This window comes from Maylandia zebra, linkage group LG20 (genome assembly GCF_041146795.1).
Source record: "Maylandia zebra isolate NMK-2024a linkage group LG20, Mzebra_GT3a, whole genome shotgun sequence".
Taxonomy (NCBI): Eukaryota; Metazoa; Chordata; class Actinopteri; order Cichliformes; family Cichlidae; genus Maylandia; species Maylandia zebra.
In genome coordinates, this window is record NC_135186.1 from 23,736,272 (window position 1) to 23,850,804 (window position 114,533).

Consider the following 114,533-nt stretch of genomic DNA (forward strand, 5'->3'; position numbering starts at 1 on the left):
GATCACTCGAAGTTGAGACGGTTGTGACATTAGGTAACCTGTAGACCAAATTTTTGACATGTTTCTGTAATTCTTAGTAACAGCGAAATAGTGCATAATATAATAAAATTTGATCTCCATGTATGGAAACTAGGAGCCAATTAACTATATGCCATCTCTGAAAATAGTAGAAAGACTGAGATTTGGGTTTGTCTTTTTTCAGCTGAAAATCTCCACACAAAGTATGGAAATCATTTATGGAACATAAATGCTGCACTTAAGAGTCATAATGGTTGTTCCGCCACAAATGTAAGAAATCAAGGGGACCGTGTCTGATAACTCAGCTGCCTCTATGACTTTCACTGTACCAGTTTTCTCAAGCACATAGCTCCTCAGATGTTCAATTGACCAAGCAGTTACACCTTTCACTATGAATCCCACATTGCCTTTCAAAACCACAATCTGGATCAACTCCCCAAAATCTGGTAGACCACCAGTGGAACCATAAGCCAGGATCATTCCACTAGTGTACTTGGTGCCTCTGTAACACACACTTTTGGCTATCTGGACACATGTCTCACCAGGAAACTTAGCCTGCAGTGCTTCTTGGATATCCTCTCGCAGCACACTAACATCCATTGTAGACAGTGTTGTAGCCTGTAGTAATGGTCTGACAGCTCTGGAATCATGTTGGTTATAAGCAAGCAACAACTGATGCTTCATGGCCAGTGACAGCAGAATATTTCTAAAACTACGAGTATGTCTGACAACACGCTTGAAAAAGCTGTGCTTTGCCTCAAACCGCATTGTCCACAGTGACACCAGAGGACCATAAGCCCTGATAAGTTCTGGATAATGTTCTAGGAAATGGTGTTTTGGAATGAGGCGTTGCTCTGGAAAAACCATGAGAAACCTGTGTTTATGCTCAGATATCTTACTGTCCAGGAAGCAAATGGTCTCCTCTGTGTGCACTTGATTCACAACAAGCTCAACAATGTCTCGAAGCACAAGAAGCAATTCCCATGCTGGGTCAGCCTCAGGGATTTTTGATCCAACCATGAGTGGCAAGAGACGAAGCAAAGCCCAGTTCTCGTGGGCATTGCCCCCCACACTTTTCCGTTGGGCAAAGTTCACAGGAACAAGCTGTGGTGCATTGGTTTTGTCCGACCATTTATAGGGGAACTCTTTGATGCATTTGTTCAGCTCTTCAAGAGTGAAGTATTTGTTGTGAATGAATAGTCTTAGGCACAGTGCTATTTCTAGGGGCACTACACCTTCAAAGAGATCATGCAACACATCAGGTGGATATCCAGACAAAACATGAAAATATTTAAGTTTTGCCGTCAGTGCACACTGTCTCTTCACTCCATAAACATGCATCAAACTGTTATTTTCCTGTAAAGCCTGGACATGCAGTGTGTGTTGTTCCGCTGTTCTGGGTGGGAATGCCTTATTTCTCACTTCACCATCTTGAAATTGTGACTTTTCACCAAGACAAAACCTACAGACATATGAACTGGAAAAGCTCTCAACAAATCCCCCCATAGAATGGGCACCAAGGTTGTCTGCAACTACACTAAACACTGTGCCTTTGACTCTTCTACCCAGTGATGGAACATACAGTCCTTCCTCCTCTAAGACCACAAGATCTTTGAGCAGTGGCTCTAACACAGCGCTGTAACCAAATCTCTTTACATCCTCAGCCTTGCAAAGAATTGCTAAGAAGATTGAGTTTAGCTCAGATCTGAGCAATGAAGGGACATCAGCTAACACCCAATATACAGATGTGATTTTGTGTTTTTTCCTGGATGTACCGAGAGGATTGCAAATCTCAAAGTCATCCACATAGAGATTTAGCGCAATTGTAAGGTCATTTTTTGAGAACAACTCGTTGGTTTTGTAAAAGGTGCCGTCATGAAATGAGTTGTACACAGTTCTCTGCACCTCTGCTTCACTCAAGATCAGGTCTAGTATATCTTTCCTGCTAAGAACCTGAAGTAAAGACTTTAGAATGGGAACATACTGGAAGCTACTCTCTCCAGTAAGAATATACTCAATCGGCTCCACGACAGAAAAGTGTTCATTAAAATACTTTCTTCTTTTGAAGGCAGAAGAGAGAGGACCACCATCACAAAGGGCAGCGCTAACAGGGTTAGCAACACATATGTTGTTCACCATTTCAGACACAATGGCTTCATCAACTTCACAGTTGTGTCTCTTCAAGCAGGACTGTAAAATGTCTTTCATGATGGGAGCGGAAGCTGAATGACAAATAAAATGCAATGACTCTACAAGCTCATCAATGCATTGGTTGGGAACATGAAATGAACTCTCTAATTTCAACATCAAATGAGCCAAGCTTCTTTCAATCAACTTTGGCAGTACATTCACATCATCATCTCTAAACTCCTCAATGTCAGATTGTTCACCCTCCTGATTAACTACATCGCTGCACTGATCTGTTTGTAAAGGCTTTTCAAACCTCTTTAAAACGTCTTCTTTAAACTCATCTAAAGAGTGGGGAGTGTGCTTGCGATGTTTATGTGACGCAAATGTTCCATAAATGTTAGTTTTGAAATTACAATTTTTGAAAACACAGGACACAGTTTCTTGCTTTTTCAAATGTTGACGAAGGTGTTCAAAATACTCTTTTTCAGTGGAAAATGTGCCCACATTACAGAACTGGCAACAGAAACTGAGTATTTCAGAGGTTCTCACTGTTGAGTGAGTTGAGTGTTTCCTTGATATGTGTGATTTTAGGCTACCCCATGACTTAAATGAACAAAAACAATCTAGGTAAGGACATGGCAGAGGCTGTACACTGGGGATATGGCGTAACCTATAATGTTTCATCAGCTCTTCCTTAGTGGAGGTTGCAAATTTACAGATTTTGCAAGGCCAATCCATACTTCATGATTCTGAATTACTCAATTCAAGCTTACTTGTTAAAGCTTACTTCAGAAGGTCCCTTGGTATTCGATACCAGGAGAAGATGATGGTTTGAGCCTTTGTCCTGGCAAGAAACACAGCAAAGTAACTGAATATTTTGGTGAGATTCCCACTTTCTTTAGAAGGCTGACCACGTCTTAACTGGAACCCCTAGATCTGCAACACCAGGACAGTGTATAACACCAGAAAGTCGTGCCTGCACAAAAATACAAAAGATGGTATTTTCAACTTCACCTGTGAGTCTTCAATACAGTGAATCAGTTTCACCTGTCAAAGCTGTGTAAGCTAGAACCAAACATTCAAAACTACATAAACCTGAATACACTGGGTGCTGGAAAGCCTAACGTGGCTTTCCATAGATCAAATATACATAGAGGTGACATGGACTGGGCCAGTCTGTTGGAGCGTGTATCCCCACCGACCGCGATCTTGGAGGGGTCTCCACTCGCCCCCAGTGCATGTATTTCTACTGAGGAATATGTTAACTCAAAAAGAAAAAACCATATACATACATATACACATACATATATATATATATACATACATATATATATATACATACACATACATATATATATATATATATATATATATACATATATATATATATATATATATATATATATATATACATATATATATATATATATATATATATATATATATGTATATATTTTTTTTTTTTTTTATCAACAAAAGCAAACATAAGGTGTGGCATGACAGGACAGAATCATTTCTGACAGTAAATACGAAAAAAACCCCAAACTTTTTATACACAAGCTACAATGTCAATAATCCCACTGTTTTCTGTTTTCATTTCATTTTCCAAAACCAAATTAGAATCAGTGCTGAGTCAGCAGCTATGGTCATTTTTGTGCACCCTAGTGTTGCAAAAACTGGCATACTACTGAAACCATATGTGGGATTATTGACCTTTCTTGCCTTATCTGTTTGGAAAAATATTTAAACATTTTCCTTATTTACCATGGGTGAATACATTCCTCAGTAGAAAAAAAATGCACTGGCGGCGAATGGGGACCCAACCAAGATGGTGGCCCGCTATTGATTTTTTTCTTACTTTCAAACTTTATTGAGGCATATCAATGTTACAGCCAGTGCCAATGCACGTCGCCTCTACGTCTCTACAAAACACGGAAAGTCCCCAAAAATTAGGGACAGCTAACTACCCTACCATATGCGGCACAGTGCACTTTAGTCTGGTCTTTTACCTGTGAAAATAGGCCGAGCAGCCGGTGAAGAACCGCTCTTAGCGGTCAACAGACACACCGGACTAATAGCGACGGCACTTCCTGCGCAGAAGCCAATGGGGTTCAACTTCACCCCGTAACGTTACGAAAATTTAGAAGCGTTTCTTAACAATTACTAACATAAAATGCTTCCCTTCAAAAAATAAATTTCACATTTCAAAAATAAAATCACAGTGAACACAACTTAGCTTGGCTAGCTACGTTAGCATAGTAGTTTGCGCCGGGGCTAACAACGTCCGCTATCTTTTAAAAATTATAAGACAATTACAGTGGTCTGCATTAGAGTATACTCTAAAATTTAACACTGACGTTATAACATCAGTGTTAAAATTTAACACTGACGTTATAACATCAGTGTTAAAATTTAACACTGACGTTATAACGTCAGTGTTAAATTTTCCAAAAAGAGCCCAACAATTTATGCTATCGTGGAATTAGCTGCTGTGTGTATATTAAAACACACAAACGCGGGGGCAAGCTAAGATGTATGTTATGTATGTTACGTCGTTGTTTTAAAGTAAACTAACAAAATCCAGAGCGACTGCAAATATGTGTAATTTCGCATAAAATTACTCACCGTTCGCGACCAACACAGCTCTTGATAAACCTTGAACACGTGCTGTTGAATATGTCCGCTTGAGTAGAAGAAGGGAACTGTGAGCTGTTTACACGTCATCAAGTTGTATTTTACATTGACAGAACTTAAAATTATATTGTTTTTTGATTAAAAGAAGATTTTAAATTCAGACAAATCACGATTATATATTGAGTAAAGAGGCATAATTTATGTGTCACCCGAACTCAATAAAATAAAAATTTTAATTAGGAAGTCTAACAGTATTTATGAACTTGATTTTTCATTTCACAACAACATATATATGTAAGTAATGACTAAAGGTCACATTAATTACTTTTTAGAGTGTACCATCTCATCCATCATCTGCTTTCACAGCAACACACACATGCACGCACATTTGTATGTCTTTACACTCCTCACAATCATGCACTTTATGCTCCCCGGTACAACTAATCTGCCTTGGAAGTACATGGAAACGCATGTGCCTGTGCAGGCGCACACACATTTTAGGATACTTATTTGATCCATTGTAATGTGTTTCTGGTGACTATTTTAATGTGTTCTATTATTAGCTGTGGGGGAGGCCACAGGAAAACGTTTAGTGGCAAATTTCTGAATGCACACCAGTGAAGAGCTCTGAGGAAAGTCACCTAATCGAGAAACACTACGAGGGATATCACATAAATAAAGATGTGATTATTCATATGGATCTAATGTACAGCATAGCCATAAATGGATCTGGTGTAGTTTTTTTCCCATCCCACATTAAAACCCAAATCACAATAACTTTGAAGTGGATCTGCAATGGCTTTCCTTATTTCGTGTCATGTACAGTATATACTGCATCACAGCCGGTGTGAGAAGGAATGAGAGGGATAAAGACAAGTCAGGAAAAACAAATGTACTAAGAAAAAAGATCAGTAAATTAAATAAGCAAGTTAGTGTAACATATGTATAAATGAGAGGCAGTGAAAAGAAAAAAGAGCCCTAAGATCGTGGTGCAGCTGAGCTGGTCAGAGTCAGAGTGTGACTGCGGGGAGGAGGGAACTTCTACAGCCAAACTCACTGGGCCCAGGTGTAGCTCATAAGGCTAATTACCCTCCCATTGGCTCATGCAAGACAAAGCACAGCACAATACAGAACAGACAGACTCAGTACTGTGATCACCTAGGGGTCGTCCAACTGTTCTAAAAGTTGATGCTCATATTAAACTTGGCCAAAGTTTTTAATATTGAGGTCAGCATATGTGAAAATAAACTCACGCTTCAGACTGCCTTAAACGCTGAGTTTTTCGGTTTCTTTTCTACTCTTGGTCTATATGAAGTCAGAGTGGCTGTTCCTAACATGGTAACCTGAGGCGCAAATATTTGGTGGTGAGCACAGTAGGCTGAACCGCTTATTCTTCAAACCTTTTGTTTGTGAAGAGCAACCAATTAGAAAGGAGCTGGCTTTAAAGAAGTGGAGATAAACTTCTCTAGTAAAGTATAGAGCTGGAAATGGAAATCGGTATAATAGATATGTCCAGTTTAACTTTAATGTGGAAGTATTTAATCATTAAATTGTTCTTGTAATCTTTATATGATCTTCTCATTGAGAGCAAGACCTATTCTGCAAAAGAACAGAGTTCAACAGAGGAACCTGAAATAAAATGGCAACATTAGGTCAGTCATAGATGTAAACAAGCCCAAAAACAATTCAGGTGGTCATATTCTTCATGTACTTCTTTCATTTGCTAACCTTAGGGGTCTCCACTAGTGATGTGCGATACCACTGATTTCCTTTCCGATCCAGTAATACTCAGGATATTCATGTATCGCAAACCACGTCTCGGCTGTTTGTGGATGTAAAACACGTCCGCACATAACTCCATTTATGATCAGCCATTGTTGTGAGTGTGCACGCCAAGGGGCTGCGACACATTTATACAGCCATATTTCGCACATGACTATGAAAGGTGGAAGAGGAAGTAGTTCCTTCCAATTGTAGACAATCTGAAGGATATAGGTTATTTCCACTGTGTTCCTGTTAATGATAAACTACAAATTTACCCTAAATTACTAAAATATCGATATTTTAATGCGAGAATCGATTCTAGAACATAAATGACTGGTATCGGAGAAATCGATATTTCAGTATCGATCCGCACATCACTAGTCTCCACGGCAATCTCACTCCATCTTTAGCATCCCCTTCCATCACACCAACCCTATAGAAAGAATTACACTGATCTAATGTCTAAATTCATTCTGTTTACACAATGCAAAGTAATTGTCAGAGTATTTACTCATGTGGTATTAAGAAGTAACAATTCTACAATAGTAGCAGCATGTAGTGCCTTTGTTGCTATTAGGCACAGCACAGGATATATCCATAATATAGTACACATGATTAATGGCACAGTGGTTTTCTCATCTTGAAACACCTTTTTTAAATCTTGAAATTGCAAGCCAGTTGCTTCACAGTAAAAGTATAAAAAGTAAAAACTCTCTTCTTAAAAGATTTGCTCAAAGTTTTCCTTTGTTGGCTCCTTGTTTGAAGAACAATTAAATTTCTACCTTACTGTAAAAGTTCACAGTGTTTAAGATGCCTTTGCTATGCCGGACAGCCATTATCCAAGACGGGGGATGTCAAAGTCATTTTACATCGTGGGCCACATACAGCCCACTTCAATCTTATGTGGCCCAGATCAGTGAAACTCCCATTTTTCTCAGTGTGCAGAAATGTAACTACACACTTAATCAATGAGATACTTTAATATAAAAAAAAAAAAGCACAATTTCTATAACAAATCTGTTTTTCTACATAAAGAAATGCTGTAAATTAGAGAAATCTATTAGCACGACTCATTGGGCTTAAACTGTAAGAAGTCAATTTGTAAAATGACAGGACTATCATTTAATTACATTGGTTTAGTATGAATGGCCATTGGGCAGCAAAAGCTATAACACTGAAAATACAATTAAAAGTCCGGAATTTATGTCCTCCTTTCCAAAGTCGTCCAACGAGCCAATTGGGGTCTTCGGCGGGCCAATTCTGTCCCCAGGCTTTATGTTTGATGCCTCTGATCTAAGAAAAATCTTTATTTTATTAAAGATATAATTTTTTTCCCCTCATTTCTTTCTTTATTTCTAGTAAAATACTTTAGATACATACAAGTTGTACATAAACTGTCAAGAAACTCAACGTACAAGTTTCCTTTTGGAAACGAAAACAGGTAAAAATTAATAATTACAAGGCAAAAAACAAAAATCATGAAATGTCTGCACTGCACTGAAAGTGTGCATGTGCTTGGCATCAGTTTTCACAAGGCTGACAGTCATAGATCCTGTCTTTCTCTCAGAGAAAACACAAATTTGAAATATTTTTTGCTGAATGTTCCAGGAATTAGCCAGATGTCCATCCTTTAATGAGCCAAAGTCACTGCAATAAATGCAATTTACTGACAATGAATGATTGGACCTGTGATGTTACCACCAGCATGAAACAAAACAAAACCCTGTAATCTTAAGAAGCACCCACTGAATCCAAATCCTTGTGTTGACCCAGTGAAGGGGTGTAATGGTGGAAAGCTGTAGAGGCCTCTTTAATGTCTGTCATGCTGACAGCAAGCAGGTGTACAGTGTCCACACTAGTTAGAGCACCAAGCTGATTTAATTTTCTCTATTTACATATTGAAATCAAGAGGCAACAATCACTAATAGCACTGCTGTGTGTAGTTTGTATGGTGAAAGTAAATCCTGAAGCGGTACTTGAATGCTTTCTGAACCAGTGGCAACATGTTTGTGCATCAGAATAGCTGCCAAATTCAATACTCCAGTACTTTTGGTGATTACTCTAGGCAGCGTGGCTAAGTACAAGCTTGAGAGAGCGTTGTATCCTTAGCTACACAAATGCAGACCCAGAGCCTTGCAAAGTAAGCTGCATCTCCTACAAAGACTAATCTGTGACCAAACAGAGGCTTAGAAAATCAGTCAATATCAAATGAAGAGGCTCATTTAAAGAACCATTGTGATAAAATATAAAACTTTTCTTTTAACCTATTTTCACACCAGCCATTTTTTTTAAATTTTACAAGCCTTTTTTAAATAAAACTATATCATATACAATCATTTATGCCCAACGTTAAGCCAAGTTGTGCGCATGGATTTTCCCGCTCGATCTCTGTGAGCTCGTTCCTCCTCAGTCTCATCAAAGTGTGCAGACACCTGCCATTTCAAACAGGCCGGGCTCCAAGTTTGACCCACGTTATGCACCAATCGTCCACGGGGCAGAAGTGGACGGGTCATCGGCTTCCTTTATTCCCGATGCAGATGGCTCCTCATTCGTTCAGGGACAAGATGATGTCATCCTCAAGGTCAGAGTTGTCAGAGCTGTCTGTTTGTGTGATAGACAAATACAGATTTAGAAATGGGGAAAGTGAGATTTTGTGCTGAATAGGTCATTGGGTGAAGGATGAAACTGCTAAAACGGCAAAAACAAAGCAGCTTTGGAATAATGTTAAGGAGCTTTAAGTCCACTCTGATTTTTCTTCTGTGCGTCTCAACGTCTGGAATAAACCAAGACAGCATTTTTTTTTTTTTTTTTTTTTTAAATTCCACGGGGGGGGGGGGGGGGGGGGGGATGACCAGACAGGCATGAAAACAGAAATTTGACCAAACAGTTGTGCTGCATCCTTTACATGACATCAGAGCTGTATTTATTAAAAGATGCTTCTAGGTTACATTCCAATAATTCTCATCTATCTAATAGAGGTGGGAATCACCATACATCCCACGATACGATATTATTGCAATTTTTAAAAATATTTTGCGATATTCAGATTCTGTACATAAAGGTAAACTTTATCAATATTTATTTTATCTAATATCAAAGTCTCACACTCAGTCTCTCATTTCAGTCAGTTTTATTGTTGACAAACTGAACGGTTTGTATTACAGTCTAGTCCAGCTTAACTGAATGCAACCATCTGGTACAATTATAGCTATTCTGAACTATGAAATTTATGCAGCCCATTCAGCAACTGAAGAATTTGAAAGTAAATTAAAACAAAATATAATTTTACATTAAATAAAAAAGTTTTAAACTTAATTAAAATAAAACATGTCTTAAATTAAAACGAGTAAACTGTCATGTTTATTGCTGCCAAAAAAAAAAAAAAAAAAAAAAAAAAAAAAAAAAAAAAAAGTTAAACCCATTTGGACAGTGAAGGAATGTCAGGATTCTTGCTCAGAAAAAGGATCAACATGCTCTCAAGTCAGAGCATGTTCCAGTCCACAAAAACTTTTTTTGTAACAAAATATCGATTTCTGCTGTCCCTGTATCGATACATTATTAGCAAACAAAATATCACGATACTACACAGTATCGATTTTTTCCCCCACCCCTACTATCTAACCCAGTTGTTTATACAAAGGCACACATTTAGTTTGTTAATGTTATAATTACAAAAATGTGCATGTGAAACTAATCAATATAATGCTGATCATGTGATTGTACTCACAGGCAGGTGTGCTGATTAATGGACAAGCATAATTTATGTGCTTTCTCATATTACACTTTCTAGTGTTTAATACACTTAAAGGCCAATTTGTTACATACACCTACTCAACTGCAAATTAAATGTCTAAATCAAATGGCAGCAATAGAGTTCATTTAGGCACATTGTCAAGATAACTTGACAATGTGCCAAAGTTGCCAAATTTGAAACGGAGCATCAGAATGAGGCAAAAAGGTGATTTTAATAGACTTTGAATGTAGCATAGTTGTGGCATGAGTGACTTATTGTAAATATATTTCAGAAATTGTATTTTACTGGTATTTTCCTCACAAAGAGGAAAAATATTCAGCTGCAGTTAACCCTAAAAATCTGGGTGAAAATGCCATGTTGGTGCCAAAGGTCAGAGGACTACTGTGTGCTCAGATAGTAGAGTCAGAATGTGAGCTAAACAACATGAAGACATGGATAATATCCATCCTGACTTCAGTGGTGTAACTGTATGGAGGATATTTTCTTGGGCCCTTTAGTACAGAGTCTTAAACTTCACAGCCTACCTCAGTATTTTTCCTCACGAGCACCAAATGACAAAACAGTTGACTCAAGGTGCTTTATAGTGTTAAGTAAAGGCCCAACAATAACACAGAAATCGTCAACAATCAGACAACACCATATGAGCAAGCACTTGGGGACCATGGGAATGTAAAATTCCTTTTTAAAATCAGGAAGAAACCTCCAGCTCAAGGAAGGGCAGCCATCTGCTGCCTCTATCTTGGTCCTCTATCTTGGGGACAGTGTACCCATCTTATGATGCCTGCTTCCAGCATGATAACACGCCATGTCTCAAAACTAAAATCATCTTAACTCGATTCTTGAACATGACAATGAATGCATTGTACTCAAATAGCCTCTGCATCCACAAGGTCTCATGCCAAATTAGTGCCTCCCTGATACAGTTTGCAGTCGACAAATGCAACTGCATGATGATGTGTCCACACGGACCAGAATGTTTCCAGTCCATTCCTGAAATTATGTCATGAAGAACTAAGGCAGTACGAGCAAAGTGTACCTAATAAAGTGTCCATGTTCTGTCTATAACTGTCACCTTCACTCTTCAGGAGGAAAAAACAAACAACACCCCTGCTGACCAACAGCTCAGAAAATAGGCTGTACAAACTACCACTCCCCCAATATAACCCAGTCTTTGATAGGTGGCCAAGTTTCAGAACATAGTGGCAGCAGGTAGTTTGGCACACCAACAGATGTCCCTCCTGTTTATAGACTTAATCAATTTAAAATACACTGTAGTTAAAAGAAAAAAGAAAAATGTACTGGCATCACAAATATTTTCTCCATTCATGTTGACTGGAGCAACTGAAATGTTACTATTCAAATGAAAAAACAAAACAAAAAAACTTCATGCTGCTATAGCTGGACGTGTTTTTTCCTGTTTCTATAAGCAGACAGGTTTGGAGTCAATGAAATGAAGAAAATTGCTATAGCCTGAAGAACAAGGTAAACTGTAGACCCTCTGCTCACCATTATCGCCATCCAGATCGACATCATCATTATCAGAGTCATCCTCGTCGTCATCCTCATCATCATCATCGTCATCATCGTCGTCATCATCTGCAGCATCAACATCCTCTTCGAGGAGACGCGCTACTTCTTCATCGGAAGGAGAGAATTCATCGTTACCGTCATCTTCCTCTTCGTCATCTTCATCCTCTCCGCCGTTTTCATTCTCCAGCTCGGCGATGAGGGGATCCGTGTCAACATCGTCGTCTGAATCCTCATCGTCGTCATCATCTTCCTCTTGATCGTCATCCTCCTGCAACACAAACAGAGAAGGTCAGTTGTTAGAAATTTTAGTGTTGCGGTCTGGAGTGTGGGGCCTCCCTGCTGCTGCGGAGTCGGGGAGGTCTGCCTCTCCCCACCGCAGGGAAAAGGGTAACACAACCTGGGTCTGAGTGCAGTTCCCCCCTCCAGGGGCAAGGGTACCTAGACCCGGTTCGTAGAGTACGCTTGGGGAGTGTGATCGTGTGTACTTTATGTCTGTCTCCACGTTGGTTGAGTGTGGAGTAAGTGCATATGAGAGCATGAGGGTGGGAATGGATGTTTGTGTCTGTGTGTGCCTGTATGTCTGTGTCTATATGTCAGGTTGGGTATCAGACGCCACCTCTCTGGGGACATCTCAGGCCCTCCAAGGTTTGGAGGCCTATCTCCACCCACCACCACTTCCCCTGCCGGTGGCGGACTCCCTCAGGTGTCGGTGCGTTGGTGGTTCTTTGTGTCTGGGGGTGGGCGTCCGGGTACACACCGGCTCACTCCTTGGCGGCCGCTTATCGGGGCCTGGAGCCTGGGGCTCGCTCGGGCCACTTCGGAGGTGGGGTGCCCCCGGCCTCTCGGCCTGGGGCTCGGTCACTCAGGCACAGCTGGCTGCCGGTGGAGCTCACGGGCGCGTCACTGCAACTCCCCCTGGCTTCTGCTCCGCGGCTGCTGAGTGAGCCCTCATCTGGGACTCTCCTCAGCTCTTACTGGGACAGTGGCGCGGCTGCCCCTCTGTTGGTCTTCCTTGGTCTCTTGTGTTCTGGGGGCCTCTGGATGTCTGGAGTTTTGATCTCCTCCATACCTGTTTCATGCCCTGGAGGACGGGGCTGTGGCTCCCCTCACCTGTGGCTCCCCTCACTCCCTAGCAGATCGTTACATGGAGAAACCTTTGGAATGCGAGCATGCTGATCCACACAGGTATGCACACAGGTGTACACACGGGTATTCACAGACGCGGACTACAGCTTTCTTGGCTGCTGCCTCAAAGCACATTGTGCGCTGTCTATCTTGCGTGCTGCACAATATCGTTTATTATTTAGTATCTACTGATATCTACTGCTAGCTAGTTTATTGTGATGGTGCTGTTTTTTTTTTTATTATGTTGCTCTTTGTTGTTTGCTTTCTCTTCTGTTTTTTTTCTCCATACAGGTGACCCAGGTGTTTTTTTGTTTTTTCTTTCTTCCCCCCCTTCTCACCGTCTCTTCTCCCCTTTGGTTTTCTTTCTCTCCCTCTCTTTCTTTCATTCTTTCTCCCTGTCCTATCCCCCAGTCATGTCTGTCCCGTTTGTAGAAACTGAAAATAAAATAAATTCATAATTATAATAAAGGTCAATCAAATGGACCAATATGGCAAGGCCATGATGATCCACTTGGTAAAATAAATCCGCTTGGCATCTTTCTTGGCCTTAAGACAACAATCCTGATGGCTAAAGATCCAAACGGGACACAAAAAGAAATTTTAGTGTTGCGTAAAGGAACCAAAGAGGTTGCATCCAAAGCAAAACAAACAACAAAAAAAATAAATAGTACCTGATCCTCCTCGTCTTCCTCCTCTTCCTCTGCCAGTCTCTGCCGACCAACTTCATACAGTCTGCACACTGTGTCAGTGTTGACTGAGTCTTGGTTCTATGGGAGGGGGGGGACAAAACAGCATTTTCATGTATTTTTGGAAAAATGGTCGCAATCATTGTTAAAAATGTAATGAAAAGGAATTTACCTCAATCACGGCTAGGTAGCAGTCTTTTGTATCTGTGCAAAGGTCAAATATATTCCTCTTTACATCAATAGTGGCTGAGAAGAGGGGGGGGGGGGGGAACACGTTTAACGAAAGTATTACAGTGGGTTTAAAAATATATACGTTCATCAATACAGAATATAAAATAGAATATAAAAAGTGACAGTGATTATTATTAAATGAATAAAACTATAAGGATCAATTTGAAATTTGAGCTAGTTAAATGTAGGAACCCTCACCAATGGGTTTATAGTCTGTGGCATTGAAAGTCCTGAATGATGAACCAAATGGACTTTTCATCTGCATTTCCATCATGTCGTCTTCATCATCAGCTTGCAGCATTGCTACAAAAAACAAAAGCCACAGGGAGAGATGGAGAGTAAATAAAAGGAACCCAGCAAGCTGGTTAGCTTTGGTTCTGGCTCCTCAGTGGTTGAAACGCTCGCTGTACAGACAAAGCCAGTACTGCACGCCCATGGCTCTTCCTGTGAGGTGGCATGAACCAGCTGGTTCTTTCTGTTGCCAGTCCAACACTGAGCTTTCAGTCCATATGGCTCTGACTGACTCTGTGGTATCAAGTAGTTTGCGCGTGAGCATGCACACACACACACACACACACACACACACACACACACACACACACACACACACACACACACACACACACACACACACACACACACACTCTCTCACTCAACCGCTGCAGGCTCTATTCACACCTTTCACCAAATACACACGTGCTCACTTTACCTCACACTTACCAACCTTCTACCTAAACACACCTTTCACACACTTGTACTGACTGTGAAGTGAGTTGCAGGCTTGATGCCAAATGTGCTACATTACCCATCACGCAGTGAATTCTGCATTTACCTCCATAGATGACAGTGCCGCTGTTGTTGAAGACTATTCTGCACTGGTCCAGAGCAGGAACCGTGTGGAGGAGGTGGAAAGTGCGCAGATCCCACTAAAAGTCTCAGTTAAAGACCACGATACACTCAATTGTATAGAAACAAGAACAATAAATAACCATTCCCAAGACAACCCTAACCCTAATGGAATAAATATTTTATGCTCAGCAGTGAAACGATTCCCAATAGCAGTCACAGTAATTATATTTACAGTGAAAGTCCACTGTTGACAACTATTCCTTGACCTGTAATTATGCATTCACTTTATCTCTCCATTGAAATAGTTCATTAAGAAAGGGTAGCATTTTTAGTTTTCCATCAAACTCATCAAAACAAGAATTTTACCAAATAAATATTTAAATATCCTCATCCTTAAAAACATTCCCCTCACTGTTGGAGAACAATAGTGAGAGGTATAAAATGGTCTAAAGATCAAAATGACAAATTTACTGTAAAAGTTTTAAAACTGCAGTTGTACCAACCCAACAATGAAAGGATACAATTTCTGTGTTGATGATGACTTCAAGGCCGTTTGGATGAAACACTCCACTGATGTTCATGTTGAACTTGTCAAACTTGTGGATGGCCTGAGCCGTGCGCACATCCCACAGCACACCGTCATTCAGCACCAGGTCGTCCGTTGGGTTGAAGGTGGCGCAGTTTCTCTTGTAGTTGTTAGCCAGGTCTGGGTTGTTTAGAGTTAGAGTAACCTGACCAGTCTGGATATCATATATCTGGTGAAGAGAAGTAATGAGAATGAACATTTACCCTCTTGCTGGATGCTTTGTTTTTATGCATTATGGAAAACATACGTACACGTGCTACGTGCTCTTTTGTCCCGATGACATGATCTTGTGAAAGCTTGCTGAACTCCACATAATGGTCGCCCAGAAACGAATGCCTAAAGAAATAGAGAGCATGATTAACATTTAAGCAAAAAACAAAGTCAGCAGAGCACTTTAGTCTCATACCGTTGAGAATCTCGGGGTTAATATTGCATTGGTTAAACTATTCGGATGAATAAAGCCACATGCTTGTTTTCCAGAAAGACTACAGCCCAGAGGCCATTATTGTGCATAGTTAAATCACACTCCCTTTGGCGGCTCCTTTGACAGATTAAAGCTGCTATACCACTGGGCAAAGATCACCACATACATAGAGGCAGTAAGATCTCGACAGACTTAATCAGAAGTCACGTGGCAGCAGTTTCTAATAATTTCATACTCCAAATATTTCAATTATGCATTTTACTTAATGGAATGTGTTTTATGTGCACTTCAAAGTAGCTGGGTAAATATGACTTCAGAGTTTTGTGAATGCATTGCTTACTTCATGATGAACACCGATTTCATGCCCCACAGTGCAGACAGCGGGTAACTCCAAGAGGCCGACGTTAAGAGCAGAGAACCATCCTAAAAAGACACGACGAGATCCTCTTTCAGACACGTTTTCAAACAATACAGTTCTAGAAAAAGCAATTTTCAACAGCCTTGATGTAAAAAAATTATAACTGCATCCCATTCTCCTTTCTAAAAATTTTTTTTTTTTTTTTTTTTTTTAAATACATAATACTTGAAAATGCAAATGCGTTTACTTTCAACACTTAAACACTTGACAGGATGTCTTCTTTAAACATTTAGTCTCACTGTATGAGTGGTAGAGGTTTTGAAGATTTGTCATCACTCTTGTTTAAGGCATCTACACGCTGAGATTTTGTAAGTTTACTGCAAGGCACACTGTCTGACACAGATCTAATCAACCTTGGGTACAACACGAGTATGATGCATGTGGATTGTAAGATGCTGACGCATGGCTGCAATCCCTCAGCAGTTTCTTTCTTTGCTCTGTCCTCCGTGTTGCAGTCACAATAACAGCTGGAGGACACATCATACAAACAAGCCTCCTGCTGACTTTTTTTTAAAGAAACCTAAACATTGTGTTTTGCACGAACATCTTTATTTTTTTTTTTAACCTAATTTTGATTCTGAGAAAAATACGATCCACATATGAGGACATTCCCTTTAAATTTTGATAGAACAGTGGCAGTATAACGCAAGTCAGGGGTGGGCAACTCCAGGCCTCGAGGGCCGGTGTCCTGCAGGTTTTAGATCTCACCCTGGGTCAACACACCTGAATTAAATTATTAGTTCATTACCAGGCTTCTGGAAAACTACAAGACATGTTGAGGAGGTAATTTAGCCATTTGAATCAGCTGTGTTGGATCAAGGACACATCTAAAACCTGCAGGACACCGGCCCTCGAGGCCTAGAGTTGCCCACCCCTGTCGTAAGTGGATATCAGGCGCTTGTAGAGCAAAATTTACTATTTTAGTCTAGAAAACCCAAAATGTGATGTCCACATATGTGGACGCCAGGTCCTAGTAGGTTAAACATAATAACATGACACATGTTTCAAGCCCATAATAAATAGCACGCAATTTAATCATAATATGATGATCAGTGTGGATTTTAAATTGTATATATATATTTTTTAATTTATTTACTTGTGGTTCTCTCTACTAACCCGTGATGGCTCCAGGTGAGTGATAGCTGAACTGTGACAGCTGTAGCTGGCTTCCTCCTGGCCTGTAAACACATTGTAGAGTTTGAGCTGCCCCGTACACGTTCCGAGCATCAGGAAACGCTCACGGGCTGAAAAGGCACAACACATGAATCCACTTTCATCCTCGTCTGCCTCCCTGAACACAGAGATGGGACGGAACCTGGACAAAGAAAATATGAGGAATTACATCAGTGGTTGTGAGGGGGCTGACCGATTAACTCGCACTTGAGCCTCAGAAACAGAAAATGAAACAAAGATATTTACCTGCTAAAAATAAGATGCCTGTCAAAGCATCCTCCATCTACACCTCCATATTTTGGATATACGACTCTCCGCGTGTGTCGGGATGTGAAGTTGGTGGGTGCTTGGCGTCTCTGTTTGGGCTCAGGGCACTGATGGGGGGTGAAGAGGGAAAACGGTGGACAGGTTGCGACAGGGTTTTTACAGCGTGCATGCTGTTCCCTCAGGTACTCTGTAATAATGCTGTCTAATGCAGGAGGAGACGGCAGATGCCTGTCAAACTGTTTCTTCATAGCTGGGCTCTGGCTGAAGGCCCCATGGTCAGACTTCTGCCGCAGCACCCGAGGTCTTTTACAACTTACTGTACTGCACCCTGTTTGCCGCTCACGTGAGAAAACAATTCGCCCAATCAGTGGTGAGCCACTGTTACAGTGAGGGACAGATGTTGATGGGAAAGCAGAAGAAGCAGCAGCAGGCATTCCACTGGGCTGTGAAGTTGATGGACGTGTCTGAGGGTGGCTGGATCCTGGAGTGGATGAATGAGAGGGGTTGCTTCCAAGTCTTGATCCAACACCGTTGGCCAGCCGAGGTGTGCGAGGCAGAGTAGCAACAGGAGAGGCAGGAGGGGGAGGGGCAACAGGTGGGTAGGTAGAAGAAGAATGCGAAGAGTGAGACAAACATGCCATCGGGAGATCTGCCTCCTTGGTGAGTGTGGTGGCAGTATCATGCAGGCCTTTGGCCACAAGATGGTTCCTAATAAGCAGCAACAGCTCTTTTTCAGGGAAGGTGATCCTGGACTGAGCAACCACACTGGCCCTTTGCAACCATGCCAGAGACACATCTGTACCAATCAGCAACGGTTTCCCAGAGATTCTTTCGATCAGCTCTGCAGCAAACTTGCAGAACTTGACATGTTCGCTGCGTTTGTCCTGGAGCACAGGCTCCTTCATGAGCTGCTGGATGTGTCCGCTGCTGAACAACGGCAGCTTGCTGATGATTTGTCTGACAGAGCTGGAGCGAGACAGACCCACCAGAGCTTTACAGGCCAGAGCTCGGATCTGATCTGCATCTGTAATGGGCATCTTCACTGTCAGCAGGGATAGCAGAACCTAGAGGACAAACACAAAGTGTAAGTTATAAACAAGGGCTGAGGGCATAAGCGAAAGTGTCTTGATCAGGAAAGCTCCGAACTGAGGAGAATAAAACAATGGTGTCTAAGCAGAGGGCATAAGCAGCAGCAGACTAAAACTGTAAATGTTAATGTAGGTTATTCAGTGCTTTAGCTGATCTCGTTATCATAGTGCTTTAGTAAAAGTGCTTTTATTGTCATATTTTATGCTTCCTTACATCCTTCCCCAAACTGGAAATCATTCCTCATTTTCTTTTAAGGATTGTTCAATACCTTAAATGCACAAAGAGAGAAGAAGCTTCTGAAGAGGTTTAAAGGGAATCACATTTACAACTTTATATCTCTTCCTTACATTATACCCTCACTGTAGCGCAGCCATAGACCAGGAGAAGAAACATAATGGAAATCCTACTAAAAAGAGAAAACTACCGTCCCACTATTCTTTGCTGAGGAACACCTCATCCAGCTGGCTTTGCTGAACTTGAATTCTGTCTGTGAAGTCAAGGTGACTTTGACAAAATATGTTTGTACAAAAAAGATGTGCTGCTAGCCGCTAGTGCTTCCCCTCAGCCTCCTAACAGATGCATTTATGGTTTAAATGTGAAAATTGAACATCGCCTCATTTTTCGGTTATCGTGCTGGCAGCCTATCCATGGGTGTAACCCGGATTGATCTATGCTATCTTGCCCTATGGTAGCTGGGATAGGCTCCAGCTCCCCCGCGACACTGAATTGGATAAGTGGAAGAAAACAGATGCAGGTTGTGATTTTATACACCATCATTTACATGAGACGATGCCAAATCCTGGACAACCTCAATAGATTTAGCTGCAAACTTAAGCTAAGTTTACAAGAAAACACCACATCTTTCTTGCAGTCTTTGAATTCAAATGTTACAATATTTAGGTAGTTCTGTCTGTAATGTTTCAGCTGCACTGGTACAGGTTTCAGAAGATCCTTAGTGTGTAAGTCAGTGGAGTACATCAGTATATAAATGTGGGTGGTTGTGGGTTTAAGAAGTTCACCCTTTAAGTGTTACCCATTATAAAAGCTATCAAATAAATCGGTTTCATTTACCACTCCAGCTCCTGTCAGTATATAAGATATACTTTGATCTGCCAGAAGGCCATTTTTGTTAGTGCTTTAAAAAAAAAAAAAAAAAAAAAAAAAAAGGCCAATATTATCTTTCTAACATTAAAACCACCCATTTTTTTTGTGTGCTGTGTGTTAATTCTACCTTGATGCCATTGTTCGACTGCACTACATTCCACATCTTAGTGAGCACACTTTCGTTTGCTTTGGTCTGCTGTGGAAGGCGACGACGGGGAGTTCCTGCAATGAACTTGCCAATGCTGGACATGCGTTTATCTGGAGCGCAAACGCAGTTGATGACAACCTGCAGTGCTGACTTCTGAATTTCTGCATCATTCACAAATACCTCTCCTTCCGCGACTGCCAGAACTATACTCATCCCTGAGAGAACAAAACAAAACAAAAAGATGAAATTAAAAACCTTGTAAAGGAATACCTGGAGTTACGCCATATCTCAAAAGGACTGGGCAAAGGTTCCACAAAATAAACAAATAAAAACAGAGCTGCTCCATGTTATTGCATTCAGTGGGTAGTGATAATAAATTTTGATTTTATTGTACAAGAAATTCTCTAATGGCTCTGTGAACACATGGCCATATAAAAAGCTGTTTGAATGTGTCACCATTTAGTGAATACCACTGATATACAAGTAAAATGAGACTTTTTAATATTAAAAGATAATAATGTAATTGTATTTGATCTTTGATAGATGAATGTCAACTAAAATGGAACAACTTACCAACAGTGGAAACTGTGGATCCTCCCTCATCAAGCACAGCAACAGCCTCGGATAACAGCAGCTGAGTCTTGGGAACAACTGTGAGGATACTCAGGATGTCAAGGGCATAGCGCACAGTGTCACTCCTACAAAGAAAGAACAATAACCATCACTTTGAGTGCACTGATAAAACCTACTGTCTAGAATATGTATGAAAAAATATGTATGAAAGGCATTTTAACAATGACTGCTATGTCAATACCTGCCATAGTAGGTCCTCCAGTCACAGGCAATGGATATAAGCTGCAGGAGGAGCTGAACACATGACAGCTTGTGAAAGACCTCTGCTGGTTCCCAATAGAGTCGCGGTGGACCGTGCTCGATCAGAAACTCCATCATTTCCACAACCTGCTCACGGCTATAGCTGACAGCCTGAAGAATGAGACACCATCACTACAGATTACTTCATCAAAACACATATGCATTACTAAATACAACATAAAATACTTCAAAATGTTTAACAGATAAAAAGTCTTCTGCTTACCTTGTAGTACGGTTGTGAGTGAATGGGGGCACCGCCCTCTGTGCGCTGAAGGGATTGCTTCACCTGCTCCACCTTGATTGCCAAATGGGCCTCAAAGTACCTGCGCAGCGCCATGCAGGTGTGCTTGGCTGTCTGCCTGCTGGAGAAAATCTCATCATCACTCAGCAGCGCCCCCTGATCTTCGGGATTCAGGATCTCCAGTGTGCTAATCTGAAAGCAGTCAGTTCATAGCATAGGAAAGTACACAATTAGGATCTTCTACATTTGAAGAAAGGCAGTCAATGCTGTACCCACATTATGTTATTTTCTATAAATAACACATTTACTTTTACACATTAAAGCGAGGACTGCTGGTTTGTCTCACCAGATTGACGAGACGTCGGAGGCCGTCCTGCCTGTCGAAAAGCTCCAAGACTGCACGGAAGGAAAAGGAGATGGAGAAGAACATGGTGGCGTGGCAACAGCCGGATGCATGTGAACATTCCAGCAGCCACAGCGTGTAGCCAACTACATCTGACAGGATGGAGTGAGGCAACATGCACACCTTGAGAAGAGATAAAGACATGAACATAAACATGAACTGCTACTAGTATTAAACCTAAGTGTAGCTTCTAATCAAAAAATTATATTTGACTGACGGCACAGAATTATGTCATCTTCTACAGATCACTAACATAGTATCATTATGTTAGTCATCTCATTTCAAATTTTTAACAAGTGACTTCATCTTAGTCCACAAAATAAACCTAAAGCAAAATAAGGATACAATAGCCATTGCTGTATATTACTGTGACTCTCCGTACCCTTTCCATGGCATCCTGGTTATAGGCAAGGTAGTAGAGGCACAGTGACACTCCAGTAGCTGCCATTGAAGGCCTGGGGATTTCCAGCAACTTCTGAACTCCTCCATGAGCAACAAACTCCGCAGCAAACTTCTTGTGCAACAGCAGCGAAGCCAGATACTGTGAGGATGAGAAGAAAACAGGAGACTTTTGAGCACCTTGTTGCGCTTCAGGCACCGTGAAAGGTCGACTACATGAAACTTTGCTTACCTTGAGAGCCTCGAAGGTGAGCTGCACATCATTGGTCTGTTTTAAATCCATGTAATGCATCAGCAACTCCCGAGCTCCCTTCTGCATGAACACTGCCAGCAGCTGCAGGTAGGAGAGAGTGGGACAGAATGTACTTTAAAAATTTGTCAATGCCTGGTCTGCCTGCTAGGTTTTTTTTTTTTAATTCTTAGATGAACCTGAAATGTATAAGGTCACACCTAAAAAAAACAACTAAAAAACAACAACACATTTTTAACATAATCAGAAGAGAAGTTTAAAAAAAAAAAATTATGAAAGACTGACATCTGCTGGTAAACATGTGCCAACACACAAACGCAGTCAAACACATGAACTACAAATGATTAAAACTCATATTACAAGGGCTGAATTAAAACAATATTATTTAAAACTTGTATAATCCTCAACAGTCTACAAAGAACACTAGTCTAAAATGCCCGATGTTCACTATCATATTACTCCTTAAATTAAAAAAATTAATTGAATTTGGACATTGAAGTCGTTTAAACTAACAGATTATAAAAATATCAATCCATATCAATTATTCAGCTGATCTTTGCAAGTTTAAGCACTCTATAGGCTGATAAAAGTGGACCAACCTCCTGATATTCCCCCAGAGGTGTGAGATACTGCAGGATTAACCTCTGCTCAATCTCTGGGGTCAAAGGGTACAGATGATAGTTGTTACCAATCACCCAGGGGCTCATCTCAGTCCAGCTGCTGTTGGAAAGCTCACTGAAGTTCCTCTCTGGCTCTGGCAAAGAGAAATTTAGCTTCTGTTTTGAGGTCCTGCCACTTTCCCTCTCAGCTCTTCTTTTTAGGTAACTGCTGCCATCAGACATTCCTTGATTTGCCAAAGATCCCGGAGCAGACATGGGTTTCATCATGGTTTTCACAGCCGAGTTGGCACGGCTGCTGGTCTTGTGAGGGGAGTTAAGACGGAACGAAAGCTCGTTTTCAGGCTCCATAGTTGAGAAGGAAATTTCACCATCTTCCGGCTGTCCCGTCCCCTCCTTTTCGGCTCCATTTTTCCCAGGTGTGAATGGCTTCTCTTCAAAGCCTCCGTCAACCGTCTCCTCATCCAGAGGTAACAAAGGCTCGCTCAGTGTCTTCCTGGGGCTGGGCCGCTTGATATCCCTTTTGTTCTCAGCATCTTTATTCTGAAGCTCACGCAACCGATGCAGCATCAAAGGCACCTGTCAAAAGTAAAGAAGAAAAAGCAAGCTGCTTTACACCACCTACTGGTTCTGATCAAACTGCTGGAAAACATTTTTAAATCACCTGTTGTATTTACTTGTCTCATCATTGCATGCCATTACCCTGTTAATGCAACCTGATACATAAGAGAGTAGAAACCTCCACTGACCAAAACAGAGTTCTCCTCTCTGTAGTTTGCTGCAATGTCTTGATTCTCCATGGCACCTGCCAGCAAGCCTGTGGCATAGATTCTGAGGGGCTGCTCGGCCTCCTGAGCCCACTTAAAGAGTCTTTCAACTATGCCCTCCTAAGAAGAGCAAACACAGGAGTGATGAAGCACATGCAGACACAGAGTACCAAATTTCATCAAAAGGTGGCTCTTATTTTTCTTTGCTCAAATAAGAATGCATGACTTTCAAAAAAAAAAAAAAAAATTCACATGATTTGTACAGATGTAATTTAACTTTTTAACCTGACCAAGGATCCGCACACCAAGGACGTCACTAGTGTAAAATAAGGAGGGGATGTTTTTCTCATTATCATTTAATATTTTAATATGGCATTATTAGTTCATTAGAAGTATATAACCAGCTTTGCATTAAGCATAAATTGAAGTTTTTGACCTTACATTATTCTTTGCATTACAGTGATGGTGATAACTTTAGTTTGATCTTTTCTTACAGGTACCAGAATAATAACATGATTTTCCATTGCAGATGTAACCATGATCATTCCATACACATTGCAGTTTGTTGCTTATGCTAGAGTTGTGCTCAAGGTAATTAAAGGTTAAAAGCTACAGCCAGCGCGAGTCTGGCTGATCTATGGAGGGCACAGGCTTTGAGCTTGGAAGGCCGCACGCGCTTACACAGCACTTATAAGATGTTATTCTTGGTGATTTTGTGCTTAGTCATGTTTTAATATGTTTTAAGTAGAAGTAGCTGATCCAGCAATATTCATTTAATATTATATATTTAATATTATATACTTTTAGAGCAACTTTTAGAGCAATACACACTGATGGTCTTAACAAATGAAAGAGTCCTTGTAGCTGCCATGTTGTGTCTTAGCAGGGTACAGACGGTTCCAGGAGACGGGGGCAGTCAGCGTCTGCCCTCGGGAAGGAGACAATGTTATTCTTTGTGTTAAATAAAATTGTCAACATTGATTGTATTACACCTGACACTACGCATGAGGGGGCGTTCTAATACCCTGATTTCATAAAACTATGGTGATGTGTTTTTTGAGATGAGATCTGAGACTGTCTGCATACAGTGTCCATCTCCCACGTGTGTGATCATTAAATCATCGTTTGACTCAACCCGACCGGACCAGTGTTGTTATTGTGGGTTTTTCCTCTGGTGTCCATCCCCAATATTTTGAACCTTAACACTAGTTTTGTACTTTTTTTTCCCCCCCCCCCATAGTGAATGTGGATTCCCTTTTTAAAATAAAGCTTTAAGGTCTTGTGTTTTGAGAAGCAGTATGACATTTATCTTCATGGGTCAAATAATACAGCGCTGCAGTTAAATTTTAACTTGTAGACTGGACTGTGACACAACAAACAAAACTGACTTCTTTAGACAGTGTTTTTAAAAGTGATGGAGTGCTCTGTCAGTCAGTATCACCGCCTCAAAGAAATGAATCTTACTTTGTGACCAAACAGACCAGAAGTAAAAACTACCTGATGTTTGAAACTCAAAAACATCAAAGCATAGTGAAAGAGACATCGCCATTTGGGCCTTCTTTGATTTTTCAGGTTCTGGTTGCAAATTTGCATTGTGAAATGTTTACAGGGAAGTGGAAGGGCAGCAGTCCGTTATCTGATGCTTACAAGATGATCTATGATGCAACAAGTCATAGATCGAAAGCAGCCAAGCAAATAAACAGAGCAGTTCAAAAGAAGAAAGAGCTTTTGGTTTGTTTTGGAATGGCTTAAATAAGCACGCTGAGAGGAAGTGATATTGCCTGATGAGCGCTGTTCAGTCAACGACAGTTGTTTGTGTGTGTGGTGGTACAAGTCCCACAAGCAGCTACAGGAAACATCTGAGGGTGGCTGTTACTGCTGAAGGAGGTTTAAAGAGATCTTAATTTCAGTTGCAGCCTGTACTGTTATTTATTGCTCAATTTGTTTAATATACTACAGTCACGGTGTTTCTTAAATTGGGACTTGATGAATTTAATCAAATAAAATCAAATAAACACAATAAAATCAAAAGGAAATTCTTTACCATACAGTATAAAGAGTCTTCAGGCAACTGTTGTTGCAATTTGGTGCTATATAAATAAACCTGAATTGAAATCAAATTGAAATTATTTTTGTTTTAGAATACATATTGTTGGATTAAAATAGATACTTTCCTTTGGAGTATAATTAATTAATTTAGTTATATACATTCATCATGGTTTTAAATTGCACTGCTGTGTTTTAGTTATTGGATTTTGGTGGTAAACCAATGATGTGAGTCTCACTGCACTGGAGTTCCTCAAAGTTATAAATAGCCCTGGGGTCAGATAGTTCTGAAAGTCTAGCTATAAAAAAATATTTAAAAAAGAACTTTTAACTGAAAAATATTTCCATATTTATAGATTCTTTTTAAAAAGATTGTCAATGAGATTATTGTTTTAAGAGTTTCTTATAGGGGCCTCTTTGTGGAAAAAAAAAAAAAAAATACATTTTTACAATATTCCTCAGGCGCTTACCTACAATTTTGTCCTGGTTCATGTTATATTCTGATGTTTGAGGTTTATTTTCTCTTTCTGAAAAACACCAACAGGTTTGTTTTGTTTACTGTGCCGACCTGCAGCTTCTCTTTTGCTGTCTTTCTTGTGTAACTTCCTCCTTTTTTGAGGCCATTACTACAGTACTTCTTTTTAATTGTGGTATGGTGTGGGACATCAAACTTTTTCAGTTTTGTTCCTCTGTGAGAGGCCGAGTCTGTGGGTCACCGCCTGAGGCCGTCCAACTGCCTTCCTGTCTGAGATCGGCTTCATGTAAACGTTCCACTGTGAGAGATAATGTGTGCTGTGTGCCTTTAGCAAGGGCTGCACCCTCACAAGCAAAACTTCTGTCAGCTTTGCTTCAAACCTCCAAAACAGATGTGTTAGCATTAGAGCAGGGTGATATGGCCAAAAATATTTATCACGATATATATTTGAAAATTTGCGATAACGATATAACTGACGATATAATTGATGCGAGACAAAATACAACTCCACAACATTACTAGCGCAAAAAGACAACCTTCCATTTATTTTCACTTAAACAAGAAGCTGGTTTTTATGTACATTAAAGCTTTATAAAAATGTAACAGTGCAAATGCAAATTCCTTGCTGAAAGTTTAACCAAAAGGCATTTCCAGTAGAAATGGGCTGACATATCCTGAGCATAACCACGTATAATATGGTTATATGGTTAAAAAGAGGTGCTTTGCAACATTAAACTGCAGTGTGCAGTACGCATTTTTCGGACCATAAGGTGCACGGGATTATAAGGCACATTAAGCGAAACAAAGCAGTCAGATAAATCAAACTTTATTAAACTCATTCTTCTTGCTTCCTCCACTTCTGTACCCTTGATTCATTAATGTTGAATTCTCTGCAGCTGCTCTATTCCCATGTTGTTGCAGTATATTAATGACTAACCTCGTATTGTGGATGGATTATCTCAGTTGTTCTCCTGACTGAAGTTTGGTCCGTTTACAGCATCCTGCCATGCGATTGCATTTGTCTCTAACCATGAAGAACCTTCACGTTAACTTTTATAAGTGGAAAAGTGTTAGTGTTAGTCCTCCAGCTTCACTGTTTATGTTATGCTAACATAGCTGTGTCGCTAGCGATCAGGTAGCACATCATTATATACCAGCTAGCCCAACTTCAGTAACCCTACAAACGTCACTGCTGTTTAGTTTCCTGTCTTCATTTATGTTGGAAGTGATAGCAGAGGTGTACGTTTGATTTTTTTCAGAAATCTCTCAGTCAGAACATGCAATATCATGCTTAGGTAACTAGCGAAACTAGCGAGCTAACTTCCGCTAGCTTCCTGCTAACTTCTAACTCCGTTAAATGTAATAACTTTTGTTTTCATGGATGCCTGGAAGTTAAACTTTATAGTTACACCTGGTAAAGCAGCAATGCTGATCGTTTTATTAAAGATGAAAGAATTTAGACAGTTTTTAACTCTAAGTGATGCTGCAGTGTTGTTTGACCTGAAGTATTCGGAGTTTAGGACCCAGATTACTCCCAGATTTAAGAGCATCTTAGTCCGACAAATACGACAATAACAACGGCCGCTTGCATGTTCTGCAAAAAAATGTGCTTTGTTGTGTATCTGACGGACAAACACCAAACCATCACGGAAGTTGCACCATTTTTACAATCCAATTCTGGTTCATCTGTTTCACTCAACAATCGGCCATGTGCGTATGAAAACAAAGGCACTGCGCATGCGCGTTTTACTCCCATTCTATCACGATATTTCATTTTCCTATCGTTGCCTAACATTATACCGGTATTACCGTGAACGGTATAATATGGCCCAGCCCTAAAGGAAACCACATCTTTTTGTTGGAGTCAATTTACATACCTTTAAACGCTGAAAACACCTGATTAAGACACACATCTTCAAAACTCCAAAAAATGTGTTACAGGCTATAACAATAGTTGAAATATTGTGTCTTCCATTTTCTTCCAACCAGAAAACTTGAAGACTAAATCTCACAGTTATCTCATAATGAAGTCAGGAGTAACATACTTTTTCTTGAAACACCACAGCTGTCTCCAATCCAGGCATGATGTTTTGAAGCAGGCGACAAGCTGCGGCATTAAGGGAAAATTCTCTGCTGGTCATCACGTAGCTGTTCACAAGCTACAAAGGGAAATAAAGATTAATTATCTTCTGAGTGAGCTGCTAAAAATGCCCATTATTTTAAAGGTAACGTTCTCAAATCCATCCAATAATCTTACTGCGTTCATAAAGTCATCATTCTTGAACAGGATCTTGAGGAGGTGCCCTAACATGCATTCTGGATCAGCTCTCCCTAATGGCAAAAAGGAAAATGTGAAAACATAAATTACACTTAAAATCAGCAGTAGACTTGCAATTCTATGGTCACCGTGTTTGTCATACCAGGATGTCGATCATCAAAAGGGTCAGGATCTGCTTTGTGGTACTCCTCTGTCTCCTTCTCAACAAGCTCTGAGATTCTGAAAATTACAGCGCATGAGCACGTTTAACTCTTTTTAACTAACCCTCAAATCATCCTAATTACACTGCATAAAACAGTCCTTTGTGAGGCCAGCTGCTCTTTCTTTGCCATTTCTATCCGTTACAATGGTTGAGATTTCTATTAAACATGGCCAAAGTTTTAAATAAGAGGTCACCATGTAAGTATTCCCTGTGAGTTCTTTCTGCTCTGGGATTTGTATGATGTCAGTGCAATTGACAATATGATGACCTCATGCACACTGCTCTGGGTGTGTGCAATCCTTACTTCTGAAGAAATAAGCTGGCCTAAAGGGAGGATGCTCTTAAACAGTGAGGGTGGCACAAAGTACCAGTATACAATAAATAAGTATTATTTTGTGTCAATCATTCAAAACTAATTCAGTACAACTACACTTGAACTTTGTTGTTTTTTTTAAGAAAATTACAACTTCATGTGAAAAAAGGAGCTTGAATCAAAAATCTAGATACCAAAAACCAAAAAAGTCTAACCATTTAGCCAAAAGCAACAAATAAACAGTTAAAAAGGATAACATTAAGAATAAAGTGAAAGTATAAGGTTTGTTGAACTAGTAAAAAGCTAGCTCAAAGTAAAAATAAATGACTGCAGCTACATGTGGGATAAACAACAGAAGTCTGAGAATGAAGACTAAATTGAGTAAGTATCAGGAGGTAATGGGAAATTACACACAGTCAGTTCTGCCTCTGCATGCTAGTACAAATGTACACAATTTGCCACACTGACTCTTCAATACCACAATGAGGACTTAAAACCTTATCTGAAGTATTTTGAATTAGAATTTAATTTGAGACATCACAGGTGGTTTCAACAAAGGCCTCTGGGATCATTACAAAGGCTGGGTGCCACCAACATAAACAATATGCAAAGCTTACTTGGTGAGGATGTTGACCAGGTCCTGCGTGTTGCCCTGTTGCTCTCTCTCCCATTGTTCAAGTAGAGAAGTCAGCTCTGCCTTGGAGTCCACACTGGCAGATGCCGATGCCATAGCACAGCCTGTTAGCACAGCACAAAAATGCACTTAACATCATGTCTGGATTAGCCTCTTAAGAAGCCACGTGTCATGCTACTTATGTCAGTTTTAACATTTTTCCGACAGCCCAGAAAAAACACAATTTTAGACTTAAAAAGATACGGAAAGAACCTTCTTTTAATCACCTTGTTATTTTTAAAATTCAAAGCTTCCTCAAATTTTGTGGTACCAGCTTCTCAAATCTGAATATTTGATAGTTTTAACAATTTTCTGTCACAAGAAATAGAAAATGTCTTGTTTTGTTTCACCAGCAGTCAAAAGCAAACAAGTGATAAATACACTTCATTTTGCTCACCAGAAGAAAGAAAAAATAAAGGGCATATATTTCTCCATTTCACAAACTTCATATACACAAAAAACTATTGAATGTACCTAGAATGACAATTGTTGGTGAGAGCCTTGCAGTTTTTCTGAAAACATAATATGACATTGGCTGGAGGTTTTACAAGTCAGTTTTTGCACCAACCAGTTATGACAACTTTTCAACAAAATATAAGTTCAAGGCATAAATTTAAAGCTGGACGTCTCTCTCGCTCTCTCTCTCTCTTTTTTTTTTTAAACAATTCTAATAAGCTTGAAAATCAATATTTTTATGACTCTTTATTCTTCTGCACAGTCTGAACTCTCTTATGCAAGCTTTCCTGTAATTTCTTTAATTGCAAGTCTTCAGGAATATTCTCCAGGCTTCTTTAAAGACATTCAAAGCTCATCTTTGGACGCTGGATGTCTTTTGTTTGCTTCTCTATCAAGACTGATCAGGAAGGTTACATACTGCTTCAGTGATATTGAGGTCCAGGCTCTGTGTAAGCCAACCGATGACTGATAGGGAGAAAGAACAAAACAAAACAACAGAAAAACCAACACACACAGGAACACTATCCAGGTATGCTTTTACTGCATTATTATGCTGAAAAATGAAGCCACTGCCTCACAGGTGCTTTCCAGATTGCATTGCATAGTCGATCATAATCTGAGTAGTTTTTCTGATTTCATAATACAATTAATTTTGATCTCCAACACCACTGACTGAAATGCAGTCTCAAACCATGACAGAGCCTCCACCGTGTTTTACAGATGACTGTAGACACTCACTGTTGTACCCCTCTCCTGACCTCCTCTATAAATACTGATGATGATTTGAACCTTAAATTTCAAATTTAGGGTGCTTCCCACCTGCAGTGTTTAGTCAATTTAGATCTCACACTGGTTTGTTTGTGCAGTAATTGCACATGGGTGCAGGCCGAAACAAAACCACCTACTCCAAAAGGTCTCAGTGCGGTTCCAGATGAACTCTAGAGTGGTTTGTTTAAAGTGTGAACCTGATCCGATCCTAACTACCAGGTGTATGTTGTAAGTAGAGCTGGGCGATAGAACGATAACGATATGTATCGCGATATAACTTTTTCTCGATAGAAAAATTAAACTAGACCTCGCCGCTCTTGTCCTCTTAAAAAAAAAAAAAAAAAAAAGAAAAAGAAAAAAAGAACAGCCAATCCAAATTACGTAGCGCAGAGCCAAACCAATCACCGCCGCAGCGTTATGTCACGTGACTTGTTACGTACAGCACAAGTGCCAAGCCGCACATGTGTATTTGTTTGGGAAGCAGCCAGCCACCCTACCGCCCGGGTAATTAAGGAAAAGAGTGAGCCGACTAGAGAAATCAACCGAGCGTGACCGAAGGTTACCGAAGAGAAAACAGATGATGGTTCCAATGCCGGAGAGATTGTCGAACGGAAGAGCCATAGAAGTTCCGTAGTGTGAAGGTATTTCGGCTATTTCGGCTATTTCGGCTATTTCAAGTCTGACAAAAAACAGAGTAGCGTGCGCTGTAAATTGTGCCGAAAGCAAGTCTGGAAATACAATAAACTGGTGCATGCGCTACGTCCACATGTACCGGTATTTTTGAAAACGCAGATTTTTCTATGCGTTTGTACCTTTCGTCTACACGTAAACGGCGTTTTTGGTCACTGAAAACGAAGATTTTTAAAAACTCCGTTTTTGCATTTATGTGTGGACTAGAAAAACGGAGAAAACGCAGCGTCAAAGGTGTGCGCATTTTTTGACGTCACACTGTGCGCCACGTTATTGTTTCGGTGAAATGAATTTCTACAATACTGTTAATTCTACTCTCTGCAGTGTTTAAATGCTTACATACACACACAGTTACTGTCCCTCCACACATACGACTCGGTTCTGCTTCTATGCCCCGACTCTTCTATGCCCCAGCTTTGTTTACTTTTTCCCACCGAGGCTTCTAGACTTCTGATTGGCCAACATTTCTGCACGGTTAGGAATCTAGCTCCACCTGCTGCTTTGGCATGTTCATAGCAGCGTTTTCCTTCATTTCCCCCTTTATGTGTGGACGGGATTATTTTTTAAAACGAAAACGGAAAATCTCAGTTTTCAAAAATACCCGTGTACGTGTGGACGTAGCCTCAGTCTCTGACTGGAAGCGCTAATTCGTCATTTGGCTTTTGTCAGACTAAAGTAACTGTTAAAACTGTTTGAAAAGCTAAGCTATACAACAAGGAGAGATTGAGAATTTCCTTTTAGTTCTCACTTTATTTGATATTGACAAACGTTAGTCAATTTTGTCTGTTCTTCTGTAAAACAAACTAAGATTTATTTTTAGAATTAATATTTTGTTTCTAAGTGGAATTGACAATTTAGTCTGTTTTGTTTGTTCTATTTTGAAACTTAAACGCTTTAGCGGCTGCCTTTTCTGTAGTTTGCAATATTTGCCTTTATTTATCTAAAAAAGTCTCATGTTCCTTAAGTACATCTACCCTGTTGAACTTATTATGGGAAATAAATATTTAAATAAAAACAAGCTGCTGATTATTTCACATTTTACTTGTGAGCAACGGCACATTTAAATCTTACAAATATAGTTATTTGGCTTATATCGTGATAGATATCGTTATCGCCTGAAATGAAAAAAACATATCGTGATATGAAAAAATCTTATATCGCCCAGCTCTAGTTGTAAGTCTGCGTTACAGAACTTCTCGTAGTTATGTATACTTTGTTTTCTGAATGCAGCAAGATACTACAGCTGTGCAATGCTCTGTGGGGGTTAGCAACTAGCCATGAAATGAACGCAAATTCTCCATGTTCTCCAATAGCCCAGAATACAACACCTTCTTCCTGCTTTACTTTTGTTGCCCCTCCCCAGACACATCTGGCCAATGAGCAGCCTGAAAATTCGCATGTGGATTGTTGTGATGCATTTTGGTTTGCTTGCTGTGTGAACCCCCCCCCCCCCCCAAAAAAAAAAAAAATCAGATAACCAAATCACAGGGAAAGCTACAACTTATCAAGACCAGAAAAAACAACCTATGGTTGTGAAAATGCCCTTCGATTCATAAGACCTGTTGCCACTGATTTTCAGTCCAGTTCTTGTGTATTTTCGCATATCTCAGCCATGTCTTCCCATTTTCCTTAAGCAGAGCTTCTTGAGAGCCACCTTTCTACTCAGACCATTTCTGAAGTATCAGCGAACAGCAGATGCATCGAGCCATCCAGTTTATCCAAGTCTTTGCTTAATCCCCCCCACATTTCTTCAAGGAATGACTTTCAGATATTGTTCGTTTGATGCAAATACTTTTAAACCTCCCACTTCTTTTCTCCTCCAATTGTACTTTTTTGTTGTTGTGATTTTTCTCTCTTAAGGATACGAGATACAAGTTTTCCACTAACAGTCATTTCCTTTTTGGTACAAAAATACTATTTTATGCCTGCCACACTTATCTTTGGTGATCAAAAATTTGACCAAAGACAATGCAACAAATGACAACAGGTTTCCAGTAATAAAGTGGCTAAAGACACAAATTAAAATTGGTTCTTTGTTTAGTAGGGTTTTTTGTTTTGCTTAAATGACTTATAGGTCAGAAGTAGTACAACAAAATTGCAATTTAAGGGATTACGTAGGCAAAATAACATGGTACAAACTTGCGTTGGGGGACCTTAAGAGTTTTGGTGCAATTAGGCATTTACCTCATCTGCCCAGTTAATAATTTAGGATCACTGAAAGAATTTATTTATTTGTGCACTTTTTACAGCTTAGCCCACACTCGTGTGCTGCCACTATCCGTAGCTAATAATCGTTTAAAAATAAAAACAACACCACGGCATTATTAAAGGGGAGCATACGAGAACTTCGGTTGGCTTAGTCTGAAGGTTGTTTGGCTCCAGTCGGGAGAACAAAGCACGCTGACTCGCTCCGTTGCTTTTTCACAGCTGAGCGTGCAGCTGCAGCAGTCCTCCAGGGACTGCCGCAACTGTCAAATTTCTGTTTAAGTCAGTGTTTGCTAAAAATATTTTCTGTTCTTTTTGAAACACATTTAAACTCAAATGCTTTCCTTGTTTTCCTACACGCACTTCACCTTAACTGAAACAGACAGCAGCAAACTCACATCTACTGCCTGTTGCGATGTTTGGCTAGCTGTTAAACAAGGAAGCTAATGTACTTAGCACACTAAAGTAGCCACTCTTCTCTTCCAGTACTACAGCTTGCAGTAAGGACGAACTGTCCAGAAATGCAAAACCTGTCATTTTAGATTACGACAACACCTTCCTGCACATGTAACACAGCACTAAGGAAGAAGCTAGACGTGAACCTGGATAGTTAGCTAGCATGCTAACTTTACCTTGTTGTTCCGCTCAGTTCTTGCTCGTTTTTCTCAATTTCACAACGACTCGCATCCACTTGTATTAGTCCAGACTTAAATAGCCGATAACTGCTTATCAATGCATCGATCACTGACTCACAGCCTCAGCTTAATTTGCTTGATTGCAGCTTTGTGTTGGCGGTTTATTATCATTATGGCGAACACGTTCTGCGCGTCATTTTACCAGCGACCGGCGACTAGTAATGACGAAATCAACCACGCAGCAAAACATTACGAAATATTTTTAATCAGAGCTTCATTTTTCAAAACAAATATTACACAATCATACATATTTAAAAAAAAAAAAAAAAAACATACTTCGGCAACCTGAAATTGATTGTGTTAAAAATATATATTTCTAAATTAACAATGACCCTGCTTTAAGAAATACAAATACACAGTATCATAAATTTGATTTTATTGATAATGGGGGGGGAAAAAATCACTACTATCATGTTGCAAAGAAAATGCAAAAGGATTCAGTTAATATAAACAGTCATATAACATATCATTAGAGTTTACACTGTGAATACATTAAAATTGCATGTAAAACAAAAACATAACAATCGCTATCCCTTACCTTTGACATTACATGCAACACGAAAAATAGACAAGCCTTTTCAGTTCCACTAATATGTGAGATGATACATTCAATGCCTCCTTTAACTCCCTCATTACATCAAACTTTGATAATGTCATCTTTGCCCATATGTCACACAGCTCCCTTTTAAATCACCAAAATAGAACCATAAGTATGTAAATATGATCTCCTTTTTAGTGGTTTAATTAGTAAGAGTAAAAGGCTCTGATATGCCCAGCTATTGTGTTTACATTACAGTGCAGCAACAGGTGGCAGGGTAGTCATCTGCGTCAACTTTGAATTCGTTTCCATAAACAAAGTAGATGTTTGATTTTCCTTTCCAGGTGTATGTGACCTTGGTGATGGGGATCAGCTCTATGATTTGACGCTGCAGACAGAGAAAGAAAATATGAGTAGGGTGCATGCTGCTAAATTATTCTTTAACTAACCAAGTCATTAGATAATAGATAAACAAATGTTTTTTAATATAATATTGACAAAAAATACCTGCTGTAGAATGCGTGATGTCTGCATGTACTTTCCCTGGTGCTCACTGACAAGGCGCTGAGAAGCACTCACCACCGAAGTGTCAGGGAATCCTGAAAGTGGGTATACCTACAAAGGGTGTTCACAGTGAATTTAAGTTAAGCACCGAGTTAATGTGACTATTTAAACTGCACTGACCTATTGTTAAATAGCTCCAGCAGATTTAAATAAAAAAAAAAAAACCCCAAACAAACAGAGTTTAATTTTTACATTACGAGAAATGCAAAGGTATACAGTTATAAGCTCTGATAAGTTGATATGAAAACTGCATAGTTAAAGCAGCAGATAAGCAACTAGTCCTACACAATGGTCTCACAGGATGCGTTTGATGTCATTGTGGTCTCCAATGTTTTCCTAGTTGTAACAACCTAATGTACAGTAAATGGTGTTAGATACAACATGGGCTAAAATAATGATATTGTTTTAACATATCATCTCTTCTTGCAACATTAGTGAGAATAATAATGTGATTAAAGATGCTCCAAATATTCAGTCATGTAAAATGTCAGGACAGGACTGCATAGAGACATGTGAATGTTTTCACATGGCTCTATGCAGTCCTGGGAAAAACTAAGTACAGCCCATGATTCAGTATGTTGCAGAGCAACTCTTAGCAGCAATAACTTGAAGTAGTCGTTTTCTGCTATCAGTCTCTCACTTTGTTGCTTTATAATGTTGCTTCAGTTTATTGAATTTTTTTGGTCATTTGTTTATGCACAGCTCTTTTAAAGTCCTGCCACAGCATATTAGTCAGGTTGAGGTCTGGATATTGACTTTAGCTGTCAGATTGCCTCACATGTGACTGTACTATACAGACGCATCAATGACTGCAAGGTGCCCGGGTCCTATTCCTGTAGAAGAAGCCTAAATTATCAACACTCCACCACAGTGCTTAACAGTTGGTATGAAGTGTTTAAGCTGATATGTTGTGTTTGGTTTTCTCAAAAACTGTGTTGTGCATTACAGTCAAACATCTCTCTTTAGTGTCATCTGCCCAAAGCACATTGTTTCAAAAGTTTTGTGGTTTGCTCATATGCAACTCTGCAAACCTAAGCCGTGCTGCTGCTCTTTTTAGAGAAAAGAGGCTTCCTCCTGGCATCTCTTCCAAACAAGCCATACTTATTCGGTCTTATTCAAATTGTTCTGTCACAAACTTTAAAATAAAATTATAATCAACAGAAAATTTTCTGGGTATTTTTTTTCCTTCTTTAGTTACAAATATATAATGATCTATTTTCAATTATTTTCTTGCGGCGTACCAGGTATCACACCAAATATGGATAGTAATATCATCATAGACAGAATACCATGTATTGGGTGTCTCTGAAGAGCTCCTTGCCAGACACCTTGCTAAGGTTTTCCACCCGAAGTCCACTCAACTGTTCCACAACATAGGCATCAGAGTTGTTAGTCCTGGAAGCAAGAGGAAATTCAGTCTTCTATTATAGCAGCTTTACACCGTATATGACTGAGATTCATCTTATTAAGAGACTATTGCGCTGGCTAAGCTAGTTAAGTAATTTTTATCAATGTGCACCATTTCACAGTGAGCTTGATGTAAACCAGGAGCTGTTGTTTTCCATTGCATATGTCACACTGCCTCGATCCTTGCCCATGACAGGAACTGCAACTGTAAAAGAACAACTATCATTTTGCTTCACAAAAAAGCAAAAATTTGATTCATAATACATGACCCTGTTTGACCCTAAAAATAAGAAATCTGTGGTTTATGCTTACTTTTCTCTTCCTCTGCCACTGCAGTGGGTGCACCTATCATTTCCGTGACGATAACAAGATCCATTACACACCCAGCAAACTTTCTGTCAGGAGAAAAAAATAAAAAGAAAAGGCTTTTAGGAATTTTATCATTTATCCTTTTTTCTCCTGAGGGCCGTGCAAAAATACTTACGTTACCAGCTCCGGCACAGTCTTTGCATGGTTTTCGGCCAATTCCCAAACAATTATGGCAGGGCTGTGAATGCAATGTTTATCATGAGATAAAAATAAACAAAACATTTTTTAAAAAAGTAAAAGTAGTTATTTTTAACGTGTTTTCCACAGCTTACCTTCACAGATGATGTGTAGGGAACTTTAATAAATTGTTTGTCATCCAAAAAAAATTGGGGGGTTTTAGCAGGAATATCCCAAGGCCCTGGAGGTTGTTGGGCATAGGCATCCACCGTCTGACCTGGTACAAATAAAATGCATCCTAAATAGCTAGCTGACAGCTGAAAGCTAATGGAATTTTGCTCATTGTAACATGCTGATAAGCAGATCTACATCTTTGACTATTGGACTGTTTGTCTGACATGAAATTCATAATGTTACTTCAGACTTAAGAGTAATTCTATTTTTTAACATTAAAAAAAGGACACTTATTTAAACAGCATTGTACCTGTGTATGGTTCGTGACTCCACTCTGTAGATCTGGATTCAGTGAAAGTGTCCAGGCGGTACTAAAAAACATAAATGTTTGTATTGGTTATTGTTAATGATTATTCATGCTCTGTAATGTTAAAAAAAAAAAAAAAAAGTTATTTTTGATTGTCATTGTGGCAGGTTTTTCCAAATACAGCCTACTTCATCTTACCCTATATGTATTGAATGCCTCCATGTTAGTGATCACTCCATCCTTTGCTGGTGCAGAACTGTAGCAGCATTTACTCTTTACAAACAGGAGTAAGGCGTCCCGGGCTGTGTTTTCAGATATAGAGGGAATGCTGCCAGTAATAAGGGAAGGTGATATGATATGTCACATTGTCTACCCTTTTAATATGAAGTTTCAGTTGTCTGGGTGCTGAGGCACTGAGATTTTTTTTGCTTCCTAAAATCCGATCATCGAAAATGTTTTGCAATATCATGAGCTAGTATGGTGAAAGAAAGTGGTTTGAGTCTTACTTCCACTGGGGTTGATCCAGTGCAGGCTCAGGCTGCGCTGCTGGGAATGTGGGCATGGGAGGCGGCAGAAATCCACCTTAAAATCAAAACGTTTTTAGATTCATACAATAAAAAAAGACAACAAAAAGACAAGCCTAACGCTAGACCTCAAAGTCTGGCCAGTTGAGTTTTTCTCTGAGTCTGGAACTACGATTAATCATATCTGAAAAACCTGCTGACAACGTCCAGTTTTATTTATAAATATTGATCTGGTATCTTTTATACTGACATTTTCTTGTACTTTGCAAAGATTTACAAAGCTGAGGGCAACTTTTCAACACTGCAGAAAAATCCGACACCCCCAAGAAGTTACAATCTCAAAATATGCATTTGATTGTATTAACACCTCATATTTTCAGTATACCCAAAGTAGAGCATATAGTGTGTATTTGGGAACCTTGCAAAACTAGGTAAATAATGTAAATATTTGTAAAATCTGTAATTATTGATGCATGTTACCTCATCATCATAATTCTTTTGTTATATGATTGTACGCTGTAACATGATGTAAAGTAAATATTAATTTGAGTACTGCATTCATTGTCTTCTTCCCTTTCAGCCATGGAAAATTGTGTTTTAAGTATAAATATAGCATAGCATACAAGGTGTAACATTTTCAGATTTTTTTTTTTTTTTTTTTGTAATGTGTTTTTATTGAACCATTTGAGCCTCTGCATAGGACATTCATAGTGGCGCAAACAAACTATGTCCGGCATACGATACCTCCCCCAGCGACTGTTCCTTCATATCCAGGCATGTTGTCAAACATGCTGGCTGGAGGAGCGGTGGGGCCAATGGACTCAGCAACGGGTGGGGCAAACATTGCTGAAACAAACCAGAAGAACCAGTTCACTCATAGCCACAGACAGACTTTGAAATTGTATAAAATTTCAATCCTGTATTGACATTTTCACGAATCACAGTCAGACCAAAAAGAAAACCGGGAAAAGAAAGCTGGAAAATAAATGCATAAATAAATAAACTCCATCACTCAGTCTACTCTGAAATCTCCGGGCATTGTCCAAATTACACGTCACTGCTTCACAACATCCTATAAAGCTGTTAGGGTGCAATTATGTGACTTACGTTTGTGCAACTCCATGTTCGTATCCATACTGAGTTGTTTTTCCCGCACCAACTACTTCAGACAGGGGTTGATCTCACTTCCTTAAAACTTCCTTAAATCTCGCTAGACATTACACCCCCAGCAGTCTTATGTTACACTACATACGACTTCTCCAGCGACAGACACCTAACCTGTACGCCGCGATGACGTCACTCCCACAGCCGGAAGATGATAACTATTACTTTTATCACAACAATCTGTATCAATGAGTAAGAAAATAACAAGGAGGGTAAAAGATCTTACCAGGCGTCCCCGCAGCTGCTGGTATATAACCGGGATTATTTATTCCATAATCTCTGCCTGGCTGACTGCAAGTAAGGGGAAACGAAAGTTAAGATAATCAGAGTGGGGGGGCAAAAAAATTAATAAATACAATAAAATGCGAGCTGGGTTAAAGTTTAAAGCAAAGAAATACAGAATAACGCGATCATTACCTCAGAAAAGGCTGTCGCTCCATTCCAAAGCGTTTCACAGCAGCTACGAGAGAAAAGTCACACCGTGCAAAGTCTTCAGATGTGATCTAGAACCATGCACTGTCACTTCATCACAAGACATCAATCATGTGACATAAGACTGATCATTCGCCTTTTATTGCCCCACTCCTGCGTTACGTTCCCAGTTTTTCACAGCTGCCAGCTCTGGTTGCAGCAGTCAAACAGGATTTTTAAAAAAAAAAGATTTCTGGTTTTCTCAAAATAGGAACTGCCGTGTTTTATTGATAGTTTAGAGAAGTACAGAAAAACCCACCCCAGCACATACACACTCCCCCCAAAAGAGAAAGTATCCGCTCAGGAAGTACGCACCAAGTTTTGGGAGCGTGTTACAAATAATGGTGTATTTACAGCTAAAAGCCTCAGAGCACCATCGGAAGGTATCAAAACACTTTACGAATAATAACAACGACCAGAGTCCAAATATGTAGCTAAAACAGTTTTGACAAAGACAATCCGGTTGAGTCAAAAAGCATGTTGCAGTTTTTTTTTTAGATAGACTACAGCACCCATAATCCTTTGCAATGCTCACGGAAGTCCTTTTTCTTTCCTTCCGCCATCCCCGAAGTCCCTTTTGGATTTACATCGGCGGGTGAGTTGGTACAATCTGAAACAATCCGCTAGATTTTGGGCATTATTCGCCCATCCTGACATGGTTCACGAATCATTGACATTTATTATATATGTACAGGCTACGAGTTATAGTTTTGTCTTGCGAAATGTGCTTAAATTGAGCAAAGTGCTGGTGCTAAAGAGACTTACCGGCTGGCAGCGCCATCGACGTGAAATGGAGTTGTAGTCTTCAGCAAAGGCCTGCTGTACTAAATTTCTCATAGAAATATATTCTGCTCATAAATCTAATACGTGACAGAAAACAAAAGTAGTTGTACGTAATTGTATTTATGTTTAACCTCAAACTCATGTGAAATCCTTACAGTAGAGTAGCATGGCTTGGCTAGCTAGCTAAACATTGAGCCTACCGGAGACGCTAGCTAACGATGGTCTGCACGTTTGCTTTGAGACTCACTTCTCGGAGTAGATGTAGATGTTTTGAGACATAAAGGCTATGCTTGTCTTTTGTTTCAGCTTGTAATTGACAGAATATAGTGCAGCAACGGTGAGGCTTGGCATGTTGAGTTTGTGCTAAACTTGTCTTTTCATGTGGTTTGTCCTCAGTCACCATGGCAGCCCTCAGGCCCCTCACTAAACCCAAGATTGTCAAAAAGAGAACCAAGAAGTTCATCCGCCATCAGTCTGACCGATATGTCAAGATCGCGGTAAGTGTCATGTCATAGATGCCCATCAGTTTTGGACTGTTTACCTGCGGGGACTAACTCATGTCAGTGAGTTATATTACCTACACGTTTATTCACATATCCTTACAGAAAAACTGGCGCAAGCCCAGAGGTATTGACAACAGGGTCCGCAGGAGGTTCAAGGGCCAGATGCTGATGCCCAACATCGGTTATGGTAGCAACAAGAAGACCAAGTTCATGCTGCCAACTGGTTTCAAGAAGTTCCTGGTGCACAATGTCAAGGAGCTTGAAGTCCTTTTGATGAGCAACAAGTAAGTTATGAATGCATATGCATGTAGATTACTGCTGCCGTAGATGTAGAGGACATGGTGCACCAAATGGCTTGTATTGGAATAATGTCATACATAGGTTTTTTCCCCAATGTCTGTGCAAAAGTTTATTATAATTAAAAGTATGCAAACACTATATTAAATTAGACAGCTACAGGGAGACATTAGAGTAATTGTTTTTGTGTAGTTAAAGTATGTTGAAGGATTTTACGGAGTCTTCCTTGTTCAGGTAAAGCCTCTAAGACTGTGACTGTGCATATATGCATGTTGAGATCATGTACCGGTACAGTAAAGAAATAGGTTTAATATAGCAGAAGCCTGTGCATTTTGGTGCTATTTGTCCATAAACACAAGGTGCTGCTTGAGTCAGCGAAACCCCAATAAGTAAAACTTATCATGTTATAGTGCTGATGACTTTTCTGAGATATGTGTGCAAAAGACGATGAGCATTTCATATATTTAAAGTTTGCAGTTGCACTGACTGGTTCAACAGTGAGTGATGTTTCCATTCTCAGTCATCTTGGCATTTTTCTGGTGAAAGTTGCTGCTGGTTTAGTATTACCTCCTAAAGATGTTTTGCTTTTGACAATTTTTGGCCTTCTACCTAAGAAAAATAACAGGGGACTGTAATTTTTAAGCCCCATCTTTACCCTTAGCCTATCTGATCAGTCGCCACTCAAAGACTTTTAAAATGACATTTTTGCCTCCAGTATGTTGAAGTAGCTGCATACTTTTGTCCCATGTCTCAAACCTCAACAAGTGAGACCAAACGCTGGAAGGATTGAGCCACTATATGAGCCCCAAATTTGTTTTTTGTTGTTGTTGTTTTTTGTTTGTTTGTTTGTTTGTTTGTTTGTTTGTTTGCAGAAGCGATTGGATGTTTGTTTGTTTTGTTTTTTTAGGATATTTAATTTTGTAACTGTAGGCCATGGCCAGAAAAGACACCACTCATCCCCTGATAATATTTTTTAAAGGTGGTTTTAGTTCATGAGACTAATATAATAACCTAACAGTCTGATAACCAGAAATACAGATGTCATTTAAAAAAAAAAAAAAAGATCTTGTATGAGGAAGTTGACTGTCAATGTACCTCCACAATAACTGAATTCCCAACATCCTATTAATATATGTTTTGTTGTCAAAGTTTATTTGGTCACTGTTTCAAATTAGAGCGGAGGGTTCAGTGTTTAGAGGAAAGAAGTTTGTAACACTTAAACACCTACATTGAAATGCTAGGAGTTCTCCCATGGTCAGACACAGCGGGAATTTCACTTCTTATTGTACGTGTACACAGTTTCTGGTTATCAAAAAGATTTTAAACCTATAATAAAGCCACTTAGCTTGTTTTCAGAGACTTGATCTTTTTTGAGATTACTCAGTGTTTCGGCAGTTAGTTTGATTCAGAAGGCATATAATTGATCCCATAGGACAGGTCGTGTTGAGAACCCTAATAGTGCTCAGACTGTTTGCTACGGGAGGATGTGGACCCCAGTTTCTCAGCTGTATTGGACAGACAAACTTTAGGCATATGGTTTGTGGTTCAAGGGAGCAGTTTGATTCTTCTCATTCACGTCTTCTTTTTAAAAATAACTTATTTTTTGAAGCAGGTGTAAGCATAAGTCCACAGAGATGATAGTCTGGTCAGTAAAGATGAGGGTCAGATCAGCTGCATAGTTTTCACGTAATTTGTGGCACAACTTTCAGAGGATTGTCTTTGCCAGAACATGGACTGAATCCTGATGCTTGACATTTTGACATCTTGCTAATGTCCATAAAGTTGTGATTGAATTGTGCTTATTGAAATTGTGACAGACTAAACTCTTTATAATTATTTTATTTGGGATAAATACAAAAATGTCACATGTCAGTTGCTTATATTTCCTTGAAGACACCTTTTCACTAACCGAATGTGATTCTGTGCCTCTGTAGGACTCACTGTGCCGAGATTGCCCACAATGTCTCCTCCAAGAACAGGAAGCTGATTGTGGAGAGGGCAGCTCAGCTGGCAATTAAGGTCACGAACCCCAACGCCAGGCTCAGGAGTGAGGAGAACGAATAAACTGGTTATTCACAATAAAGACTTAAAAATGGAAAATGGCTTCTGGATCTTTTTTTTCCCCACTTTTGAACTTAATTGGCTGTTTTTAAAAAGACTCGTGTGAATATATGAAACCGATTTAAACCTGGAGTAATACTATAAAGATCAAAATTAGTACCAAGATTTTGGTCATACATTTGGTCAAATGTGCATTTATAAAATAAAAATTGGTTTATTTCTTACATTCAAAGGAGTATCACTCGTGGAAGGAAGAGCTATTTTATTTTTCCCTGGAAATGATAAGAAATGCTTACCCAAGAGAGCTGGTTTCATTTTCCCTGGGCAACATTATTATTATTTTTTTTTTTTTTTCTTTTTTACCAAACCCTGTCGGTGAATGGAATAGAACAAAAGGGGCAAGATACCTGAAGAGAAGCACTGACCTGCACTTTAAACAGAGGAGGGCAGAACTTATGGACAGTTATTACTCTTATTACATTGTGAAATAACCCAAACTGCAGTTACCTGTGGTACCATGTTTGTTTTAAGACCACCTCCTCTTAAAGACATCCTGAATTTATAAACTCGTAAACCATTAAAAATCATAAATATTATGTTTTTGACACAGGGAGATTAGACAGGTGATTCTTGTGTTAAGGTGTCCAAAGATTTAGATGATCTGAATATATGTACAAGTAATCTTATGACCGCAAAGAGCAGACTTTTTCAGACTAATTCAGGCATTTTTTTTTATGCTGAGCATAATGTAAATGAGAACGGATGCCCTTTACATGGTCAACTCTTGCTGTTCAACCTTCTGTTTGTGAGGGATAACCAATCAAATGAGATTCCAGCTGAAGGGAAAGAAGCCAATATGGATTTTTCAGACAGTGGATGAACTCAAGTCCAGTGTAACACAAATAAGGAGTACTTAAAAACCTTCTCTAATACAGATGTAAAAGTGAACCTAATGGTTTGTTTAATAAGGTTTGTTTTTTTACAATTTGATATTATTTAGAACTTGAACAAAAGTCATGTCAGTGTAGTTTAAATGGTACCCTAAACATTTTGTATTGCTATTTAGTTTTATCGTGAGGTGTACTCATAGGCTTTTCGGGATTTCTGTTGCTATATATAAGTAAAAGAAGCACACATAATTTGTTAAACCTGCTACAGCAAGTTCATAACAAGCCTTTCTGTAAAGATTCATATGTGTTGCCTAATCCAAAATTAAGCTTGATGACATTATCTCTGACTAAAAGCTCTCTCAGCCATAAAGGACATTTTTCAAGCCTTCTGTATAGAAAGGAAGCCAACAGTTACCACCTGACTTGTATTGGCTGACTGGTTTTGGACCAGTTAACTTGGAGCTTAGAGTCAGTTTGGCAACGTGGATGAATATGTTCTGATAAAGCCTCGGCTGACACACTCATGTAATTACTTAAGTTGTGTCAATAGAGCAACGACAATGTAATCAAAAGGCATTGCTTGAATTGGCCTGCTCAGATTGTGTACTGCTTGATGATGTTGAGAGCCGGATCCCTGCAGAGAAAGTTTCCATTGCGTTCTGGCAGACAAGCTGTGCCCCACAGCCCTGAGCCCTCTGCCATCTGTTCCCGTAAAACTGACATTGCCAGAGAAGCAAAAACACAACATTTATTTGGCCAGTCAGCTTGTGGCTGTTAGGATGTGGAAGTAAGTTACCAATTATGGTTGGAAAAAACAAGCAGAATCTTGGGTCTGAAGCTTTCCTCGTTCCGAAACCAGCACCTGTTTGTGGAGTGTCCTGGAAGACTCACCTTAGAGGACTGGATGTTCTCCAGAGAGAAAGAGAGGAGAACATGAGAACAGCAGGGCAGGCAGACACTGCAACGTCTGAGAGATGGTGAGAGTGTCAGGAAGAGGACAGAATCTATTTTTTCCCTTTCACTGCTCAGAAAATGAACATGTCAGCAAGGGTCACGTTTGGAAAAGGGCGCCTCACTTCCAAACAGCTCTTCTTCGCCTTCCCTCAGACAGATTCCCTGAGGAAAGGCAGCCGGTCTGCAGGAGGAAAGAGAAGGATGTTCTCCTTTTCTCTCAGATGTCGACTGGGTGTCATCAGAGGAAGGACAAAAGGTAAAATCTGACATTTAATATTTAACAAGATACCCAAGACTTCTATGGAGTATCCAGAATTTATCTTGTAATCCCAACAAAATACTTACGCAAGTTTACCTCTGTATATAACCTTCAACACTCTTTAATTCATGTACATTATGCTGCAGGCCTGTCAAACATAAATGTGTGAGCATGCTTGAGACCTGTGAAACTGAACATTCGCTTGAAGAAAATCTTGGATGATGATTCTTAGAGGTGAACAGGAACGCAGGCGTGTGATGTGTGGGACACGCGTTTCCTCTGGCTCCTTTTCTTCACACTGATATGTGCTGGCTGACAAGTGATTTAGTCATTTCGCTCCTCACACTTTCACTTGCAGCTGAAGCTGATAACCATAAGATGGCAGTGTGGTCAGTTTGATCGATGTTGAGGTTAAGCTCCACGGCCTCCTGTCTGGAATATGGTCATGTGAAGTAAATGTAGGCACTTTCGTGAGGGTTTCTCTACGTAAATGGAGATGGATCAGCATTGAACAGCGAAACCAGTCACACACCAATGTCTGTTGAGATCACGAAATATTTTGCACCAGTTTCTTTTCTTTTTTTCAAATATTGAATATCACACATCTTTGTTTTTATGCCAAGGTCACAACAAAAAAAAAAAAAAAGGGCACTCTTATACTAATCAATACCTTGTCAGTAATGCTACAGCAATTATGTTGATTTATCGTCTAGAGCAAATGTAAAAGAGTCCATTTTTATAACATTGCCAGTCGGTTCCCAGAGGTTTTTATCAGTCCAACAGACTGCTCCATCTCCCAATTCTCTTTATTCTGGTGGAAATTAATTAGTCTCGCTCTGAAAGACTACACTCGCTCACACTGTAAATGGGGTATTAAGGACAAAAGTCTCAGAGGAAATCATCTACACCAAAGAGTATTGTGTCCACTGGAACAGCTGACTAATTAGGCTCCACGCAACAGCGGATAGAAACATGGAAATGTTTGTTTGTAATCACTTTACACATGTGGGCAAAAGGCCGCTTTGGAACAAAGGGTCTAATGTTTTTTATGAGCTTCTGAATTTTATGTATTTTGGTTTTATCCCTTTTTTTTAATCTGCCTCTAAAGTGATGACAAAAACGATCTGCACTGAACCAAAAACAGAGGCTGATGAGGTTTCGAGGAGCTGCCAGTGATGCTGAAGGAGGGGTTTGTTTTGATAGTGGTTGCAGCGCAGGTCAGGAAGTGGCAGGCGCCGAGGTTTTTGTGCGTGACAAATGCCCAGACAGGTGCAGTGATGGGCCCTTCGTGTTTGGGTGGAGGGCCCCTGAAGGATTAGCAAAGGGTCCTTTAACCCCTCAGAGGGTGAAACATGAGATGTCAGGCCTCAGAGGAAACAGATTTCACAGTTTCATTAAGCTGCTCAGATTTAACGTGTTCCTATTTTACTGCCGTTTGAATATATTTCACTTATTATCACGATTGCAGTTTGAATGTCGACTGTGCTTGACGACTGCATAATATTTAGAAGCAGCAACAACTGCAAGATGTACAGGCAGCTGTTCTTCACAGGAATTTAACATATGCTTCCTCCAATATGCTGCGTGTGCACGTGTGCGTGCATGAGAGAAAAAGAGAGAAGATAAGAGCACTGTGCAGACACAAGCTCTGTAAAACGGTTTTGTCTCCATGTGAGAAAAACGTGACACTGTCTGACAATGAATGTGCAGGTGGTGTTAATTGTTCCGAGAGTTGAGTGTGTGGGGTGTGCGCAGTTTTGTCGTGTCTAATCTGAACGTGTGTACTCTATGTGTGTGCTGAGAATGTGTTTGACTTGGTGGGAAGTGGATAAAGAGTCTGTCTATGTGTGTGTGGGGGTTGGCAAAGGGGAGGGAGTGACTATCGTGTGTGCCTGCTTCACTGAACCCCTCTGGCAGAGAGGGAGACAGAGAGAGGGGAGAGCAAACGCTGTAGCTCTGTATGAGAGGGCTGTGTGTGAGCTCATGTGAGTGTATGAAGAGGGCATGATAAATCCTCTGGAAAAAAGACGAGCGATTAGTAAGAATAGCGCAAAAAAACGGGACAACAGCGAAATGGCAAGAAAAGGACACGAACCATTTCTCTCCCTGCTTTGGATTTTATAGAAGGAGCACAGCTTGGCAGATAGTAGTTTTAGATGTATGTGAGCATTGAGAATAATCATTTAGGAAGGTAGTGAGGATCAAAATTTGCCCTTTGGAGCTCCAGACCTTCCTGGATAGTGTCAAAATTTAAGGACATGCTGGAGTTGATGCACAGGAATGAAGGAAGAAAGATGTTTTTTCTAAGCAGCTGAGATCTGGTCTCTTGGGTCGCCTACTTTCACCACAGCTCTCTGCCCACTACTAAAGATCAGCAAGGTTACTTCCAGAGGGTGGCTCCGCTGATTTAACTCCAGCCATGCTCTGTGGTCTGAGGAGAGACACCAAGAACAGCATTGGTAAGAGGAACATATTCTGACATTCATAGTCAAAGGGTACAGATTTTGTGTGGCCATAGAAGATTTAAGACAGTCACTTCTGAGAGGTGCCTACGTCCCTGCGGTCTTAAATCTGTTCAGCTTTAATGCAAATGAATTTGATGGTGGAATCATTACAGTGCGTGCAATGCAGCAGTAATAGATTGCGAGAGATTTAAATGTCAGTGGACTCAGCCACCAGCTCTGCATATCATCCTGTCATGTGTAATTAGGGCAGATATAGCAGCATAAACTGGGTCTGGAAGGGCCCAGTTTATAAATAAAGTTTCACCTCTGAAAATAGCAATATGATTTCATTGTCAGTCAGTACCGCCCACATATTTAACCTACATTCTAGGATAGTAAAAAGTGCCCTTAATTGATTCGGAAGTTAATCAACTCCCTAAATATTTATGCAGGAAGAATCTTATTTGTAGTCACCAGGTCTTTCAGATGGAGGAGTAGTCATACCCTTAAAAAAAGAGTTTCCTCTAAAGAAACAGAACTGAGAGGATTCATAGTTGTAATCAACACCATCCCAATCTTAATTTTGGCTCTTGATTTGGGTGCTGAGGATGGCTTGATGGCACAGTAGCATTCAGTCACGTGCGGTGTGTTGGGTCTGTGTAACCCAGAGCCAGTGTTGCCTTTTGACAGCAATGACAGCTGTTGGACCGTCAGGGCCCCCAGGAGTCCGTGTGGTTACGAGGCTTTTGCCTTGCCTAACATGTTTGCGATGTGTCACTCACTTTGTGTGCTTTGTGCCTCAAAGCTACTGGACACAGGACTTGTGCAGGGACGTGAGGTAAATTAATGACAATGTTATGCTTGTGCATATTCTCCAAATCGCCATAACGTGCAAGACGGAGATTTGTCTAGTTAAGCTTTGACTCATGCGGATGCCTGAAGGTTTCAGGTCAGTAAAGGTATGACAAAGGATCTATGCCTCTCAGCTGTCCGAAGGCTTCAGCTTCAGTTGGACAGATGTGGTGACTCGGTGTGGACAGAGATAAAGCGGTGGGTTTGATGCCCTTCAAGCACTTCAGTCTTTGCAAATCAGTGCAGATAACAAAAAAGACATGTCAGACTAAATGAAATGACATTCTTCATGTCAAACCAATATATTGTCAGTAGATCATTGTCAAACTGATATAATCTGAAGCCTGAAAGCTTACTTACTTCTTTCATTTCTGACCTAGAGCAAATGAGAGGAGATCATACATGAATATTTGATTCTCATAGGCATTCTCATATATGGACATACAGTACATATATGTAGTTCAACTTGATTTCTTTTTTGTCTATTATTATCCTCTGTCTCACTTGCATTTTGTACATTGTCACGTTTCAGTGAGCCCTGAAGTTGGCTACAACTTGAAATCTGCTTTTCTTGTGACTGTTTACATCTGGCACCATTAAAAAGCATGCATAATGAGCTTTTAGCAGCAGGTGTCGTTTGCAGTGTGTTTATGGATTTCGCGAAAACCACGGCTTCATTACATTTAATACTGAGGAAAATGTACATTTATGATGATTCCCCAGCAGAGTACCACGGTTTGCCTTCTCAATGATGTGTAGACAGATTTATGGATGTTTGTTCAGATGAATATTATAATTATTGTGACACTCTCACACAGTGTAAATCACCCTAAATCTAAAAACATGTATGGCACCTCAGTTCCCTTCAAGAGTTCTGGGGCTGCGCGTTGCCAAAACTATGTACCAATCAAAAATACTTAACTTCACCGTCCAGCGGTTTGAAAAGCTTGTGCAGTTAATGTGTTAGGACTGATTCTTACCAGTGTCTCCACTCTGCAGTACTAACGCAGTCATCATTCCAGACTCTTGCTTGTGAGTACTTCAGTTTGATGCACGTCATATGAAAAGCAGCAACATGCTCTCCTCCACTCATCTCATCCAAGTGTGGACCTGGCACAGCTATTTTTCAAGTTTGTAATGTGATGTTCAATCGCTGTGCTGGACAGCTGAAAAAGCTAATCCGCAATGAACAGGATTAGCGAAATGCCAAGTCAGTTTCCTCATCACTACGACTGCTGACATGGATGCATGGCTGCTTTCAGGTTCAGATGGCTGGGCAGTTGCTCCACTAATCTGAGGACGGTCCAGTGCTGAGTCCCACTGTGGGTTAAGAATAAAAACTACCTTGCTCTGCAGAGCACATTCCCTAGCTTTATCTGACAGCTGCTATAAATGACATGAAATGATGATTTCTTCTCTATGCATGAACAGACCATTAACTGCATGCTGTTCTTTCAGGAAGGCTCCCATGCTGTAGTAGCTGCTTGTTGCAAATGTATCCTTGTGTTAAATTAAAGGTCCTTGCTGGAGACAGGGGCTAGCTATTTTAATTCCTTGACCCTTTAATATGATTGTTAGGGAAACAAAGTGGTGTGACCTTTCAAGGTCCTGAGTTTGAGGTGACCATTCTAGCTCAGATAGTCCTGACAGAAGTATTTTTGGCTGTAGTGTTTCCCTGCAAAAGCTCCTCAATGACAGAGGGTGAAGTTCAAACCCCTTACTGTGGGCTGCTGTCACGATGTGCATTGGGGCAGTCGTTTTCATTTAGTCTTCTGCTGCAGCATTTCCCTACATATCCTATCACCACACTGTCTCTTCAGATGAAGGACCATACTCAAAGGGAAGCAAAGAGTCCGGGGCAACTGACCAATCACATTCGTCTCGGAGGCGCAGCCTTTCAGGTACAATACACTCAAACCTGATGTTACATCATTTACTTTGTTTGTTGTCTGATTCATGCTACTATGCTCAATTCACCTGAGTCCCCAAGAAGAGGAAGCATCACTCCATGTTTGATTGAGACGCTTGTCTGTAGAGCCGTTTACGTCCTGCGGTTTGCTTGAAGTTGCACTGTTTTGAATGCTTGGATAAGGTAAAATATTTGCTTGTGTTGCAAACCTGTCATTGGTAGTAAAACCACACATTGCAGACTGATTTAAAAGCACAGCACAATGTGGAGCGCAAGACAGAATGAGTTCTCCGTTGACACATAAGCACATATCCATCAATTGTTGACAGGCCAGATAATTTCCAGCTTGTTCTTTATTATGAATTCGATGCATTTCTTTTCTCAATCCTTATGTAGAGTCGTTTGAATAAAACCAGTTTTATTCTCCACATCCTCCTTCTGAACTCTTCACAAAGATTAACTGAGAGATCTGAAGGAACAAGGAGAAGACAGGAGGCTGAGAAAATAAAGTAGGAGGTCTTATGTCAGAGAGCATTTCTGTGAAAGATTCAGGGAAAGAGTCTTTCGTTGCCCCTCAGACAGGGTGATTCTGTCAAGCAGAAGCTAATGCTGACTGCAGATCTGTGCCTGCGTCTGTATCTGTCAGCAGAAGAGTATCGAGGAGTGACCACCGTGGATCTGATGAAAAGGGAAGGCAGCAGCCTTGGCCTCACCATCTCCGGAGGGTCTGATAAGGATGGCAAGCCCAGAGTGTCAAACCTACGGCCAGGTGGGCTAGCTGCCAGGTGAGATCTCTGCTCCGTGATGCATTTAAAACCTGGCAACCACACCAAGCTGCCCGGACTTATTATTCTGCCCCCTGACAACGTGCGCATGTTGCAAAGCTGCACCGTCTCACTAACTGCAGGGCTGTAGGCAATGTGTTAGATCAGCTTGACCCAGAGTGACACCCCAACAGGATCAATGGAGCTATGTCCAAGAGCAGATTTAAATTTTATCTCTATTTCTGATCAGTTCATGCTTGATTTTCTGTACTGTGGTGATAACTCAATATAAATGTTTTGTGAGCGTGCTTTTTGTGCTCAAAGATTGTTTAATTAAGATAAAGCTAATTTTCCCCAACATCAGCCATGTGATAAGAAAATTCATTGGAAAACTCACATTTCATGATGATTAAGCAGCATGTGACCACAGTGAAACACACACACACACAGATTTGTGAGAATGACACAGCCCCTCTGAAAATGTCTTGGCCAAATATGCCATCACTCGTCAAATCCAAGGAGGTTTTAAACGCAGACACAGTGCTAATTCATCCGAGCAGCTTGTTTTCCATCAGCCGAGTTCATGCTTGTGTGGAAGTGCTAGTTAATTTACTTGGTGGAGAGACACACAGGCAGACAGGAGAGCGACAGGCAAAGACATAGTGTGACGAGACTGGACCAGGCGACAGGCCGTTCAGCTCTGCCGGTTGAGACATCTCTCTTACTGCTGTCAGTGCTGATTGTCAGTAGCCTAAAGGTGAGAAGGGCAAGCAGGGCAGAACATCTATTTAATTAATTAGCTCTCTGATGAGCCTCGTGTTGACTCAGAATGTCACATGTCAGACACCATGTACAATCATCTCTGTCAGTGTGTGAAGACGTGAGGCTTTCAGCCAACCTGCTCCAGCATCCACTCTCCTTTTTGCACAGGTGGCTCACTATGTTAGTCGGCTTACTGCTGATGCACGTCGGATCCAATTATCATAACCGTTTCAACAAAAACAGAAAACCAACTATGATTATTTCTGTGAAGTTTATTTCTCACTTTTATTTGTTTGTTTTTCACAAAGGGATGATGCACTGAAAGCCACTCAGAATGGTAAATGGCCTGTATTTATATAGTGCTTTACTAGTCCCTAAGGACCCCAAAGCGCTTTACATATCCAGTCATCCACCCATTCACACACACATTCACACACTGGTGATGGCAAGCTACATTGTAGCCACAGCCGCCCTGGGGCGCACTGACAGAGGCGAGGCTGCCGGACACTGGCGCCACCGGGCCCTCTGACCACCACCAGTAGGCAACGGGTGAAGTGTCTTGCCCAAGGACACAACGACCGAGACTGTCCAAGCCGGGGCTCGAACCGGCAACCTTCCAATTACAAGGCGAACTCCCAACTCTTGAGCCACAATCGCCCCAAGAACCTTATTTCACCTCGCTGATTACAAATCGCTCAGGGTGAGGGCTGTAGTGAGTTATAAATCCAAAGCAATGAGCTCCCCCCAATATTCTGATAATTCTCATTTTGAAGCTTTCACAGCTTTCTCTTACATTAAACATATTTGTACCTTTCACCTCACGTATTAAGTAACACAGTAATGCAGCCAAAAGCTGATATTGCACATTAGTGGTGCAAATTTTTAAACTTTGGTAACAAACATGGATTGACTCAGAACAGCTGCCTGCTTTGTCCACTTAGTAACTGAATGCCGATCCTAATCGTATGTCTTGTCTATGACTTTCCACAGGAGTGACCAGCTGAATGTAGGAGACTACATCAAGTCAGTGAATGGCATCAATCTGTCAAAGCTTCGTCACGATGAGATTATCAGCCTGCTGAAGAACATTGGGGAGCGAGTTGTGCTGGAAGTGGAGTATGAACTGCCTCCATTTGGTAGGTGGTGTGTCTGATTCACAGTTTTAGCAGATGGAAAGAGTTGTGTGAGATGACAGTATGAAAATGCTTATCATTAATGCAAATTATTTTTATTTTCAAATATTTGGTCTGCAGCCAAAAATCTAAAATGCAAGAACAGGAGAAAAATGTAGTTGCCTTTCAAAAGCATTCTTTATCCTGCTTATTATGAGTAAAACAGAGTATTTAGGTCAACACACAAAAACATGAAGAAGGTTTAAATTCAAAGGCTAGTTTGACAAGTTTTTAAATTCCTGAAAAGAAGGAAATGAATGATAATTGGCAAAAGTAAAGGAGAAAGATCTCTGGACATCCAAATGATGCAGGTCATGATGAGGACACTGCACTGCCAGAGGGCTCAGCCCTCACTTCCACACTCATCTGCACTGTGGCCTTTCTACATGTTTGGATCCAGACATCCTGACATCTTTTTAAAAGCAACCCACCAAATCAGCGCTTACTGAGAAAAAGTATTTCTGAACAGATGTTTAATGCTGATGCACGCGTGAAGCACAGCTGCTCTTAATGAATATTTCTGCTATATTAAAAGAACAGCCGTAACCTAAAACCTATCTGCCAAATCAGGCTCGGTTTGAACTTTCAGGATGAAAATCATCAAATCAATGCTTACTATGTTTCTACGGGAAGCTGACCTGGTCCTCAGGCAGTGCTCTGTTTGCAAACCAGAAGGTCAAACACATAAAGTTATTCACCTATTACCAAGTAATCAACTTTCTAAATTCAACATTTCAGGTTATACTGGAATCAAACTTTTGACAAACCTTTTGTACTGCTAGTATTTATTTAATCATTTTGTCAATTCTGCTTTACTCTTAGTCCAGAACCCCTCAGGAGTCATAACCAAAAGCATCGAGGTGTGTTTACACAAGGAGGGCAACAGTTTTGGTTTTGTCATGAGAGGTGGGTGCCTAGAATGTTTTTCTCTGTTTTTCCAGTCCTTTAATACATATAGTTTTCCATTGATCTGTGTGCTCTGATTTTCTTTTCTTCCTTTCTGATTTGGGTCAGGAGGCTTCCATGAAGACTGGCGCAGATCTCGTCCTCTGGTGGTGACCAGCGTCAGGCCTGGAGGTCCGGCTGATAGGTAAGGATAAGGACACAGATATGGACAAAGATAGATGTCTACTGGAAACAGTGTTTATATCTTTAGGCTATATGCATTATAAGTGTAGCCATTCATGTTTCTTGCCTGCATTTTATGTCTTGAGAATGCATGAGTGAGCTTTTCACATTACTCTACGAATGCATGAATGCATATATCTGTACTGTGTATGTGTCTTTCCTAATAGATGTGTTTTAATAATTTACTATTAAAACATTTGCTGTTCAGGTGGAATTTGATTTTTAGGCCTTAGAATAATGCACCTAAAATAATGTTGAAACGATTTTGTATGTGTGCGGCAGACTTTTTTGTTTCTTCCTCATTACCATATATTCAAGCCACTCTGTGAAACTGTGGCTTTGACACATACAGAGTATGCTATCTTCAAAGCAGAAAGGCCAGCGCTCATCCTGAGGCTAATGTAACATTGCACTTTTTTCCCACATGAAAACTGCGAGCACTAAACACTGGAGTGAACATAATTCACCGTCAAAGACTTAACGGTTGTTTATCTCATTTATCCTTCATCTCACCTGGGAGGAAACATTCATGTGGAACTGCTTAATCATCTACTGTGACTGGTGCACGATTGCTTGTAAAAGCATCTTATGCTGGTTGTTTATGTTTTGTTTTTTGTTCTTTGTTTATCCATCTGTGCTTCTCCAGAGAGGGCACTATTAAGGCTGGAGACCGTGTATTGAGCATAGATGGGATGCCTCTGAGCCGGGAGAGGCACGCTGACGCTTTGACCATGTTAATGCAGAGCGGCCAGGAAGCTCTGTTCCTGATTGAGTATGACGTCTCTGTCATGGGTGAGCACACACAAACACACACACAAACAGACACACACACACACAGGGAATATGTGGAGGCATATAGGGCAGCATTGCTCTGAGGGTAAATCATGTGGCCGTTTGGCTGTGTGGATCTGAGTGACTGTGTTGGAGACGGCCCGAGAGCACACTGGGAAAGGGGACACGATTGTTTCATGAAAATGTGTTTGTCTGTTCCCGAACAATGACTGCTAAAAAAAAAATTTTTTTAAACATGTTGCTTTTTTGTACCATTTTCTTTCTAAATAAAAGTTGGAGCAAAAGGGAGATATTATATTGCATGTCCCCTAATCCTTGGTGATGCTATTTAAGGAGAAAAGATGGGAAGTTTTCAAAGCAGTGTATTGATTATATTGATTGTACTGATAGTATCAGTCTGTCCCAGTTATGTCCCTCTGCTATCCAACAACCCCAGTACCCTTAATAATCTGTTCACCTGCCCAAATGATATCAAATGCTGATATCAAAGCACACACTAAAAGCTGTTATAGCACAATGTTTCCCCCATAAAATAATCATTATTAGTTATTACTTTTTGTCTTTTGTGTGTTTTAAACAAGGTTAATAAGCACTTCTGTGATTTAGTGTTTCTATTGAGTTGGAGTGTTCATAATGACAGCTTACATAAATAAGTTGAAGCAGCAGATATCAGGATATCCTGACAAAAAATCCTGGATTCTACATTCCCCACAATGCACGTCTTTCACTCTTGGTCACATGCCACAGTTAGTAATGGGTTTTAGTTGAGTCACCTTTATTACACCAGGATTATTTTTCTCAGACTTGCAAAAATGGAGCTTGTTCAAAGCCTGCGTACAGCCTGTGGTCGTGTTCATACGCTGACTTTAGTGTGTTCCCTCATGATATTGTGTCTTTAAGTGAGTTATGGTTGGACTATAATGCAATAAATGGTACATACCACCATTATTTTTAGAAGTTTGGAATTGCAGTTTTATTTTGTTAAGCTCAGTTTAAAACAATAATGGAGTTAAAAAGGAAAACAAACAACAAAAAAAACACCAAACATAAGTCAGCCTGAGGACACAAAAAGAATCCAGCACAACTGATATTCTACCAAACATCCTCTTTGTTGGGTAAAAAGTAGAAAGCTATATCTCTAAGTTCAGTAACACACTGCATGACTACAAACCTAATTATAACCTCAATGTGATCATAGTGACTAATTCTCAAGATTGCACACTCTGAACTGCTCTATGCAAAACAGGGCAGGTCACCAAGGACAGCTGACACATATTCACACATATCCTGTGTGTGGAATCTAAGGATTCAGACCTGCTGGCTCCAGATTCGACCAGCCACAGGATTCACAATTACAAGAAAAATACATTTAGGAAACGAATAAAACACTAAGATCTAGAATACACTGGTTGTGCTTTTTAAAATTCATTAAAGTTCCTTATTTGAAACATTGCTTAACTTTAATTATGAGCAATAAGTGTCACAACATTTGTCCTGCAAAGAAGATGTCACTCAAGATATTTAACTTCTCTGTGTGGTTATCATCAAGACATGTGGAATAGAACTTGCCAAACAATATTAATGTCTAAATGCTTTGTTAACTAACAATAATGTCAATGTAAATTTTATTAATATTATTACAAGTGACCTCAGTGTGCTTCCCATATAAGGTAAAAACATTAAAAAATATATGGATCTCTACAATGTCTTAAGGTAAAAAGAACACAATTAAACTTTACAAGGAAAAACAGAACAAAACGCACAAACAGACACATGGTTATTAACTGTAAGCCTGTGACAACACAAAGATTTTGAGTCTGTTTTTGGATGTAGACACAGTTGTAATTGACCTCAGGTCAGTGGGCAACATGTTCCAGGAACTGGACCACAGCGACTGAAAGCACCCTCAGCACACTTAGATCTAATTCTGGGAACAGTTAAGAGATCTGCACCTGATGACCTGAGAGCTCTAGTTGGGTTATTTACACTGAGCAAGTCAGAGATGTAGTAAAAGGCCAAAGCATTGGGAGCTTTTATGAACTAACAGAAGGACTTTAAAGGGAAGACTGTGTTAAACTGGCATCCGAGGAAGTGACTTCAATACTGGAGTTATATGTTCAAATGCTGCATTTTGGACAAGCAGAAGTTGCCACACTGATGATTTGGATAATCCGGCAAATACAGCACTGCGGTAGTCTAACCTGCTTGATATGGATGCATCCACCAATTTCTCAGAGTCCTGGTGACCTTATTAATATGATTATAAAAACTGAGGGAAAAAATATATTATTTCCAGCTTTTATCCCGTTTATAAACCTCTGCTTTTTAGAGGACAGCCAAAATCCTAGTGACTGAATGACAACAACAAAGAAAATAATGTGTGTATTTATAAAATGAACAAGTATGCCACAGCGACTAACATCTGTAAGACTAAAAAACTAAGCACAGTGAGTTCATCCATTACTGAGTCAGGTTCTTTAGATGCATTCATTAACTTGGTTGATATTTCTCATATCTGTCTATATGAATGGTTTCAGAGGCAGTGCAGCAAGCCTCAGGCCCTCTGCTGGTGGAGATAGTGAAAGGCCCCTCTGCCAGCCTGGGGATCAGCCTCGCCACGGCAGTCTACAGGAACAAACAAGTTATTATTATCGACAAGATAAAAGCAGCCAGTGTGGTGGAAAGGTGAAACTCACTTTTTAAACAAATAATAGTACTGAACAGACAGCTTCCTGATAGAAAACTTCCTCACACCATCCGCCTCTGTCTCACTTCTTTCAGGTGTGGAGCGCTGCATGTAAGTGACATCCTCCTGTCCATAGACGGGACCAGCACAGAGCACTGCTCTCTGATGGAAGCAGCACAGCTACTCGCCAGCACTTCTGACATTGTCAAACTGGAGATTCTTCCAGCAAGCCAGAGCAGACTTCCCATCAGGCCGTATGACACAGGTACATCCTGCAGGTGGCACGAAAAAAGCAGAGGAAGGCTCTTAAAGGTTATGGAGGAAAAGAGGACAGTAGTGACAGAGGAAGCTGTCTCAGATTAAAACAGGAGACAGGTTTTCTATGTCAGGACTGCAACAGGTGATGGACAGTGTTTCTTTGTAACGTATAAGTGCATTAGTTGCTTAGATCTATATCAAACAAGGCCAAAAACTTAGAAGATATTGAATTTTACAAAGAGGAAAATATTGAATCTCGACATCTAAAACAATAAAATCAGAATAAGCTTTTAAAGAAATTTCCAGCTGGCATACTTTAAGTTTCTGTGATCAAAAGAATTTATCACATGATTACTGTGGCTAAAGTCAGGCATGGTTTGCTCTTAGACTTCTAATGACTTTGATTAGAGCCCAGTCAATGAAACCCAGACAGGGAGATAAAGGTCAGCTTTAAGGTAATGTATGAAAATGAAACTTTCTAGGCCGGCAGACACAACTATTAAGTACCAGGAAGACAGGCAACTGATAAAGAAGAGGCAAGAACTTGTTTGGCAAAAGATCGAAAATAATCTTAGCGGCTGGTAAAAAAATCTGTGGTAAAAAGTGGACATGTAGCAACTGTGATGTTTCTAAATACAGTTTGAAGCCTTGAGTTTGGCATTTTGGCCATTGATAAAGTTGTTTTTTAATTTTTTGTTTTTACCTTGACTCTTTGGAAGTGAGCTAAAGATAAAACTAGATAAATGTGTTATATACCAGGTTGTAAATTTTTGCTGTATTTCTGCTGTAAAGCTGGGCTTTTTAAACATAAGAGTCTAAGGTAAGCAACAACAAAAAAGGAGCCAGACCAATGCCAAAACTACTCAAACAGCCACCGAGGCCTGGCTTAAAAAGCAGGCCATTCTCCGTAAGACTTAGTGGATGTGGATGAGTAGTGCATCAGTGCAATGCAATAAAAATGTTCAGTGCACATCAGTGCAAATGATTCACACAGAGAAATCTCAAATAAGCGACCTGTCCCTTAATCACCACAGCACTGTGTGGAAATCCAGTGGATCCAGGATGCAGTCCTCACCATTTGTATTCTGCGTATTCCCGACAGCTCTAAAGAGCCTCACTGCTTCCCTGCTTACTTCCTCCATCCACTCTGAATTAGTCCGTGTGTTTGTGTGTGCATACGGCCACAATCCCTCTGGCTTTGGGTACACACTCTGCCTCTTTGCATACCAACAAGCCTCACACAAATATACACACACACACACACCCTTTCTCTGTCAGAGATCATGTTGCCACGTTCTGCAGGCTTATTTCTGGGTCAGCAGCTGCAGGGACTCCTTAACATGTAGCCATTGGAAGAATCACAAAGCAACAAAAGGGAAATGAGCCACAGTTATTTCACTTCTTTCTCTTCTTTTGCTTGGTCTGGTCTGCAGTGCTTTTCTTATATATATATTTTTTGGTTTCTTCTAATATGTTTTGAAAATATTTAATCGTCTAAACAGAGGAAAGAATTTGGATATTTTACTTTAAAGATACCTATGTCACACTGAAATGATTGAATTGATGAAAATGATTATATATTCTGCTTTATTCTACATATGAGATTATGTATGTATTCCATATCGTAATAAAGTGCAGAGTAAATGTAGCTTATCTTGCCACCACTAATGTTTATCACTACGGCGCAAATACATGTGACATGGATGAATACTGTCAAGGCTGAAATCCTTGAACTGTAATCAATACAGCATCTCAACTCAAATCACAGCAGGCTATCGCTTCCCTATAAATTTATGGGCACATCTTATTAAATTTCAGTTCACTCATTTATCTGGTTTTGAAGGAGGCGTTGTGGTGTTACGATAGCACGCAGCTTTTTCACAGCTTCTTCCCCCTCCAGGATAAGACGTGATTATAAGATGCAATTTGTCTAATCTGCTCTGGGGATTTAAGAAGACTGATACGGCCACTAAGAAATTAGGCGTTAATGTTTCTTTCCACCAGTGTGGAATGAAAGCACCATCTCTTGGAGAGATTCCCCTAGGTGAGCTTAATATAAGCCAGCCGAGCCAGAGCTTTTCAGCTCTTTTGATTGAGTCAGATAGAAAGTAGTTTCCTGAAAAGGGCCAGAGGTTTTCCTTCATGTATTGTTCAACCAAATTCTCAGAGTATGGCAACATCTGAAGCGCAACTGTACTCATCCATGTTTCTAGCAAATCCTCATCTATGAGAGCAAGTCGTCAGAGATTAGACGCCTCCAGACGAAGCAGCAAAGATTACTGTCACGTGTAGCATTTTTTTGACACATTTAGCTGAGTTAATCTGTTTAAATAAAGTTAATTATTGAGGTGTGTGTCACACAGCAGGTCATCTGCTTCCCTTTGAATGCCTCATGAACACAGCTTGATTGACTACTCGGTGTTACATAGGCTCTGGCATCAGGGATAAGATGACTTTCAGCGTAAACAACAAGCTTAATTTCTTAACAGAAACACCCAAAAAAAGAGAAAAGAATTACAGCAGACCATATAGACTGACAATCAGATGCAGAGACAGACACTCTACATTTACACCAATCAAGCTTTCAGCTGCACTCAATCAAGGTCAAGCCACATGCTTCCACAGCTAGCGTCACTTCCTTGCCATGTCCAGCAGTAGTCCGATTTCTCTTTTTGCACCTTTGGACTTTTTTGAAAATGAATGTAGAAGAATGATCTTCAACTTGAAATCATCCCTTTGGAAGCTTGCTACTAAGAGTAAGGATTTCATTTTAGATTGTAGATTGCTTCTCATAGAGCGGTGTGTTTCGAACTGATTTTCAGATGCTCAACAAAATACATTAAACCACAGGATTTAATCTAGCGTGCCATGACGAACACATTAAATATCAATTACTCTGCTCTGAATGATCCTTCCAGGCTCTGTGTGGTATGGTATAAATTTAGACATGGGAATGAAAGTGTGATTTCATGGGCAGAATTTTTAAAAATGTGGAAAACGGAGACGCGCCGCTGCTTCATTCATTCTGTCGGTGTGTTTTCCTCCTTGCTGCTTGCAGTAAAAGTGCAGAAAAGCAACCATCATCACTGGGACCAAAGCGGCAACTACTGCCATCCCCCACATGCCAGCCACAGCAAGACATGGAGCAGCCCAAGCCACCCACACAACCAGCAGGACCACTGCAAATGTAAGTTATCACTTGTGACAGCACTGCTGCTGGCAAGACACCACAGCAGGAGCCCTTTCTTCAGCATGATTGTTAAATCTTTTTTCCAAGAGGTTTACCCCAACACTGGTTTCTTTCTTTTGTTGCATGTTCCAATGGTGCTGCTGTGGATGATGAATTTAGAGCTTACTGTACCAGCCTTTTGATACGTGTTTCCTTTCAGCTCTGGTGAGTGGTGGCTTCTCCCCTTCCTCCACAGCCACCTCAGGCTTCAGCAGCCAGGGTAGCAACACGCTACCCTGCCCCATCCTTCCCATCACTCCCACCAGCCCTCGGAGCTCCACCGGCAAGAGGAGGAACAGAAAGAAGGACCACAAGAGCTCATGTATAGCAAACCACCTTCTTTTTCCTCTTTCCCCTCCAAATTAAAGGCTTGGTTCAGTTCAAGTATTTTCTTATTTAAAACTGTTTTAATCAGGTTGTGCAGCTTTTTTTGGTTCCAGAAGCGCAAGATATACACCTTACCAATGAATTGGGTACAACTAAGCTAGTAATTTGTTGCAGGACTCTTAGATTACAGGGAGGGGGTTGTTGATTCAGCTCTATGGTCATTTGGGGGCAGCTGCTTGCTGTAAAGTGTCAAAATTAGTGTTTTGTTATTTGAGTGAACTGAGCTTTTAATATGCAAGCCACCTTTTTACTGTTTCACCCTGTTTGTGTGTGTGTGAACAGATTTGACTGATTGCTGACGTAAGCATGACTGACATAAACTCTGATTAAGTGACTCATTCCCTTCCCATTCCCATGTCATCTCTGTGGGCGCACGTCTTTTCCCCTTAACCTCCTCCCTGTCTCCCACAATCCCTTTCTTGCACTATTTGTCTGCCTCTGATGTGTCCCCTCCTTCCCTCCCTCTTCCTCCTGCAGTATCTTTGGCATCGAGCTCTGTCGGCCCGGGGGGACAGGTTTTTCATGTGGAAACGAGCGAGGTCATCCTGAGGGGGGATCCACTCACAGGTTTTGGGATCCAGCTGCAGGGAGGTGTCTTTGCCACAGAAACCCTATCCGCTCCCCCGGTCATCCGCTTTATTGAGCTCGACAGCCCAGCTGAGAGGTAACGCAATGAGACGCCTAACAAGTAAACACACATCATGTAGGCAGTCACCTTGAACTGGAGTGCCTTATTGTTAATTATTCACAATGACCTGCCATTTGTGGGGGGAAGAAAGCCTGATATCTAAATGACAAAGAAATCACCCCTAAATTCTCCTATTCAATTTCTATACAGGATGCGTTGAGATTTTATATACTTGCCATCACTGACAGGATCAACAACAACTATGTGAATAGTTGGCAAACACCAAAAGCTGAGGCACAGGTTTCCATGGTCAATCGGCTCCTGTACTTTTGCCCATATAGTGTAATTTACAAGACAGATATTTGAGTTTTGAGCATCTTCTTGGCAAGGTTTGAAGTTACCAACAAGGTCATGTTGGAAGTATTACATGTCAGATTAAGTTTGCACATTTTTGGTTGGTTTGTTGGTTTTTGTGTGAGATGTTTTGGAGATATTGCTGCATGCATTTCGCCCTTCCCTTGAATATAAAGGTAGTAACTGATCATTCCTGTGGTACTCTATCAGCAGCAATGTCTATTTCCAGAAGTCAAACCCACTCAGTGAAAAATCCCATAAATCTCCACTTAAAAAAAGAGGCGTGTGGCCGGCCAAGATTACAGCGCTGCTGAGGGTTCAACCATTAATATTTACATTACATTACAGCTGTGTTCTGTATTGACCAAGACTCTGTGTTGCAGTCTAATTAACACGCAGCTCAGATGTGGCCAACTTGTAGTAGGCCTATCTATTGTTGTTGTGGTGCAAGATTAATGATGGTGTCTGCTGGCGGTGCAGGGCTGCCTCCCCTGGGTGTTGTAACATGATTAGTCCAGCAGCAGTTGGACAGGAGTGACTCAAGTACAGCATCTGACTGTGATGCTGTTGTCTCAACCTCCCCACAAGGTTAATGAGCAGCGGTGGTTAGTGAATTAATATTAGCTGACAGGGCCTCTGCGTTTGAACTCACAATTTAAATGTGTTATATTTTTTTACATTTTTTTTTCTCCTTCATACATTTCTGCGTGCGGAGGTAGTTTTAAAGTTCACAAAAGGGCAGTTTTGTGAATGTGTTCATGTCGAGCCTCGGGCCTGCATTTCATGTTATGGATGGCATTTTAAACATTCACACTATTTGACATGTGGTGTTAAAGTACATGACACAGTGTGGCTCATCAGAGTTTCAAACGTGCCTTGCTTATGTTAAATGGATGCTTCCGATTGCTTTAGATTTTGGTGTGTGTGTGGTGACGTGTTTGGGATTCATTGTTACCTCCACTCAGTGGAGACAACATGGTAAAAATTAGGGGTGCAACAATACTCGTATCGATATTGAACCGTTCGATACAGTGCTTTCGGTTCGGTACGCATATGTATCGAACAATACAAAATTTGTAATTTTATCAACTTTCCTTCTGACGATGCTGCCTGTGTTGAGCGCTCAGTGAATCTGCGTTCGACTACTCCGCCTAGGCTGCACTGTCGAGCGCAGATCCACTGAGAGCTCAACACAGACAGCATCTCAGAAGGAAGAGTGCAGGGCAAGCTAGCAAGACAGAAGTTAAGCTCTCCTTGCAACATGGCAAATTGAACCTCCCCCACCCTCATTCAGATCTGGCGTTTGGAATTATTTTGGTTTTCATGTGACGTATGACCCTGAAGGTAAGCGCGTCATGGACTAAAGTAAAACAGTATGTTGGATGTGCCATGCAATGCTCAATTACATGGGTGGGAACTAGTGTGTTAGCGCAGTTAGCTCGTTAACGTGTTGGCCGTCTAGCCCCACGCACAGGGCGATCAGGGGTAGCTGTTAACGGAGATTTGCAGTGTTGTGGCGTTAACGTCATTTCAACGAGATTAACGCTGACAGCACTAGTGGGAACACAACGAATATGACTGCACATTTACCGCGACATCATCCTAGTGCAAAGACAAGTGGAAGCAGACAAAAACAACAAGCATGTATGCTACAAACTTTACCCGAGTCATTTAGACAGCCGTTAGCACATGATTCTCCTTATGGGGACCTGATATTTTTAATATTGTGGCGAGCTCAGACAAGGTGGAGACGGAGGTGTCGTTTGGTCTTGCTTCCCGTGAGCTAGCCAGGGAGCACAGCCGTTTATTGACATCTGCAGAAGAACACTGCCGCTAGCTAACTACTCAGCACAGCAACCGCATAGCAACAACAACAACACACAGGGCGCCCTCTGACCCCGGAAGGACACACCGTCGCAGCGAGAGGGCGTCACCCGTCACTATGGCAACATAAACAAAAGATAACTGTACAAACAGAACCCCGAACAGCCCTGACCCGCTACAATATGCTGCTGGGAATATAGCCCAGAAGAAGCGTATAGTATAGCTTTTATTTGGGAAAGAGCCATTTCTCTGTAATAAACTCTCTTTTTCAAAGATGAGTGATTCCTCAATCAGAGCCCGACGTCCTGGGGCTAGCGATTTTTTTCAGTCGGGCTACCAAAATCTATCTCTGCCCTGCCCGTCGGACTTTTGTAGGAAGGAAAAATATATGTCAATGCTTTTGCATTCTTTCGGAAATGTAGCTGGGTAATTATGTCTTTGGCATCGGTGAGCCACTGTCAATATGTGACATATTGAAATCGCGTTTGAATTTGCGCTTGTTTTTTTGCTTTCACTTTGCAATCGCACGAACTGTGTGTAGAGAGCGACAGCACTGATCTGTAAGTGATGATAATTTGTGCACCAATTTCTCTGACATCGTCTTATTAATTGTTAGCTTACTATGCAAACATGACAAGTGAAATCTCCCGCAGCAAGCTTAAACATGTGAGAGGTTGATCGCACAGAGAATCGCTGACCGTTATGTGTGGGTGTGTGTGTGTAAAAGCAGCAGGATATATATTTTAGTTCTGCTGAGCCAAATAAGACAGGTCAGGGTGAAGAAGTGACAGCCGAAGAAAAGCTTACCACAAAACGGAGAAGTTATGACAAATCAGACTATAAGGCAAAAAAGTGCAACTTTATGGTTTCATGGACAAAAGAATTTCTGTGGCTGCAATATGACGAGCTATATGACTGCGGCTGCACATAAGTGGTCCGCAGGTGCGCATTCGCTGTCAAAAAAAAAAACAATAAAAAACGCGCACAAGATATGAAGTTGCAACGCGTGTTTGCATACATAAGATTTTCTGGAGGAGGACAGACATTTGTTTAGAACTCTTAAAGATGTCGAAGAAGCTCCTTTAAGCAATTACTTTGGTGTTCCTCCACCTCCAAACAAATGTCAGGAGTCCGAACCACAAAAGCAGCACGTATTCTCGGAAAAGTGGTTGCAGGAGGTGAGCTGGCTTCAAACAAATGATGAACGCACAGAGATGTGGTGCTGAATGTGCCGTGAAAATCCCACTCTAGTGGACAAAAACAGTGCTTTTTATATGGACGCAAACGCGCGTTGCGACCTCTTATCTGGTGCGCGTCTTTTATTTTGACAGCGAATGCGCACATGCGGACCACTTATGTGCACCCGTATAAATAACATGATGTTCTGCCAGGTGTATTGTTGGTTTTCTCTCCATTTCTGAGTCGACAAGCGCCTTTGTTACTGGGACCAGTCATTTTAAGAAAGGCCCCATTAGAACCCATGAGAAATGCAAGAAATACATTATTGCTCAGTCTGCAATATCTTTCCCAGAACAAACACAGATTGCAAATAACATACTAAAAATAAACCTGAAAAATCTGTTTAGAACAGCGTACTATGTTGCAAAGAGTGAACTACCACTGGCAACATTTAGCAGTCTTTGCAAACTTCAAAAAGCAAATGGCCTAGATCTTGGTTCCACTTGTCTCTTACCCGTGACTTCAGTGGAAATTTCAAATTAAGGATCTGACACAGACTGATTCATGTCCTACACAGTTCTTACAAGTTCATAGAAATTTCTGTTCAATTAGAACCAAGTATTTGAGTTGATGATTGTAATTTTTATACAATGTTGTAATTTGTTTTTCAACAATTTTTGGTTAATGTTTTATTTCCTTTACAATATTATACTTTAATGTATAATATTGTAAAGGAAACAAAACATCAATCAAAAAATTGCTCTTTTTTTTATTCTGGCTGCTTAAATTTATTTTGGGCTACCAAAAACTGAAGAGTCCCTGCCCGAAGGGCTACCAGGGATTTTGAAATTTTGAGAGCCCTGAGATATATTTATTTTTTTAATTACTTTTGTTTCAGCAACATTAAATTTAAAAACTGTACTTTTGCCTTAAAATATATATTTATAATTTTAATAAATGACAAATTAAAAAGGCATGAACATTTTTTTTGTATCGAAAAAATATCGAACCGTGAATTTTGTGTATCGTTGCACCCCTAGTAAAAATGATACCCGATGAATATAAACTTGAATCAATATCTGTAATAATTTTATAAGACAATAAAACAAAGATTTTAACTTTTATTTATATTTTTTAAGCTGCTTTTTGAAAGAGACCACCAAGTCTACTGATTTCACTCTCAGAGATCCTGCGTCTGGAGGCAAAAACTCTTCTTTACATCTCAACCATATATGCTGCACAGCCAGCATGCTGTGATCACATGACCTCAGGCACCTCCTGGGGATGTATGATTGGTGCTTCTCCATGCAGAGCTCTAAAAGTAAAAACCAGAATATTAAAGTGAACACTGACGTTAAGGGGGATCCGCTGGACCTGAATTAGGAGACTTGGTTATAAACCTGCTGAAATGACACATTTTAAGACAAACAATGATTTGATGAGTGTGACACGATGAAGCTCAACATGGCAACAGATTTGAAGTTATTTAAAAGCAGGAGCAAACCTGAAACTGAATGTGAGCATCCAGAGTGAAGGCTAAGTCAAAGGTTACCCAAAGGTTAGGTTTCACATAGGTTTGGCAGATATGGCAACAGGACCTAGATTGCCCGTGACCTTTGGGACAAATCTGACAGGGCCAGAAACAGACTTGTTTTTCCCTTCACTGAGGTGAAGAAAATTGTCAGCCATGTCTAAGCAACATCTGTAGATTTGTCCTGTTTAAAATAACGTTAGCTCCTGTTTCCCCCTGGAAATAAAAAAGAACATTTAAGATTGTCATAAAGGGAGGATTTATTTCAGGACGGTTGTATTAGTTTGAACTAAAAAGCTGATATTTTGTCATTTGTTCTCAGGTTTCTCTGGTTTTAAAAACAAAACTATCACACTCTTGAGAACACGACAACCTTTTCTTTTTCTTCATTTAAAAAAAAAAAACACATTTTCAAACAGTTATGGGCAGAAAGTGAAATTAAAATCTGTTCTTTTCATATTTGTGTGTTTTGCTGCGTGAAGGTGTGGGCTGCTGCAGGTTGGCGACAGATTGTTGTTCATTAATGGGATCCCAACTGAAGATGGCACTTTGGAGGAAGCTCATCAGCTGCTCAGAGACTCTGCTCTGGCTAACAAGGTCACACTGGAGATTGAGTTCGATGTTGCAGGTATTGCACAGGAACAGTAACTTCATATTGTGAAATCGTATAAGCTTTTCCATTTTCCCTTTTAACATTGTTCTAAATCTCAATCAGAGTCGGTGGTTCCCAGCAGCGGCACTTTCCATGTTAAACTCCCCAAACGGCGAGGGATGGAGCTGGGCATCACCATCAGTGGTGGGTTTGTTGAATGCGAGACACCCAGAAGGGGGCAGTGTTGCTCAAAATGTTTGCATATTGAAACTCTCCCGTGAATCAATGTTCTGTGATCCATAAAAAGGAGAGAGGGGGAAAAAAAGGCATGAAGCTCATACCTCATTACCTCTGAATAATACTGGCCTGTACCAACAGTCATCATTACCCTGTCTACTCTAACCATCTTTAAACAAAAAAAGACACAAGCAGGAAGCCGACATTGACAGGGCAACAAAACGAAAAGGAAACTAAGAGACTAAAGTGCTTAGTTAGTTAAACTGGTTTAATCGTCATATCTTGCTGCCTGAAATGTCAAAAAAATGTATTCTGTTTTTAACAGCGAGTAAAAAACCTGGCAAGCCCCTCATCATCTCTGACATCAGAAAAGGAAGCATTGCGCACAGGTATGTGCTGTCATCATGTTGAGCTCATAATGTTGAATGATTTATTAGTCCAGCTTTTTCAGGGCTGGGTCATACTGATATTTTTTTTTTTTTTTTTTTAATAGAAGTCAAACTTCTAAGACTTCTCAACACTTCAGGGTGATCTAGGTTTTCTGGGGCTAGGTGGGATTATTAATTACAAATTACATTTTGTCTATCCACTATATAACAAAAGCCTAATTGGATTGAGGTATAAAAACTGGATCAGTAGGCCACAGCAACTTCATTTCAGAAGGGCTCAGTGTTGAGTAGGCTGAGGGTGAGGTTACGGTCACCCCCAAGGATCCCACTGAGACATGAAGCTAATAGGATTCTGACAGTGAGTCGGGAGGAGTGGCCAGTCCCAGTTTAACAGTTGTGATCTTCTTGCTCTTGGGTCCTGCAGAACAGGCACTCTGGAGCCCGGAGACCGGCTGCTGGCCATCGACTCGGTGCGTCTGGAAAACTGCACAATGGAAGACGCGATGCATGTCTTGGAACAAGCAGAAGATATGGTCAAACTCCGAATCCAGAAAGATGAGGACAACATTGGTACACGAACCATTTAAAATACATTGCACTGTCGGAGATTAAACCAGATTATCCCATTAGTTGTTTGGTTTGATAGGGGTCCTGGTTTGATGTCAGATATTTGTCAGTTGGTCGCCCTCTAAACCTCTCGGGTGGTTTCATTTAATAATAATTTAAAAAAAAAAAAAAAAAAATTACAAGTGCTCCAGTTTATAAGAAAGTGAACCTGAAGAATAAAGGTCTCGACCCACTGTGTGAACCAGCGCATGACCACAGAGACTAACTGTTACCCTTATCTAGATCAGGAAACTCTTTGGTGCATGCAGGCAACCTCTCAAAGATTTGTGGTCACTTTGAAATGTCATTGCTTTGAAATGAAAAGCAGTTTGTTTCTGTTATCTGTGACAATAATATTGACCACACAGGAAATGACAATGAGTCTTGTCAGCAGTGAAGAGGTGACTCGGTGACGATTATGGCCTTCAAGGCAAGCAAAAAGGATAAAAAGGCAATTTGTCATTCTCCGCCAGTTATCTTAATCTTTTTACTTTATTGGCCAGTGTCAACATTTCTCTCAAACTCATGTTCCACATTTTCATGGATCATTAGTTGTTGCTCATGAAATACTTGATCGGTTTGATGCTAGATTTACAAAAGCAAACAAACATAAAAATGTGGTTTCATTTCATAAACAACAGTTGAGTGACCTCAAACTCTTCTGTGGTGCATTTCTGGAAAAAAGAAGCTCGTGTCTCACATACCCAGAGCCCGTGCTGGCTGACTGGTTCTTACACTGGAAAAGTTCCAGTTCTAATATTGTACGGTTTAATTTTTAATGTGAATACTTCCTATTATCAGTCGTTCTTTTGATAATTTGTTTTAAACAATTTATTGTAAGTCTTCATATCTTGAGTGTACATTATCCTCTGTCCTTGCATGCTGTAGATGAGTTGGAAATGTCAGGCTCCATAATCTACACAGTGGAGTTGAAGAGATATAACGGACCACTGGGCATCACTATTTCTGGCACAGAGGAGCCCTTTGATCCCATCGTCATTTCTGGCCTCACTAAGAAAGGCCTGGCTGAGAGGTGAGTGAAGGGCAGGGCGTGACATGTGGAGCTGCAGGGGGGGTTCAAGGTAGTAGTACAAGAAAATGGTGCTGCATTGACCTTAAGCCAGGTCATCTCTTGAGTTGCCTCTTTCTTCTTTTTTTTTTTCTTTCCTAATAAATGAGACAGTAAACAATGGCTGGCTAGTTTTTTTTTTTTTTGTTTTTTTTTTTTCTCCTGTAACAAGACGCCTCTTTGTTTCTGTCTGGGTCAGCATGCTGGCAGCCTGACAGCTTTCCTGGCCATCTCTGTTGGTACTGTCTGGTAGATCTCTGCTTCATCTGCTCTTCTAAATCTGCAGGACTGGAGCCATCCATATAGGGGACCGAGTCCTAGCCATCAATGGTGTCAGCCTGAAAGGAAAGCCACTGAGTGAGGCCATTCATCTTCTGCAGATGGCCGGGGAGTCAGTCACCCTCAAGATCAAGAAACAAGCTGATCGTATATATTTTTTCGTTTGTTTTTCATTGTTAGGGGAAGAGAATGAACCAAATTTTACTTTAATTGTTTTATGGATCTGAGACATTATTCCTAAGTAGATCCTTTATTTTAAAAAAAAAAAAAAATATTCTGGGGCTTTTAAAGTCCCTCTTTGCGTGAAGCAAATTCTTTTCAAATCTTTACAAAACACCTTGTTGTCAAAGGAATTAAGAGATGAGGGACACAAAAGGCAGAAAATAAATGCTTCTGCTGTGGAAGTGTTGCAGTGTTTTACTCAGGTGGTGTGAAAAAGTGCACATCTTGTTTCATGCCAGCTCACTGTCCATTCCCAGAGTCTGACGGCCGACGGCCTTTAGAAAGAGAAGCTGCGTTTTTGAGCGACACAGAGGATGATCTGACAGACTCCCAGAAGACCAGTAAACACTCAGAGCTCTACTCTGCCACTATACCCAGTATAGACTCTGCCATGAGCTCCTGGGATAGCTCGGGGTTTGATGCAGGCTACAGTAGCCAAGGTGAAATCTAATGTTCACGAGCAGTCTTCAGATAAACCACATTCTCCTGCACATCTAATGAGATTTTTCTTTCTTCTCTTCATTTAGGGACATATCTTCACAAAGGATCCGATATACTGCTCAACCCAAATGAGTGGAGGCGCACAAAGCACAGGAGCCAAACCACTTCCAGTTCTGCAGGCCTAGTCCACCACACCTCATTGTATGATGGGAGATTCACAGAGGATGAGTGGGACAAGATACCTGGGTAAGTACAGAGGCCCTGAGGTCCATCCCAGACATTTAGTTTGGTGAATGTCTGAGGGTGGGTGATGCTGGTGCAGTTGAACAGGGACAGCATTAAACACAGTATTAGCAAATAAAATTTAAAAATCAGTATTTTTAACTGGATGAATCTGTCAGGACTGGCTTTGTGTGTGTGCAATGTGTCAGGTTGCAGCTCAAATATCCTTATTCAGTAACATGACAACACCCAAACCCACCTCATCTGTCAAACATGTGCAGTTGTTTTTGCTCTTGTGCTGCGTGGTCACACACCTTGGTGGCTTCTTGTTTCCGACATCTTTGTCAGTTTAGCTTTAAGTGGTTTTCTTAATTCAATAATATGTTGTATAAGCAAACTCTCCTGTGATGTTTCCTTTCCCTGATCGTTAAGGTCACTCACAAAAGTGCATTCTGGATTATTTTGTCATTTTGTGTTGTATGCCTTCATGTTTTTGTGCTTTTTCCAAACTGTCCTTTTCTCTTCTTTCTCAGGTATTCTCTCTCTCATCTGCTTTACTAACTGCCCACAAGCTCTTTGGTGTTTCACATGTGTACATCTTTTTCTGTCACCCCTGTCCGTATACAAAAAAAACAGTTTCCTCAGAAAAACATCCAAAGAGCCCAAGGATCAGCCTTATCTGTCTCGTCACACTTCTTCTTTTTTTTTTTCTTTTTCCCCCTGAACTTTTATGTCATGTGCTTTAGATTTCCTGCTTTTTTGGGGGGTGACGTCACTTTGTGAATTTGAAGTCTTTATCTTATTCTAATGGACTCCTGCGGCTTTTGAGCTGTTACAAGAGAAAGATTTTACATTAAACCCTCACTGTGGTCCTGAGAGATTCTCAGAAGGACTCTTCAGCTTTGCAGCCCCAAAAAAAACTGCATTTCCCATGCTGCCTTTGTATGCAGCACCAACATCCAGACTGCAGGACTGCTCTCATGCTTTGGTTCCTGCATTGTCATAGATTTGTCAGCCCCCCTCGTTGCCATGGCACCCTGAACCAGGAAGACAGCTTCTGGTCCCAGGCTCTGCAGGACCTCGAGACCTGCGGCCAGTCAGAGATTCTCAGGGAGCTGGAGGTAGGCCCGCCTGTTATCTCCATCCCCCTTCTGTTTCAGTTTCCTCTCTAGCTTTGTCCTACTTGTGTACTCTCAGACTTGCATTAGCCTAAGTGAACATGCCAGATGAAGCATTACGATAACCATCATCGCTATAATCTGTTATTAAATCTGACAAGGCAAGCTGGGCACCTGCTGCCATGCTGACTGCAGAAGGCTTTTGCACAATGCCTTGGCCTCTAATCTATGTGTGTGAATCTAAATAAGTCTTTGTTCCTTTTAAATCATTTATTTTTTTAAAACAAATGTTCTAATAATCCCTCTCTTGTCTTTCAGGCATCCATGACGGGTAGCGCTCTTAGTCTGTACCTAGATGAGACCAAAACAAATGAAGACTCAGTGTTTCTCTCTGAAATAAGTCCAATCAAGAGGGAAGGAAGCCATGGAGAAACTATAAACAAAAGCAAACTGAACATGTCAACTGGAGCCGGAGATGTTTCATCCAGGGTCAAAGGCGACAACTCTGAAAATTTGCTCCCTACAGCTCTGGCACTGCACAAGGTGACAAAAAGGGTCATGAAATAATTATTTAATTTGAAGAAAAAAAGTTATTCTTAACGCTGTACAGTAATTACAGGCTGCGCGTGTGTGTGTGCGCCTCGTGTCGTTGTCGTCGTTGTTTTCGTCCCAGCCTTTCTTGCCCCATAGAAAGTTTTGACACTTGTTGTTGCCATCATATTAAAAATTTGCTATTTTTTGTGAAATTGTAAAATGTTTAAACATTAGAAATGTTTTGTATCCTCTACTGTGAATAAAATACAGGCTTGTGAGATTTGCAAATCATTGCATTCTGCTTTTATTTGCATTTCACACAGCATCCCAAAATTTGTGGAGTTTGGGTTGTATGTGAGAGATCAGCTACTCTAACTTTGGATATCTCCTCACACGTTCTGGTACATGAGACAATTTTTCACGAAAACCAAAGTTTAAATACAGTATCTCAAAGACTTTGCATTTACAAAATTAATACCTACATTGGTATCTTGCGTGTTATCCGATTTGCAGGTTTTAAACTTGAGCTGTAGTAATAGGCCTGCCAGTGCACGCACACTTGATGAACATGGAACAGCATGTTCTGTAAAAATCGGTGTGTAATGCGTGTTTATCTCTTCTACGTGACTTACCTCGTCGGGACTGGCACATGAGACAAATTCATGTGATGCTTTACCTGAGCATCTGTGAAACTTGTGACTACACGCCCACTGAGAAGTCTGTTTGGCGTCATATGTGCATCGCACCATGACTGGGAGTAATAGAGGGCATCAGTCCTGCAGTGTGGAAATTAACAATATTTTTAGTTGACACAACCTATATGCTATCATGGAAAAATCACCAAGTACAAGCTTAAACCTGCTTTATTTGGTTATGGCTAAAGCTGCCGACCTTGTTTTAGGGAACATGGAAATTGAGAAAGAAAGAGCCATGTGGCTGTGGGCATTGTAATTGTTTAGTCTTTACACAGGGAGTGGACACAATAAAAGACACAATGTACAGTCCAGAGCCAGGTCAGCTGTTTAAACTAGTTTCCATTCTTAAGTTATTGTCGGGTGTCCGGTTGCTTAGTTTAGCATTATGTACAAACAGAAAATGATCTCATCTAACTCTTTGAAAGGCAGTGCTTAATGCCAAGTACCAAAATATCTTGCAAAACGTTTTCCAGAGAAGTGATCACCAAGAAACAATAGCTTTTCCGTGTCTCATTCAGACACTCTACTTTGATGTTTCCCTTTTCAAGAAAATGTTTAATGTCAAAGTCGCCTTATGACTCAACCGTCAATGTCAGACCTGAGTTGTTTGGTTGGGGGTGGGGGGGTTGTTACCTCTGCTTCACCTAAAGGCATACAAATATTTCTGTAGTGTTTTATTTTTCTTCACAAAAATCTATAGCTGGAGTACATCTTTCAAAGCCAATGAGGAAAAAGGTTCCAAATGCTGAAGAATGTTTTATCTATGACTGCAATTTGCCCTCTGTTTATAGGTGACTATAAGAAAGGATCGCGAAAGCCGTGACTTTGGTTTCAGTGTGTCAGACGGGCTGCTGGAAAAGGGTGTCTACGTGAATATGATCCGGCCTGATGGCCCAGCTGACCAAGCAGGGTTGAAACCTTTTGACCGCATTCTTCAGGTACTGTTTGCCTTTACAAAAAGGAAAGGGGGGAAAAAAAAGTTTCACATGCTGGAAAATGCATTTTTTTTTTTTTTGGGTTTTTTGCAGCAAGTTGGGTGAGAACACTGAGACGTTTCATTTACACTCACCAGCTGCGTTGTTAGATACACCTTGATTATTCAGTCCTGCACCCCACTCTGCAACTTCTCTCTTCCAGTGATGCCCCCAAAACCCTCCATAGTGACCATGTCTGCTTCCAGACCATCAAAAAATAAACCAAAAATCTGCAAATAATGTTTTAAGCATAAAAATTCACAAACGACAAATTCGCAGCAAGGTGAATATGCTTAAGTGAATCACTATCGAATCAAAGCACAGCCCACAGAGGAGTGGCAGCAATTTTTCATTCCAGCTTATTGACTAGCCAAAGACACACAGTCATAATTCATCGGAAAGCAACACTCTTGGGATTAGAAACATGACGTGGCATTACCTTGACCTCCAGTAAGACTGTGAGGAATCCTGAAGTTGTTTTTGATGAGGATATGCTGTTCAAGGCTAATATTTTAAAAAAGGAAAAAAAAAAAAACAGGAAAAAAAAGCTTGTCTTCATATTAAATTCAGAATTAAACTTATAATCTTTCTCCACGTGCAAGGTCACAAATACTCCCATTTTATCCTAAAGATCTCCTAGTGTTATGTCACAGCAAAACAGTGCTTATAGTTGCTGGGGTATTTAAAAGTAGAATGGGAGGCAGAGCCTTCAGCTTTCAGGCCTCTCTTCTGTGGAACCAGCTTCCAGTTTGGAGTTTGGGAGACAGGGAAACCACTTTACTTTAAGCATTAGGGGTGGATGAGGTCACCCTGAAACCTCCCTCAGTTACACTGCAAAAGACTTAGGCTCCTAAGGGATCCCACTGAGTGTTTCCTCTTTACTCTGTTGCTACTGTTTATACACCACTTTGCATTTCATCATTAGTTGTTTTTATGAAATAATAGCTCTCGTCCACCAAATGACTCTTTCAGGGAAAAGAAGTGTGTACTGAATAGTAAAAGAACTGGTTGTCATTTCCCAGGTGAACCGTGTAAGGACCAGGGACTTGGACTGTTGTCTAACTGTGCCCTTAATTATGGAGGCCGGAGACAGCCTGGAATTGGTCATTAGCAGGAATCCACTGGCAGCAGCAGACGCAGAGCTGCCAAACGACTGTGACGACCCCTCAAACTCACTGTTCTGCTTCCCCAACCACGGGAACAACATAGTTGCCCTCTGACCACAAAGAGAGATTCTAACTCTGCAGTATAGGGGACCTCTCTTGAACACACACACATCACGTGGTTAAGCCCGTCACATTGTACCTCTCAGACACACCTTCACACTCATTTTCAGCACTCAGCGCACATCCACAGACTCAACCACTTTCTTCCCCTGAAAGCATCGCTCTCTGTCTCACAAAGTCACAAGTGCATGTGTTCACAATTGCCAGTTTTAGTCACTGTGTTCACATGATGCAGTTCAGGGGAGGCTCTGGCTTAAGGGCAGACTCCCCCACCCATTCCACCTCCACAGGCAAAGCCACATGCAGGCTTATATAACAGGGGAGTCATAGTGTCTGACGGAGCCAGGATGTCAAATACACAAGCCTCGGTTCTAGAGAGGCTCGAATGCTCATTGCATTCACTGCACAAGTTACCGTTTTCTTTAATAGGTTTTCTCATTCAAGGACCAAAAACCTAGCTCTGTTTTTCATTTACACATTTGCAAATAGAAGCCCCAAATGCAGTATTTCATGTGCATGTAAAACGGTCATACAGAGACACAAAGGTGCGAGTAGGCTCGAGATTCAAGGAATGTTGCACCTATTTGAGTTATTTCACCCATGACTTGGCTCACTGCCCTCGTTTCCAGTCTCTACTCCACACTGCCTGCCCTAGAGATGGGACAGTGCCTCCAAATAGACAAATGCTGTCTGATACTTGTGAGTATCATTAGCCACATTTTAAATTCCCTTATGTTAATGTCACAAATTCATAGAAAGGCACTTAATTCTTAGTTTTTAGTAATTTCATTGCTTCCGAATCACCCTAGATATCATGCTTTATTTATTTATTTTTCTGTTGACAGATTTTCAGTTTCACAACATTTGCATTTTTCTTTTTTATTTGTGGCACCACATTTGCACCATTCTACTTTTAAGAGTTCCTATGTTCACATTTTTCACATTACTGTATGACTTTGCATGTGGCATTGCACCAGAATGACTTGGGCACTGATGCTTCCTCAAGTGAATTACACCTTTTCCAAAAAGGAGGATGAAAAGTGTTTCATTCATCTCACTCAGCTGGCTATCAGGTTATTTTTCTCTGAAGTTCCTACCAATATGTGTAAGCATGTTAAGCATGCATATGACTTGTTCGGTGAGTAAGTCACTCCATAATACGTATTGGAGTGTTATCAGTTTCCTTCAGCAGGATCATGAGCGCTTATCAACATGACACTGTTTTTATAAAAGCCTCTGAAGGAAATGTGACCTGCTGATTAAGCAGACTGCCTGGAAACAAGCATTTGTTTCACTGGGTGTGTTTGGCTCATGTGAACGTGTTTTGAGTTGGTCTGTAGGTTTCTCATAACGGGAAATTGCATCAGAGTCATCTGTGAGGCTGTAACCTCTTAATTTAAATTAAATGTCATATTTTTACAGTGGCCTGTTTTTAAGGTTTTACAGTAATTTATGCGTTGCCCCTTTTATTATAGCGTAAAATGTCATGTATGCAGTGCTTTATTTTTATTGACATGCACATCGCATGGTGTCTTGATGTAAGCTGTGATGCTGAATGTGATTTTTTTTTTTATTATTATTTTTTTTTATAAAACATCTACATCCTCCCCAAATATGTCAGGTATCATTTCACAAGAACTTGAAAAATGTATTGGATATTTTATTTTTGTTTAATTTATTAAGTAAGAAATGTATTTCTTTTTATGACAATAAAGTTATGAGATTACAGTTGACTGATTTCTGGTTTGTGGTCGTTAATTTGATTGTCCCCGTGTGTTTGCATTAAAGCAATGAGTTACCATGACCTGGTTAACACTTGTACTTCAAGATGATTCAGGTTAATTCCTTGACACAGTGGGGACAACAATAAAATGACTGAGAAAATCCAAGTCTCTCCTGATGTTGCTCTTACTGCTAAATTACAAATATTGGAATGCTAACCATGAGTTCAGATGTTGAACATGGAAAACTTATGTTAGTATTTAATTTATGTAGACGATGCAGTTTCTCAATCCAGAAGCTAACATAGTGTCTGAAACTTGCATTCTTTTTAATGGCTACTAGGGGCTAATAGCAAAAAGAGGGTTTGCATACATGTGACCACTATGTAATGTTAACTTACTGATGTGTATTACTGAGTATTGTTATGGTTGTAGGTTGAATGAAATTGAAGGACTACGTTACAATTTTCAGTTTTTCTGTGAAAACTGAAAATTGTAAAGCAAACCACAAATGGAGCCGGTTTGCCTGAAAAGTTTGCACTGTGCCTCCGTGATTCAGCCAACATGTTTCAAAAGGCGAAGTTCCATTTGCAGTTACGACCCCTAGGCTAGTTAGCAAGTATTTGCAGGTAAACATTAAAACCTTTCCCACAGTTGCCAATCGGTTAGCAACTGGAGGATTTTTGGTGAAGTACCTTCTTTTCAACCAATTTCATCCAACAAGAGCCACCAACTTCCAGGAACCACTACCAGCCAGTCAGGGAATACACGTTTCCCGAGCATCCAGTGGTTGCATCACTTCCAAGATGGTGGACAATTCTTGAGTAATACGAAAGACGTCAAATCAGAGACCTCAAGAGAAGTCCTATAGAAATCCAATGTTTGATTATATCACTTTTTTTTTTTCTTTTTTAAATCTCAAACGTACTCTGTTTAAGAAGAGAGGATTATCTGGAGTATACAAACCACCTGTGATTGACAAGTATCACATGTCGGTTGCACATTCATCTATTTTCTCCTGCTTATCCAATCAAGGTCACAGTAGGACTGGAGTCTATCCCATTTCCCAAGGCAAATGTCCAGGATACACCCTGGACAGTTCGCCAGCCCATTGCAGGGTTATCCTGTGACGGTCACGGCTACACCAATTGTTGAATTGCCAATTAATCTAACAAGCATATCTTAGGACTGTGGGAGGAAGCCGTGGAACACGAAGGGAACCGTGCAGGCTTCACACTGCTAGCCGGGTTCAAACCCAGGACCCCCCTTGCTGTGAGGCAATAGTGTTAAGCACTGGGCCAAACCTGAAAATGTAAAATGAATTCTAGTCATTTCCATTTATGGAGAATTTGACTATGAGCCAATAAACGTGCAAATACTCAGCAACCGCTGGAGTAAGAATCTTTTTGACTTTTTGCAATTAAGTGAGCAAAATTAATACTTTTATTAAGGATATTTTTTACAGTTCATATAAATATGTTACTAAGATTAAGTGCTAAAAAAAATATGCAGCAAATAAAAAAGATTTGTTTTTACTGTTCTGTTGAAATTTAAAAGAAGAGTGAACAGAAAAAGAGGGAAAGAAAAGAAGAAGATGAAATCAATATACAGGGAGGCCTGGGCCCCTACAGTAGTCTTTTGGCATATGGGTTGCCTCTTCAACTCAGTGATTTATACTGGCGCCCTCATGCTATGCCTTTTTCTAAGCGACTAAACATCCTATTGCTTAAGGTGATTAAATTCAATGTGAAAAATGAGCCTTGCACTTCACTCTTGACTTAAATCGATCTGCAAACATGATTTCACAAAGGGCTCTCCCAGTTCCCTGGAATCCTTTTACACCCCTGCTTCCTCCTGCACTCAGACACTTCTTTAGAGAATCAGTGCTCCAAGGGTTTGAATGATGACACACCAGAGACCTGCCCAAATAAGTCTGCATTTGTGTGTGCGATGTCAGAGCTGTTCCCACCTGCTACTACCAGTGAACAGTAGATTAATGGAGGGACAGACATCCTGAAAAAACTTTAGAACAGAGGTCAATGAGCCATCGCAGGGAGAGGGGAGTCAGGGTGACATTGGTGGCCTTCACCAGAGGGCGTCTAAATAAATATAGATGGCTATTTTAGGAATGGAATCACTATGCATTATGATTTGGGCAAGGAGCAAACCTCGGAACAGAAAATGGTTAAAGTGGGAGGCAGTCCCATGAGCTTATTTTCTGCACACAGGTCAAAAACATTGGTGCAACAACCCAAATTGTCCCCGTTCTGAAAGTTAAGAGCTACAAATGATACCTAGCTCAGTGTCACTCCTGGATTGGATAAGTGGAAGAAAATGAATGGTTGGGCGAACACCTAATAAAGTGTATATAAAGCATAAACTGTGAGATCTAATGATAGAAGTAAGTAGGCATAAACACAAAGAAACTCTCATAGCTTCAGAAATATCAAATACACACAAATCCAAAGAAAAATATGTTTATTTAATCTATATAGAAATGATGCAATGTGCATCTCAAAGGGAAAAACTGTGAGACAAAAATACTTTGGTACATTTAAATTTCCACATTGCAATTTTTTAAAAGGAGAAAGCAGCAGGGTACGGTGGTGTGGCGGCTCCTACACATGCTTCAGGAAAACAATCCTCAAGAAGTTGTACTGAACTATTGCAAGTTGTTTCTTTGTTATGCATTACGTATGATTAGACTACGCCACCGCTTCACTGAATATTGCACCCTGAATGTGCAAATCCGGGCTCACGATAACTGACATGTAGCGAAACACATTGGTGAGCTTTGATTAAAATAATGAATCAGTGATGGTGTTCAGATGATGTGCAGTATAAAATTGATACAAAAAGGCATATGTGATTTACAAACAATTAAAATTCTACAAATAGTCTCTCAAATACAATTGAATTAAAAGCCAGACTCCAGTGGTCGTTCTGCAGAGCGCACCTGCTACTGAAAGCACAACGGAGAGAGCTGTCAGGCGGTTTAGTAAAAACTAACGCTTCTGAGTGATGTTCCCACAGATCCCACTAACAATGAGAAATCTGAATATCTGATGGCAAGTTTCTACTTTCTATTCTGTCATCTGTCAAGAGACAACTACATACCTCATATCAAAGTTTACAATTTCAAAAAGTTAGAAGCTAAAAATATTTCTCCTGAAACATGTTGCAAATGTAGCTGCGATACTCTGCAACAATAAAAACACACTACAATAAAGGTGAAACAACATATAAAGTGCAAAGAGAGGTTTCAATAAATGCACTGACTATAGTAGTCACACAGGCAGTGTACAAATACTCTAAAAATGCCACTTCCCTTGTTTCCCCCCCTTTTTTTTTTTATTTCCTACCTGTCGTTTTCTCTTATTTTATCTCAACTGCTTTCAGGATGGATCGTCTTAAAAAGGCATTTCTCACAGTATTTGGCCAAGACCAACTTGTAACTTAAAAGTTGTCAAGCAAGAGATTACTCTATACACTGCATATTGCTGCTTAAAATGTCATGGATATGTTCTCTGAGAGATGTAGGTGACTGGCTTCCGCCGCAAGCGGAGGTACATTCATTTCATTGTGGCATAAAATGACATAAAAATTAGAAGTCAGTACAACAAGACCGTCACAATCACGTGAAACCTTCCACCTTTTTTTGCAGTTAATTACTCATTTAGTTTATTTAACAACATGAAAAGTGAGAATTTACTCTTTTCTTCTATAGCACTGGCAAAAAAAAAAGCAAATTCCTCATCTTTCCGGAATCAACAGAAAGGTAGTAAACATTTAAAATGTTTTATCTCGAAATACTGCCCAAACTGAGATCAGTGCCAACTACAGCAACAACAACTGTAACAACAACAATATCAATATTGTAAAAAATGAAAAAAAAAATCACAAGAAAAATAAAATACAATAATAAAACCCTCTTCATAGAAATCAAACCAGACTATCTCTAACGTGAATATACCGGACAACGTAAACCTACTAAAGTTAGCAAATATGATACCACAGAAAGCACATCAATCGTATTCCTCTCACAGAGAGCGCTCACATCATTGTTTCTACAATGGTGTGGGTGGGCTTGATTAAGCCATTGTTCCCATTTGGGTCCAGGGGCTGTGTCAGCTCACTGCCCTTCAAGTTGTATTCTTTCGGGCGGGAGCTCACGCCTGACTTCGCTGGGGCTGCCACTGCTTTGATCCTCTAAAGGGAAGAAGATGAGACATTAAAATAATGATCGTCAGAAACTGGGGTGGTTTAGGGCTTGAAATGACAGTTATCAAGAAAATAAACAAGGGCGGTTGATTAAGGGCAGTTTATGTGATTATTAATTATTGTGTACTTTCTTTTTAAGTAAAATGCTGAAACAAATGAACCAAAAATACATGCAAATTGCTGACTGGACTTTTCTGCTTTTGCAAAGAGCCGGGAAGTCTGTTTCCTCTTGACTTTGGATTGATTTCCCTCATTTAAATCTCTGCAGGAAAGCTCCCGTTAAAAGCTCACCTCAATCAGAGGTCCCTCAGACTGCAAGATCTTGATGACCATCACCATTGGGATGCAGATCATGGAGGACAGAGCCAAAATCCAGCCCAGACCGATGGCCCAGTCAGGGTACTCATACACCTTGTTATAGGTCAATGGCTTGTACTTCACCAGTGAGAAGACAAAACAGCCCTACAGGGAGCAAACACACACACACACACACACACACACACACACACACACACACACACACACACACACACGCACACGCACACTGCATTTAGCACAAGCTGCGCCCCTTACATGTGACCTTCAGCAATCAACATTTGTCACGCCAGTTCCTCCAACACAGTGAAGTGCCACTGATCTCTCACCATGCAGAGGACAGGAGTGATTATGGACCAGCTCCATTTCATCCACGGGTTTGGTCTGTAACCAATCATATCTTCAACTGCATCATAGAAGTTATCGACTCCTGTTCAACACAAAACAGAATAAACAATAAGCCGAGTCTATTTGTTTCTGCAAAGTTTGCTAAAATGGTGAATAGTGCACATTAGATACCAGCGACTCTATAATCTACACGTGTTGTTGTTTCCAATGATAGAATGACCTTGGACTGCATTGGAGTTTCACTGGGTCATGGCTATCTAGTATCAATAATCTTAGCTCTGTCTTTTACATCTTAAAAGACCATTAATGGTCTTTACTGGCTGGCTATAGATTGCTGTGTGTTTAGTGCAACTGTGCTGTAGTCCACTGGTTTGTGCAAGACATTAGCTGTTGATGTGAATATTAATTCTGTTTATTCTGTTTTTACTCTTTTCCTCTTTTTTGCTGATGAATAGACAAATAACTACTATAACAGCATCAGTTCAGCACAAAAGCCCCCAGCTTCACAAATTAAATGTTGTCCAGGAACTACTTTTCTGGACCACAGAGCCTCCACCAATAAAAGGGGTGCCATTAAAGCACATGGGCATTAGCAGGGAAGGTGCAGCTTTGCTTCCATTCCATTTAAGGTTTTTCTCTTCTGGCTAAATGTCGCTTTGTTAATATTGGTAGGGTACAATCTGGTGGGAGGCAACTCTCAGTGGCCAATGACAATCTAGCAGGGGACTAACTCCATCCTCACCTCCCCTCAACCTCAAAGCAAGCCCACAGTTAAAGTTATTTACTCCTGACGTCTGAAAACCTCACAAGGCCACCTTTGTTTTACACCCCAGAGATCATTAAGACCTCTTTTACGAAACTTTTTGATGGACACAACAGAAACCTATCACATCTAGAGTCACTTCCACTTACCATAAACCCAGGCTACAGCAATGCATTCAAAGAACGCAACCCACAAAAGGCACACACCACTGGCTGCATAGTAGTCAAAGAGCTGGAACACATACATGCCACCCTGGAAAAAGAGGAGACGGAAAGCTGCATTAATTATCTGTGTGTACATGTGTGTGTGTGGTGAAAAAACGGACCCCACAGAGATAGAAGGGGGTATTAAATAAGGGTGGGCGAGGGTGCTGAAAGCAGGACACAAGAATCCTGGCACCCTACCCGTAGAGTTCAACAGGTGCTAAGACGTCATTGAAGCACGGTTAAATGCTGAATGGAAAACAGCATTCCAAATTGTTCCATTCTGACATACCGGATGTGTGTGTGGTAGTGTGCTAGGAAGCCATATTTGGCTATGACAATACAGCAGCAGAGAGGCATGTAGAAAATGTGCGGGGTTATCGCTGTTGTTCATCTGTTCCTTTTCCTTATCTTAACAGGACAGCCATCAGAAGTATGTGCGCTAGTGACTGCTGATGGACTTACTTTTGTCACCATGGCGAGTCCCAGGAGATAGCTCATGAAACACATCACAGCTATGAAGATCTCTCGCCGATAACCTTTCCTCAGGACGGCTGGATACAGATCCACAATAGAGGTGATCTGACCTTCCACTTCAACAAACTGTGGGGACAAAAGCAAAAAAAGTTCTCAGAGAATTTAAAAAAGAAAAAAACATTTAAAAATGTGCATATCTTTCTGCGTGTGCGCAGCTCTTGTTTTGCCTCCACAAACGAGTGATTAGAGAATGAGGGCCGTCTTTGTTGGGCAGTAATGAGAATTTAAACAAGGCTCCTCTCTGCAACACTGGTTTGTTGCTACCAAGACACAAGGGCAACAAAACAGTGAATCACTGTCTCTGTCTGCTTGTCTGTGTAACACTCTCGCTCCCCTGTGTCTCCTCATTGCCTCATAAGCAACAATATGTTTCAAGAAAACTATGAATTTCCTCACAGAGAACACGCTCCTTTGTTGCACAATAACAAAGAAAAAAACCCTTACACAACTGTGGCATGTATGTGTGAGCGAGGTTAACAATATATAGCATTCAGGAGTACAAATGTGCATATAATTTACGGCCAAATAAATGCACCCACACACACTGGCATTAGTTCTCTCATGGAAATAGCAGCACTTGCATGAGCTTTTACATGTACTCAAATTTAGAGTGCTGGCCTGATCTTGCAGCTGACTGAGATGAGGAGCTTGCCATGTGCAGGACTCAGTTAGCACAAGAGTAGAATTACACTTGAAGGCAGGAAATGTGATATAGCTGGAGAATCCCTTGGGAGTACACTTGTGTTTTGTCTACTTAGATTATCTTGTCTTAATCAGAGCTCTGCCTCGTATGAAAGCTAGGCTGCTTGCGTACAAACTATTATCCTTACTTTTATTAACTAAATGTTTGGACATCCACCAACTTCCACAAAGGAACTGTGATCCTTAAGGAATCAAATGTGGTAGTAAAATGCCTTTGTTTAAACCGGTTTCTTGTCTGTCAGTCATCTGATAACTTAGAGAGGTTAGAAACAGAAAGGAGAGACACTAAATGTGTTTTACGTATTCGGTCAATGAACTCACAGACTCTTGGAGGTGTCCGTCTCAAATTAACGGGCACAAGACCAAACAACTGTTCTGAGGATAGCTTTACACTACAGCAAAAACACTGACCTGGCTGTCAAGGCCCAGAAGCAGCAGCATGATGAAGAAGAGAATGGCCCACAGGGTTGGCAGTGGCATCATGGATACAGCTTTAGGGTAGGCAATGAAGGCCAAGCCGGGACCTGGAAGGAGAACAGAGAGGGGATGGGGAGAAGGGAGAGAGGACAGAATTAACATTTCTATCTAATTTTGGCTTGGCCGATACAGTGTGAGGGAATGGTAAAATAAAGTAGCAAAGAGCAAAGGAAATACTGCGTTATGGCCAACAAGACATGGAATAGCTCTAACTGTGTGAAATGGTTCCTTTTTTTTTGCTGGCCATATATTAAAACCATCTTTAGATTGGTTTTTAATCTAATTTATCCTCTGTAGCACAAGCAACAAAAATCAACAAAAATACATACTTATGTATACAATGTAAGTATACATACTTCACACGTAACATATTACATAACTGCCGACTGTTACTCAGTGTATATTGCCTTTCTTACTGTACAAATCACAGCTGCCTGACAGAATATTTACAGCTCATTCATTCTGAACATGAGTTTATCAGGATGCATTTCGATAAGCACTCAATATCTGTGACATGCTGGTTTATTATCACTGCATCAAGGTGTGCAGTGATAATAAACTTAATTTAAACAAAGCAGACATGGATTTTAGCAAAGCAATGAACCAGTTCAGTGAGATATTATAAGAGCATCAGGAAGAGACTCCATCAATTGAACAGCTGAGAAAAATGTAGGTCAAAATATTTGAAAAAACATATACATATAGATATATAGATATATTTTGGTTTCCATATATGATGGAAGCAGCATAGAATTAGTGTTCATTTGATTACTTTATTATATTCCAGATAGCAAAACTTCTAACTTAAACTGAGCAGAGAAAGCATGCTTAAAGAAGACACCTCCCCTTCAAAGTCAACATAAGAAATAGAGGAAGACAGATCCAGAACCAGTGGCGTCCATCTCAGGAGATCCACAGCTTGTTAGCAGAACTGGGCTTACAACATACAGTTACATACATACAGTAAAGGGCCAGTCTTCTTAGCAATGGTCCAAAAGATAAAGTTACTGAATGGCATGAGGAGGATGACTGTGGGACAGACTGGTGCCACTGAACAGCTGTAGTAATGATGACGGCACAGTGCAGGAGCTCTTTAACGCCGCAGTTCATTGTGTAGCTAAAACACACAGCATCTCACCAATGCCATGAAATCTGTCCTTAGAAAACGTGGATCACACTTTGTAGAAATAAACCTGTTTCTTTGAGGCTTTTGTTCAAGGAGTGCGCAGTTGCCGATACCTCTACGTTGCTAGATTTCGAGACTTACATAAGCTACTTCTTTTAAATTGAATTCAATTTTCAATTTTTCCAATTGTCTTTTTTTTTTCTTTTCTTTTCTTTTTTTTCCGGGCAGCAGCACCCACCATCACTGCTGCCATCACCTTGGACCCTCGTACCTGACTCTGCCACATCGGCAATGTCCACCCCTTGTTCTTGTGCCATGAAGCCCAGGACGGAAAATATTGCGAAGCCAGACACAAAACTGGTACCGCTGTTGAGGCCTCCCAGCAGCAAACAGTCCCTATGTCACACATATGTCATGGAGGTTGTTAATGAACACAGGTGGAACCGAAGTTCCCATTTTCTTTTCACGCAACCGAGTTGCTGTCACTACTAGACTCCCACTCGCCCTAGTGGAAACACAGCTCACCTGTAGCAGTTGTATTTGTACTTGTTGTAGCTCCCCAGTGACGTCATGGCGCCCAGGCAAATGGCATAGGAGAAGAAAATCTGGGTTCCTGCATCAATCCACACCTGAGAAGTAGGATGTGATTGCTGATTTTTCAAGATTTCAAAAGATTGCCTTAACTCTACAATCACTGATACATGCTTAGGGGTAGTAAAAATAAGGTTAAGTACTCCATCATCATCATCCTATCATCTTGTTCTATTATATCCAAAACACAGAAAGCTGTGACCAGTAAAATTCAAACAATGAACTGAAAATTGCTCGAAAGCTAAAAATCGTGACCATGTTGTTTGACTTTGAGAAGGAGCATGTGCATGATGTGAAGGTGCAGTAAAGCCATAAACAGCAGCAGTGGAATATCTTAGTTTAGCAAAAAGTCTGGGAACAAAAGGAAACAGACGGCCTCTGACTCTTTCCAAAGGTAATAAAATCCACCAGCAAAATCCAGAGATCACTTCGTCTTTTTAAAAATATATGGTCAGAGTCATGCCTGTAATGTAAGCATATTCACTTGCTATTGCAACTGTATCCTATTAAACTGCTTCATTGCTGCCTTGTTTAATCTTTTGGTTTAATGGACTAAAGTTATATTCTCTTGATTTGTGAGCTATGCAGGTGCTGTTTGGGATCTTTATGTGTGAACGGCTTCCTTTATATAATTTTATATGGCCCAGAGACTATTGTAGGAAGCTTTAACAGATCAAATAAAAAAGGTTTTCATTCTTACCTCTGGATCTTGTAGGCGGGTTACGTTAGGGTAAAGGTAAAATTTGATCCCTTCTCTGGCTCCAGGAAGCGTCACCCCACGCACCAGCAGTACAATCAGCATGACAAATGGGAAAGTTGCTGTTATATACACCACCTAGACCGGACAAAGGATTTATTAGCTAAAAACAATGAACAACATTTACATGGTTATGACTCATCACTGTTGAGATATAGTGCGATAAACGCTTCTTCATTTTTTAAGTTTCATTTCCACTCATATTTGTCCAGCTCCAGCTCAAAGGAAACATTGTTCTTATTGGGTGATAACAATTTCCCCCAACGAATAGCTGAGTGGAGGGCCTAGATACACTTCTTCTATAAGAAAAGTCATGCATGACACAGTATAACGTGGCATTCGTGCAATCTGCATACAATAAATCCTGAATTGTTAGCTGATTAAAGGTTAAATCATTTTAAGACAAATTTGTCACAAAAATAGGGAAATACGCACACCTCCAGTTCCTAATAGAGTTATCCATTTTCAAAGACTTTCAAAGCCTTTTGCCTCTAACCCATTTTCGGGTCTGCTAACAGAAACAAAGACAGGACTAAGGAGCGCCAGTCAAGTGTTTACAGCAGACAGTGTGTCTAGCCAAGGACTGACTTCCAGGACAACGTGGAGGTCTGTGTCTCTTAATCATCTTTATTAACCTTGTTTCCAAGCATGTGGGCTTTCTCTGAGCAGCAGTGTTTTGTCACTGACTTGTTAGGGAAAAACTAAAAAACTGCATCCAAGCAACCCAAAAAGTACAGGGTGTGTTGATGAGTCACACTCACTTTCCCTGTGGACTTGACTCCCTTCCAGATGCAGAAAAAGCAGATGACCCACACTGCCAGGAGACACAGTGCTAAGTCCCACTTCAGGGGCCCTATGTCTTCAATTCCAGTGGAGATGCTTAGGACGTTGCGTCTGCAGAGAAAACGTATGTAAGTGCCTAACTAACAATTCACAAATTGCCATTAGATCCAAACATATTACAAAGCAAATGTGCATGAAAAAAAAAAAACTTTTCTTCAATTTAATTTCACAGTTACGGTCTAACTTTGAGGATGAACTAGCATAATGCAGTGCAAACCAAGTTTATATTAAACTAGTGGAGAACTAGTGCTTTCTAAAAGTAAACACTCCCCTTGCAAGAATGTTGCTGTTCAAACACATTTACACAAGCAAGATAAAGAAGCACTGTTACTTTGGTATACTGAAGAGTGGATATGTGTGTGTGTGTGTGTGTGTGTGTGTGTGTGTGTGTGTGTGTGTGTGTGTGTGTGTGTGTGTGTGTGTGTGTGTGTGTGTGTGTTTCTTAAATATGTTTTCCTTTAACAAAAATCAAGCATAATCTCTTGCTCTGAAGTTTTCTACTATTATTTTTTTTCTGACTTTTAAGTTTAACCAGATAATCCTGCTATGCTCAGCCTGTGTCAATGCATTCACCCACAGGTCAAATCCTTTAAAAGATTCTTCTTTTGTCTCTTAATATGATCCAGATTTTCTGTGTGTGTGTGTGTGTGTGTGTGTGTGTGTGTGTGTGTGTGTGTGTGTGTGTGTGTGTGTGTGTGTGTGCCACTCACTCCCAGAACTCGGTGACGGGGGAGGTAAAGTTGGTAGCATTGGCTGCCAGCCAAAGGGTCTTGTTCTTGCGCACTGTGTCCTCTACACAGTGCTCTGTGTTCCAAGGCTGCTTGCATTTTGCCCAGGGGAGCTCGGGCTGAAAGCACTGAAACAGGTAGTAGAGTCCCCAGGCCAAGATCACAATGTAGTAGATGTTTAGTAGAGACACGATCACGATAGAGGCATAGCCAATACCTGGAGACACAATAAGAGGGCGGGCAGATTTGAATTTTAAGGTAAAACTTTCTTTTAACATTCGAATCAGGCTTTGTGTCGGCTTCGTTTAAAGCTGCAGTAACAGATTTGTGACCACTTGTGGGCAGAAAAATTGCTGTGAACACAACATTGACAAAACACGTGATTCAGTTCTCCTTTTTTGTTCAGCTGCTCACCTACCCTATCGGTTTTTTGTTTTTATTACTGCCTATTGTGAGAGCTCAGTCAGAGTGAACCAAAACAGGAAATTAAAACAATGCAAAGTATACAAAACGGCACACATAATTTACTGCAGAGATGGGTTAAAATTCCATGCGTGTTCATCAAAACAAGCTGATGGGAAATTAGTCATGTGAGCCTCTGTTTATTTCAAAATATCGATAATTGCCACTTTAAAAGAACATGAAAATATTGTGAAGTTACAGCAGCGACACGGAGTGTGGTCAAAGGTGAACAAGAAGACTTTATTCGAACTCGAACACAGAGGAACACAGCCCAGGCTTCACTTGACTATCTACTGTTATAATGTCCTTAGTGTTTTTAAGTTATTTTTAGATGACTTTGCTGGGAACCTGGACACAAACACCCCGGTACTCTTCCATTGCTTTGGAGTATTTTTAAACTTATCATCTCTTTCACTCCCACCTCCCCCTTCCTACATTCCAAATGCAAACTGATAGACGACGCACGCGGTCCACATGAGTAAAGTCGCATATTCCCTGTGCGATAAAAACACATTAAGGTATACTGAACAGCACAGAGAGCTGTGATTGGTCAATTCCACAGCAAACTGGGGACTTTCTCTATAACAGCAGGTGGGCAGACATCAGCTTCGGCATTCTTTGGATAACAGGGACCGTTGACAGCTGCTGGAGATCCGGGAGCCATGCAGTTTCCTCTTGCGTGATGTCCCACGTGTGAACATGAGTAAGAGTGTCAAAGCAGCTGCCACGGGTGTGGTGCGTCAGTGCTTGTCTACAGCTGTCATTCAAATGTAAAGGGATGCATATAAGCGGTCCGGCAAGAGCTCAAGTAAAGAAATCAGGTGACAAAAGAGCAACTGAGGCAGTGCTGTCCCGCAGTACTCACAGTTTTGATTATATCTCATAATCCAAAACAAAACAAGCAGGCACGCTGCAGCTCCATGGCAACAAAATGATCAGAGTCTCATGCAGCAGGTTTGCACGAGACTCTGATCATTGCTAGGCAACTTTTCCCCCCTCACAGTCTGTTTCTATGGCAACCAAGAACTCATCAGTCGATTTCAGCAGGCGCATTTTGGGGGAGAGACGCGACACTTATTAAGAACAGACATCTATGAGAGAAAACTTGCTGTCCTCTCCCACCCAGCAAAGAACCATTTATGTGCTAGATACTAAACAAATAAGCTATTCGTGTTGTTGTGCTGAAGCACGCACAAAGCGGAAGTTCACAGCAGTTCCAGCTGTTTGGTGGCTGGCACATGTGCTCCTGCTTGTAGGAAAAATTTAGGTAAGTGTGTGTGTTGTTCTTTTTTTCTTTGCTTTCTGTATGAATAATATAAGCTTGCATTATGTTCAAGAGTTAGAATAAGCTGGGGACATGTGATCTTGTCTGCATGAGGACTGAGCATTGTGCATGTGTAGTAGAGCTATAACTGGGTTTTTAATGTTTTCTTTTTTAAAAAGAGGGGGAAATAAACCTAATATATAAACATGGGTATCCTCCAGCCGAAGCTCCAAACCTCGATATTCAGGAATTTTAATTCTTAGCTTCTGCATTTCTGCATTCTTTGTGATGTAACCTTCACAACACAAAGCAGACTAATGGGGTAAGACTGGTCTAATTGTACTGGCAGAGAGAAGAGGACAACTCGGCAGAACACGCTGTCCAAAAGATGAATACTGGACTGACACAGGAGGAAAATGAGGGCAGAAACCTCGCTCAGACAAACCTCGCTTTTACTCAGTGTTAAATATTAAACGAACAAGGTGGGGAACATTTGTGCAGAGGTTTTATCCTTCTTTCTGTGGGTGAGAAGTTTGTGTTTGTGTGTTTGAACTGACCAGTGAAGATGGGGCAGAGCTTAGCCCAGCAGGTGATCCCTCCCTCAGAGGTGTACTGGCCCAGTGCGACTTCCAGGAAAAACACCGGCAGACCACCCCCGAAAAGGAAGATGAAGTAAGGGATAAGAAATGCACCTGAGGGAATTCAAGCACGATTGAGTTCAGATATTTTGTGACCTTAATCTTGATCTTTTTTTTTATTCTATCTGTTGTGCATCTATTACGTACCGCCACCATTTTTATAACAAAGGTAAGGGAAGCGCCAGACGTTTCCTAATCCGACAAAGCCTCCAGCCACGGACAGGACAAAGTCGAGCTTACTGGCCCACTTCTCCCTCTGAGGAGCTTTGCCTTCTGCCTCATCCTCAGGTCTCGTACCTGGGCTCTTCCCTGGTGAAGGTTTCAGAGTGTCCTTGTGAAAGTCCTTCAGACATTGAAGCTTCTCTTTTTGTGCCATGCTGCAGGCAAAGAAAAAAAAGACACAGTGATACAAACAAAAGGAGAGAGGTGAGCGGGAGACGCATTAGGGAGATAATGCTATCTCCTGACTGTGTTTCGGGTTGCTTTGCGAGCGCATAATATACACGACAATGCTGCTAATCTTGCTAATCTGAGCAACTCATGCCTGGAGGTCATTCAGACTATAGAAATGGTTGGTGAGCAGATTTGCCTTTGACAAGAGAGCAGATCCAGTATGGAATACGTTTTAGGCAAGAAGAGTCAAAATGCAAATTCTACAATTTTACCAAGAGACATCAAAACATCAGCGCTACAGATTGCAACAGAATACACTGGTGCAATCACACAGTGAAGAAACCCACTGTCCTTCTTACTCTGTCGCAATAACCCACAGATGAAGAAAATCATTTGGTTTTAAACACATGCTGTAAACCACAGTTAAATTACACTGTTGTAATTCAGATGAGTGTTTTTTCACAAACAATGAAAGACTTTATGAACCCGAGTTAACCTGAAGGATCTCTGTTTTTTTTTTTTTTTTACCACATCAGTAGCGACTCAGTTCAACAGGATCCAAATTTAGAGAGGACGATATCCTTGTACATTCCCCGTAGTGCTGGCTACTCTCAAGAAGCTACAACAGCCTAAGTTAACTCGAGTGTTTACAGTGTAAACCATCTTTCCACGAAAGAAAGGATTTGTTAATACGGGTCGAGGTATCCTATTGCGCTGCATGAGCCAAAAAGAAAAAAGCAACCCTAATAGGGTAGGAATAACCGTGTAACGCATGGCAAAGCTGAATATAATTTAAGTTCCCGGCCAGCGGGTGTTTTAGAAAGAACAAAGGAGCCATAATGACAAAGCCATAATTAATTAATAAGATATGAGATTGAATCTGATGCTACTGAGAATGAGTTGGCACAGAAAAATCAGATACTTCCTCTTAACAAAGATCAGGTGATGAAAAGCATGTGCAGAAACTAACTAATCTAAGTTCAGTTCCTCTTGACACCTAGTCAAGAGAACTTTTTTATAGAGACAGTTAAAAAAAAAGAGGCAATTGAATTTACAATCACACTTTCATCTCTCAGGAAATGGACTTTAACCAACAACAACATTGGGGAAAAGATTCTCTGAGAGCTCTCACATGTCTCCTCACTAAATTGGTGCACACTGTGAGCCATCTTATTCTGAGTTTTCTCTCTTCCTGTTATGCATGACAAGTTCACTTGAATTGCTTGCCATTCTCAGGCTTGCTTACATAACTGGATCAGTTCTGTTTCTCATCCTGTTTCTCTCTCGCTCTCTCTTTATCCCTTTTACTCCCCTCCTTTTACTCTCGTCCACTCAGCGTAAGCTTTCACTTGCCTGCCTCGTGTTAGGAAGCTATAGATTTAAGCGAACAGTCCTTTGGGCTGGCCCCAGATATAGCTCACAAAAAAATCCCTAAGCCTTTAAGAACGAAAATAGTGGACTTGTTGAGAATCCTCAGTGATGAATGTAAAATTACTGCCTTTCTTCTTCATGTCAATTTGCATCACAAAAACAACAACAACAACAACAACAACAACAACAACAACAAAGCCTATTCGCAGTTCTTTCACACTGTATTTAATCTGACAAAGCTGTGACTTCACACACACAAGCTGTACCCAGTAAAATCAAATCTCCCCTCAGAAAAACAATACAAAAAACTTACATTTCCTTCATGGCTGCGACTATGTATAGTGTTCCTCTCTCTCAGCTGTCACCATTCCTCTGTACTGAATGTCTTTATGCTGCCAGGGTCAGAAGAAGTGAAGCTGACAGCAGAGCCCGCCCCTTGGCTAAAGACAATTAAACCCAAAGTAGAGATTGGACACAGCTTTCCTCTGACAGACAACTCAGGTACCAACGTGGGAGACTGTAAATTTCCACTTACAAGTCTCTGCCCACAAACATACAAACTGCCAAGTGGTGGGGGGTGAGTGTGTGTCACACAAGCAATGCATACACATACTATTTATTCATGTTGTAGACACAGAGGACATTTCAGAGGAAGCGACTGAGAGTCCTTGACTGGTTTATGATCTGCTACAAAGTGACCAACTGAATGAAGCATTGAGAGGTTGTTTGTTTATTTGTTTGTTTGTTTGTTTTAGACACTTAAACAGAACTGAAAAATGAATTTCACTTCCACAACCGCACTTCCTTTTAAGAGAGATCTTCATGTGAAAACTAATTTAATTTAAGACCATGTCGAGATGTCCTCTGTCCTTTCATGACACGTGGCGTTTTATCTGGGAAATGTAAACAAGTACAGTATCAACTAATAACAATGCCAAATAAGGCAATGTGTCTCCTCTGCTTGTTAATGGTCTATTGGGATGCAGTTCATTGCTTCAGTGGCTCACAATGGCTGGCATGGAAAAGTCTGTTTAAACTCCACTGGAGGATTTACACAGTTAAATGAGGGACATGAACCGGCTGGTGACAAGCTGCTGGTTAAATACATCTTTGGCACCTCTTGGATTCATTATCCATACAGTATGTTCCTCAGTGTCATGCTCTATATACTATTTGGGTTATGCCAAGTTAGGTCACACAATTTGGCTAATAATTAGCCATGGATTCTTCATAACGCATCCTGCCATTCCCACCAGCAGTTACATCATCAATAATCACTTTGACCTGATTTTAATGACAACCATACACGCCCATGTCATAACACTACCTCCACCATGTTTGACAGATGATGTGGCATACTTCTTATCATGAGCTCTTTCTCTCCATCTCCATACTTTTCTCTTCCCATCATTCTGGTTAATACTTCAAGTTAATACTTGTAAATTCAACACTCTGAATCAGCTTCAGATATGTCTGCTTCATCTGAAATAAAAAGGAAACACGCCTCACCTGGAAATTTAACTGCTTGTCAGTCAACTGTCCAATTAGCTTTAGCCTCTGAAAATGGGACTAAGCAATGAAAAATGGGTGTAATTCCTAAAATGTTAATGCATTTTAACTCCTAAATTAAACATCCAAGCCTGTATTTCAATCACATACTGCTCGTCTTAAAATCCTCTGAGGCCATACTCTAAAAATGGTGTCTCTGTCTAACAAATTATGAACTTAACTATAACAATGTCAAACTGGATGGGTAATGCAAATCGTGAATATACTTTGTTCTTTCACCTACGACTTCTTTTTTCCCTTTAAGAATTGCGTTTTTGTTTTTCTTACAGGCTTTCACATCTTGTCTTCTGCAATTTGGCTAAAGTGTCGGGTTTAAAACTGATGCTCACTTTGAGATGATCAGGTCTGTGTGCAGTCTGAACAACACATGTAAATTCACTTATATAGTACATGTTATTAAGCTTTAATTCAATGTTCTTTGCATAAATAAACAACCGAATATGCATGCTGTTGGACTGTGGGAAGGAATATGGAGGAACTGGAGGGAAGCTATGCAGGTGCAGGGACAAAATGCAAATGCTACACATAAAGGATCCAACTGGTGAGAAGCTTCAAAGCCAGACCTTTTTGAAACGGGAGTTCTAACAACCACACCACTGCACCATCAGCAATAAAGGAATAAAAATGTAAAACATATCACATATATGACACAAGTGGACTTGATGTTCATTAGATTGACCACACAGCAGCCTTTTATTAAAAAAAAAAAAAAGTAAAGAAACAGAAGCTGTTGTGATGGGTATCTAATCAGAAGGCAGTTTAGAAAGGAGGATCACAGTAACTGAAGGTCCCCTTGCCAAAGTTGGATGGGGTACAGTTTAAAGACCTTTCATTTTGAAGGGGATTCTGTGTTGTATCAGCAGTCAGCTAATATATTAAAATGTTTGTGTTTTGTGTTGTTGTATTTGAAATGAATAATTGCAGTAATCCAGGAAAACACTAACCATCAAAGAAAATCAAACAGCATCGCCTCCTAATTTAGCGAAGAATCCCAATTTATTTTCAGGTTTACAAGGAGTTTCACAGTAATATATGAAACTACTACACATGTCACAAGTTCACAAACAAAAACACTTTTTTAAGTCAGCCTTCAAGAAACCTTGTGAGCACCTCACACCCTCCGAAGGGCCAATTCGGGGACTTTATTTTCAGCACCAATGCCAAAAGAGGTACAGCGACCCCTGAGGTTTCATCTGCTGAGAGGGCGGACTGGTGTTACTAAAGGACACACGCCAATCAATCATACACTGGCTGAGGCGGAGACAGAAGAAGTAGGTTAAGTATGTGTCACTAATATATAAGCTAGTAAACGTCTTAGTTCATCACACCTACTTCAGCATTCACTCAGCTAATGATTTGTGGCTGAGGAAAGCGAAGGTGCACCTTCACATTTTCCTCATCCTCATCACATATCACTGTGAACGCACCGCCCCTGAACGCACCACAGCAGCTCAGCAAATGCGACCAAACTGAAACTGGAAACGCTGTCTTATCAGACACGATGAACAGGCAAAAGAGGGTTCAAAGACCAGAACTTCGCTCCTTTCCCTCCCTTTTTTTCAGTATATGACCAAAACATGCCCTAATTTAGTCACGTCGTTTGTATGGCAGGGCTGAAACAGTGTTGCTTCTCTGTAACGGATAAGCGCACAGCATCATGTGAAAGAAAAAGAGGAAATGTTTTCAGCTTTTTATGAGCGAATAAAAAGGATCAGCAAGCTTACTTTCCGCATCAGAACACTAAATATTAAACAAACAACAACTTACATTTGGATTAATTAGGGTTTCTCCTATCACACATTTTCTCCTATTAAAACATAGTCTATTAACCTCATGCACTCAATGATATATTAAGAATATATAGGATTACCCGTCCTCTTACTTTTACTAAGCAGCCTGTTGTTCCTTGTTTGGTAGCCTGTGTTTAACGACGAGTCATACAATGTAATCTACTTTTTTTCTCCCCCCAAGATCGCTGATTCAATGAGCGTGTGTGCGTTTAATATCAGTTTGAGTGGAAAATCACTAGCTTCTCCATGCAACTCTTAAAGTGGCAGTCTCCCTGCATCCGCCCTTTTACCTGATTCTCTTGACAGCTTCTGACTGACAGACCGATAACGACCGGCAAACGTTATAAACCATCATGCGGCATTGATCAGGGATTTGCAAAAGTGCAGACGATGAACATTTATAGGGCTAAATTTAATTTAACGTGACAGTGAAAAGCACCATAGGAAATAAACCAGAATTACGCAAGTGAATTCGGTATGACTTAATGGCTTTATTGGTGGTTTATAAATGATTGACTATGTGCAGTATCGATCAATTATTACCCAATACTGACATACAAGTGGAAAATTACAGCGGGAAGCTATCTATCATTTCTAGTAATGTTGATGTTATGGCAATCAATTAATAAACTGTTGCTTTCTGATAAGGTGGTTCACCTCTCATTAAAACCTAGAGTGGTTCCCAGGGGATGAATATCCTACTATCTCGTTGTCTAGCACCACCATAAGGCTCATATTTTCTAGTCAAATGGTGTAAAATTAGATTTGATTTTTCACAGTGTGGTATCGCAAGAAATAAGTGGTTATATAAATATGAGTATACATAATAGTTATTATTCATAGATACCTACATCCTAAGTTCCTGTTAATCTTCTGAAAGAAACAGAATGAATGTGTTGTTACAATGGTAATGCCAGGAGAGGCAGTATTAGTTCTGTGTTACATTAATGTGTAAGGAAGTGGAAGAAGAGTGTGTCCTGTAGGAGGCAGTAGAAAATGGATGCTCATGTTCTGTACATGCCCTGAAAGTAAGGTTCAGTAAACCAGTGCAACGATACCCCGGTGTAAGGCTCAGTTATTGTATTTTTATTTTTTGAAGATGCAACACACAGGATGAAGACATTTTGAACAGGTGATATAAGCAAAAGCACAGGAGTAGCCTAATGTCATTAACAATGACTGTGCTCCTTGTAGGTATATAAGTAAACCGTGGCATTGTGCCATGAGACCAATCGAAGGACCCTTAACCAACCACACCTGTTGGAAAGAAGCCATTTTTACCCATTTTGAATGTCTGGCCTATGTATATGGGTGTGATTGCAACTGCTAAAATCCATTCAGTGGGTTATTCAGTCATTAAAATTGGGTGAGCTGTTAATTATTTACTGATATACTTTTACTATACTATACTTTGATATACTGTAAAAACATGTTTACATTAAGTAATTTGATGTTTCTGTCACGTTTTTATCTTGTAGAACTACATTAAAGATTAGAAAATGTTCAGTGTCCTACTTTAGTTAATTTGTCTGAATTACAATATTACCAGCAACTAATTAAATGTTAATATTGTAGCGGGTCAGGGCTGTTCGGGGTTCTGTTTGTACAGTTATGTTTTGTGTATGTTGCCATGGTGACGAGTGACGCTCTCTCGCTGCAACAGTGTGTCCTTCCTGGGTCAGAGGGCGCCCTGTGTATTGTTGTTGTTGTTGCCGCGCTGAGCAGTTAGCTAGCGGCAGTGTGTTCTTCTGAAAATGTTAATAAACGGCTGTGCTCCCTGGCTAGCTCACGGGAAGCAAGACCAAACGATACCTCCGTCTCCTCCTTGTCTGAGCTCGCCACATTGGTGTCAGAAGTGGGATAGCTCACCCTCGCCGTAATGGAGAGAGACATTCAGAGGCTGGAGCAAGCTGTCGAGGAGAACATTCCCCGCTTGGGAAACTGGCGATTGAAGAGAGAGGATGTGAGCGGCCATGTAAGTCCGACGGGTCCCGATGGCGCGAGCGCACCGCGGCGGCGGCCCATCGCGACAGATGCTAGGGCAATGCTTCATGGGCTACCTCTGTCGACCCACACGCCGAGCCCCCAGCCGCGAGCAGTTATGCCTACCACGCCAGTTAAGGTACCAAAATACAACGGGCTAACCCCGCTAGAGTCCTACCTCTCACAAGTGCGGCTGGCCGCCAGACATAGTGGCTGGAGTGAAGAGGAGACTGCTACACACCTAGCACTAGCATTAGAGGGAGATGCACTGCAGATACTCCTTGACCTAGCCCCGGCAGAGCAGCATGAGCTCCAGGCCCTCACTGCGGCACTCGAGAGGCAATTCGGGCAGCGGCACTCCACTGATCAGAGCAGAGAGCAGCTAACCAACCGGAGCCATCGACCGGGGGAGAGCCTGGGCACCTTTGCAGCAGACGTGTTGCTGTATGCTCGTCGTGGCTACCCGGAGTTTCCAGCAGCAGCCCGTAAGGAGCTTAGCCTGCGTGCTTTTCTGCAAGGACTTTTCCCAGAGCGACTACGCTAACACGTCCGCCTGGCCATGCCTCAGACCCTCCGTGAGGCGCTCCTTGAGGCTGAAAGGGCCGAGCCGGTGCTCACCTCGCGACCTAACCAGCAGGTGCCCCCCCCAAACTACCCCCAAATCAGAGCCGCAGACTGCGACGGGTAGGTCGCCGAGATGTCCCAGCTGCGTCCTCGCCGACCGACCAACCGCTGCTACCGGTGCGATGAGCCTGGCCACGTGGCGCGTGACTGCCCAGCACCAGCCCCGAAGACCAGAACTACGCAGCCTCAGGGAAACGAGGAGGAAGCGGTGTAGCAAGGGGACCACCGCTCCAGCTTCCTGCCCCCCTCCAAGGACGATGCACAGTGGTGGGCCGAGTTGGGCACCTCAAGGGACTCTACCTGAGCTGCTGTGTTGAGGACCAGCCATGCCAGGCCCTGGTGGACACAGGGTCTACCATTTCCCTGATACGACCTGGCGTGCTCCCTGGAACATCCGGGCCACTGGTGAAGGGTTGGTTGCCCACAGACACCCAGCTGATGACAGTGACGGGGGAGAAAACTGTTATGCGGGGGAAGAAACCGTTGCGGATCCAAGTGAAGGATCTAGAGCTGGTGCACGACTTCTGGCTCGCCGACATTCAAGACCAGTGCATCATTGGCCTGGATCTGCTGAGCCGCTGGGGGGCCTGCGTCGACACCGCGAAGCTGGCTATCACTCTTGGCGCAGAGACTTTTGCTCTCCAGCGCAGCCAAAAGCAGGGAACGGGGACCAGACGGGACAGGTGTCGGGCAGCTGCCGCTCAGCAGATTTCGGATGCCGGTGGCTCCGGGTCATCTCCACTCGCCTCAGCCTCAGCCTCAGCCTCTCAGCCTGACAAACCCTCCTTCGACTGAGACCATCGAGGCTGTTGATGACCTTTGGCAGCGCAGCAGCGTAGGCCTCAACGTCGACCAGCGCCAGCGGTTGAGGTGCCTCCTGGACGAGAATGTGGACATTGACACTGAGAATGCCGCCAGTGACAAAGACTGTAGGCAGACGAGTCTGGTCCAGCACACCATCGACACCGGCTCTGCTCGGCCCATCCGTCTGCGCCCACACCGGCTGCCCCTCTCGAAACGGCAGGTAGCGGAAGAGAAGATCCGTGAGATGGCTGCGGCTGGGGTGATCGAGCTGTCCAATAGCCCATGGGCGGCACCCGTGGTTCTGGTGGGGAAGAAGGATGGCAGCCCGAGGTTCTGCGTGGTCTTTCGCCGTCTCAATGCAGTCACCAAGAAGGACTCGTACCCGCTGCCGCGGATTGACGAGGCCCTAGATTACGTTACCGGCTCCAGTTGGTTCAGCTCCCTCGACCTACGCAGCGGTTACTGGCAGGTGGAGTTAGCCCCCGACGCAAGGTCTAAGACTGCATTCACCATTGGACAGGGGCTGTGGCAGTTCAGGGTCATGCCATTTGGGCTCTGCAATGCGCCAGCGATGTTTGAGAGGCTGATGGAGAGGGTGCTTGTGGATATCCCTCGTAGCCGCTGCGTTGTGTACCTGGATGACCTGTTGGTGCACGGTGGCGACTTCGACAGTGCACTATCTCACCCGCGAAATGCCGGCTGTTGGCGAGAGAGACCACGTTCTTGGGCCATGTGATCAGCGCTCGAGGTGTCGCCACTGACCCTGCAAAAGTGGCTGCGGTCCGGGACTGGCTGACTCCCTCGAACGTCCAAGAACTGCGGAGCTTCCTGGGCCTAGCATCCTACTACCGTCGGTTCATCAAAGGGTTCGCGACAATGGCCAGCCCCCTCCAACGCCTGACTGACAAGGGACAGCTGTTTGGCTGGGGGGATGCCTGTGCAGCGGCTTTTGCACAGCTGAAGGAGGCCCTCACCAGAGCCCCAGTCCTGGCCTTCCCCGACACCCGGCAACCTTTCATTGTGGACACTGATGCTAGCAGGCTCCTCCTGTCGCAGGCCTGCGACAGGAGAAGCGGGCCCAGGAGGTGCTGGGGGTGGCTACTGCTCAGGCCACAGCCGGCGGAGGGGGGTGGCTCCCATTGACAACGCAGCAGCTGAAGCGGGAGCAGGAGGCCGACGTGACGTGAGCTGGTCCACGGCTCGGTGGGGGCAGGACACTATGGGAACGCCAAAACTCTCCGCCGCCTCAGGGGACGGTTCTACTGGCCTGGCTGTCGACGGGATGTGGAACTTCATGTGCACTGCTGTGACACCTGTACGGTACAGAAGGGCCCAACTCAACGCTCCACTGCCCCCCTTCAGCAGCACCTGGTGGGGGCCCCAATGGAAAGAGTGGGAGTGGACGTCCTAGGGCCTTTCCCCGTCACAGAGTCAGGGAACCAGTATGTGTTGGTGGCTATGGACTATTTCACGAAGTGGCCAGAGGCCTACGCGGTGCCGGACCAGAGCGCAACGACGACGGCCGAGAACCTGGTGGAGGAGATGTTCACCCGTTTTGGGGTCCCGGCTGAGCTCCACAGTGACCAGGGGCGTAACTTCAAATCGAAGGTCTTTGGGGAGATCTGCCGGCGACTGGGGGTGGGAAAGACGAGAACCACACCGCACCACCCACAAAGCGATGGCTTGGTTGAGCGCTTCAACCGCACGCTGGCCACCCAGCTCGCCATTCTCACCAGCCGCCACCAGCGGGATTGGGACCGACATCTGCCCCTGGTCCTTTGGTCGTATCGGACTGCGGTGCAGGAGTCCAGCCAGTGCACACCTGCCGCTCTGATGTTTGGACGGGAGCTCCGGACGCCTGTGGATCTGGTGTTCGGGTCCCCCCCTGAGCTGGAGATTGATGGTGGGCCAGAGATGGACTACTACAGGAGGCTGAGGAAGCGGCTGCAGGTGGTTCATGACTTCACCCGCCAGGCCCAGGCCAGCGCCGGAGTACGACAGAAAAGAGCCTACGACACCAAGTGCCGAGGGGGGGTTTTCATGCCTGGCGACAAGGTTTGGGTGTACTTCCCAGTTCGCAAGAGAGGAGTGTCCCCCAAACTCTGCAGTCACTGGCAAGGGCTGGCGGAGGTCATGGAGCGGCTAACAGACGTGGTGTACCGTATCCGCATGCCGGGCCCGGAGCGCATGGTGGTGTTGCACCGGGACAGGCTCTCACCGTATCGACCGCTTGCTCCGGCAGATGCCGGGGCAGGGGACATCGGGGTTCTGTTTGTACAGTTATGTTTTGTGTATGTGTCACGGGGTGAAACGGGACAAGTTATTTAGAGTTTTTATTGTGCATGTTTTGCAATGTTTTATCTGTTTTAATATTTTAATATTGTATATTGGGTTTGTTTGTATGAGCTTTATTGCATGTTTTTATCTTATTTAAATTGAACACCTGTCCTGGAAAGACTCCGCCCCTACCTGATAATAAACTGATCACACCTGCGAGAGATCCCAGAGAGGCCAATAAGAGGGCCTGGCAGACCAAAGGAAGGAGTTCGACCGAGAGGCTTGAGAGACGGCCAGGAGTAAGTGGTGCCAGGCGGCAGCGCCTGCAAGCCGAAGGGGCTGGTGGAGCTGGGCGTTAGGAAGCACGGACAGCACCAGCGACTAGGGACGCGGAGCGAACAGGCGGACGGCAGTAGTAACGAGAGCCCAGCTTGTGCACTGCGGGAGAGCAGAGGCGGCGAGACAGCTGGTGCCGACTTGCAGTTTTAAAGAAGCGGCGGGCGGAGTTGAGAGCTCTGCCCACCCGGGGTAAGTCTTCGACTTAGCCCCTGTTATTGAATGAAAATTGCCGAAAAGAATAGTGACTGCCGCTCCCTCCCTTTCTTCAGCGTACCAGGACGTGGAATGCGGGGAGGAAGGCAAGGACTCCGCTGGGTTTCCCTTTTACATCACTTCGCTGGACCTTTTTTAGTTCTTTGTGACTTTTATATCGTGGCGGATGCCACTGGACTTTTAATGTTGTGTTTTGTTGCTTTTTATTGTGTTACCCCTTGGCCAAGGTTGTTTTAATTCATTTTGCATTTTTAACTATTTAAATATAATAAATTATATTTTAATTATACAGTTTTTTAATCGTGTGCTTTCCCTTGGCGGCTCCACTGCTCTGTCCGTTTGGAGGAAGGTTTCCTTCCTTTAAAAAAACGACACTGTGGAAATAAAATCACCTTCGCTCCGTTACATATGTTGCCATGGTGACGGGTGACGCCCTCTCGCTGCGACGGTGTGTCCTTCCGGGGTCAGAGGGCGCCCTGTGTGTTGTTGTTGTTGTTGTTGTTGCCGCGCTGAGCAGTTAGCTAGCGGCAGTGTGTTCTTCTGCAAATGTTAATAAACGACTGTGCTCCCTGGCTAGCTCACGGGAAGCAAGACCAAACGATACCTCTGTCTCCTCCTTGTCTGAGCTCGCCAAAGTATGCTAACAAGCTAAGCTAATATGAGTAACACTGTAAGTACACCTGACTAGGGATGGGTACCGGTGTCCGGTGCCATGATGGCACCGGTTCTGACATAAACGGTAGTAACCAGACCGAAAAGCAGCGCACATTTCGGTGCTTTTTTTTCCCTGACCTGTGATACACTTCTAGCCAATCATTTTACGTTTCCAAGGATAGTAGGCGGGTCCAGGTACGTACGTTCTTTTAGAGCAGAGCTACAGATCAAAAATGCCCAAGGCGAAGCAGTCAAAAGTCTGGCTGTACTTCACAGCAAAATATGCAAACTCAGCAGCCTGCAACAAGTGCTTTAAGCTGATACTGTGATACTGTCAAAGGAGGTAACACCTCGAATCCGATGAAACACCTGGCGACGCATAGCGGTCTTTTTTTAAAAGCCGAGAAATGCGCCGTATTTGATAGCTTGCTGCGAGACCTCACACCGAGCTCATCCACTGTGGGTGTGGTGGCTGTTATCGGACCCGGATTTAGCAACATCCCCCAAAAACCCGAAGAGGAGAGTCCTGGCCCCTAGCCCTGCCAGTGTAGCAGAAATGATGACGGATGATGATGGCAGCAGCAGCCGTTCTTCTCTGCGTGAGTAGCTTAATGTCGTTCGTGTGTAATTTACGTTGAGTAGGCTAACCACGTTATTACTGTCATGGTCCTGGGCCATGTGGGCCCAGTATTCTTAGTTTTCATGTATTTTTGTATTTTGTTCTTTATTTAGGCCATGCTTCCTGGGTTGATCTGTTACGTTGTTCCTTATGTGTTTTCCCTTCGTGACTCTCACCCCCTGTGTGCCCCTCTGTGTATTTATGAGCCCTCGTCTCTCTTTGTGTTTTATTCTATGTTTTCCCCAGCCCGTTATGTCTGCGTTCTCCCCGTGCTCTCTCCCCTCCTGTTTGAACCTCTGTGTACTTCCTGTTTTACTTTGCCCATCTCCCATCAGTGTTACGTTCACTCCTGCCGTGTCTTGTTATGATTATCAGTGTCACCTGTGTTCCCCGTGTGCATCCACTTCCCCTGATCATCCCTCATGTTGTGTGTGTTCCTCCCTGTGTTTCTAGGCGAGCTTTGTATTTAGTTTTCCCAGTTTAGTTTCGTATTTCCTACGTTCTGCCTCTCCAGCATTAAAGCTGTAATTTTTGAGTTCATCCCCGTGTCTGTGAGTTTTGCATTTTGGGTCCTCCTCCTGCCTGCCACACAGCGATCCATGACAATTACATTAATGCATGTAAGGTGAACTAGCAAACATCATCATAGCTACATGCAGCTGTCTTCTTGTTTGATGGCAGATACTCCCTTCACCCTGGACAAAAAGGCTAAAATGACCAAAGAAAAAGAGGGAAGCAGCTAAACATGAGAGGTTTTTGGACAAAGTTTGTGTTCTTTCCATTGTTTAAGCACTGCTTCCAGCCAAGAGTGATACCATATATGCCCCATAGCTGCAGAAAAGGCTAACATTGTTGTCTTTTTACAAAAAACCAGCTGAACATGAGAGGTTTTTGGACCAATTTTGTGTTCTCCATTCTTTAAGCACCGGTTTGAGCACCGTTTGAGCACCGGCACCGTTTCAAAAGTACCGATTTGGCACCGGTATTGGATAAAACCTAAACGATACCCATCCCTACACCTGACACTTTATCAGTATTTTCAGCTAGCATCAAAGTCTCAAAGATCGCTGCTAGGATGGCTGTCTGAAGTTGTCCCAGATGTCACGGCCACAAACTACAGACCAATCCATTGAGCCAGCCATTTTCCTCCATCTATTGACCGATAACTTCTTCTTCTTTCAGCAGCTCCCTTTAGAGGTCGCCATAATCATCTCCTGGTCTGTGACCCAGCATTTTAAGTTAATATTGTATTTTTGTTTTTCTTATGTTAGATTGCATTCATCTTAAGTTGTGTTATTTAGTTAGGGTTTAGCTGAGTGATTTATTCTAGTATATGTTTCATCCATGTCTCCATGTTTATGAGTCTTTTCCTGTCTTCTGTGTAAGTCTGTCTTCTCCTCTATGTTTAGCATTTAGTTATGCCTGTGCTTTCGCTCCCTTATCTGTTCCCATGCGTCTCTGCTTGTGTTCTGTCTCCCCAGTCTGCTGTGTGTGCATGTCTGCATGTTCTATTGTCAAGCTTATGTTGTAATGTCTGCGTTCTATTATGTTTCCTGTTTTATTTTGAAAGTCTTGTTTCCATGTTAGGTGTGTTTAGTTTGGCTTCCCCTGTGGCATCCCGTTCATTTGTGTCAGCTGTGTTTCCCTAGGTTTTTCCACTTCCCTCATTACCCTTCTGTGTAGGGGTGGGTTTTTATAATCGATTCATCGATTAAAATCGATTCTGGCTTGGATAACGTAAAATCGATTCATTAAAATCCTGAATCGATTTTTTTAATATAAATTTATTTTGCCCGAAATGCCAGAATCTCTGGTGACATCTCACAAAATTTCAAGAACCACCAAACAGTTAAGACAGTAAATGAGAGCAGGTACACGGATTCTGCACATAGACTTAAACACACAGCGCGACCCGCGGATCAGAATCAGTGAGATGTCGCCTTTCTCACGGTCGGGGCTGAAAGCCGACAGCTCGCTGATTCTGATCTGTCGGCGGGTCCGCGCTTTGTGTTCACGCCCTTTATGAGCCAATTCTAAAGCTGTTAGTTTGATCTCTCTCCAAACAATATTGACCGAACCAGCAGCAGAAGAAGATCCAAACGCTTCACATAAACATCGTCATGAATTCACTCTGACTTTTACTGTTTTGCTTCCACCGCGATGCACAGCTCTCTCTCTCTCCCTCTCTCTCTCTCTCTCTCTGTACTTCAAAAACAGTTTCCCTTTCTTCATTATTCGCTTGCTTGTTACACAAGTCTACTGTTGCTTACAGCGCTGTCAGCCGCTGTTTTTTTCCCTTTTACATTCTTCCGAAAAGAAAACCTCATTTCTGCTGTTCAATACTGAATAAATTTAAACTTTTTAAAATTATTCAAAATGCAAAACGCTTAGCCGTGTCTCTAATAAAACCGCTGTAACTTCAGAGGTAATGTTCATATGTTGATTAATGGTTTTCTTTCGTTTTTGATGTACTGCAGAATATTTTTATAAAATCCCAGGCCAGGAAAATCACCTTCATGTTTTTCTGTGTTTTATCTTCAGCTACTTTGACACAAAAGCATCTGCTGTGACGCTCACACCTTTGATAAAGTCTTGCGAGTGTCAGCTTCCTTTTTATTGATACAAAAATATGTAAATGTACTGATCTGAATTATAATATTTCTGACTGTCAAAATTTCCCAGATTTAAATCGAATCGAATTAAATCGAATTAAATCGAATCGTGGATCGAATCGATTCGGGACCTTGTGAATCGGAATTGAATCGATTCTAGAAATCAGTGACGATACCCAGCCCTACTTATGTGTATTTAAGTCCACCGTCTTCCTCTGTTCAGCATCAAGTTATAGCTGGTCATAGTGTTTTTCCTCACTACTGCTCAGGTTCATGTTCAGTTTTCATGTTGTCTTGCATAATTGTTTGCATAGTTAGTTTAGTTCTATCCTAGTTTAGGTTTTAGTTTAGTTTTGCCCTTGTTTTTCTGTTTTTGCTATTCAGCCAAATAAGCGGCTCACTTTTTGTTAAACTTCAGTTTTTCTCTCCCGTGTCTGCATTTGGGTTCGCTCCACTAACACACCAGCCATCCCGGCCGTAACAGGTGCATCCCTATCTGTCACGCTAACTCTCTGCACATCCTCCTTCACTACATCCATGAATCTTCACTGAGATTTCCTCTTTTCTTCTTGTCTGATGCCTCAATCTTCAACATCCTTTGTCTAATTTAGCCACTATCCAGTGCATACCTCCACTTCTCTGGGCTTTGAAACATGATTGATGAAATATTTCAGGCCTGATCCCTGAAGTGAAGCAGCTAAGGTTAGGTCAATTCTTTGGCATGTAGCTCACTGCACTGTAGTTTTGTCTTAATCTGGAGCATCAAACAGATGGCACGGCCACGTGTTTGTATGTCATGCATTGACGGTAGGGACACATGCACTGTCTCTCTGAGACGGTGCCCACTGAACAGAACCACAGTGTGTATGCTGGAAGGTTATCTGTGAATCTATGGCATCAGTGTCAAAACACATTTTTAACGGAGCACATGGATTAGATGAAGTTTATATACAGGGTTTGAAAAACAGGAAGTGAAAGTTGACTCATGGTTTCATTTACCAAAATATGATTAGTTTTTAACCTGGAATGAACCCAAGAAATTCATTGTGCAATTTAATGATAATAATAAAAATGCTCTCAAATCAAATCAGATGAAAAACAGATTATTCGGTTCCCTATTTTTACTCTGTGCATGCATTTCCTTGCATGTTTCATTATTTGCCTTGGAAGCAACATCTCGTGACTCTCTTGTGGCCTAAAGCAAAGCGTCCTTTAAAGCCTTCCTGTGCCTCTGGGTTTCAGTGAAGGTTTCACTCTGCAGAGAACAAAAGCTCTGTCAGTGGGACAGACTGACTTCTGATGCCTGAGGATAGAATAGCAAGGAAACCGGAAAGGGACCGGGGTGAAAAACACACAAGTTTGGCTGCTCACTGTTTGTAACAAAAACCAACCCTGAATCTAAATTAGCCAAACACACACAGAGGAGGGGGGAGCTTTATCTAACTTAAGAATGGGAGGCATGCCTACAGAGTAAACATCCCAGACATGGAATGACAAAAAAATATATTTTAAAGTTGAAATAAGTTATAAGAAAAAAAACTTGCAACCCTAGTGAATCAGTGAGATTTATTCTTTTAATGTTTGTATTTTAATGTCAGTGTTTCTCTTTGAGCTGAAAGGAGCTAAATTTCTGCTTAGTCTTCCGTTTTGAAACCTAAAAGCTGATCATTTATACGGATTATTATAAATGATTATATATTTGATTTGAATGTCTTTCAACTTTTAGCTACCATGCTAGTTTAAAAACTTAGTGTTTATAGCTCATTTGCTTTTACTTGTCAGTGTGCATTGCCTTAAACTTGGAGGTCCTTAGAAATCATTTAGCCATTATGTGCTTTTTATACTTGTGTCTCAGAGCCAAGAGCTGAACAGACCTAAAAACAATTAAACTATAAAGACTGGTTGCAGGCAGTTCCTCCTCTTGATAGCAGTCATAATGTGGAATGATGTCCCTGGGCTTGTTGTCACTCTTAGCAGTCACGAGGAAAATGCTTGAAAACTAAAAATAAATGTTGGGATCCAGGCTCACACCAGTGTATGCAGCACAGACAGATGAGTGACTTTAACTCTGAATAAATTAATAGATGTGAAAATTCTGGTTTATCAATAATAATCTGATGCTGAATAAGTAACAAAGGCACACAAACCTGAAACCTAAATTTAAGAGATTGGGGTTTGATGGTTGTTCTTTTTTTAATATTAGAGGCAAAAAAAGAGGAAATGCAAACTATAAGAGAAAAAAGGATGTTGCACATTCTCTGTTTTACTGTTTTCATCTGCATGAAAAAAAAGGTTTTTGAGTTGCATCAGCGCTTCATATACATCTGTGGAAACTCTTTGTTTTAACCAAACAAAGCAGAACTAGCATGAACCTCTCCTCTTCGCAGGTTACACTTCATAACTCGACGCGTTTGTCAGGTTCGAAGCGTATATTCGCAGATATTCCACCTGTGTGTTTACATTTGAAGAGTTCAGGGCCAAAGGTTGTTGTCCTCGACGGATTTAGCCCGTCTTTCGTTAGAGGTCTGTCTAAGGGCAAAACAGTCACATGGTGACAGTGTAATCCCGTCTCACATGCAGAGACTGTATCACTCTGCAGAGATGGCTGTGTTAGCTGCTGGCAACCTTGTGACTCACCTCAGGATGAACATGATGTTGTACTGTACACAAACAAGTAAATGTAGAAATAATGGAGCATAAAGTGAACACATATCTGACCAATAGCACATCGGACAGATCCGACCGCGAAGAACGACCTTTACTGCAGTTTAGATTTGTTTCTGTGATTAGCAGATTGCCGGATATATTTACTCAGCGTTCTCAGAGAGCTCCCTGTCTTCGACAAAGCTGACTAATACGACCACTGCTCGCTGTCTGTCCCCAAACTGCTAATGCTTAAAGGGAGCATGTAAGGCTTAATCCCATATTACCGTGGCTATGTTAAGTGTAAGCATCTGACTGTAACACTTCTAAGCAGAGCCTCCACGCAGGGCACGGAGATAAACAGAATTCCTATTTGATAAGCTCAAGCTGCAATCGGTCTTTATGAAAGTTTATAAGAGTTCTTATTGCCTGGTGTTTGAATTTGACACAACAGTGGAAATGTGGGGGAAATGAGTGTCTGCTGAAACCCTCTCATATCAAGGCAATCCAATAAAGAGATCTTCCAGGCGGGAACCTGTCGTTCAGTTAAGTGTGTTTAGGCCTGATGATGCCATTTCTTACACAATGGCTGGCTGGGACTACACTACGCCGGCGAAAGTCCCAAGTCTTTCTAACAATATGTAAGCACAGGCTTTTTCTGTTGCCAAACAAGGACTGTAACTACAGTGCAAGGAAGAAAATTGTGCAAATTTTATATTGTGTGCGTCAGAAGCACCTGCATCTTTTTAAATGCTTATTTCTCCAGAAAATTATAAAAGTGGGATGTAAGCTACAGCAAAGACATGAAAGAGACAAAGCCTTTCAGGTCAGTCACTGGATAAGTATGGGCTTACCACTCTCCCCCTCTCTGTCTCTCACTAAGGTGGTAATCTCCAACTAATAGCAAATTAGGATATTGGCAGTGACAGCAGCTGTGAGTTATGTCTGACACCTGCAAGGACATGTCAATACTCAGAGACAAGGTCACAAATGTGCAGGTCTGTCAGTCACAGAACATGGTTACAGATGATACCTTTAACATCATGGTTAAACTTGATGTTATAATGATGGAATCATGTAAAATATCACAGAAATACAAGACGTGGTAAAGATAGAGGTATAAAAGATCCTTTACTGGAACAAAAAACAAACAAACAGCTTTTCTCTTGTATTCTCCCTTACTGTTATTCTTTTATTATTTCATTGTGCCTTTCTTTTTTCTTGTTTAAATGACTGACAAAACCATACAAAATGATCTCTGCAAACGCTACATCTATTTTGAGGCAAATATATTTAATTTAATTTAATTTAATACTTTATGATTGTTCTCCACCACAGCTGAACGATGTGACAGCTGCTGTCGATATTCAGCAGCTTGTGATTTTATTTGTTGTCCATCCCTTCATGACAATCATGTACACATTTTCCGGTGGCTACTTTCAACAGCATAGTGCATGATGTCAGAAAGCTCAAATCATCCCAATCTGGTTTCTTGAACATCACAGTGAGGAACAGGTGATAAAGTATATATCATGGATGTGCAACCAACAAATCTGCACCAACTGTGTGGTGCTGTCATGTAAATATGGACGAGAATCTCTGAGGAACGTTTCCAGCACCTTGCAGAATCTAAGCCTTAAAAGACAATTCTGAAAACAAAAGGCAGTCCAACATCAAAACTAGAAAGCCGTATCTAATAAAGTAGCTGGTGGGTATAAATCCCCACTATATTGTATATATTTGTTCAGATCAATTATGCTTTTGCAAACTTTGAATAAAGGACTTATTATAGCTGTTTTTTTTGTTAAACTTAAGTGAAATATATTTCTGCAAAGTAACTACATATCAAATACATATGACAGAGTAATACATATTATATTTACCACTGAAAAGTAATAAAATAGAGAATAATAAAGTAATAAAGTAAAGAAGGAGTGGCCTACTTTACACACACACATCTTATTTGCTCATCTTATCGGCCACCTGCAACCTCTTCCATCTGCTCCACTATATAAATTAATCCAAACATGTTAGCTACATGTGCAGCAGGAGAACACCGAGAGGAGCTTGTTGGAAAGGCGGGCAGACAGATGGTGTGAATGACACAACTCTGCATGTTCTGTACACGTCATCCATGTAGCACCTGAAGTGGCATTTTATAATGAAACAGCGAAACCAAGTTGGGAGATAATGCCAAAATAAAATGTGGCGGTCTCTTGAGATTTTTGGTGCATGGTTAAGCTGATGTGCTTTAAACCATAACTATACTCTGCCTGGTTCTCACCAACTTGTTATTGATTGATTAACACCCGCCTCTAGCCAATACCTTGTACTGATGTTGTGCAAAGGCCAGAAAGTGCAGCCATTTCTCCCTTTGCCTCGTTGATTTCTGCCTTTCCAGATGGCTCCAGTTGTCACACTGAAGTCTCGATGAGTCACAAGGTGGCATGACTACAGAGCTGAGAGATTTCATCCCCTCATCCTCCCTTCAAGGTTTTTTTTAAAGGTTTGTACTGGACACATGACAGATATATGAGTCATAACTTGGATATGGAAAAAAAAACAATAAAAACAATAACTGTTTTGGTACAGGTCAGTGTGCTCCGTAAAGGAGGAGTAGCCATTTGATGTGCTAGCATTCCAGTGCGGTGAAGTGGATTTGAAATGGAAATTATTATTAAAATTGCAGTTAGAAGTGTTTGATGCATGCCATATCAAAACATGTTACAGAGAAACTTCCTAATGTCACATTGACATTTGATTTTTTATTTATTTTTTTTACCTCTGGTGCTGCTAATGAGCTGCATAGAGGTGCATATTGTGCACCACCATTAGACTCCTGAATCAGAAAACCCGATTCATGCTAGGTGTGAATGAGATCCACTGATAGTAAAGTCCATTTGCAAACTACTCCAAATGATACTGTGACAAAGGGCAAAGGGAGAATCTGATAAATTGCTCAACAGGCTACAAAGAATGTTTTTGCTGCTGCGCTTACCACAACATTTGGGTGTGGATCAAGTTAGCTGAAAAAAGCTAAGGGTTGTGTAATCCCTGAGAAACCCTAATCAGCACCAAGTCAGATAGCTGTGAGTTATCCATCTGTTACTGGCCGTAAAGGTGACTTCCTCAACCAAAGTAATGCCCGATTTCAAAACTTCAAAGGTAACCTCCATGGTTAAACTACAGTAACAATCAGGGGATTGCCAAAGTCATTAGGATTCATTCTCCATACATAGGGCTCTGCGGGCTTGTCCGCTGGCTAATTTTTTAATGAAATGAGTGAAAAGTAAGTGAAAACTTTCCACTACTGGTTTCTCTGAAAGAAAAGTTCTTCAATCTCACCGCATCAAAGAACAATTCACTGAATAGCCGTTTAATTATTTTGATAAAAACCAAAATGTTGAAGATTTTTATTTACACCTGGGTCAGCAGATACCCAGCAACTTAACCCACCTTGATATCCCTCCAGTCAAAAGTCAGATTTAGCTAGTACCAGGAAGTCTCAATCAGAGTTCACGGTTTTCAGGCACTGGCTTGTTGAGGTTTGCTGACTGTGGAGATAAATGAACATGTGAACGTGTGAAGTTCCACTGCTGAACAGTCTTCAGGGAAAGTGAGGATAGTTCTTTGAACATATATATATTCTTGTTGGGCCCTGAGTACACATCCATTGTTTGACATTGTAGGATTGTACTGAATGTATTTTTCCATTCAAGACTAAGAACAAGTTGCTTAGGAACAACACGTAAACCTTTACAAAGGGAGCTGCTGGCTTAATATCTGCTTGTATTGTGTATTCTAGTCTTTTTCAGCAAACTAAGCCTTTAAGATACTGGCTGGAAGCCAAGGGCTTTGTTTTCTAAAGGATGCCCCTTAGCCTTTGGTGTGAACGGCACTTTAATGTGTCCTAACACGTCTTCAGTAAGTTGACGCAGAGTTTTGTCTTCAGTTCTTGGAAAAGAAGCTTAATGCCCCCACCGGAATGTGAATTGTAAACTATAGAACAAGTACAGTAACTGACATACACACATATCTAAATCACAGCTAGCACAGTCATGTCTAAGTTGTTTACAGCCCTTCTTGGCACTGTTGAGAACTCGTGATAATGAAGCCATTTGGAAAAACAGTAAAACAGTGCCATTAAGAAAAGGTTCCCATGAGTTTGAAGACCCCGATGAAGGAATTATTTGTTTCCCACAAATAAAAGGGTCGGTGAAACATCAATTCTGTGGTGAAACTCACAGCAACGGACCCAGTTTAGTGGTAATCTTGAGAAATGGCGCCATCACCAGGTGCCTTAGGTGTCTTAAATTGCTCCTCTAATCAAACAAATGTACAATGACATTTTTTGTTAATGAACGAATGAAACAAGTGGAAAGGAAAGAGTGTGTTTCCCTCTTTTATTTAAGGCTGGATCTAAAACCCAGCAAACCTCTTCTTAGCAGTAATACTATCTATCCCATGTTATTATAGAGTAAAAAAATGTTTTGTCTTATTTTTTTTCTAAGGAAAAGAAGAATACATCAGGTCACATTCACCCCAACAGCTCTGTGAGGCTGTCCTGCAAAGCAATGCTGAAATAGACTCGAATGTAACTTGCTTGGCCAAATAAGTCACCACCCAGATTTAACTAAGCAAATCTAAATCATGACAGCAGCACAGTGGTGTTGTGGTTGCCTCATAGCAAGAAGATCCTAGGTTCAAATTTCTGTCTGTAGTTTGCATGTCCTCGCCCTGTCCGCATTGGTTCTCTCAGTGAGCTGCAGCATCCTCCCAG

The 114,533-nt window shown here is 41.3% G+C and overlaps 6 protein-coding genes and 1 long non-coding RNA gene across 18 annotated transcripts in view; 3 read left to right on the forward strand and 4 right to left on the reverse strand.

Moving 5' to 3' along the window:
- The window catches only part of LOC143412305 (uncharacterized), an 11,730-nt gene extending 6,639 nt beyond the window's left edge, over nucleotides 1–5,091 (reverse strand). The window contains exons 1-3 of one of the 5 annotated variants that reach the window (XM_076878480.1): nucleotides 4,774–5,091; nucleotides 2,922–3,124; nucleotides 1–38 (exon numbers count right to left, since the gene is read on the reverse strand). The exon at nucleotides 1–38 is cut by the window's left edge and continues 1,002 nt beyond it. In XM_076878480.1, coding sequence (XP_076734595.1) covers nucleotides 1–30 — 30 coding nt within the window. In that variant the 5' untranslated portion in view covers nucleotides 31–38; nucleotides 2,922–3,124; nucleotides 4,774–5,091. The other 4 variants (XM_076878481.1, XM_076878482.1, XM_076878479.1 and 1 more) reach the window with 4 other exon arrangements.
- Nucleotides 5,092–7,872: 2,781 nt separating this feature from the next.
- dcaf1 (ddb1 and cul4 associated factor 1) lies at nucleotides 7,873–34,419 on the reverse strand. The gene is made up of 25 exons (XM_024806513.2): nucleotides 34,219–34,419; nucleotides 29,412–29,532; nucleotides 28,422–28,498; nucleotides 28,259–28,332; nucleotides 28,047–28,160; nucleotides 23,463–23,600; nucleotides 22,696–23,292; nucleotides 22,079–22,180; nucleotides 21,830–21,988; nucleotides 21,391–21,570; nucleotides 21,027–21,236; nucleotides 20,745–20,914; nucleotides 20,504–20,628; nucleotides 19,910–20,145; nucleotides 17,569–18,653; nucleotides 17,266–17,464; nucleotides 16,072–16,154; nucleotides 15,559–15,643; nucleotides 15,243–15,476; nucleotides 14,705–14,798; nucleotides 14,071–14,175; nucleotides 13,814–13,887; nucleotides 13,627–13,722; nucleotides 11,807–12,098; nucleotides 7,873–9,147 (listed from the first exon to the last, which is right to left on the reverse strand). Exons 2-25 carry the CDS (start codon nucleotides 29,522–29,524, stop codon nucleotides 9,092–9,094), a joined length of 4,698 nt encoding a protein of 1,565 aa, XP_024662281.2. The 5' UTR covers nucleotides 29,525–29,532; nucleotides 34,219–34,419; the 3' UTR covers nucleotides 7,873–9,091.
- A 220-nt stretch (nucleotides 34,420–34,639) lies between these two features.
- Nucleotides 34,640–40,279, reverse strand: ssuh2rs1 (ssu-2 homolog, related sequence 1). Of its 2 annotated transcripts, XM_004546037.3 has the most exons (13): nucleotides 39,863–40,279; nucleotides 39,672–39,736; nucleotides 39,026–39,127; nucleotides 38,264–38,339; nucleotides 37,956–38,085; nucleotides 37,761–37,821; nucleotides 37,432–37,553; nucleotides 37,275–37,337; nucleotides 37,103–37,185; nucleotides 36,903–36,995; nucleotides 36,673–36,778; nucleotides 35,327–35,434; nucleotides 34,640–35,207 (listed from the first exon to the last, which is right to left on the reverse strand). In XM_004546037.3, the coding sequence occupies exons 1-13, from the start codon at nucleotides 39,883–39,885 to the stop codon at nucleotides 35,067–35,069; spliced, it is 1,173 nt and encodes a 390-aa protein (XP_004546094.2). In that variant the 5' UTR covers nucleotides 39,886–40,279; the 3' UTR covers nucleotides 34,640–35,066. The 2 variants fall into 2 exon arrangements, with proteins under 2 accessions (XP_004546094.2, XP_012773290.1); XM_012917836.4 differs by lacking the exons at nucleotides 39,672–39,736; nucleotides 39,863–40,279 and adding an exon at nucleotides 39,389–39,595.
- A 94-nt stretch (nucleotides 40,280–40,373) lies between these two features.
- rpl32 (ribosomal protein L32) lies at nucleotides 40,374–43,599 on the forward strand. The gene is made up of 4 exons (XM_004546038.4): nucleotides 40,374–40,511; nucleotides 41,096–41,196; nucleotides 41,305–41,486; nucleotides 43,434–43,599. Exons 2-4 carry the CDS (start codon nucleotides 41,101–41,103, stop codon nucleotides 43,561–43,563), a joined length of 408 nt encoding a protein of 135 aa, XP_004546095.1. The 5' UTR covers nucleotides 40,374–40,511; nucleotides 41,096–41,100; the 3' UTR covers nucleotides 43,564–43,599.
- Nucleotides 43,600–45,218: 1,619 nt separating this feature from the next.
- Nucleotides 45,219–77,942, forward strand: LOC101487336 (glutamate receptor-interacting protein 2). 6 transcript variants are annotated; one of them, XM_004546041.4, is made up of 24 exons: nucleotides 45,223–45,660; nucleotides 50,780–50,860; nucleotides 51,515–51,653; nucleotides 53,385–53,530; nucleotides 54,389–54,472; nucleotides 54,581–54,656; nucleotides 55,341–55,486; nucleotides 58,024–58,171; nucleotides 58,268–58,437; nucleotides 61,489–61,617; nucleotides 61,856–61,981; nucleotides 62,524–62,710; nucleotides 68,045–68,190; nucleotides 68,278–68,358; nucleotides 68,717–68,780; nucleotides 69,205–69,350; nucleotides 70,275–70,419; nucleotides 70,742–70,881; nucleotides 71,214–71,396; nucleotides 71,484–71,643; nucleotides 72,626–72,740; nucleotides 73,056–73,280; nucleotides 74,758–74,904; nucleotides 75,963–77,942. In XM_004546041.4, the coding sequence occupies exons 1-24, from the start codon at nucleotides 45,483–45,485 to the stop codon at nucleotides 76,158–76,160; spliced, it is 3,360 nt and encodes a 1,119-aa protein (XP_004546098.2). In that variant the 5' UTR covers nucleotides 45,223–45,482; the 3' UTR covers nucleotides 76,161–77,942. The 6 variants fall into 6 exon arrangements, with proteins under 6 accessions (XP_004546100.1, XP_004546098.2, XP_004546096.2 ...); XM_004546039.4 differs by having other exon boundaries at nucleotides 61,820–61,981; nucleotides 75,963–77,941; XM_004546040.4 differs by having other exon boundaries at nucleotides 51,518–51,653; nucleotides 61,820–61,981; nucleotides 75,963–77,941.
- A 2,406-nt stretch (nucleotides 77,943–80,348) lies between these two features.
- Nucleotides 80,349–97,187, reverse strand: slc6a6b (solute carrier family 6 member 6b). 2 transcript variants are annotated; one of them, XM_004546045.5, is made up of 14 exons: nucleotides 97,078–97,187; nucleotides 92,010–92,239; nucleotides 91,782–91,916; nucleotides 89,481–89,715; nucleotides 88,689–88,821; nucleotides 87,871–88,005; nucleotides 87,105–87,208; nucleotides 86,851–86,975; nucleotides 85,388–85,500; nucleotides 84,203–84,340; nucleotides 83,684–83,786; nucleotides 82,753–82,853; nucleotides 82,400–82,570; nucleotides 80,349–82,096 (listed from the first exon to the last, which is right to left on the reverse strand). In XM_004546045.5, the coding sequence occupies exons 2-14, from the start codon at nucleotides 92,236–92,238 to the stop codon at nucleotides 81,941–81,943; spliced, it is 1,878 nt and encodes a 625-aa protein (XP_004546102.1). In that variant the 5' UTR covers nucleotide 92,239; nucleotides 97,078–97,187; the 3' UTR covers nucleotides 80,349–81,940. The 2 variants fall into 2 exon arrangements, with proteins under 2 accessions (XP_004546102.1, XP_004546101.1); XM_004546044.3 differs by lacking the exon at nucleotides 97,078–97,187 and adding an exon at nucleotides 93,940–94,073.
- LOC143414453 (uncharacterized) lies at nucleotides 90,935–92,091 on the forward strand. The gene is made up of 2 exons (XR_013095069.1): nucleotides 90,935–91,227; nucleotides 91,574–92,091. It is a non-coding gene; the product is annotated as an uncharacterized LOC143414453 (long non-coding RNA).
- Nucleotides 97,188–114,533: the final 17,346 nt, after the last annotated feature.

What these genes read in the sequence shown, in the direction of transcription:
- dcaf1 (XM_024806513.2), bottom strand. Translation starts at nt 29,524, where the DNA reads ATGGCATCGGCATCTGCCAGTGTGGACTCCAAGGCAGAGCTGACTTCT. An exon ending in ACCAGGATGCCATGGAAAGG is followed by an intron (nt 21,571 to 21,829) that starts GTACGGAGAGTC and finishes TCTCTTCTCAAG; the next exon opens with GTGTGCATGTTGCCTCACTC. An exon ending in AGGAAGACGAGGAGGATCAG is followed by an intron (nt 12,099 to 13,626) that starts GTACTATTTATT and finishes TTTGTGTTGCAG; the next exon opens with GAGGATGACGATCAAGAGGA.
- ssuh2rs1 (XM_004546037.3), bottom strand. Translation starts at nt 39,885, where the DNA reads ATGGAGCGACAGCCTTTTCTGAG. An exon ending in GAGTCACGAACCATACACAG is followed by an intron (nt 37,554 to 37,760) that starts GTACAATGCTGT and finishes TATTTGTACCAG; the next exon opens with GTCAGACGGTGGATGCCTAT. An exon ending in TCAGAGACACCCAATACATG is followed by an intron (nt 35,435 to 36,672) that starts GTATTCTGTCTA and finishes CACCCTTTGTAG; the next exon opens with GTATACCCACTTTCAGGATT.
- rpl32 (XM_004546038.4), top strand. Translation starts at nt 41,101, where the DNA reads ATGGCAGCCCTCAGGCCCCTCACTAAACCCAAGATTGTCAAAAAGAGA. An exon ending in ACCGATATGTCAAGATCGCG is followed by an intron (nt 41,197 to 41,304) that starts GTAAGTGTCATG and finishes ATATCCTTACAG; the next exon opens with AAAAACTGGCGCAAGCCCAG. An exon ending in GTCCTTTTGATGAGCAACAA is followed by an intron (nt 41,487 to 43,433) that starts GTAAGTTATGAA and finishes GTGCCTCTGTAG; the next exon opens with GACTCACTGTGCCGAGATTG.
- LOC101487336 (XM_004546039.4), top strand. Translation starts at nt 45,483, where the DNA reads ATGAACATGTCAGCAAGGGTCACGTTTGGAAAAGGGCGCCTCACTTCC. An exon ending in CTCGACAGCCCAGCTGAGAG is followed by an intron (nt 62,711 to 68,044) that starts GTAACGCAATGA and finishes TGCTGCGTGAAG; the next exon opens with GTGTGGGCTGCTGCAGGTTG. An exon ending in AAGAAAGGCCTGGCTGAGAG is followed by an intron (nt 70,420 to 70,741) that starts GTGAGTGAAGGG and finishes CTAAATCTGCAG; the next exon opens with GACTGGAGCCATCCATATAG.
- slc6a6b (XM_004546044.3), bottom strand. An exon ending in TTGTTATAAAAATGGTGGCG is followed by an intron (nt 91,917 to 92,009) that starts GTACGTAATAGA and finishes GAATTCCCTCAG; the next exon opens with GTGCATTTCTTATCCCTTAC. An exon ending in GCTCTGCCCCATCTTCACTG is followed by an intron (nt 89,716 to 91,781) that starts GTCAGTTCAAAC and finishes TTGTGTCTCCAG; the next exon opens with GTATTGGCTATGCCTCTATC.